The sequence below is a fragment of the Leuresthes tenuis genome, unplaced genomic scaffold (genome assembly GCF_036924035.1).
Source record: "Leuresthes tenuis unplaced genomic scaffold, fLeuTen1.0.hap1 SCAF_5, whole genome shotgun sequence".
Taxonomy (NCBI): Eukaryota; Metazoa; Chordata; class Actinopteri; order Atheriniformes; family Atherinopsidae; genus Leuresthes; species Leuresthes tenuis.
In genome coordinates this window covers 32,941,507-33,084,987 of record NW_027325359.1, presented here as the reverse complement: position 1 = coordinate 33,084,987, position 143,481 = coordinate 32,941,507, and the positions used below count along the sequence as shown (strand labels likewise).

At 43.9% G+C, this 143,481-nt stretch overlaps 4 protein-coding genes and 1 non-coding gene across 7 annotated transcripts; 3 read left to right on the top strand and 2 right to left on the bottom strand.

Annotated features, from left to right (window-relative positions):
- Window positions 1-19,406: 19,406 nt before the first annotated feature.
- Window positions 19,407-19,526, bottom strand: trnal-caa (transfer RNA leucine (anticodon CAA)). The gene is made up of 2 exons: window positions 19,489-19,526; window positions 19,407-19,452 (listed from the first exon to the last, which is right to left on the bottom strand). It is a non-coding gene; the product is annotated as a tRNA-Leu (tRNA).
- Window positions 19,527-61,029: 41,503 nt separating this feature from the next.
- Window positions 61,030-68,974, bottom strand: lcat (lecithin-cholesterol acyltransferase). Its single transcript, XM_072386702.1, has 7 exons — window positions 68,562-68,974; window positions 66,417-66,573; window positions 66,103-66,218; window positions 65,864-65,959; window positions 64,837-65,061; window positions 62,982-63,177; window positions 61,030-61,717 (listed from the first exon to the last, which is right to left on the bottom strand). Exons 1-7 carry the CDS (start codon window positions 68,710-68,712, stop codon window positions 61,360-61,362), a joined length of 1,299 nt encoding a protein of 432 aa, XP_072242803.1. The 5' UTR covers window positions 68,713-68,974; the 3' UTR covers window positions 61,030-61,359.
- Window positions 68,975-80,451: 11,477 nt separating this feature from the next.
- On the top strand, window positions 80,452-93,037 carry uba2 (ubiquitin-like modifier activating enzyme 2). Its single transcript, XM_072386700.1, has 17 exons — window positions 80,452-80,642; window positions 81,681-81,764; window positions 81,860-81,930; window positions 82,042-82,106; window positions 82,192-82,292; window positions 82,448-82,569; window positions 83,644-83,711; window positions 83,800-83,921; window positions 85,112-85,211; window positions 88,374-88,525; window positions 89,026-89,119; window positions 89,220-89,332; window positions 89,761-89,916; window positions 89,988-90,084; window positions 91,021-91,126; window positions 91,202-91,344; window positions 91,964-93,037. The coding sequence occupies exons 1-17, from the start codon at window positions 80,502-80,504 to the stop codon at window positions 92,173-92,175; spliced, it is 1,947 nt and encodes a 648-aa protein (XP_072242801.1). The 5' UTR covers window positions 80,452-80,501; the 3' UTR covers window positions 92,176-93,037.
- Window positions 93,038-96,336: 3,299 nt separating this feature from the next.
- On the top strand, window positions 96,337-109,463 carry ca5a (carbonic anhydrase Va). 3 transcript variants are annotated; one of them, XM_072386698.1, is made up of 7 exons: window positions 96,337-96,769; window positions 100,445-100,642; window positions 101,451-101,569; window positions 103,090-103,185; window positions 103,307-103,369; window positions 104,711-104,869; window positions 107,095-109,318. In XM_072386698.1, exons 1-7 carry the CDS (start codon window positions 96,628-96,630, stop codon window positions 107,263-107,265), a joined length of 948 nt encoding a protein of 315 aa, XP_072242799.1. In that variant the 5' UTR covers window positions 96,337-96,627; the 3' UTR covers window positions 107,266-109,318. The 3 variants fall into 3 exon arrangements, with proteins under 3 accessions (XP_072242799.1, XP_072242798.1, XP_072242800.1); XM_072386697.1 differs by having other exon boundaries at window positions 96,338-96,769; window positions 109,224-109,463; XM_072386699.1 differs by lacking the exon at window positions 96,337-96,769 and adding an exon at window positions 100,128-100,299 and having other exon boundaries at window positions 109,224-109,463.
- Window positions 109,464-121,091: 11,628 nt separating this feature from the next.
- On the top strand, window positions 121,092-142,872 carry slc7a5 (solute carrier family 7 member 5). Its single transcript, XM_072386696.1, has 10 exons — window positions 121,092-121,936; window positions 123,669-123,794; window positions 132,196-132,301; window positions 132,452-132,496; window positions 132,587-132,710; window positions 134,006-134,109; window positions 134,183-134,279; window positions 134,426-134,575; window positions 140,135-140,312; window positions 141,322-142,872. The coding sequence occupies exons 1-10, from the start codon at window positions 121,363-121,365 to the stop codon at window positions 141,375-141,377; spliced, it is 1,560 nt and encodes a 519-aa protein (XP_072242797.1). The 5' UTR covers window positions 121,092-121,362; the 3' UTR covers window positions 141,378-142,872.
- The last annotated feature ends 609 nt before the right edge of the window (window positions 142,873-143,481 follow it).

The following is a 143,481-nucleotide window of genomic DNA, read 5'->3' as shown; positions in this document are numbered from 1 at the left end:
CATGGAAGCAATCCCTTCCTCATGCTTCTTTTGCTTGTTCTTTTCTTTTTGCTTTCTTTTTCACTGACGAGTGAAGCTTGTTCTTCCCGTTTCACTGACTCTACAGGAGTGAAAGATGTTGCTTGTTCCTCTGAGATAACGTCCATCTCAGCCAAAGAGTCCTTTTTTATTGGGGACTCCACATTTGAAACGTCCATGCAACATGGAAGCAGTCCCTTCCTCGTGCTTCTTTTGCTTTTTTTTGTCTTTTTGCTTTCCTCTTCACTTATGGGAGAAGCTTGTTCTTCCTGTTTCATGGACTCCACAGGAGTAAAGGATGTTGCTTGTTGTTCTGGAATTATGTCCATCTCAGCCAAAGAGTCCTTTTTTATTGTGGACTCCACTTTTGAAACATCCATGCAACATGGAAGCAGTCCCTTCCTCGTGCTTCTTTTGCTTTTCTTGATCTTTTTGCATTTTTCTTCTGTGGCGGGAGCAGCTTGTTCTTCCTGTTTCATGGACTCCACAGGAGTAAATGATATTGGTTGTTCTTCAGGAATAACGTCCATCTCAGCCAAAGAGTCCTTTTTTATTGGGGACTCCACATTTGAAACGTCCATGCAACATGGAAGCAGTCCCTTCCTTGTGCTTCTTTTGCGTTTCTCTTCATTGACTGGAGCAGCTTGTTCTTCCTTTTTCATGGACTCCACAGGAGTAAAAGATGAGGCTTCTTCTTGAGGGATGATGTCCACCTCAGCCAAAGATTCCTCCTCTTGAATTACTTGGGACTCCACATGGGGAATCTCCATTGTTTTGTCCTCAGGTTTGATTTCCTTCTTCCCTTTAGGACAAGAAAATAACCTCTGAAACAAGCTCTTCTTTCTTTTTGGAGGCTCCTTGTCCTTCTCTTCACTGACGGGAGCAGCTTGTTGAGATGTGACGGGTCCCTGCTCAGTCTCTGTAGCTGATGTTTCATCACATTCTTTGACTCTTTTACTTTCCCTGTCAGTGGTTTCCTCCTGGTCCTTGTCCTGGTTTTCATCCATAAAGGGTGGCTCCTGCATGTTCTCATGTGCAGATTCAAGGTGAGCCTCTGTTCCTTTGGACTGCACTTCTTCATCGTCCAACACGACGGGATCCTTTCCACTGGTTTGTTTTACACATGTATGTGCTTTGCACATGCCGGCAAAGATTTTCCTGAATAGGATGCATGATTTACCTTTCATCCCGTCACTTTCTTTGACTGGAGAAGCAGACTCTCCAGCGATGCTTCCAGACTGAATCCTGTCTGTTACCTCTTTGACAAATAAGCTTGTCAAAGAGCTGGAATCCAGGAGTTGGTCGTCATCTTTAATGTCCATGACCTCCGCTAAAGTTTGTGGAATAGTGTCGCGTATGGTGGCCGACACTTCTTCTTTGGAAATATTATCTTGGGTTCTGAGTTTCTCCTGGAGCCTCTTTGAAATGAGTAATACTACTTCTCCTATCAGATCTTTTATGATGTTTTTGGTCTCAACATCAGGGTTACCGGACATCAGATTCACCCACTGGTTCTGTGTTATCCTGCCAAAGCAGGATTCAACCAGTGGTTGAACTGTGGATACAGAATTAACCTCCGGGGCCTCTTCAATCTTTAAACTGCTTGTTCCTTCCATGGTAATTGTTGTACTTGTGGTTTTAAAATGTTTGGGTAAATCCTTTTCGTCACTTGGTCGAGTTTTCACGAACAAGTGTTAGCACGCTGGAGAAATTAGGAAATGTTTATCTGACTGAACACCTGTTAGTAACTTCTGATATGACATCACTGACATCAAAGATCAGCCAGTGACATCATTGGTGGATAAGCCCCGCCCACAGGAGATGATGTAACTTTGACAGCATTGCCAGGTGATGTAATTTCCATCATATTCTATAAGCCCCGCCCACTTACTGTTGCTAAGTTACAGGTACAATTTTCAACCACCATCAATAATTGAAAAACAAACATAAACAAGTAAACAAAAATATAGCTTCCTTTTGTTTACCTGACACTTTATATCCACTTTTACACAGTGTGTTGTTCTACCTTTGCTCAGATACTCAGTAGACAATGATTGTGAACAAAATAATATAAACATTGCATATTAATTATTATCTTTTGCCCAAAATCTAATTCACACACATAATTGTATAGTTTTAGGCTCCATCTGACACCTCCCTAAATCAACTTGTGTGAGATTTTGTGATTTATTTTCATCAACCAGCTGCTAAATTTAAATGCTCTCCACAGTTTCTGGAAAACATCTTCATATAAGCCTTCAAAGAAGATAAGTAGTGCACATTTACATGAATAAAACTGAAATATTATATGGGATAAAATAGGTAAATGATGAAATAGTCCAAGCATGTGAACCTTTTCTTTGATATTTCTGACTTTTTTCACTGCTTCTTTCAGGTTCTTTCAGAACATTTCTTTTGGATTATGGGCAGAACTTTAATTCATGTGTTCCAAATTCTTATTATGGGATGCAGGTTTTTTCCTTCCCATCAAAATAATTCTTGTAAATAATTCTTTGTTATCTTGCCTGTGTGCTTCAGGTCGTTGTGTTGTTGGAAGATTAACCTTCGCCCCAGTCCGAGGTCCAGAGCGCTCTGAAGCAGTTTATCGTGAAGAATGTCTCTGTGCATTGCTGCATTCAGCTTTCACTCGACCCTGACAAGTCTCCCGGTCCCTGCCGCTGAAAACGTCCGCACAGCATGATGCTGCCACCACCATGCTTCACTGTAGGGATGGTAGTAGCCAGGCGATGACCATTGCCTCGTTTTCACCAGACATAACAGTTAGCATTCAGGCCAAAGAGTTCAATCTTTGTTTCATGAGACCAGAGAATTTTATTTCTCATGGTCTGAGAGTCTTTCAGGTGCCTTTTGACAAGCTCCAGGCAGGCTGTCATATGCCTTTAATGAGGAGTGGCTTCCGTTTGGTCACTCTACCATACAGGCCTGATTGGTGGAGTGCTGCAGAAATGGCTGTCCTTCTGGAAGGTTTCTTCTCTCTCCACAGAGCAATGCTGGAGCTTTGTCAGAGTGACCATCGGGTTCTCTGTGTTCTCCCTGACCAAGGCCCTTCCGCCCTGATCGCTCAGAGTGGACGAGCGGCCAGCTCTTGGAAGAGTCCTGGTGGTTCCAATTAAGAATGATGGAGGCCACTGTGCTCATTGGGATCTTCAGTGCTGCAGCAATTTTATGCTAACATTTTTGCAATGGAAAATTGTTCTTATAGGAAATCTGCAAAGTATGTGTCAAGGTCCATCTGCACATTCTGCAACATTTTAAAATACTTTTAACATGTCGATAAATCAGAATCAGAATAAACAAATACAGATATATTATGAAACATTTAAAGCTCTCATTTCAATCTAAATCTTCAACTATGACTAAATTAAACTTAAATAACACTTTATATTTACATATGTGAATTTCCATATCTAGATCTATTCAGATTACACAGAGGCCTCGTAAACATGTGAACAGAAACAACTGATGATCATCTAGAACAAATAACTTTTTAACTATTTTTACTTCTCCTGTAACCATCGTTGTTTTTCTTCCTCAAAGAAAGGAGACTTGCAAAAGTCCTTCCAGCTCATTTCCTTGGTCATACCCTTATGTTGATGGAGGGCATGAACTTTTGATGGGCAGTAAATGTACTTCCCTGCCAGTCCAGGGAAGCTCGTGTGAATATGTGGGCTGTCTGGTCCCTGTTTGAGAACCATGTGGCAGAATCGGCAATGGCGGCCAGGTTGTTGTGAGTCGGGTCTTTTTCTCTTTTTGTCTGTCTTCTCTTCCACTCTTTTCTTTGTGTCTTCCAGCTCCCTCTGAAAGAACTGAGTGGATGAAAAATCCTCAAAAGACATTTTAGGGTTAGAGAGACCCTCAGCAGCATAGATGTTGTGCACCTTTTTAGAGCAGTAGAAATACCGCACGGGCCCTTGCTGAAAAAAAGAATGGACTGAGGATCCATCGGTCCCATATCTGGACTTGGGCTGTCCACATGCGAGATAGTTCTTTGTCTGTCTTTGCTTCTGCTCTGATTAGTGCTGCTGCTGCCGTGTTAATATGTCTTGCACAATTTTCATTCAATTTTAATTTAGAGCAGTCTGAATCTCTGTAAAACTGAGCGCATAGTCCACAAATGTGAAGAGACTGTCTTTGTTATGCCCCTCAGTTTGACTGATTCCTAAAGCCTCTTCCTTCTGAAGATTCTTAATCAGGTACAAAGTATACCCAACATCATTCTCCAAAAGCCACCTAAAAGACTTCCCTTGATATTTGCCAAACTGTAGGATGTAGTCTCCCAGCACCTCTGTCACATCTGAGGCACCCCCCCTCTCTGACGGACCATACTGAGAGCTTTCTGTCGCACAAGCTCTGCTCTCATGGGTACAGATTTATCTTGAAGACTCTTGTCATCCTTAATGTGCTTGGCCTCAGGAGAAGGCTCCTGGAGGAGAAAACCAAGAGGCCCTTTGCGGAAAACCACTTGAAGTTTCCCAGGAAAGAACATAATTTTCTTCTGCATCTCAACCTGCGAAACAGTAAAATAAACAGTGCATTTTTTATTTTTAGATTCCACTTTAAGAAAAAAAATCAACGACATATATCTATTTTTCATGTTATTTTCACATCAACTTTAATATTTTAGCTCAAAGAATAGTCCTATTAAAAACCTGTTACTCTCCATTATCTTATCCTTAAAGAGGCCAAGAAGAGAGCAGAGGCACAGGTGCATATGAGGACACAGATTTTTTAGTGTGTACAAGAAAGTAAGAGGATGGAAAAATATATTGAGTAATGATTACAACAATTTCAATCTGTAGGTTTACAGATTTACAGGTTTTCGCTCGGGACTCCACACTCCAGACACCCGTTCTCCCGCACCCTTTCCCTCGTATTTTCAGCCCTGAGGGTGCATCTCAAGCAGAAAGCTTCCCTCTGCGGACAAGTTTGTCCTGCATGGTGTCAGGATGGCCGAGCGGTCTAAGGCGCCAGCCTCAAGGCTTGAGTCCTTCCTTAACAGAGGGACTTCTAGTCTCCAAAAGGAGATGTGGGTTCAAATCCCACTCCTGACACTTACTGCATATTAGAAGACCATGACCATGACCCCTCTATGTGGGTCCCATGACACAAGCATGATACAACAATTTAGGACAGAATTAAGAGAGTTATCCGCGTTTCACTGAATCACTTCATCTTTCATTCAGTCGCATGTACGAGAGACATCCCTGGCTGTCGAGCACATAGGGATGAAAGGGCAGTGGCGGACCACGTACGCCCCCTGGATGACCCCTAGGGAGTACCAACGCAATTCAAACCGAGCCAAACTGACACATTCCAAGACATGGTCGGTAAGTGGGACGCATGAAGGCCCCTGTGAGTTTTGCTTTAGTTAGAAGAGGAGCAGAGGGAGCATGAACAACCCTCTGATTCTTCCATCCTCGAGGTTGAGAACTCGCAACATCGGATATAGCCTACATCTCCAAATGCCGGGCAGGCCTAGCCCGCAGCTCCCGTCACTGCCTCATGTGCGCCATATGGTGAGACCGAGAAACCCCCCGGGCCCCGCAGGAGACCGGAGCGAGAGCCGAGGGCCCCACCACGGGGAGCCTGACATGTCAGATCCCGCAGTAAAGGCCAGCGGACATCACGCATCGACACCACGGGACGAGCCGTGAGGGAACCGGAACCCAGATCCAAGCCTTCTGTTTGATCCACTCTCTTATCGTATCACGCCGGAGCGTGTAGCCCGGAAGGACCGCACGGCAGACCCCAAGGAGCAAAGCGGGGACACGCAACCGAGCGCCACAGGCCGCGCCAACGGCCAGGCGACACCCGGCCAACAGGCCACCGCCAAGCACCAGGGAGCAAACCGAACGTGAACTCCAGGCATTTAGTCCGAGACATCAGGAACCTGGTTGACTGAGGGTTATACGATTGACTTGGGACGAACCATGTGGTTAATAACCACAAGTGGTTTTCCAGAATATTTTTATCAATTTGATGGTTTGGCACATGGTGAGGAGACTAAGACATCTTGCAACACCCAGTATTCTTGATTTGTTTAATCCGATCTTCCTTAATGCCAGAGCATTCGCACTGTGCCATTTGCCCCGTGCACCAACGGGGAAGCCCCATACCAATACTGTTTCAACGCCCTTATGGCGTTTTATTATGGCACCCATGAACCTCCGGTACTTCTCCTCTTTCTGTCTTGCCGCATCCTCAAGCGCCGTCGCAGATGATTCAAAGCAAATTGTCACGTCCACGACAAGCGCTTCTTTGTCCTTAATCATAAACAGGTCCGGAACACCGACAGAACCATCTCCTGCAACCAACCTCTTCTCATTGTTTACGCTCCAGCCCTCTCTGGAGACAAGGTTGGAGAGAAAGCCACAGATCTTGTTGTGGTTGGACATCCTCTTTAGTTTTAGTCCATCGCACTTGCCTATTAGGTGCCCAAGGGTCTCCCTGAATTTTCCACAAATTCTGCACTGTCCGGATAAACCTTTGTCCCTTTTACTCAGAGCAAGAGTTCGTATGGTGCAGGTCCTGAGCCTGAGGGCCAGGCTCAGTTCAAGCTCCGACAGCCCCACGCTGAGTGGACAGCTCAGCCAGTGATTGCTTACGGGGTCATTCAGGAAGAGCTCAATCCTGGAACCTTGGGATTTCAGCCTGCACCATTTGTCGAACTCCCGCTGTCTCCACGCCGCCGTGGAGACCTTGTTCATATCAAGGGAGGTAAGGTTGAAAGCCTCGGTCTCGGGATCACCGGTCAATCTATTCCATAAAGCTTCTATTTCTTTATCAGCGACAAAGACTTGGGCCAAGGTCTTTGTCTTTGTCCGCACCAAGAAGCGAACCGCCCGGGAGAAAACTGAGACGTCCTGGTTGTCATGATTCTTTCTTTGGTTCACCAACAGAGAGTTTGTTACGACTCAGGGAGGCCCTTCGTTTCCTTCATGATTTGAACCTGCATTAACTCAAGCCAGGAATGGCAAGGGCTTGAGATTGTACATGTTCAATGTATTCTTCGCCCGAGCAGCTCCGGATCCGGCCGATAGATAAACAGTCGGATTCCCCTGGTTCGCACTTGTTCTAAGTCAGCTGCGAGAAGCCATGGTATGTTCCTGCCACAACAAAACTAGATAGTTGTACAATTTTACTGGTTACGACCCGTTCAGTTCCTGCAAAACTCCAAAGAAGAAGTTACATGGCAAAGCTCCCCTCACTGTATTATGGGTGGGATTTTCTTAAGTCACTGTTGTGAGTTTTCTATTTTCTATTACAATTTAGTACTCAACGTTGAAGTATACATATTATAATATTTTTTTCTCTTATTAGGCTAAAGACGGACTGCAATAAAAAAATAAAATAGAGAAAACAAATAAAAAAGCATTTGAAAAATTGTATACTTAAAATAAAGTGATTCATTTTGGAAAAATAAAATTAAATCTATGTTTACAGTTTCTCTTTCTTCCCCTCTTCTAATCTTATGCCCCCACTTTCTGTCGTTCAGTGGGAGAACTGAGCTTTACCTTCTGCTGCCAGGACTTTAAATCTGGGCTGGAATGGTGTCAGGGCCATTCTCATACACATTGGCTCATTGGTGAGCCTGAAACGATATTTAGTCTTAATTATGTTCATTGTGGAGAAAGCTGCCTCACAGCTGTATGTGGAGCCAAACATGGTCAGGATGAACAGGGCTACTTTCCTCAAACCTGGGACAGCTGTCTCAGAGACCATTTGGAGCCAGAAAGTGGCAGGGTCTGTTCTCCTAAACTGCTCTTTCAGGGCTAGATCTGCTTGCAGATCAATCAGTTGCAGCTGGAGAGGCCCAGCATTTACCCACCTGAAGTGCTGTGTGACTTCCTTTGAGAACCCCCTGACATCTGTGATGAGAAATGGTTCTGAATGAACATGGTGAGCTGCTCTCCAAAGCTGAAGCTGTCAAAGCATTTGCTGAAATTTACAATTAGCTTATCAACAAAGTCAACAAAATGAGACACATCTCTCTGTCCCTGAACCTGTCCCTGCACTACAGGGAAGTGTGCACAGTCTCCCTGCAGGTCTTCCTTGAACAGCTCGAGTTTCCTCTGAAAGGAGCGGACAGCTGTCATCAGTTCACAAACTGAATTGTCCTTGCCCTGTAGCTTCAGATTCAGTTAATTCAGATGCGATGTGATATCAACCAAAAAGGCCACATTATCCATATTTTTCTCATCTTTTGAAAAAGAGAGAAAACTGTGTTGCCTTCTGACTTCTCAGCTCTGCTAAGAAGGTTGCTAGTTCCCTTCGGATGGACCAAAAGCGCTCCAACACCCTGCCTTTGCTGAGCCATCTCACATTGTTGTGAAGTAAGAGATCATCAGCATTTGCCTCAACTTCTCTCAGGAATTCCCTGAGCAGGAATGAGGATACCCTGAGAAAACTGATAATTTTCACCACTGTGTTCATCACCTCAGCGTGCTCATCAGACAGGGTGAAGCACAGGACAGATTGATGAATTATGCAGTGATAAGACATGAGGTCGGGATTGTCCTCTTTCATCCTTGCTGCAGCTGCTTTCTCTCTTCCTGCTGAAACCGCGCTCAAAGTAAAATAAAGTCCATCTTACAGTAAAATACAGCTTATCCTAAATATAAAAACTTTAATTTCTAACTGTGCTGGCTTTAAAAAATGCAAATAAAACGTACATAAAATGTACAAATTATGATCACCATAGCAACCGCCGCTGAGACTTATGGGAACTGTAGTGTAAATTGACGAAACAAACCAATGAATTTACGATTTTTCTTGGAAAACAAGCAAAAATATTTCTTAGCAATGGCCACCACACGTCTCTACAGTAGCGTTAATAATCAGGGGTATATTTGTATTTTATTTTGACCCGAAATAACCGTGAAAACGCTCTTATTTTCTGTCATATGTGCCGCCTACAAATGAAAACAGGACCTATTAATAATCTAATAATTACAGAAAGACAAGATTGAATTTTAAACGCCAATCAAGACATTAAAAACACATAAATGCGATCATCAGAACCACCACCGCACAGCTGTAAAATATGTGGTGCCAGCACGAAAGATGCTTGCTATTGAAATGCATTCATTTTAAAGTCGTGCTGAGCAGCACGAAAACCTATTATTAAATCGTGGCAGGGAGCACGAATTTGACAGTTTCACGAACAGCCGTGAGACTGGGTTGAGCTGACACACTGTCATGATAGCTGACACACTGTCATGCTAGCTGTAACACTACCATGCTAGCTGTAACACTGCCATGCTAGCTGTAACACTTTCATACCAGCTGACACACTGTCAGGTCAGCTGACACACTGCCATGCTAGCTGACACATTGTCATGCTAGCTTTAACACTGTCGTGCTAGCTGACACACTGTCATGCTAGCTCTAACACTGTCATGCTAGCTGATATACTGTCATGCTAGCTTTAACACTGCCAGCTGACACACTGTCATGCAAACTGACACACTGTCATGCTAGCCTTAACACTGTCATGCTAGCTGACACACTTTCATGCTAGCTTTAACACTGCCAGCTGACACACTGTCATGCTCGCTGACACGAGTTTCTTTCATTCGGTGTGTTTATATGCGTTAACTGTCATCAAAACTTGGGGATCCAGTGTGTGATTTAATGCAGTAAACACAATCATAATGAAGCTATTCCTCCAGTCATACCAAAAACACTCGTTAGCAACAGATGCTAATAAACAATGCTTTCTCATGAACAATGACGAAACAAGCCACAGATTTACACAGCATAACTTGTAGTAATGACTGTGTACCATTTATTACAGCGTTAAAACATTAATCTTATTAAATTATTGCACTTACATTGACCTACATCTTTATCTGAAACATGCTGATTAGTAACGTTAACACACAGAGAGCGGGACACAGATTGGTTTAAATTTAAACTTTTAAGAGACCTTTTTATTTTAAACTTGCAGCACAAAAATAAGTTTATCACATAGTTATGTTGAGAAGAAATGAAGTGAACTGTGTCTTTAAAGGTTATTCTTAAAGTATGTGTGTAAAAACATGAGCATTGTATTTAGTGTGGTGCATAAACCCAATAACCCAAAGATTCGGTACAGCGATTCATTCTTTATTAGAGGAACTTTTAAAAATAAAAACAGGAGATGTTGAATAAAGTGATTCAGCTGAGTAATTAAACAATCTTTAGACATTTTAAGACGATAAATAAGAGTCATTAAAATCATTTAGATGACATTTCAGATTTCCATGAAGTGAGACAACAAATGACTGAAAAAGACATTCAAATATAAGTTTTTATATTTTTATTTAAATTGTATTAAGGTTGCACAACATTTTGAAAACACATTTAACAATTATGTAAGAAAAAAATGATAAAAATGAATGTAAAAGTATTGAAATGTAAAATTCTAAGATCTGAAGTTCTAGGATCTGAAGTTCAAGGATCTGAAGTTCTAAGATCAGCATCTAAAATTCTAAAAGCACATTGAGTAATATTGAACATGTGAAAATATTCATAAAGAATGTTGCGGGGAACCGGAGAACCCAGAGAAAACCCCTTCTAAGAAAGAAAGAAATCTGTAACTTATGTGAAAGCGTCCGAGCTACAGAATTTGAACTTTGTTGTGAACTCTGAAGGGCTTCATGATGGAGCTGCCCAGAGACGAGAAGAATCCTTTCCGGTCGTCAGGTCTTTTAGATATTTGCTCTACGAAACAGTCGATGATAATTTCGTCACATAATGGTTGTTCTATGTCCAGGAACATCAGTGTAATCAGGTGTGGACAGGCAGTACGTTTACACAGGTCCATGCAGATGGTACGATCAAGGTGTTTAAAGGTCTCTGGTGGGATATTAAAGTCCTTTTTCTCGGCTTCGGCCATCATTCTTTCATGCAGCCGCTTGACGATAGCTTCAAAGTTTTCTGCTTTGTATTTTATGTTTGCTTTTCTGAAGAGATGCAAAATCACTGTGTTCACAAGTATTTCAATAGACAGTTTGCATCTTTCCTCTCTGTCTCTTCGAATTTGTACGTGTTTGTCATCAGATCTTAAGGAAGCCTCTGAGCTGTATTTCGGAGAGTCCCTGATGTCGCTGGTGGTGAACTCTGAGCTCTGAGCAACCTCCATCTCACTGACAGGAGACGATTCAGAAACCTTGTCCTGAGATTTCTGGTTGTGAGGCATCAGTTCACTGAAAGTGGATGTTTGTGATGATATCTGGTGAGGTACACACAGACATCTGTGGGACTTTGGGGTGTTTTTGTCTTTAGATGAGAATCTTTGGAAGAATGAAGGTTTCTTAGTGATGTGTTTCTTGAATGAGCAGGCAATTACTCCATCTGCAAATGGCTTCTTTGAGCTCATACATACCTCAGCAATAAGTTGTGGGAAGGACACACTTCTACAAAGGTCTCTGTAAACATCTTGTTCAAGATTTTCAAACTTTTCTTCGGGGATGTTAAAGTCTAATTTCTCAACTTCAGGCCAGATTCTCTCCAACAGCCGGCATTTTAGAGCTTGAGTGTCTTGTTGGGGGCATGCCATCGTTGCTTTCCAAAAGATGTAAAGAATTAGATCCTCCACAAATGTTTCCACCAATATTTTGCACCTTTCTTCTTTTCCTTGTTTGTTCTGTTGACATTTATCATCAACTGCTTTTAACTCAATGACCTTGTCTATGATGATATCTAAAGACTCCTGTTTCATGGACTCCACAGGAGTGAAGGATGTTGCTTGTTGTTCTGAGATAAAGTCCATCTCAGCCAAAGATTCCTTTTTTGTTGGGGACTCCACATTTGAAACGTCCATGCAACATGGAAGCAGTCCCTTCCTCGTGCTTCTTTTGCGTTTCTCCTCACTAACTGGAGCAGCTTGTTCTTCCTGTTTCATGGACTCCACAGGAGTAAAAGATGATGCTTCTTCTTGAGGGATGATGTCCACCTCAGCCAAAGATTCCTTTTTTATTGGGGACTCCACATTTGAAATATCCGTGCAACATGGAAGCAGTCCCTTCCCCGTGCTTCTTTTGCGTTTCTCTTCATTGACGGGAGCAGTTTCTTCTTCCTGTGTCATGGACTCCACAGGAGTAAAGGATGTTGCTTCTTCTTGAGGGATGATGGCCATCTCAGCCAAAGATTCCTTTATTATATGGGACTCCACATTTGAAATATCCGTGCAACATGGAAGCAGTCCCTTCCCCGTGCTTCTTTTGCGTTTCTCTTCATTGACGGGAGCAGTTTCTTCTTCCTGTGTCATGGACTCCACAGGAGTAAAGGATGTTGCTTCTTCTTGAGGGATGATGTCCATCTCAGCCACAGATTCCTTTTTTATTGGGGACTCCACTTTTGTAACATCCATGCAACATGGAAGCAGTCCCTTCCTCATGCTTCTTTTGCTTTTTCTTTTCTTTTTGCTTTCTTCTTCACTGACGAGTGAAGCTTGTTCTTCCTGTTTCACTGACTCTACAGGAGTGAAAGATGTTGCTTGTTCCTCTGAGATAACGTCCACCTCAGCCAAAGATTCCTTTTTTATTGGAGACTTCATATTTGAATCGTCCATGCAACATGGAAGCAGTCCCTTCCTCGTGCTTCTTTTGCTTTTCCTGGTCTTTTTGCTTTCATCTTCACTGACTGGAGCAGCTTGTTCTTCCTGTGTCATGGACTCCACAGGAGTAAAGGATGATGCTTCTTCTTGAGGGATGATGTCCACCTCAGCCAAAGATTCCTCCTCTTGAATTACTTGAGACTCCACAGGGGGAATCTCTATTGTTTTGTCGTCAAGTTTGATTTCCTTCTTCCCTTTACGACAAGAAAATAACCTCTGAAACAAGGTCTTCTTGCTTTTTGGAGGCTCTTTGTCCTTCTCTTCACTGACTGGAGCAGCTTGTTCCTCCAGACCTGTGACATCTGCAGCCTCTTCAGTCTGCAGAGATGTGACGGGTCCCTGCTCAGTCTCTGTAGCTGATGTTTCATCACATTCTTTGACTCTTTTGCTTTCCTTGTCAGTGGTTTCCTCCTGGTCCTTGTCCTGGTTTTCATCCACAAAAGGAGGCTCCTGCATGTTCTCATGTGCAGATTCAAGGTGAGCCTCGGTTCCTTTGGACTGTACTTCTTCATCGTCCAACACGACGGGATCCTTTCCACTGGTTAGTTTTACACAGGTATGTCCTTTGCACATGCCGGCAAAGATTTTCCTGAATAGCGTGCATTTTTTACCTTTCATCCCGTCACTTTCTTTGATTGGAGAAGCAGACTCTCCAGCGATGCTGCCAGACTGAATCCTGTCTGTTACCTCTTTAACAAATAAGCTTGTCAAAGAGCTGGAATCCAGGAGTTGGTCGTCATCTTTAATGTCCATGACCTCCGCTAAAGTTTGTGGAATAGTGTTGCGTATGGTGGCCGACACTTCTTCTTTGGAAATATTATCTTGGGTTCTGAGTTTCTCCTGGAGCCTCTTTGAAATGAGTAATACTACTTCTCCTATCAGATCTTTTATGATGTTTTTGGTCTCAACATCAGGGTTACCGGACATCAGATTCACCCACTGGTTCTGTGTTATCCTGCCAAAGCAGGATTCAACAAGTGGTTGAACTGTGGATACAGAATTAACCTCCGAGGCCTCTTCAATCTTTAAACTGCTTGTTCCTTCCATAATAATTGTTGTATTTGTGGTTTTGAAATGTTTGGGTAAATCCTTTTCGTCACTTGGTCGAGTTTTCACGAACACGAGTGTTAGCACGCTTGAGAAATGAGGAAATGATTAACTGACTGAACACCTATTAGTAACTTCTGATATGACATCACTGACATCAAAGATCAGCCAGTGACATCATTGGTGGATAAGCCCCGCCCACAGGAGATGATGTAACTTTGACATCATTGCCAGGTGATGTTATTCCATCATATTCTATAAGCCCCGCCCACTTACTGTTGCTAAGTTACAGGTACAATTTTCAACCACCATCAATAATTGAAAAACAAACATAAACAAGTAAACAAAAATATAGCTTCCTTTTGTTTACCTGACACTTTATATCCACTTTTACAGTGTGTTGTTCTACCTTTGCTCAGATAATCAGTAAAATTTATAATGTGAACCTTTTTATTTAGAGGGATTAGAGCAGAACAGCCTGCATGAACTAAATAAGACAATGATTGTGAACAAAATAATATAAACATTGCATATTAATTATTATCTTTTGCCCAAAATCTAATTCACACACATAATTGTATAGTTTTAGGCTCCATCTGACACCTCCCTCAATCAACTTGTGTGAGATTTTGTGATTTATTTTCATTAACCAGCTGCTAAATTTAAATGCTCTCCACAGTTTCTGGAAAACATCTTCACATAAGCCTTCAAAGAAGATAATTAGCGCACATTTACATGAATAAAACTGAAATATTATATGGGATAAAATAGGTAAATGATAAAATAGTCCAAGCACGTGAACCTTTTATTTGATGTTTCTGACTTTTGTCACTGCTTGTTTCAGGTTATTTCAGAACATTTCTTTTGGATTATAGGCAGAACTTTATTTCCTGTGTTCCAAATTCTTATTATGGGATGTAGGTTTTTTCCTTTCCATCAAAATAATGCTGGTAAATTGAATCTTTATGGAGAACCTGTGAAACTGACCAGCTTGGCTGGGGAGCATCGGTGCACAGCCATTTTCAGATCTCTGTTGTTCAATCGGAATCAAACCTGGGCCACTCAAGAACATTCACAGAGTTGTTCTGATGCCAATTCTTTGTTATCTTGGCTGTGCTTCGGGTCGTTGTCTTGTTGGAAGATGAACCTTCGCCCCAGTCCGAGGTCCAGAGCGCTCTGAAGCAGTTTATCGTGAAGAATGTCTCTGTGCATTGCTGCATTCAGCTTTCACTCGACCTTGACAAGTCTCCCGGTTCCTGCCGCTGAAAACGTCCGCACAGCATGATGCTGCCACCACCATGCTTCACTGTAGGGATGGTAGTAGCCAGGCGATGACCATTGAGATAACGTCTGTTGCGATTTGGCACTATATAAATAAAATTGAATTGAACCGAATATCTCTCCAGTAAGTACCTATCATTGCCATCTTGTTTGCACAAGGCAGTCTTTCTACTTACCCTCCTCAGCCACTTTGTTCTTGAGAACCACTGCAAGGGTCTGCAACCATGTGCAGTGTTGTGCCATCTCCAACACCACAAAGTTTTTTTCTTCTTGCAGTCGCACTGTCAACATCACTTGGTCATGCAGCTGCTTCTTGATTGTGATGTTTGCTAAAAAAAAAAAAACAGTTGCATGCATACATTGGACAGTCTTGTATAGCAGCATTACAAATAGGATAATTAAATATTAAATATTAAACCCTGCACCTTGGCCCCACAGGTGTCACACATCTTTTCTGTATGGTGGTCAGACAGGTGTTCAGAGAATTTTTCTCCTTCAACAAACTCATTGCACTTATAACATTGCACTCCCTGCCTTGCCTCTGATGGTCCTGCCTCTGATGGTCCTGCCTCTGATGGTCCTGCCACTGATGGTCCTGCCACTGATGGTCCTGCCACTGATGGTCCTGCCTCTGATGGTCCTGCCTCCGTGTCTCCTTTCCCTGTGTAACCATGCAACTAAGAACACACTAAGATCACAACCTTTCCAATTAACTAAAGTTGGTCTAAGTGGAGTTGCAGTGTGGTGTGGTGTTGCAGAGCTACTTGAAGGGGGGAGCAGACATGGCACTTGCTTCGGTGGTAATAGTGTTGGCTTTTGCGGTGAGATTAATGCTGAATAGTGAGCCGCTTGTATATGGTTCAAAAGACCAACAATACAAATTACAAATAGGATCATTAAATATTAAATATTAAACCCTGCACCTTGGCCCCACAGGTGTCACACATCTCCTCTGTATGGTGGTCAGAGAGTTGTTCAGACAATTTTTCTCCTTCCACAAACTCGTTGCACTTATAACATTGCACTCCCTGCCTTGACTCTGTTGGTCCTGCCTCTGATGGTCCTGCCTCTGAAGGTCCTTCCTCTGATGGTCCTGCTTCTGATGGTCCTGCCTCTGATGGTCCCGCCTCTGATGGTCCTGCCTCTGATGGTCCTGCCTCTGAAGGTCCTGCCTCTGATGGTCCTGCCTCTGATGGTCCTGCCTCTGATGGTCCTGCCTGTGTCTCCTCCCCCTGCCTCCGTGTCTCCTTTCCCCATCAGTTCAATGAGGAGCTGCTGGATCATGACAACCGTCCGCTGCTCTCCTCTTGTCTGCCTCTGGCAGTGCAGTGCCAGCTCGTCTTTCCTGATGTGCTGATCGACGAGTGTCAGTGATGCCAGGGACACCTTCCTGTCTCAGCTGCTCCCGCTTGGCCTGACGCAGCAAGGCAACATCTCCTCTGTCCCACTCAAAAATGCAGCTCGACAGCTTTGCCATGAAGACAGGGTACAGAGGATGGGCATCCTTTGTACACCCAGATGCCAGTCGCCGCATGAAATGATAGATGTCCAGCTTCACTATCAGGTCTGGCCACCCACCAAATCTGTCCTTAAGTCTTGTCTGTCCTCTGCCCTCCCGACAACAGTCACAGTCAACGTAGAGCAGCTGAGGTGGAGCCACACCGGCATTACTGTACCTGCAGATGAGGCCAGTTGCCATTCTGTCCAGGGCAGGACCCTCCTGAGCAGACAGGACACTGATAAGGATTTGCCCTCTCTCGTTGCTTACAGATGTAAGCCACAAAGCTGTCCCCTTAGCAATGCCTGAGAGCTTCTTGGTGATCTGCAATAGCACAGAAATCACAGTGAATGCCTAAATAAATAGTTGAATTTGTATCTGAGCATCAGGGTAATTATTATGTATCTATTTTACATGCTATTTACATCATATTTTACAGCATTAGCAGTTATAAATAATTCTTTGTGGAGTCCATTTTTAGGATGCTGCCAAAGGTGGACGTTATGCTGGCTTTGATGTGGTCCAGCCTGCCCAAAATGTCCCGCCCATAGACAGCCAGCATCCCTCTGTGTGATGGAACATGCACAGGCTCAGGAGGATCCTGGAATCTCACAGGGAAATGGCTTGGTCTGGCGGCAAAGTCGGAGCCCGCTCCAAGGTACCGGCAGAGGCGCTTAAGCCATTCCTCGCTGTGGTTCTCCTTCAGCTGTCTGACCAAGCGAGTGGGACTGTTTCCAAGTGCCCTCTCCCTCAGGAAACGGAACACCCGCACATCACAAGCAAATCTGCATAAAACAAAGAGAACCAGAGACCGAATGAGACAAACATTAAAACCGTCTCATTTCTTCATAACAAACTAAGGCAAAATGATCTACGTATACTTACTTTCGAGTCACAATCAATCTGAACTCCAGCCTGTGAGCCAAGTCCAGCTGGTCCAAGATTGTCTTGCTGGAGGAAAGATATGTTGTCTTGCAACCAGCTGAACAGCACCAGAGAGTCTCGGTTATCATCAGATAATACCGGTCCACATCCAGAATGTGGCGGGCTCTCTTGTGAGCTCCATAGCTTTTGAGCTGCGTGCCACAAGCAGGACAGGACAGCCTGACCTTCCACAGATGGTATGGCATCCACAAGAGAAGCCGGTGGTGAAAAAAGCGCTCTGAAGTGGGGACCTGATGATATATCAGGGATGGTTCTGGTGGATCATACCACAGTTTCAGGTCTGTGCGCAGACGCTGGTTTTTCCACAGAGCCGCTGAAATCCACTTCTGATCTTTTAGTGGTATGGTCTTCAGCAGCTTTGTGGGCAGCCAGGCAGCGTCTGAAACAGGTGGAATCTCCACAGGCAATGGTGAGGGGCAGAGGGGGTTCCAGATGAGATACAGGAGGAGGTGGCAGATGACACTTCCTATTTCATGAAAAATTAAATTAAAGAAAATAAGGTAAATACAGAGATATGATAACAATCTACTCAATAGCAGTTCCTGTTTCAAGTGTAGTTGAATATCTTCTTACAACTGTAGCAGTGGAGGGCAGAATGGAAGAAGCTGGGCTTGATACAGGAGATGGAGATGGAGGAAGAGACAGAGGAGAAACAGTCTGAAGAAACTTTGTGGGACTGCAGCCAGGTGGTGACAGTTTTCTTTTGATGGGGCTTGTGATGCGGTTGGATAATTCAGAGGTCTGAGGGAATAAAGGCACAGTTCACAATATAGGATAACCATAGATGATAATGAATTAATCTATCTATCATTATGGTTATAGCAGTTAAAACCAGATCATTTCAACATGAAATGCATGAAAGTGCCACTATAGTTACTGCTACATGAAAACAATAACAATGTACATTTTTTAAAATCAAAGTCAACCTATGTATCATTCTCTTTACATTACCTTAGATGAATGCTTCCCAGCCAAACTTAAGTGTGGCTTCAGCATGGCACCATGAGAGCCACCAAACCGTGGCTTTGTAAACTGACAAAAAGAAAAACATAACCTTAACTGGGGCTTTGTACATTTTATACAGTTGAGTATATTAATAATATTAATATAAATATCAGCATAAGTAAATCCTCATTACTTACTGATGCCAAAGTCACAATGGGTCTTCTCGGTTAACCACCAGCTAAGGAGACGTCCTTTGGTGGTGGTGAACCTGCAGGTGAGGGCCCCGGCTGCTCTGCCACTGCTTGAGGGTCCTGAATGCACTGTGACAGGGAGCGAACTGGGAGGTTCACAGACAAGATGAAAGAATTGTAATACTACAGAATTCAACACCAGCAGAGAGAAGTGCCATCGTGATTGGCTATCACCAAAAATGGAAATGGGCAACGTGATTGGAGGAGAATTATACAGACGCTTGGTCCCCTGCTAGATTAAGACCTGAGACCCTGAGATTAAGAGTCTCATGCTCTACCGACTGAGCTCGCCGGGCTATTCACACTTTTGAAAAAACATGCCTTCCGAAAAAAAATAATAAAAGAAAATAACAAAAATTGAAATAAGTCTACATTCAGAGATTTAAAATGGCATCGGAACACAATTGGCCCTTTTCAACTCGTACCTATGCCACGCAACTTGATCCAACTCAGTTTTTTAGCACCTACTCGGCTGGAGTCAAAAATGTGACGTCTACAGACTGCAGGCCACTGATTGGCCAGGGAGTGATGTCACTGGATGAGTCATGAAAGCCACACAAGCCTTCACAAGAACCCGGCAAAACCCATGCGATTTTAAATATAAAATATCTCTTTTTTATATGTCGTCAATGAGGTGAATTGCTGGATGTAAAGCCATACACCAAGCAGCAGGTATACCTTCGCCTCGATGTCCTAAATTGTTGTGTCATGTTTGTGTCACATTTGTGTTCCTATCATGACCCACATTGAGGGGTCATGGTCATGGTCTTCTAATATGCAAATAAGATTTCAGCATAAGTGTCAGGAGTGGGATTTGAACCCACGTCTCCTTTTGGAGACCAGAAGTCCCAGAAGTCCTTCTGCTAAGGAAGGAATCAAGCCTTGAGTCTGGCGCCTTAGACCGCTCGGCCATCCTGACACCATGGAGGAAAAACTTGTCCGCAGAGGGAAGCTTTCTGTTTGAGATGCGCCCTCACGGCTGGAAATACAAGGGAAAGGGTGCGGGAGAACGGGTGTCTGGAGAGTGGAGGAGGGGCTGGGTGAAAAGTATCTGAGAGAAGTCCCGAGCGAATGTTGCGCAGCTTTGGTTTCTCATAGATCGCTGCTCTGGAACATCCCAAGAACGTTTCAGTACTTTAGTGGGTGCATGAAGGTGGCTAAAGAAATGCTTACAAATAATTCATTTTTGACAAAGATTTGGTGCTCTCTTCACTCTCTCAGAGTTGGCTACTCACATGTTAGAAGTCTACGTCTACATTTAGAGATTTAGAATGGCCTCGGAACACAGTTGGCCCTTTTCAACCCGTGCCTACTCCACTAGACTTGATTCGACTCAGCTTTGAGTGTTTTCCATTAGGTAGTACCACCTGGCAGCAGGTACATTTTTAGTTCCTACTCGGCCGGGGTTCGAGCTGACTCGAGCCCAAACTGTCACGTCTACAGACTGCAGGCCACTGATTGGCCTGGGAGTGACGTCACTGGATGAGTCATGAAAGTCACTCCTTCACAAGAGCTGCCGCCATGTTTGAAAACCCAATTTTATAAAATGCGGTTTTATTTATTCTGTGAACGTCGAGTAGACATTAACTTTCTGTGTTCTCTCTGCAGCTACATCCAACACACGATACACAACTTGTTGGGTTCCATATTAAAAGGTTCATTTGTTCAACCTTGGCCCGCGGCTTTGTTCAATTTAAAATTTTGGCCCACTGTGTATTTGAGTTTGACACCCCTGATCTACGCTATTACGCGCTTTTAACAGTGTTACAGGAAGTGGACAACCCTGAACTTCCAGTGTTCCAGCTGACTGATGCGTTTTGGATCAAAACGGCCCACCTGGCAGACACATTCACGCTGTACATTGAGACGAAAAGCGGATGCAGGGACCCGAATCAAACGTCATGCAGTGCAAAGACGCTCTGGATGCTTTTGTGCACAAACTGGAGTACAGAGCTGCAAAAATGTCAAATGGGGACTTGCAGCATTTTCCACTTCTGTTGAAGCAGTCTGTTGGCACTGTCAGTGCGTCTTTACGCACAGAGTTCACCCGGCACATGAAGCTGCTCCGTGAGGAGGTTAAGAGCCGCTTTGCCGACATCGACGACTATTTGTCAAAAGACTATTTGCTAGCTTTAATACTGTCATGCTAGCTGTAACACTGTCATGCTAGCTTTAACACTGCCATGCCAGCTGGCACACTGTCATGCTAACTGACATACTGTCATGCCAGCTGCCACACTGTCATGCTAGCTGTAACACTGTCATGCTAGCTGACACGAGTTTCTATCATTCGGTTTGTTTATGTGCTTTACCTGTCATCAAAACTTGGGGATCCAGTGTGTGATTTAATGCAGTAAATACAATCATAATGAAGCTATTCCTCCAGTCATACCAAAAACACTCGTTAGCAACAGATGCTAAGAAACAATGCTTTCTCATGAACAATGACGAAACAAGCCACAGATTTACACAGCATAACTTGTAGTAATGACTGTGTACCTTTTATTACAGCGTTAAAACATTAATCTTATTAATTAATTGCACTTACATTTAGCTACATCTTTATCTGAAACATGCTGATTAGTAACATGAACACACAGAGAGCGGGACACAGATTGGTTTAAATTGAAACTTTTGAGAGACCTTTTTATTTTAAACTTGCAGCACAAAAATAAGTTTATCAAATAAGTCTTTAAAGGTTTTTCTTAAAGTATGTGTGTAAAAACATGAGCCTTGTATTTAGTGTGGTGCATAAACCCAATAACCCAAAGATTCGGTACAGCAAATAAAAACAGGAGATGTTGAATAAAGTGATTCAGCTGAGTAATTAAACCATCTTTAGACATTTTAAGACAACAAATGACTGAAAAAGACATTCAAATATAAGTTTTTATATTTTTATTTAAATTGTATTAAGGTTGCAGAACATTTTGAAAACACATTTAACAATTATGTAAGAAAAAAAATGATAAAAATGAATGTAAAAGTATTGAAATGTAAAATTCTAATGAAACTTGTAAAATTCTAAGATCTGAAGTTCTAGGATCTGAAGTTCAAGGATCTGAAGTTCTAAGATCAGCATCTAAAATTGTAAAAGCACATTGAGTAATATTGAACATGTGAAAATATTCATAAAGAATGTTGCGGGGAACCGGAGAACCCAGAGAAAACCCCTTCTAAGAAAGAAAGAAATCTGTAACTTATGTGAAAGCGTCCGAGCTACAGAATTTGAACTTTGTTGTGAACTCTGAAGGGCTTCATGATGGAGCTGACCAGAGACGAGAAGAATCCTTTCCGGTCGTCAGGTCTTTTAGATATTTGCTCTACGAAACAGTCGATGATAATTTCGTCACATAATGGTTGTTCTATGTCCAGGAACATCAGTGTAATCAGGTGTGGACAGGCAGTACGTTTACACAGGTCCATGCAGATGGTACGATCAAGGTGTTTAAAGGTCTCGGGTGGGATATTAAAGTCCTTTTTCTCGGCTTCGGCCATCATTCTTTCATGCAGCCGCTTGACGATAGCTTCAAAGTTTTCTGCTTTGTATTTTATGTTTGCTTTTCTGAAGAGATGCAAAATCACCGTGTTCACAAGTATTTCAATAGACAGTTTGCATCTTTCCTCTCTGTCTCTTCGAATTTGTACGTGTTTGTCATCAGATCTTAAAGAAGCCTCTGAGCTGTATTTCGGAGACTCCCTGATGTCGCTGGTGGTGAACTCTGAGCTCTGAGCAACCTCCATCTCACTGACAGGAGACGATTCAGAAACCTTGTCCTGAGATTTCTGGTTGTGAGGCATCAGTTCACTGAAAGTGGATGTTTGTGATGATATCTGGTGAGGTACACACAGACATTTGTGGGACTTTGGGGTGTTTTTGTCTTTAAATGAGAATCTTTGGAAGAATGAAGGTTTCTTAGTGATGTGTTTCTTGAATGAGCAGGCAATTACTCCATCTGCAAATGGCTTCTTTGAGCTCATACATACCTCAGCAATAAGTTGTGGGAAGGACACACTTCTACAAAGGTCTCTGTAAACATCTTTTTCAAGATTTTCAAACTTTTCTTCGGGGATAGTAAAGTCTAATTTCTCAACTTCAGGCCAGATTCTCTCCAACAGCCGGCATTTTAGAGCTTGAGTGTCTTGTTGGGGGCATGCCATCGTTGCTTTCCAAAAGATGTAAAGAATTAGATCCTCCACAAATGTTTCCACCAATATTTTGCACCTTTCTTCTTTTTCTTGTTTGTTCTGTTTACATTTATCATCAACTGCTTTTAACTCAATGACCTTGTCTATAATGATATCTAAAGACTCCTGTTTCATGGACTCTACAGGAGTGAAGGTTGGAGATGTTGCTTGTTGTTCTGAGATAAAGTCCAACTCAGCCAAAGATTCCTTTTTTGTTGGGGACTCAACATTTGAAACGTCCATGCAACATGGAAGCAGTCCCTTCCTCGTGCTTCTTTTACATTTCTCCTCACTAACTGGAGCAGCTTGTTCTTCCTGTTTCATGGACTCCACAGGAGTAAAAGATGATGCTTCTTCTTGAGGGATGATGTCCACCTCAGCCAAAGATTCCTTTTTTATTGGGGACTCCACATTTGAAATATCCGTGCAACATGGAAGCAGTCCCTTCCTCGTGCTTCTTTTGCGTTTCTCTTCATTGACGGGAGCAGTTTCTTCTTCCTGTGTCATGGACTCCACAGGAGTAAAGGATGATACTTCTTCTTGAGGGATGATGTCCACCTCAGCCAAAGATTCCTCCTCTTGAATTACTTGGGACTCCACATGGGGAATCTCCTTTGTTTTGTCCTCAGGTTTGATTTCCTTTTTCCCTTTAGGACAAGAAAATAACCTCTGAAACAAGCTTTTCTTTTTCTTTGGAGGCTCTTTGTCCTTCTCTTCACTGATGGGAGCAGCTAGTTCTTCCCGTTTGATGGACTCCACAGGAGTGAAGGATGTTGTTTGTTCTTCAGGAATAAAGTCCATCTCAGCCACAGATTCCGTTTTTATATGGGACTCCACATTTGAATCGTCCATGCAACATGGAAGCAGTCCCTTCCTCATGCTTCTTTTGCTTTTTCTTATCTTTTTGCTTTCTTCTTCACTGACGGGAGCAGCTTGTTCTTCCCGTTTCACTGACTCTACAGGAGTGAAAGATGTTGCTTGTTCCTCTGAGATAACGTCCATCTCAGCCAAAGATTCCTTTTTTATTGGGGACTCCACTTTTGAATCGTCCATGCAACATGGAAGCAGTCCCTTCCTCTTGCTTCTTTTGCTTTTCCTGGTCTTTTTGCATTTTTCTTCTGTGGTGGGAGCAGCTTGTTCTTCCTGTTTCATGGACTCTACAGGAATAAATGATGTTGGATGTTCTTCAGGAATAACTTCCATCTCAGCCAAAGAGTCCTTTTTTATTGGGGACTCCACATTTGAAACGTCCATGCAACATGGAAGCAGTCCCTTCCTCGTGCTTCTTTTGCTTTTTTTTGTCTTTTTGCTTTCCTCTTCACTTATGGGAGAAGCTTGTTCTTCCTGTTTCATGGACTCCACAGGAGTAAAGGATGTTGCTTGTTGTTCTGGAATTATGCCCATCTCAGCCAAAGAGTCCTTTTTTATTGTGGACTCCACTTTTGAAACATCCATGCAACATGGAAGCAGTCCCTTCCTCGTGCTTCTTTTGCTTTTCCTGATCTTTTTGCATTTTTCTTCTGTGGCGGGAGCAGCTTGTTCTTCCTGTTTCATGGACTCCACAGGAGTAAATGATGTTGGTTGTTCTTCAGGAATAACGTCCATCTCAGCCAAAGATTCCGTTTTTATATGGGACTCCACATTTGAATCGTCCATGCAACATGGAAGCAGTCCCTTCCTCATGCTTCTTTTGCTTTTTCTTATCTTTTTGCTTTCTTCTTCACTGACGGGAGCAGCTTGTTCTTCCCGTTTCACTGACTCTACAGGAGTGAAAGATGTTGCTTGTTCCTCTGAGATAACGTCCATCTCAGCCAAAGATTCCTTTTTTATTGGGGACTCCACTTTTGAATCGTCCATGCAACATGGAAGCAGTCCCTTCCTCTTGCTTCTTTTGCTTTTCCTGGTCTTTTTGCATTTTTCTTCTGTGGTGGGAGCAGCTTGTTCTTCCTGTTTCATGGACTCTACAGGAATAAATGATGTTGGATGTTCTTCAGGAATAACTTCCATCTCAGCCAAAGAGTCCTTTTTTATTGGGGACTCCACATTTGAAACGTCCATGCAACATGGAAGCAGTCCCTTCCTCGTGCTTCTTTTGCTTTTTTTTGTCTTTTTGCTTTCCTCTTCACTTATGGGAGAAGCTTGTTCTTCCTGTTTCATGGACTCCACAGGAGTAAAGGATGTTGCTTGTTGTTCTGGAATTATGTCCATCTCAGCCAAAGAGTCCTTTTTTATTGGGGACTCCACATTTGAAACGTCCATGCAACATGGAAGCAGTCCCTTCCTCGTGCTTCTTTTGCGTTTCTCTTCATTGACTGGAGTAGCTTGTTCTTCCTTTTTCATGGACTCCACAGGAGTAAAAGATGTTGCTTCTTCTTGAGGGATGATGTCCACCTCAGCCAAAGATTCCTCCTCTTGAATTACTTGGGACTCCACATGGGGAATCTCCATTGTTTTGTCCTCAGGTTTGATTTCCTTCTTCCCTTTAGGACAAGAAAATAACCTCTGAAACAAGCTCTTCTTTCTTTTTGGAGGCTCCTTGTCCTTCTCTTCACTGACGGGAGCAGCTTGTTGAGATGTGACGGGTCCCTGCTCAGTCTCTGTAGCTGATGTTTCATCACATTCTTTGACTCTTTTGCTTTCCTTGTCAGTGGTTTCCTCCTCGTCCTTGTCCTGGTTTTCATCCATAAAGGGTGGCTCCTGCATGTTCTCATGTGCAGATTCAAGGTGAGCCTCTGTTCCTTTGGACTGCACTTCTTCATCGTCCAACACGACGGGATCCTTTCCACTGGTTTGTTTTACACATGTATGTGCTTTGCACATGCCGGCAAAGATTTTCCTGAATAGGATGCATGATTTACCTTTCATCCCGTCACTTTCTTTGACTGGAGAAGCAGACTCTCCAGCGATGCTTCCAGACTGAATCCTGTCTGTTACCTCTTTGACAAATAAGCTTGTCAAAGAGCTGGAATCCAGGAGTTGGTCGTCATCTTTAATGTCCATGACCTCCGCTAAAGTTTGTGGAATAGTGTCGCGTATGGTGGCCGACACTTCTTCTTTGGAAATGTTATTTTGGCTTCTGAGTTTCTCCTGGAGCCTCTTTGAAATGAGTAATACCACTTCTCCTATCAGATCTTTTATGATGTTTTTGGTCTCAACATCAGGGTTACCGGACATCAGATTCACCCACTGGTTCTGTGTTATCCTGCCAAAGCAGGATTCAACCAGTGGTTGAACTGTGGATACAGAATTAACCTCCGGGGCCTCTTCAATCTTTAAACTGCTTGTTCCTTCCATGGTAATTGTTGTACTTGTGGTTTTAAAATGTTTGGGTAAATCCTTTTCGTCACTTGGTCGAGTTTTCACGAACACGAGTGTTAGCACGCTGGAGAAATTAGGAAATGTTTATCTGACTGAACACCTGTTAGTAACTTCTGATATGACATCACTGACATCAAAGATCAGCCAGTGACATCATTGGTGGATAAGCCCCGCCCACAGGAGATGATGTAACTTTGACAGCATTGCCAGGTGATGTAATTTCCATCATATTCTATAAGCCCCGCCCACTTACTGTTGCTAAGTTACAGGTACAATTTTCAACCACCATCAATAATTGAAAAACAAACATAAACAAGTAAACAAAAATATAGCTTCCTTTTGTTTACCTGACACTTTATATCCACTTTTACACAGTGTGTTGTTCTACCTTTGCTCAGATACTCAGTAGACAATGATTGTGAACAAAATAATATAAACATTGCATATTAATTATTCTCTTTTGCCCAAAATCTAATTCACACACATAATTGTATAGTTTTAGGCTCCATCTGACACCTCCCTAAATCAACTTGTGTGAGATTTTGTGATTTATTTTCATCAACCAGCTGCTAAATTTAAATGCTCTCCACAGTTTCTGGAAAACATCTTCATATAAGCCTTCAAAGAAGATAATTAGTGCACATTTACATGAATAAAACTGAAATATTATATGGGATAAAATAGGTAAATGATGAAATAGTCCAAGCATGTGAACCTTTTCTTTGATATTTCTGACTTTTTTCACTGCTTGTTTCAGGTTCTTTCAGAACATTTCTTTTGGATTATGGGCAGAACTTTAATTCATGTGTTCCAAATTCTTATTATGGGATGCAGGTTTTTTCCTTCCCATCAAAATAATTCTTGTAAATAATTCTTTGTTATCTTGCCTGTGTGCTTCGGGTCGTTGTGTTGTTGGAAGATGAACCTTCGCCCCAGTCCGAGGTCCAGAGCGCTCTGAAGCAGTTTATCGTGAAGAATGTCTCTGTGCATTGCTGCATTCAGCTTTCACTCGACCCTGACAAGTCTCCCGGTCCCTGCCGCTGAAAACGTCCGCACAGCATGATGCTGCCACCACCATGCTTCACTGTAGGGATGGTAGTAGCCAGGCGATGACCATTGCCTCGTTTTCACCAGACATAACAGTTAGCATTCAGGCCAAAGAGTTGAATCTTTGCTTCATGAGACCAGAGAATTTTATTTCTCATGGTCTGAGAGTCTTTCAGGTGCCTTTTGACAAGCTCCAGGCAGGCTGTCATATGCCTTTAATGAGGAGTGGCTTCCGTTTGGTCACTCTACCATACAGGCCTGATTGGTGGAGTGCTGCAGAAATGGCTGTCCTTCTGGAAGGTTTCTTCTCTCTCCACAGAGCAATGCTGGAGCTTTGTCAGAGTGACCATCGGGTTCTCTGTGTTCTCCCTGACCAAGGCCCTTCCGCCCTGATCGCTCAGAGTGGACGAGCGGCCAGCTCTTGGAAGAGTCCTGGTGGTTCCAATTAAGAATGATGGAGGCCACTGTGCTCATTGGGATCTTCAGTGCTGCAGCAATTATATGCTAACATTTTTGCAATGGAAAATTGTTCTTATAGGAAATCTGCAAAGTATGTGTCAAGGTCCATCTGCACATTCTGCAACATTTTAAAATACTTTTAACATGTCGATAAATCAGAATCAGAATAAACAAATACAGATATATTATGAAACATTTAAAGCTCTCATTTCAATCTAAATCTTCAACTATGACTAAATTAAACTTAAATAACACTTTATATTTACATATGTGAATTTCCATATCTAGATCTATTCAGATTACACAGAGGCCTCGTAAACATGTGAACAGAAACAACTGATGATCATCTAGAACAAATAACTTTTTAACTATTTTTTCTTCTCCTGTAACCATTGTTGTTTTTCTTCCTCAAAGAAAGGAGACTTGCAAAAGTCCTTCCAGCTCATTTCCTTGGTCATACCCTTATGTTGATGGAGGGCATGAACTTTTGATGGGCAGTAAATGTACTTCCCTGCCAGTCCAGGGAAGCTCGTGTGAATATGTGGGCTGTCTGGTTCCTGTTTGAGAACCATGTGGCAGAATCGGCAATGGCGGCCAGGTTGTTGTGAGTCGGGTCTTTTTCTCTTTTTGTCTGTCTTCTCTTCCACTCTTTTCTTTGTGTCTTCCAGCTCCCTCTGAAAGAACTGAGTGGATGAAAAATCCTCAAAAGACATTTTAGGGTTAGAGAGACCCTCAGCAGCATAGATGTTGTGCACCTTTTTAGAGCAGTAGAAATACCGCACGGGCCCTTGCTGAAAAAAAGAATGGACTGAGGATCCATCGGTCCCATATCTGGACTTGGGCTGTCCACATGCGAGATAGTTCTTTGTCTGTCTTTGCTTCTGCTCTGATTAGTGCTGCTGCTGCCGTGTTAATATGTCTTGCACAATTTTCATTCAATTTTAATTTAGAGCAGTCTGAATCTCTGTAAAACTGAGCGCATAGTCCACAAATGTGAAGAGACTGTCTTTGTTATGCCCCTCAGTTTGACTGATTCCTAAAGCCTCTTCCTTCTGAAGATTCTTAATCAGGTACAAAGTATACCCAACATCATTCTCCAAAAGCCACCTAAAAGACTTCCCTTGATATTTGCCAAACTGTAGGATGTAGTCTCCCAGCACCTCTTTCACATCTGAGGCACCCCCCCTCTCTGACGGACCATACTGAGAGCTTTCTGTCGCACAAGCTCTGCTCTCATGGGTACAGATTTATCTTGAAGACTCTTGTCATCCTTAATGTGCTTGGCCTCAGGAGAAGGCTCCTGGAGGAGAAAACCAAGAGGCCCTTTGCGGAAAACCACTTGAAGTTTCCCAGGAAAGAACATAATTTTCTTCTTCATCTCAACCTGCGAAACAGTAAAATAAACAGTGCATTTTTGATTTTTAGATTCCACTTTAAGAAAAAAAATCAACGACATATATCTATTTTTCATGTTATTTTCACATCAACTTTAATATTTTAGCTCAAAGAATAGTCCTATTAAAAACCTGTTACTCTCCATTATCTTATCCTTAAAGAGGCCAAGAAGAGAGCAGAGGCACAGGTGCATATGAGGACACAGATTTTTTAGTGTGTACAAGAAAGTAAGAGGATGGAAAAATATATTGAGTAATGATTACAACAATTTCAATCTGTAGGTTTACAGATTTACAGGTTTTCGCTCGGGACTCCACACTCCAGACACCCGTTCTCCCGCACCCTTTCCCTCGTATTTTCAGCCCTGAGGGTGCATCTCAAGCAGAAAGCTTCCCTCTGCGGACAAGTTTGGCCTGCATGGTGTCAGGATGGCCGAGCGGTCTAAGGCGCCAGCCTCAAGGCTTGAGTCCTTCCTTAACAGAGGGACTTCTAGTCTCCAAAAGGAGACGTGGGTTCAAATCCCACTCTTGACACTTACTGCATATTAGAAGACCATGACCCCTCAATGTGGGTCACATGACACAAACATGATACAACAATTTAGGACGGGATCCGCGTTTCACTAAATCCCTTCATCTTTCATTCAGTCGCATGTACGAGAGACATCCCTGGCTGTCGAGCACATAGGGATGAAAGGGCAGTGGCGGACCACGTACGCCCCCTGGATGACCCCTAGGGAGTACCAACGCAATTCAAACCGAGCCAAACTGACACATTCCAAGACATGGTCGGTAAGTGGGACGCATGAAGGCCCCTGTGAGTTTTGCTTTAGTTAGAAGAGGAGCAGAGGGAGCATGAACAACCTGATTCTGATTCTTCCATCCTCGAGGTTGAGAACTCGCAACATCGGATATAGCCTACATCTCCAAATGCCGGGCAGGCCTAGCCCGCAGCTCCCGTCACTGCCTCATGTGCGCCATATGGTGAGACCGAGAAACCCCCCGGGCCCCGCAGGAGACCGGAGTGAGAGCCGAGGGCCCCACCACGGGGAGCCTGACATGCCAGATCCCGCAGTAAAGGCCAGCGGACATCACGCATCGACACCACGGGACGAGCCGTGAGGGAACCGGAACCCAGATCCGAGCCTTCTGTTTGATCCACTCTCTTATCGTATCACGCCGGAGCGTGTAGCCCGGAAGGACCGCACGGCAGACCCCAAGGAGCAAAGCGGGGACACGCAACCGAGCGCCACAGGCCGCGCCAACGGCCAGGCGACACCCGGCCAACGGGCCACCGCCAAGCACCAGGGAGCCAACCGAACGAGAACTCCAGGCATTTAGTCCGAGACATCAGGAACCTGGTTGACTGAGGGTTATACGATTGACTTGGGACGAACCATGTGGTTAATAACCACAAGTGGTTTTCCAGAATATTTTTATCAATCTGATGGTTTGGCACAAGGTGAGGAGACTAAGACATCTTGCAACACCCAGTATTCTTGATTTGTTTAATCCGATCTTCCTTAATGCCAGAGCATTCGCACTGTGCCATTTGCCCCGTGCACCAACGGGGAAGCCCCATACCAATACTGTTTCAACGCCCTTATGGCGTTTTATTATGGCACCCATGAACCTCCGGTACTTCTCCTCTTTCTGTCTTGCCGCATCCTCAAGCGCCGTCGCAGATGATTCAAAGCAAATTGTCACGTCCACGACAAGCGCTTCTTTGTCCTTAATCATAAACAGGTCCGGAACACCGACAGAACCATCTTCTGCAACCAACCTCTTCTCATTGTTTACGCTCCAGCCCTCTCTGGAGACAAGGTTGGAGAGAAAGCCACAGATCTTGTTGTGGTTGGACATCCTCTTTAGTTTTAGTCCATCGCACTTGCCTATTAGGTGCCCAAGGGTCTCCCTGAATTTTCCACAAATTCTGCACTGTCCGGATAAACCTTTGTCCCTTTCACTCAGAGCAAGAGTTCGTATGGTGCAGGTCCTGAGCCTGAGGGCCAGGCTCAGTTCAAGCTCCGACTGCCCCACGCTGAGTGGACAGCTCAGCCAGTGATTGCTTACGGGGTCATTCAGGAAGAGCTCAATCCTGGAACCTTGGGATTTCAGCCTGCACCATTTGTCGAACTCCCGCTGTCTCCACGCCGCCGTGGAGACCTTGTTCATATCAAGGGAGGTAAGGTTGCAAGCCTCGGTCTCGGGATCACTGGTCAATCTATTCCATAAAGCTTCTATTTCTTTATCAGCGACAAAGACTTGGGCCAAGGTCTTTGTCTTTGTCCGCACCAAGAAGCGAACCGCCCGGGAGAAAACTGAGACGTCCTGGTTGTCATGATTCTTTCTTTGGTTCACCAACAGAGAGTTTGTTACGACTCAGGGAGGCCCTTCGTTTCCTTCATGATTTGAACCTGCATTAACTCAAGCCAGGAATGGCAAGGGCTTGAGATTGTACATGTTCAATGTATTCTTCGCCTGAGCAGCTCCGGATCCGGCCGATAGATAAACAGTCAGATTCCCCTGGTTCGCACTTGTTCTAAGTCAGCTGCGAGAAGCCATGGTATGTTCCTGCCACAACAAAACTAGATAGTTGTACAATTTTACTGGTTACGACCCGTTCAGTTCCTGCAAAACTCCAAAGAAGAAGTTACATGGCAAAGCTCCCCTCACTGTATTATGGGTGGGATTTTCTTAAGTCACTGTTGTGAGTTTTCTATTTTCTATTACAATTTAGTACTCAACGTTGAAGTATACATATTATAATATTTTTTTCTCTTATTAGGCTAAAGACGGACTGCAATAAAAAAAATAAAATAGAGAAAACAAATAAAAAGGCATTTGAAAAATTGTATACTTAAAATAAAGTGATTCATTTTGGAAAAATAAAATTAAATCTATGTTTACAGTTTCTCTTTCTTCCCCTCTTCTAATCTTATGCCCCCACTTTCTGTCGTTCAGTGGGAGAACTGAGCTTTACCTTCTGCTGCCAGGACTTTAAATCTGGGCTGGAATGGTGTCAGGGCCATTCTCATACACATTGGCTCATTGGTGAGCCTGAAACGATATTTAGTCTTAATTATGTTCATTGTGGAGAAAGCTGCCTCACAGCTGTATGTGGAGCCAAACATGGTCAGGATGAACAGGGCTACTTTCCTCAAACCTGGGACAGCTGTCTCAGAGACCATTTGGAGCCAGAAAGTGGCAGGGTCTGTTCTCCTAAACTGCCCTTTCAGGGCTAGATCGGCTTGCAGATCAATCAGTTGCAGCTGGAGAGGCCCAGCATTTACCCACCTGAAGTGCTGTGTGACTTCCTTTGAGAACCCCCTGACATCTGTGATGAGAAATGGTTCTGAATGAACATGGTGAGCTGCTCTCCAAAGCTGAAGCTGTCAAAGCATTTACTGAAATTTACAATTAGCTTATCAACAAAGTCAACTAAATGAGACACATCTCTCTGTCCCTGAACCTGTCCCTGCACTACAGGGAAGTGTGCACAGTCTCCCTGCAGGTCTTCCTTGAACAGCTCGAGTTTCCTCTGAAAGGAGCGGACAGCTGTCATCAGTTCACAAACTGAATTGTCCTTGCCCTGTAGCTTCAGATTCAGTTAATTCAGATGCGATGTGATATCAACCAAAAAGGCCACATTATCCATATTTTTCTCATCTTTTGAAAAAGAGAGAAAACTGTGTTGCCTTCTGACTTCTCAGCTCTGCTAAGAAGGTTGCTACTTCCCTTCGGATGGACCAAAAGCGCTCCAACACCCTGCCTTTGCTGAGCCATCTCACATTGTTGTGAAGTAAGAGATCATCAGCATTTGCCTCAACTTCTCTCAGGAATTCCCTGAGCAGGAATGAGGATACCCTGAGAAAACTGATAATTTTCACCACTGTGTTCATCACCTCAGCGTGCTCATCAGACAGGGTGAAGCACAGGACAGATTGATGAATTATGCAGTGATAAGACATGAGGTCGGGATTGTCCTCTTTCATCCTTGCTGCAGCTGCTTTCTCTCTTCCTGCTGAAACCGCGCTCAAAGTAAAATAAAGTCCATCTTACAGTAAAATACAGCTTATCCTAAATATAAAAACTTTAATTTCTAACTGTGCTGGCTTTAAAAAATGCAAATAAAACGTACATAAAATGTACAAATTATGATCACCATAGCAACCGCCGCTGAGACTTATGGGAACTGTAGTGTAAATTGACGAAACAAACCAATGAATTTACGATTTTTCTTGGAAAACAAGCAAAAATATTTCTTAGCAATGGCCACCACACGTCTCTACAGTAGCGTTAATAATCAGGGGTATATTTGTATTTTATTTTGACCCGAAATAACCGTGAAAACGCTCTTATTTTCTGTCATATGTGCCGCCTACAAATGAAAACAGGACCTATTAATAATCTAATAATTACAGAAAGACAAGATTGAATTTTAAACGCCAATCAAGACATTAAAAACACATAAATGCGATCATCAGAACCACCACCGCACAGCTGTAAAATATGTGGTGCCAGCACGAAAGATGCTTGCTATTGAAATGCATTCATTTTAAAGTCGTGCTGAGCAGCACGAAAACCTATTATTAAATCGTGGCAGGGAGCACGAATTTGACAGTTTCACGAACAGCCGTGAGACTGGGTTGAGCTGACACACTGTCATGATAGCTGACACACTGTCATGCTAGCTGTAACACTACCATGCTAGCTGTAACACTGCCATGCTAGCTGTAACACTTTCATACCAGCTGACACACTGTCAGGTCAGCTGACACACTGCCATGCTAGCTGACACATTGTCATGCTAGCTTTAACACTGTCGTGCTAGCTGACACACTGTCATGCTAGCTCTAACACTGTCATGCTAGCTGATATACTGTCATGCTAGCTTTAACACTGCCAGCTGACACACTGTCATGCAAACTGACACACTGTCATGCTAGCCTTAACACTGTCATGCTAGCTGACACACTTTCATGCTAGCTTTAACACTGCCAGCTGACACACTGTCATGCTCGCTGACACGAGTTTCTTTCATTCGGTGTGTTTATATGCGTTAACTGTCATCAAAACTTGGGGATCCAGTGTGTGATTTAATGCAGTAAACACAATCATAATGAAGCTATTCCTCCAGTCATACCAAAAACACTCGTTAGCAACAGATGCTAATAAACAATGCTTTCTCATGAACAATGACGAAACAAGCCACAGATTTACACAGCATAACTTGTAGTAATGACTGTGTACCATTTATTACAGCGTTAAAACATTAATCTTATTAAATTATTGCACTTACATTGACCTACATCTTTATCTGAAACATGCTGATTAGTAACGTTAACACACAGAGAGCGGGACACAGATTGGTTTAAATTTAAACTTTTAAGAGACCTTTTTATTTTAAACTTGCAGCACAAAAATAAGTTTATCACATAGTTATGTTGAGAAGAAATGAAGTGAACTGTGTCTTTAAAGGTTATTCTTAAAGTATGTGTGTAAAAACATGAGCATTGTATTTAGTGTGGTGCATAAACCCAATAACCCAAAGATTCGGTACAGCGATTCATTCTTTATTAGAGGAACTTTTAAAAATAAAAACAGGAGATGTTGAATAAAGTGATTCAGCTGAGTAATTAAACAATCTTTAGACATTTTAAGACGATAAATAAGAGTCATTAAAATCATTTAGATGACATTTCAGATTTCCATGAAGTGAGACAACAAATGACTGAAAAAGACATTCAAATATAAGTTTTTATATTTTTATTTAAATTGTATTAAGGTTGCACAGCAGTCTGAATCTCTGTAAAACTGAGCGCATAGTCCACAAATGTGAAGAGACTGTCTTTGTTATGCCCCTCAGTTTGACTGATTCCTAAAGCCTCTTCCTTCTGAAGATTCTTAATCAGGTACAAAGTATACCCAACATCATTCTCCAAAAGCCACCTAAAAGACTTCCCTTGATATTTGCCAAACTGTAGGATGTAGTCTCCCAGCACCTCTTTCACATCTGAGGCACCCCCCCTCTCTGACGGACCATACTGAGAGCTTTCTGTCGCACAAGCTCTGCTCTCATGGGTACAGATTTATCTTGAAGACTCTTGTCATCCTTAATGTGCTTGGCCTCAGGAGAAGGCTCCTGGAGGAGAAAACCAAGAGGCCCTTTGCGGAAAACCACTTGAAGTTTCCCAGGAAAGAACATAATTTTCTTCTTCATCTCAACCTGCGAAACAGTAAAATAAACAGTGCATTTTTGATTTTTAGATTCCACTTTAAGAAAAAAAATCAACGACATATATCTATTTTTCATGTTATTTTCACATCAACTTTAATATTTTAGCTCAAAGAATAGTCCTATTAAAAACCTGTTACTCTCCATTATCTTATCATATGAGGACACAGATTTTTTAGTGTGTACAAGAAAGTAAGAGGATGGAAAAATATATTGAGTAATGATTACAACAATTTCAATCTGTAGGTTTACAGATTTACAGGTTTTCGCTCGGGACTCCACACTCCAGACACCCGTTCTCCCGCACCCTTTCCCTCGTATTTTCAGCCCTGAGGGTGCATCTCAAGCAGAAAGCTTCCCTCTGCGGACAAGTTTGGCCTGCATGGTGTCAGGATGGCCGAGCGGTCTAAGGCGCCAGCCTCAAGGCTTGAGTCCTTCCTTAACAGAGGGACTTCTAGTCTCCAAAAGGAGACGTGGGTTCAAATCCCACTCTTGACACTTACTGCATATTAGAAGACCATGACCCCTCAATGTGGGTCACATGACACAAACATGATACAACAATTTAGGACGGGATCCGCGTTTCACTAAATCCCTTCATCTTTCATTCAGTCGCATGTACGAGAGACATCCCTGGCTGTCGAGCACATAGGGATGAAAGGGCAGTGGCGGACCACGTACGCCCCCTGGATGACCCCTAGGGAGTACCAACGCAATTCAAACCGAGCCAAACTGACACATTCCAAGACATGGTCGGTAAGTGGGACGCATGAAGGCCCCTGTGAGTTTTGCTTTAGTTAGAAGAGGAGCAGAGGGAGCATGAACAACCTGATTCTGATTCTTCCATCCTCGAGGTTGAGAACTCGCAACATCGGATATAGCCTACATCTCCAAATGCCGGGCAGGCCTAGCCCGCAGCTCCCGTCACTGCCTCATGTGCGCCATATGGTGAGACCGAGAAACCCCCCGGGCCCCGCAGGAGACCGGAGTGAGAGCCGAGGGCCCCACCACGGGGAGCCTGACATGCCAGATCCCGCAGTAAAGGCCAGCGGACATCACGCATCGACACCACGGGACGAGCCGTGAGGGAACCGGAACCCAGATCCGAGCCTTCTGTTTGATCCACTCTCTTATCGTATCACGCCGGAGCGTGTAGCCCGGAAGGACCGCACGGCAGACCCCAAGGAGCAAAGCGGGGACACGCAACCGAGCGCCACAGGCCGCGCCAACGGCCAGGCGACACCCGGCCAACGGGCCACCGCCAAGCACCAGGGAGCCAACCGAACGAGAACTCCAGGCATTTAGTCCGAGACATCAGGAACCTGGTTGACTGAGGGTTATACGATTGACTTGGGACGAACCATGTGGTTAATAACCACAAGTGGTTTTCCAGAATATTTTTATCAATCTGATGGTTTGGCACAAGGTGAGGAGACTAAGACATCTTGCAACACCCAGTATTCTTGATTTGTTTAATCCGATCTTCCTTAATGCCAGAGCATTCGCACTGTGCCATTTGCCCCGTGCACCAACGGGGAAGCCCCATACCAATACTGTTTCAACGCCCTTATGGCGTTTTATTATGGCACCCATGAACCTCCGGTACTTCTCCTCTTTCTGTCTTGCCGCATCCTCAAGCGCCGTCGCAGATGATTCAAAGCAAATTGTCACGTCCACGACAAGCGCTTCTTTGTCCTTAATCATAAACAGGTCCGGAACACCGACAGAACCATCTTCTGCAACCAACCTCTTCTCATTGTTTACGCTCCAGCCCTCTCTGGAGACAAGGTTGGAGAGAAAGCCACAGATCTTGTTGTGGTTGGACATCCTCTTTAGTTTTAGTCCATCGCACTTGCCTATTAGGTGCCCAAGGGTCTCCCTGAATTTTCCACAAATTCTGCACTGTCCGGATAAACCTTTGTCCCTTTCACTCAGAGCAAGAGTTCGTATGGTGCAGGTCCTGAGCCTGAGGGCCAGGCTCAGTTCAAGCTCCGACTGCCCCACGCTGAGTGGACAGCTCAGCCAGTGATTGCTTACGGGGTCATTCAGGAAGAGCTCAATCCTGGAACCTTGGGATTTCAGCCTGCACCATTTGTCGAACTCCCGCTGTCTCCACGCCGCCGTGGAGACCTTGTTCATATCAAGGGAGGTAAGGTTGCAAGCCTCGGTCTCGGGATCACTGGTCAATCTATTCCATAAAGCTTCTATTTCTTTATCAGCGACAAAGACTTGGGCCAAGGTCTTTGTCTTTGTCCGCACCAAGAAGCGAACCGCCCGGGAGAAAACTGAGACGTCCTGGTTGTCATGATTCTTTCTTTGGTTCACCAACAGAGAGTTTGTTACGACTCAGGGAGGCCCTTCGTTTCCTTCATGATTTGAACCTGCATTAACTCAAGCCAGGAATGGCAAGGGCTTGAGATTGTACATGTTCAATGTATTCTTCGCCCGAGCAGCTCCGGATCCGGCCGATAGATAAACAGTCAGATTCCCCTGGTTCGCACTTGTTCTAAGTCAGCTGCGAGAAGCCATGGTATGTTCCTGCCACAACAAAACTAGATAGTTGTACAATTTTACTGGTTACGACCCGTTCAGTTCCTGCAAAACTCCAAAGAAGAAGTTACATGGCAAAGCTCCCCTCACTGTATTATGGGTGGGATTTTCTTAAGTCACTGTTGTGAGTTTTCTATTTTCTATTACAATTTAGTACTCAACGTTGAAGTATACATATTATAATATTTTTTTCTCTTATTAGGCTAAAGACGGACTGCAATAAAAAAAATAAAATAGAGAAAACAAATAAAAAGGCATTTGAAAAATTGTATACTTAAAATAAAGTGATTCATTTTGGAAAAATAAAATTAAATCTATGTTTACAGTTTCTCTTTCTTCCCCTCTTCTAATCTTATGCCCCCACTTTCTGTCGTTCAGTGGGAGAACTGAGCTTTACCTTCTGCTGCCAGGACTTTAAATCTGGGCTGGAATGGTGTCAGGGCCATTCTCATACACATTGGCTCATTGGTGAGCCTGAAACGATATTTAGTCTTAATTATGTTCATTGTGGAGAAAGCTGCCTCACAGCTGTATGTGGAGCCAAACATGGTCAGGATGAACAGGGCTACTTTCCTCAAACCTGGGACAGCTGTCTCAGAGACCATTTGGAGCCAGAAAGTGGCAGGGTCTGTTCTCCTAAACTGCTCTTTCAGGGCTAGATCGGCTTGCAGATCAATCAGTTGCAGCTGGAGAGGCCCAGCATTTACCCACCTGAAGTGCTGTGTGACTTCCTTTGAGAACCCCCTGACATCTGTGATGAGAAATGGTTCTGAATGAACATGGTGAGCTGCTCTCCAAAGCTGAAGCTGTCAAAGCATTTACTGAAATTTACAATTAGCTTATCAACAAAGTCAACTAAATGAGACACATCTCTCTGTCCCTGAACCTGTCCCTGCACTACAGGGAAGTGTGCACAGTCTCCCTGCAGGTCTTCCTTGAACAGCTCGAGTTTCCTCTGAAAGGAGCGGACAGCTGTCATCAGTTCACAAACTGAATTGTCCTTGCCCTGTAGCTTCAGATTCAGTTAATTCAGATGCGATGTGATATCAACCAAAAAGGCCACATTATCCATATTTTTCTCATCTTTTGAAAAAGAGAGAAAACTGTGTTGCCTTCTGACTTCTCAGCTCTGCTAAGAAGGTTGCTACTTCCCTTCGGATGGACCAAAAGCGCTCCAACACCCTGCCTTTGCTGAGCCATCTCACATTGTTGTGAAGTAAGAGATCATCAGCATTTGCCTCAACTTCTCTCAGGAATTCCCTGAGCAGGAATGAGGATACCCTGAGAAAACTGATAATTTTCACCACTGTGTTCATCACCTCAGCGTGCTCATCAGACAGGGTGAAGCACAGGACAGATTGATGAATTATGCAGTGATAAGACATGAGGTCGGGATTGTCCTCTTTCATCCTTGCTGCAGCTGCTTTCTCTCTTCCTGCTGAAACCGCGCTCAAAGTAAAATAAAGTCCATCTTACAGTAAAATACAGCTTATCCTAAATATAAAAACTTTAATTTCTAACTGTGCTGGCTTTAAAAAATGCAAATAAAACGTACATAAAATGTACAAATTATGATCACCATAGCAACCGCCGCTGAGACTTATGGGAACTGTAGTGTAAATTGACGAAACAAACCAATGAATTTACGATTTTTCTTGGAAAACAAGCAAAAATATTTCTTAGCAATGGCCACCACACGTCTCTACAGTAGCGTTAATAATCAGGGGTATATTTGTATTTTATTTTGACCCGAAATAACCGTGAAAACGCTCTTATTTTCTGTCATATGTGCCGCCTACAAATGAAAACAGGACCTATTAATAATCTAATAATTACAGAAAGACAAGATTGAATTTTAAACGCCAATCAAGACATTAAAAACACATAAATGCGATCATCAGAACCACCACCGCACAGCTGTAAAATATGTGGTGCCAGCACGAAAGATGCTTGCTATTGAAATGCATTCATTTTAAAGTCGTGCTGAGCAGCACGAAAACCTATTATTAAATCGTGGCAGGGAGCACGAATTTGACAGTTTCACGAACAGCCGTGAGACTGGGTTGAGCTGACACACTGTCATGATAGCTGACACACTGTCATGCTAGCTGTAACACTACCATGCTAGCTGTAACACTGCCATGCTAGCTGTAACACTTTCATACCAGCTGACACACTGTCAGGTCAGCTGACACACTGCCATGCTAGCTGACACATTGTCATGCTAGCTTTAACACTGTCGTGCTAGCTGACACACTGTCATGCTAGCTCTAACACTGTCATGCTAGCTGATATACTGTCATGCTAGCTTTAACACTGCCAGCTGACACACTGTCATGCAAACTGACACACTGTCATGCTAGCCTTAACACTGTCATGCTAGCTGACACACTTTCATGCTAGCTTTAACACTGCCAGCTGACACACTGTCATGCTCGCTGACACGAGTTTCTTTCATTCGGTGTGTTTATATGCGTTAACTGTCATCAAAACTTGGGGATCCAGTGTGTGATTTAATGCAGTAAACACAATCATAATGAAGCTATTCCTCCAGTCATACCAAAAACACTCGTTAGCAACAGATGCTAATAAACAATGCTTTCTCATGAACAATGACGAAACAAGCCACAGATTTACACAGCATAACTTGTAGTAATGACTGTGTACCATTTATTACAGCGTTAAAACATTAATCTTATTAAATTATTGCACTTACATTGACCTACATCTTTATCTGAAACATGCTGATTAGTAACGTTAACACACAGAGAGCGGGACACAGATTGGTTTAAATTTAAACTTTTAAGAGACCTTTTTATTTTAAACTTGCAGCACAAAAATAAGTTTATCACATAGTTATGTTGAGAAGAAATGAAGTGAACTGTGTCTTTAAAGGTTATTCTTAAAGTATGTGTGTAAAAACATGAGCATTGTATTTAGTGTGGTGCATAAACCCAATAACCCAAAGATTCGGTACAGCGATTCATTCTTTATTAGAGGAACTTTTAAAAATAAAAACAGGAGATGTTGAATAAAGTGATTCAGCTGAGTAATTAAACAATCTTTAGACATTTTAAGACGATAAATAAGAGTCATTAAAATCATTTAGATGACATTTCAGATTTCCATGAAGTGAGACAACAAATGACTGAAAAAGACATTCAAATATAAGTTTTTATATTTTTATTTAAATTGTATTAAGGTTGCACAACATTTTGAAAACACATTTAACAATTATGTAAGAAAAAAATGATAAAAATGAATGTAAAAGTATTGAAATGTAAAATTCTAAGATCTGAAGTTCTAGGATCTGAAGTTCAAGGATCTGAAGTTCTAAGATCAGCATCTAAAATTCTAAAAGCACATTGAGTAATATTGAACATGTGAAAATATTCATAAAGAATGTTGCGGGGAACCGGAGAACCCAGAGAAAACCCCTTCTAAGAAAGAAAGAAATCTGTAACTTATGTGAAAGCGTCCGAGCTACAGAATTTGAACTTTGTTGTGAACTCTGAAGGGCTTCATGATGGAGCTGCCCAGAGACGAGAAGAATCCTTTCCGGTCGTCAGGTCTTTTAGATATTTGCTCCACGAAACAGTCGATGATAATTTCGTCACATAATGGTTGTTCTATGTCCAGGAACATCAGTGTAATCAGGTGTGGACAGGCAGTACGTTTACACAGGTCCATGTAGATGGTACAATCAAGGTGTTTAAAGGTCTCTGGTGGGATATTAAAGTCCTTTTTCTCGGCTTCGGCCATCATTCTTTCATGCAGCCTCTTGACGATAGCTTCAAAGTTTTCTGCTTTGTATTTTATGTTTGCTTTTCTGAAGAGATGCAAAATCACTGTGTTCACAAGTATTTCAATAGACAGTTTGCATCTTTCCTCTCTGTCTCTTCGAATTTGTACGTGTTTGTCATCAGATCTTAAGGAAGCCTCTGAGCTGTATTTCGGAGACTCCCTGATGTCGCTGGTGGTGAACTCTGAGCTCTGAGCAACCTCCATCTCACTGACAGGAGACGATTCAGAAACCTTGTCCTGAGATTTCTGGTTGTGAGGCATCAGTTCACTGAAAGTGGATGTTTCTGATGATATCTGGTGAGGTACACACAGACATCTCTGGGACTTTGGGGTATTTTTGTCTTTAAATGAGAATCTTTGGAAGAATGAAGGTTTCTTAGTGATGTGTTTCTTGAATGAGCAGGCAATTACTCCATCTGCAAATGGCTTCTTTGAGCTCATACATACCTCAGCAATAAGTTGTGGGAAGGACACACTTCTACAAAGGTCTCTGTAAACATCTTTTTCAAGATTTTCAAACTTTTCTTCGGGGATGTTAAAGTCTAATTTCTCAACTTCAGGCCAGATTCTCTCCAACAGCCGGCATTTTAGAGCTTGAGTGTCTTGTTGGGGGCATGCCATCGTTGCTTTCCAAAAGATGTAAAGAATTAGATCCTCCACAAATGTTTCCACCAATATTTTGCACCTTTCTTCTTTTTCTTGTTTGTTCTGTTTACATTTATCATCGACTGCTTTTAACACAATGACCTTGTCTATGATGATATCTAAAGACTCCTGTTTCATGGACTCCACAGGAGTGAAGGATGTTGGTTGTTGTTCTGGAATAAAGTCCATCTCAGCCAAAGATTCCTTTTTTGTTGGGGACTCCACTTTTGTAACATCCATGCAACATGGAAGCAGTCCCTTCCTCGTGCTTCTTTTGCGTTTCTCTTCATTGACGGGAGCAGTTTCTTCTTCCTGTTTCATGGACTCCACAGGAGTAAAAGATGATGCTTCTTCTTGAGGGATGATGTCCACCTCAGCCAAAGATTCCTTTTTTATTGGGGACTCCACATTTGAAATATCCGTGCAACATGGAAGCAGTCCCTTCCTCGTGCTTCTTTTGCGTTTCTCTTCATTGACGGGAGCAGTTTCTTCTTCCTGTGTCATGGACTCCACAGGAGTAAAGGATGATACTTCTTCTTGAGGGATGATGTCCACCTCAGCCAAAGATTCCTCCTCTTGAATTACTTGGGACTCCACATGGGGAATCTCCATTGTTTTGTCCTCAGGTTTGATTTCCTTCTTCCCTTTAAGACCACAAAATAACCTCTGAAACAAGCTTTTCTTTTTGTTTGGAGGCTCCTTGTCCTTCTCTTCACTGACTGGAGCAGCTTGTTCTTCCTGTTTCATGGACTCCACAGGAGTAAATGATGTTGGTTGTTCATCAGGAATAACGTCCATCTCAGCCACAGATTCCGTTTTTATTGGGGACTCCACTTTTGTAACATCCATGCAACATGGAAGCAGTCCCTTCCTCATGCTTCTTTTGCTTTTTCTTTTCTTTTTGCTTTCTTCTTCACTGACGAGTGAAGCTTGTTCTTCCTGTTTCACTGACTCTACAGGAGTGAAGGATGTTGCTTGTTGTTCTGAGATAAAGTCCAACTCAGCCAAAGAGTCCTTTTTTGTTGGGGACTCCACATTTGAAACATCCGTGCAACATGGAAGCAGTCCCTTCCTCGTACGTCTTTTGCGTTTCTCCTCACTAACTGGAGCAGCTTGTTCTTCCTGTGTCATAGACTCCACAGGAGTAAAGGATGTTGCTTCTTCTTGAGGGATGATGTCCATCTCAGCCACAGATTCCTTTTTTATTGGGGACTCCATTTTTGTAACATCCATGCAACATGGAAGCAGTCCCTTCCTCATGCTTCTTTTGCTTGTTCTTTTCTTTTTGCTTTCTTCTTCACTGACGAGTGAAGCTTGTTCTTCCTGTTTCACTGACTCTACAGGAGTGAAAGATGTTGCTTGTTCCTCTGAGATAACGTCCATCTCAGCCACAGATTCCTTTTTTATTAGGGACTCCACTTTTGTAACATCCATGCAACATGGAAGCAGTCCCTTCCTCATGCTTCTTTTGCTTGTTCTTTTCTTTTTGCTTTCTTCTTCACTGACGAGTGAAGCTTGTTCTTCCTGTTTCACTGACTCTACAGGAGTGAAAGATGTTGCTTGTTCCTCTGAGATAACGTCCACCTCAGCCAAAGATTCCTTTTTTATTGGAGACTTCACATTTGAATCGTCCATGCAACATGGAAGCAGTCCCTTCCTCGTGCTTCTTTTGCTTTTCCTGGTCTTTTTGCTTTCATCTTCACTGACTGGAGCAGCTTGTTCTTCCTGTGTCATGGACTCCACAGGAGTAAAGGATGATGCTTCTTCTTGAGGGATGATGTCCACCTCAGCCAAAGATTCCTCCTCTTGAATTACTTGAGACTCCACAGGGGGAATCTCTATTGTTTTGTCGTCAAGTTTGATTTCCTTCTTCCCTTTACGACAAGAAAATAACCTCTGAAACAAGGTCTTCTTGCTTTTTGGAGGCTCTTTGTCCTTCTCTTCACTGACTGGAGCAGCTTGTTCCTCCAGACCTGTGACATCTGCAACCTCTTCAGTCTGCAAAGATGTGACTGGTCCCTGCTCAGTCTCTGTCGCTGATGTTTCATCACATTCTTTGACTCTTTTGCTTTCCTTGTCAGTGGTTTCCTCCTGGTCCTTGTCCTGGTTTTCATCCATAAAGGGTGGCTCCTGCATGTTCTCATGTGCAGATTCAAGGTGAGCCTCGGTTCCTTTGGACTGTACTTCTTCATCGTCCAACACGACGGGATCCTCTCCACTGGTTAGTTTTACACAGGTATGTCCTTTGCACATGCCGGCAAAGATTTTCCTGAATAGCGTGCATTTTTTACCTTTCATCCCGTCCCTTTCTTTGATTGGAGAAGCAAACTCTCCAGCGATGCTGCCAGACTGAATCCTGTCTGTTACATCTTTAACAAATAAGCTTGTCAAAGAGCTGGAATCCAGGAGTTGGTCGTCATCTTTAATGTCCATGACCTCCGCTAAAGTTTGAGGAATAGTGTCGCGTATGGTGGCCGACACTTCTTCTTTGGAAATGTTATTTTGGCTTCTGAGTTTCTCCTGGAGCCTCTTTGAAATGAGTAATACCACTTCTCCTATCAGATCTTTTATGATGTTTTTGGTCTCAACATCAGGGTTACCGGACATCAGATTCACCCACTGGTTCTGTGTTATCCTGCCAAAGCAGGATTCAACAAGTGGTTGAACTGTGGATACAGAATTAACCTCCGGGGCCTCTTCAATCTTTAAACTGCTTATTCCTTCCATGGTAATTGTTGTACTTGTGGTTTTAAAATGTTTGGGTAAATCCTTTTCGTCACTTGGTCGAGTTTTCACGAACACGAGTGTTAGCACGCTGGAGAAATGAGGAAATGTTTATCTGACTGAACACCTGTTAGTAACTTCTGATATGACATCACTGACATCAAAGATCAGTGACATCATTGGTGGATAAGCCCCGCCCACAGGAGATGATGTAACTTTGACATCATTGCCAGGTGATGTAATTCCATCATATTCTATAAGCCCCGCCCACTTACTGTTGCTAAGTTACAGGTACAATTTTCAACCACCATCAATAATTGAAAAACAAACATAAACAAGTAAACAAAAATATAGCTTCCTTTTGTTTACCTGACACTTTATATCCACTTTTACAGTGTGTTGTTCTACCTTTGCTCAGATAATCAGTAAAATTTATAATGTGAACCTTTTTATTTAGAGGGATTAGAGCAGAACAGCCTGCATGAACTAAATAAGACAATGATTGTGAACAAAATAATATAAACATTGCATATTAATTATTATCTTTTGCCCAAAATCTAATTCACACACATAATTGTATAGTTTTAGGCTCCATCTGACACCTCCCTCAATCAACTTGTGTGAGATTTTGTGATTTATTTTCATCAACAAGCTGCTAAATTCAAATGCTCTCCACAGTTTCTGGAAAACATCTTCACATAAGCCTTCAAAGAAGATAATTAGCGCACATTTACATGAATAAAACTGAAATATTAAATGGGATAAAATAGGTAAATGATAAAATAGTCCAAGCACGTGAACCTTTTATTTGATGTTTCAGACTTTTTTCACTGCTTGTTTCAGGTTATTTCAGAACATTTCTTTTGGATTATAGGCAGAAATTTATTTCCTGTGTTCCAAATTCTTATTATGGGATGTAGGTTTTTTCCTTTCCATCAAAATAATGCTGGTAAATTGAATCTTTATGGAGAACCTGTGAAACTGACCAGCTTGGCTGGGGAGCATTGGTGCACAGCCATTTTCAGATCTCTGTTGTTCAATCGGAATCAAACCTGGGCCACTCGAAGAACATTCACAGAGTTGTTCTGAAGCCAATTCTTTGTTATCTTGGCTGTGCTTCGGGTCGTTGACTTGTTGGAAGATGAACCTTCGCCCCAGTCCGAGGTCCAGAGCACTCTGAAGCAGTTTATCGTGAAGAATGTCTCTGTGCATTGCTGCATTCAGCTTTCACTCGACCCTGACAAGTCTCCCGGTTCCTGCCGCTGAAAACGTCCGCACAGCATGATGCTGCCACCACCATGCTTCACTGTAGGGATGGTAGTAGCCAGGCGATGACCATTGAGATAACGTCTGTTACGATTTGGCACTATATAAATAAAATTGAATTGAACCGAATATCTCTCCAGTAAGTACCTATCATTGCCATCTTGTTATGCACAAGGCAGTCTTTCTACTTACCCTCCTCAGCCACTTTGTTCTTGAGAACCACTGCAAGGTTCTCTAACCATGTGCAGTGTTGTGCCATCTCCAACACCACAACGTTTTTTTCTTCTTGCAGTCGCACTGTCAACATCACTTGGTCATGCAGCTGCTTCTTGATTGTGATGTTTGCTAAAAAAAAAAAAACAGTTGCATGCATACATTGGACAGTCTTGTATAGCAGCATTACAAATAGGATAATTAAATATTAAATATTAAACCCTGCACCTTGGCCCCACAGGTGTCACACATCTCCTCTGTATGGTGGTCAGACAGGTGTTCAGAGAATTTTTCTCCTTCAACAAACTCATTGCACTTATAACATTGCACTCCCTGCCTTGCCTCTGATGGTCCTGCCTCTGATGGTCCTGCCTCTGATGGTCCTGCCTCTGATGGTCCTGCCACTGAAGGTCCTGCCTCTGATGGTCCTGCCACTGATGGTCCTGCCACTGAAGGTCCTGCCTCTGATGGTCCTGCCACTGATGGTCCTGCCACTGATGGTCCTGCCTCTGAAGGTCCTGCCTCTGATGGTCCTGCCTCTGATGGTCCTGCCTCTGATGGTCCTGCCACTGAAGGTCCTGCCTCTGATGGTCCTGCCTCTGATTGTCCTGCCTCTGATGGTCCTGCCTCTGAAGGTCCTGCCTCTGATGGTCCTGCCTCTGATGGTCCTGCCTCTGATGGTCCTGCCACTGATGGTCCTGCCACTGATTGTCCTGCCTCTGATGGTCCTGCCTCTGATGGTCCTGCCTCTGATGGTCCTGCCTCTGAAGGTCCTGCCTCTGAAGGTCCTGCCTCTGATGGTCCTGCCTCTGATGGTCCTGCCTCTGATGGTCCTGCCACTGATGGTCCTGCCACTGATGGTCCTGCCACTAATGGTCCTGCCTCTGATGGTCCTGCCTCTGATGGTCCTGCCTCTTATGGTCCTGCCACTGATGGTCCTGCCACTGATGGTCCTGCCTCCGTGTCTCCTTTCCCTGTGTAACCATGCAACTAAGAACACACTAAGATCACAACCTTTCCAATTAACTAAAGTTGGTCTAAGTGGAGTTGCAGTGTGGTGTGGTGTTGCAGAGCTACTTGAAGGGGGGAGCAGACATGGCACTTGCTTCGGTGGTAATAGTGTTGGCTTTTGCGGTGAGATTAATGCTGAATAGTGAGCCGCTTGTATATGGTTCAAAAGACCAACAATACAAATTACAAATAGGATCATTAAATATTAAATATTAAACCCTGCACCTTGGCCCCACAGGTGTCACACATCTCCTCTGTATGGTGGTCAGACAGGTGTTCAGAGAATTTTTCTCCTTCAACAAACTCATTGCACTTATAACATTGCACTCCCTGCCTTGCCTCTGATGGTCCTGCCTCTGATGGTCCTGCCACTGATGGTCCTGCCACTGATGGTCCTGCCTCTGATGGTCCTGCCTCTGATGGTCCTGCCACTGATGGTCCTGCCTCTGATGGTTCTGCCACTGATGGTCCTGCCTCTGATGGTCCTGCCACTGATTGTCCTGCCTCTGATGGTCCTGCCACTGATGGTCCTGCCTCTGATGGTCCTACCACTGATGGTCCTGCCTCTGATGGTCCTGCCTCTGATAGTCCTGCCTCTGAAGGTCCTGCCTCTGATGGTCCTGCCTCTGATGGTTCTGCCACTGATGGTCCTGCCTCTGATGGTCCTGCCTCTGATGGTTCTGCCACTGATGGTCCTGCCACTGATGGTCCTGCCACTGAAGGTCCTGCCTCTGATGGTCCTTCCTCTGATGGTCCTGCTTCTGAAGGTCCTGCCTCTGATGGTCCTGCCTCTGATGGTCCTGCCACTGATGGTCCTGCCACTGATGGTCCCACCTCTGATGGTCCCGCCTCTGATGGTACTGCCTCTGATGGTCCTGCCACTGATGGTCCTGCCTCCGTGTCTCCTTTCCCTGTGTAACCATGCAACTAAGAACACACTAAGATCACAACCTTTCCAATTAACTAAAGTTGGTCTAAGTGGAGTTGCAGTGTGGTGTGGTGTTGCAGAGCTACTTGAAGGGCGGAGCAGACATGGCACTTGCTTCGGTGGTAATAGTGTTGGCTTTTGCGGTGAGATTAATGCTGAATAGTGAGCCGCTTGTATATGGTTCAAAAGACCAACAATACAAATTACAAATAGGATCATTAAATATTAAATATTAAACCCTGCACCTTGGCCCCACAGGTGTCACACATCTCCTCTGTATGGTGGTCAGACAGGTGTTCAGAGAATTTTTCTCCTTCTACAAACTCGTTGCACTTATAACATTGCACTCCCTGCCTTGCCTCTGATGGTCCTGCCTCTGATGGTCCTGCCACTGATGGTCCTGCCTCTGATGGTCCTGCCTCTGATGGTCCTGCCACTGATGGTCCTGCCACTGATGGTCCTGCCTCTGATGGTCCTGCCTCTGATGGTCCTGCCTCTGATGGTCCTGCCTCTGATGGTCCTGCCTCTGATGGTCCTGCCACTGATGGTCCTGCCACTGATGGTCCTGCCTCTGATGGTCCTGCCTCTGATGGTCCTGCCTCTGATGGTCCTGCCTCTGATGGTCCTGCCACTGATGGTCCTGCCACTGATGGTCCTGCCTCTGATGGTCCTGCCTCTGATGGTCCTGCCTCTGATGGTCCTGCCTCTGATGGTCCTGTCCGTGTCTCCTCTCCCTGTCTCCATGCCTCCTCTGCCTAACTCCGCGCAGACTCGGACTTGCCCTGCCTCCATCTCAACTGCTCCTGCCTCACTAGAGCCAGCGCCTGATGACAGATCTGCTGCTGGGGGGGGGGGGGGGGGGGGGGGTTACAAAAAGAGGGCCATGCTACATGCAACTAAGAACACACTAAGAACACAAGTAGTTTTCTCTAATTGTGCAGATATATATTGTTCAATAAATGAATGCACATGCTACAGTGAATCATCATGACTTAATAAATAATTTCACCTACCTTATGGAACCCACAGGAGCACCGAAGCCTTCTCCCAAACAGATCCTTTGTGTGGCTCTGCAGGGGGCAAGCATCTATTTTCTCCCAGGCCTTTTTCCATTTCTTGGCCCCTGGCCGTTTGCCAGTGGAGAAATGGTACTGGCCCTGGGCATATTTTATACTGATGTCCTTCCAGTATGTGTCCGGTTTTCCTGTCTTGGTCATCTATAAACATTAAATATAAAACAGGTTAATATAAAGCTAGGCTATGTGTGCGTACAGACAGACAGAGCGGGGGAGATTATACAGGTACGTATGTATGTAGGTAGGTACATAATTTATGTATATATATATAGTTATTGTTCTATTATTGTTGAAATACTTTGTAAATGTATGTTTTTAAATATCATATATGAATAAAGTTATTATTATTATCATCATAACTATTATTACACAGACAGATGTAAAACTTAAACTTGGCACAATTAAGCATGTTTAATTGTGTGTGGTTTGGGTCTGTGGGACCCGTTCAGATTTTTTTATCACAAGAAATCGTCTTTCTTGTGATAAAAAAATCAAAACGTGTGATGACAATTATTTATTTATATCATATCGGACCCAGGTCTAATAAATGTGTGGAACTTGTAGGCCCTGTGTCCCTAAACTCTGTCCTCCTCCTCTCTTGGCCAGCTGTTAGTGTGTGTGCGTGTGTCAAACCGACATTTATGCACCTGCACCTGTTATCATATTCCTGCACATTTTTCATTTTCCCTCTTTTTTTTCCCTCCTCTTTTTTTTTGGGGGGGGGGGGGGGGGACAATAAATATAGCTTTCCCAGTGATAACTACTAATACAACCGATTCTCCGCAACAACCAAAAGATTCATCGCACACAAGGCCTTGAAACTGATTTTGGTCAAGACAGACACTTTTGATGACAATGTGGGGGAAGAGGTTTCAGAATATGAAGATCAAATTTCAGAAAATTCAGAGTCTGACAGTGACTTTTAGAAGAGGATGACATTAATCATCAGCTATCTCCTAAACGAGAATGAACCACAGCTAGACAGCAGCAGGCCCCAGGACCAAGTGGTCAGCAGCCGAGCTGAGATTGAGATCTTAAAAAAGTTCAAATGAACAATACATGATAGTTATACCAAAAAACCTTGCTTCATTTGCACATTTCTTGAATGTTTTCCACCCTTTTTATTTTTTAATCACATTTTATTGAAAAAAAACCAAATTGCACTTTAATACATAAATGTGATTATATTACATGTTAATCATGTATGTTGTTTATATTGCTTGTAATTGGGATGAAGTAAACATCCGTAGAGTATTTTAACATAAAATTGTTTGAGTGTGTTGAATTAAATCTTACTTATCTTACTTATGTGTTACTTATGTTCCTTAAGATAATAGAAAGGTAAACACAATGATACGTTTCTTTGCTGTGTTTGGTCATCTGTAAATGATTCATTGTGCCACTGTTTCCAGGATAATGGTAACAATGGTAACAAACAACAGAATTGTGATGTTAAAGAATCTTACTGATGAATAATGATTCATACTGACCTGGAATGAACCTGTTCACATGGAGGTGAAAGGATTCCAATGATCTGGACCCTCTGGCACACCTGTAGTTTGGCAAGACAATGTCTGCCTTGGTAGTGGTACCTGTCTGGGTGTAAAGAAGCACACCCAGTTCGTCCTGTATGCACTTAACGTGCCTCTGTTGGACTTGCCAGATGTGCTGCATTCTTTCTTGGTCCAAAAGAGGAACACCAAGAAAATCCCTGCCCTTTGCCCCCATCAGTTCATTGAGGAGCTGCTGGATCATGACAACCGTCCGCTGCTCTCCTCTTGTCTGCCTCCGGCAGTGCAGTGCCAGCTCGTCTTTCCTGATGTGCTGATCGACGAGTGTCAGTGATGCCAGGGACACCTTCCTGTCTCAGCTGCTCCCGCTTGGCCTGACGCAGCAAGGCAACATCTCCTCTGTCCCACTCAAAAATGCAGCTCGACAGCTTTGCCATGAAGACAGGGTACAGAGGATGGGCATCCTTTGTACACCCAGATGCCAGTCGCCGCATGAAATGATAGATGTCCAGCTTCACTATCAGGTCTGGCCACCCACCAAATCTGTCCTTAAGTCTTGTCTGTCCTCTGCCCTCCCGACAACAGTCACAGTCAACGTAGAGCAGCTGAGGTGGAGCCACACCGGCATTACTGTACCTGCAGATGAGGCCAGTTGCCATTCTGTCCAGGGCAGGACCCTCCTGAGCAGACAGGACACTGATAAGGATTTGCCCTCTCTCGTTGCTTACAGATGTAAGCCACAAAGCTGTCCCCTTAGCAATGCCTGAGAGCTTCTTGGTGATCTGCAATAGCACAGAAATCACAGTGAATGCCTAAATAAATAGTTGAATTTGTATCTGAAAATCAGGGTAATTATTATGTATCTATTTTACATGCTATTTACATCATATTTTACAGCATTAGCAGTTATAAATAATTCTTTGTGGAGTCCATTTTTAGGATGCTGCCAAAGGTGGACGTTATGCTGGCTTTGATGTGGTCCAGCCTGCCCAAAAAGTCCCGCCCATAGACAGCCAGCATCCATCTGTGTGATGGAACATGCACAGGCTCAGGAGGATCCTGGAATCTCACAGGGAAATGGCTTGGTCTGGCGGCAAAGTCGGAGCCCGCTCCAAGGTACCGGCAGAGGCGCTTAAGCCATTCCTCGCTGTGGTTCTCCTTCAGCTGTCTGACCAAGCGGGTGGGACTGTTTCCAAGTGCCCTCTCCCTCAGGAAACGGAACACCCGCACATCACAAGCAAATCTGCATAAAACAAAGAGAACCAGAGACCGAATGAGACAAACATTAAAACCGTCTCATTTCTTCATAACAAACTAAGGCAAAATGATCTACGTATACTTACTTTCGAGTCACAATCAATCTGAACTCCAGCCTGTGAGCCAAGTCCAGCTGGTCCAAGATTGTCTTGCTGGAGGAAAGATATGTTGTCTTGCAACCAGCTGAACAGCACCAGAGAGTCTCGGTTATCATCAGATAATACCGGTCCACATCCAGAATGTGGCGGGCTCTCTTGGGAGCTCCATAGCTTTTGAGCTACGTGCCACAAGCAGGACAGGACAGCCTGACCTTCCACAGATGGTATGGCATCCACAAGAGAAGCCGGTGGTGAAAAAAGCGCTCTGAAGTGGGGACCTGATGATATATCAGGGATGGTTCTGGTGGATCATACCACAGTTTCAGGTCTGTGCGCAGACGCTGGTTTTTCCACAGAGCCGCTGAAATCCACTTCTGATCTTTTAGTGGTATGGTCTTCAGCAGCTTTGTGGGCAGCCAGGCAGCGTCTGAAACAGGTGGAATCTCCACAGGCAATGGTGAGGTGAGAGGGGCAGAGGGGGTTCCAGATGAGATACAGGAGGAGGTGGCAGATGACACTTCCTATTTCATGAAAAATTAAATTAAAGAAAATAAGGTAAATACAGATATATGATAACAATCTACTCAATAGCAGTTCCTGTTTCAAGTGTAGTTGAATATCTTCTTACAACTGTAGCAGTGGAGGGCAGAATGGAAGAAGCTGGGCTTGATACAGGAGATGGAGATGGAGGAAGAGACAGAGGAGAAACAGTCTGAAGAAACTTTGTGGGACTGCAGGCAGGTGGTGACAGTTTTCTTTTGATGGGGCTTGTGATGCGGTTGGATAATTCAGAGGTCTGAGGGAATAAAGGCACAGTTCACAATATATGATAACCATAGATGATAATGAATTAATCTATCTATCATTATGGTTATAGCAGTCAATAAAACCAGATCATTTCAACATGAAATGAATGAAATGCATGAAAGTGCCACTATAGTTACTGCTACATGAAAACAATAACAATGTACATTTTTTAAAATCAAAGTCAACCTATGTATCATTCTCTTTACATTACCTTAGATGAATGCTTCCCAGCCAAACTTAAGTGTGGCTTCAGCATGGCACCATGAGAGCCACCAAACCGTGGCTTTGTAAACTGACAAAAAGAAAAACATGACCTTAACTGGGGCTTTGTACATTTTATACAGTTGAGTATATTAATAATATTAATATAAATATCAGCATAAGTAAATCCTCATTACTTACTGATGCCAAAGTCACAATGGGTCTTCTCGGTTAACCACCAGCTAAGGAGACGTCCTTTGGTGGTGGTGAACCTGCAGGTGAGGGCCCCGGCTGCTCTGCCACTGCTTGAGGGTCCTGAATGCACTGTGACAGGGAGCGAACTGGGAGCCTACAGGTTCACAGACAAGATGAAAGAATTGTAATACTACAGAATTCAACACCAGCAGAGAGAAGTGCCATCGTGATTGGCTATCACCAAAAATGGAAATGGGCAACGTGATTGGAGGAGAATTATACAGACGCTTGGTCCCCTGCTAGATTAAGACCTGAGACCCTGAGATTAAGAGTCTCATGCTCTACCGACTGAGCTCGGCCAAACTGTCACGTCTACAGACTGCAGGCCACTGATTGGCCTGGGAGTGACGTCACTGGATGAGTCATGAAAGTCACTCCTTCACAAGAGCTGCCGCCATGTTTGAAAACCCAATTTTATAAAATGCGGTTTTATTTATTCTGTGAACGTCGAGTAGACATTAACTTTCTGTGTTCTCTCTGCAGCTACATCCAACACACGATACACAACTTGTTGGGTTCCATATTAAAAGGTTAATTTGTTCAACCTTGGCTCGCGGCTTTGTTCAATTTAAAATTTTGGCCCACTGTGTATTTGAGTTTGACACCCCTGATCTACGCTATTACGCGCTTTTAACAGTGTTACAGGAAGTGGACAACCCTGAACTTCCAGTGTTCCAGCTGACTGATGCGTTTTGGATCAAAACGGCCCACCTGGCAGACACATTCACGCTGTACATTGAGACGAAAAGCGGATGCAGGGACCCGAATCAAACGTCATGCAGTGCAAAGACGCTCTGGATGCTTTTGTGCACAAACTGGAGTACAGAGCTGCAAAAATGTCAAATGGGGACTTGCAGCATTTTCCACTTCTGTTGAAGCAGTCTGTTGGCACTGTCAGTGCGTCTTTACGCACAGAGTTCACCCGGCACATGAAGCTGCTCCGTGAGGAGGTTAAGAGCCGCTTTGCCGACATCGACGACTATTTGTCAAAAGACTATTTGCTAGCTTTAATACTGTCATGCTAGCTGTAACACTGTCATGCTAGCTTTAACACTGCCATGCCAGCTGGCACACTGTCATGCTAACTGACATACTGTCATGCCAGCTGCCATACTGTCATGCTAGCTGTAACACTGTCATGCTAGCTGACACGAGTTTCTATCATTCGGTTTGTTTATGTGCTTTACCTGTCATCAAAACTTGGGGATCCAGTGTGTGATTTAATGCAGTAAATACAATCATAATGAAGCTATTCCTCCAGTCATACCAAAAACACTTGTTAGCAACAGATGCTAATAAACAATGCTTTCTCATGAACAATGACGAAACAAGCCACAGATTTACACAGCATAACTTGTAGTAATGACTGTGTACCTTTTATTACAGCGTTAAAACATTAATCTTATTAATTAATTGCACTTACATTTAGCTACATCTTTATCTGAAACATGCTGATTAGTAACATGAACACACAGAGAGCGGGACACAGATTGGTTTAAATTGAAACTTTTGAGAGACCTTTTTATTCTAAACTTGCAGCACAAAAATAAGTTTATCAAATAAGTCTTTAAAGGTTTTTCTTAAAGTATGTGTGTAAAAACATGAGCCTTGTATTTAGTGTGGTGCATAAACCCAATAACCCAAAGATTCGGTACAGCAAATAAAAACAGGAGATGTTGAATAAAGTGATTCAGCTGAGTAATTAAACCATCTTTAGACATTTTAAGACGATAAATAAGAGTCATTAAAATCATTTCGATGACATTTCAGATTTCCATGAAGTGAGACAACAAATGACTGAAAAAGACATTCAAATATAAGTTTTTATATTTTTATTTAAATTGTGATAAGGTTGCAGAACATTTTGAAAACACATTTAACAATTATGTAAGAAAAAAAATTATAAAAATGAATGTAAAAGTATTGAAATGTAAAATTCTAATGAAACTTGTAAAATTCTAAGATCTGAAGTTCTAGGATCTGAAGTTCAAGGATCTAAAGTTAAACGATCTGAAGTTCTAAGATCAGCATCTAAAATTCTAAAAGCACATTGAGTAATATTGAACATGTGAAAATATTCATAAAGAATGTTGCGGGGAACCGGAGAACCCAGAGAAAACCCCTTCTAAGAAAGAAAGAAATCTGTAACTTATGTGAAAGCGTCCGAGCTACAGAATTTGAACTTTGTTGTGAACTCTGAAGGGCTTCATGATGGAGCTGCCCAGAGACGAGAAGAATCCTTTCCGGTCGTCAGGTCTTTTAGATATTTGCTCTACGAAACAGTCGATGATAATTTCGTCACATAATGGTTGTTCTATGTCCAGGAACATCAGTGTAATCAGGTGTGGACAGGCAGTACGTTTACACAGGTCCATGCAGATGGTACGATCAAGGTGTTTAAAGGTCTCTGGTGGGATATTAAAGTCCTTTTTCTCGGCTTCGGCCATCATTCTTTCATGCAGCCGCTTGACGATAGCTTCAAAGTTTTCTGGTTTGTATCTTATGTTTGCTTTTCTGAAGAGATGCAAAATCACAGTGTTCACAAGCATTTCAATAGACAGTTTGCATCTTTCCTCTCTGTCTCTTCGAATTTGTACGTGTTTGTCATCAGATCTTAAGGAAGCCTCTGAGCTGTATTTCGGAGACTCCCTGATGTCGCTGGTGGTGAACTCTGAGCTCTGAGCAACCTCCATCTCACTGACAGGAGACGATTCAGAAACCTTGTCCTGAGATTTCTGGTTGTGAGGCATCAGTTCACTGAAAGTGGATGTTTGTGATGATATCTGGTGAGGTACACACCGACATCTGTGGGACTTTGGGGTGTTTTTGTCTTTAAATGAGAATCTTTGGAAGAATGAAGGTTTCTTAGTGATGTGTTTCTTGAATGAGCAGGCAATTACTCCATCTGCAAATGGCTTCTTTGAGCTCATACATACCTCAGCAATAAGTTGTGGGAAGGACACACTTCTACAAAGGTCTCTGTAAACATCTTTTTCAAGATTTTCAAACTTTTCTTCGGGGATGTTAAAGTCTAATTTCTCAACTTCAGGCCAGATTCTCTCCAACAGCCGGCATTTTAGAGCTTGAGTGTCTTGTTGGGGGCATGCCATCGTTGCTTTCCAAAAGATGTAAAGAATTAGATCCTCCACAAATGTTTCCACCAATATTTTGCACCTTTCTTCTTTTTCTTGTTTGTTCTGTTGACATTTATCATCGACTGCTTTTAACTCAATGACCTTGTCTATGATGATATCTAAAGACTCCTGTTTCATGGACTCCACAGGAGTGAAGGATGTTGGTTGTTGTTCTGGAATAAAGTCCATCTCAGCCAAAGATTCCTTTTTTGTTGGGGACTCCACATTTGAAACGTCCATGCAACATGGAAGCAGTCCCTTCCTCGTGCTTCTTTTGCGTTTCTCATCACTGACTGGAGCAGCTTGTTCTTCCTGTTTCATGGACTCCACAGGAGTAAAAGATGATGCTTCTTCTTGAGGGATGATGTCCACCTCAGCCAAAGATTCCTTTTTTATTGGGGACTCCACATTTGAAATATCCGTGCAACATGGAAGCAGTCCCTTCCTCGTGCTTCTTTTGCGTTTCTCTTCATTGACGGGAGCAGTTTCTTCTTCCTGTGTCATGGACTCCACAGGAGTAAAGGATGTTGCTTCTTCTTGAGGGATGATGTCCATCTCAGCCACAGATTCCTTTTTTATTGGGGACTCCATTTTTGTAACGTCCATGCAACATGGAAGCAGTCCCTTCCTCGTACTTCTTTTGCGTTTTTCTTCATTGATGGGAGCAGCTTGTTCTTCCTGTTTCTTGGACTCCACAGGAGTAAAGGATGATACTTCTTCTTGAGGGATGATGTCCACCTCAGCCAAAGATTCCTCCTCTTGAATTACTTGGGACTCCACATGGGGAATCTCCATTGTTTTGTCCTCAGGTTTGATTTCCTTCTTCCCTTTACGACCAGAAAATAACCTCTGAAACAAGCTTTTCTTTTTGTTTGGAGGCTCCTTGTCCTTCTCTTCACTGACGGGAGCAGCTTGTTCTTCCTGTTTCATGGACTCCACAGGAGTAAATGATGTTGGTTGTTCATCAGGAATAACGTCCATCTCAGCCACAGATTCCTTTTTTATTGGGGACTCCACTTTTGTAACATCCATGCAACATGGAAGCAGTCCCTTCCTCATGCTTCTTTTGCTTTTTCTTTTCTTTTTGCTTTCTTCTTCACTGACGAGTGAAGCTTGTTCTTCCTGTTTCACTGACTCTACAGGAGTGAAAGATGTTGCTTGTTCCTCTGAGATAACGTCCACCTCAGACAAAGATTCTTTTTTTATTGGAGACTTCACATTTGAATCGTCCTTGCAACATGGAAGCAGTCCCTTCCTCGTGCTTCTTTTGCTTTTCCTGGTCTTTTTGCTTTCATCTTCACTGACTGGAGCAGCTTGTTCTTCCTGTGTCATGGACTCCACAGGAGTAAAGGATGATGCTTCTTCTTGAGGGATGATGTCCACCTCAGCCAAAGATTCCTCCTCTTGAATTACTTGAGACTCCACAGGGGGAATCTCCATTGTTTTGTCGTCAAGTTTGATTTCCTTCTTCCCTTTATGACAAGAAAATAACCTCTGAAACAAGGTCTTCTTGCTTTTTGGAGGCTCTTTGTCCTTCTCTTCACTGACTGGAGCAGCTTGTTCCTCCAGACCTGTGACATCTGCAGCCTCTTCAGTCTGCAAAGATGTGACGGGTCCCTGCTCAGTCTCTGTCGCTGATGTTTCATCACATTCTTTGACTCTTTTACTTTCCCTGTCAGTGGTTTCCTCCTGGTCCTTGTCCTGGTTTTCATCCACAAAAGGTGGCTCCTGCATGTTCTCATGTGCAGATTCAAGGTGAGCCTCGGTTCCTTTGGACTGTACTTCTTCATCGTCCAACACGACGGGATCCTCTCCACTGGTTTGTTTTACACAGGTATGTCCTTTGCACATGCCGGCAAAGATTTTCCTGAATAGCGTGCATTTTTTACCTTTCATCCCGTCACTTTCTTTGATTGGAGAAGCAGACTCTCCAGCGATGCTGCCAGACTGAATTCTGTCTGTTACCTCTTTAACTAATAAGCTTGTCAAAGAGCTGGAATCCAGGAGTTGGTCGTCATCTTTAATGTCCATGACCTCCGCTAAAGTTTGTGGAATAGTGTCGCGTATGGTGGCCGACACTTCTTCTTTGGAAATATTATCTTGGGTTCTGAGTTTCTCCTGGAGCCTCTTTGAAATGAGTAATACTACTTCTCCTATCAGATCTTTTATGATGTTTTTGGTCTCAACATCAGGGTTACCGGACATCAGATTCACCCACTGGTTCTGTGTTATCCTGCCAAAGCAGAATTCAACCAGTGGTTGAACTGTGGATACAGAATTAACCTCCGGGGCCTCTTCAATCTTTAAACTGCTTGTTCCTTCCATGGTAATTGTTGTACTTGTGGTTTTGAAATGTTTGGGTAAATCCTTTTCGTCACTTGGTCAAGTTTTCACGAACACGCTGGAGAAATGAGGAAATGTTTAACTGACTGAACACCTATTAGTAACTTCTAATATGACATCACTGACATCAAAGATCAGCCAGTGACATCATTAGTGGATAGGCCCCGCCCACAGGAGATGATGTAACTTTGACATCATTGCCAGGTGATGTAATTCCATCATATTCTATAAGCCCCGCCCACTTACTGTTGCTAAGTTACAGGTACAATTTTCAACCACCATCAGTAATTGAAAAACAAACATAAACAAGTAAACAAAAATATAGCTTCCTTTTGTTTACCTGACACTTTATATCCACTTTTATACAGTGTGTTGTTCTACCTTTGCTCAGATACTCAGTAAAATTTATAATGTGAACCTTTTTATTTAGAGGGATTAGATGCAGAACAGCCGTGGGACCCTTTATAGAAAAGTGTGCGCAAATTGTGACCAATCAACTGAACTTTGCACAGGTGGACTGTGATCAGGTTGAAGAAACCTCTGAAGCATGATCGGTGGAAACAGGATGCACCTGAGCTCACTTTTGAGGGTCTCTCCTGGTCCTAAAATACTTTGTCCGTGATAAAGAGAGTGCGGAGAAAATCCTTATTCACTTTCCACTTTTATTCTGTTTTATATGGTTTATCTCTGAAGACTGCCATAGGGGAACAAATGCACTGTTGTGTATATTTGAATCTGATTCAATAAACTCCCTCAGTTGATGTCATGACCCATTTATCTTTTAATGTTTTTTTTAGTTCTGGTATTTTCTAGTTTCCCCCGAGTTTTATTTTGTTGAGTCTTACTTCCTTTCCTGTGTCATACCTGCTTTTCGTCACTGATTGTCTCACCTGCTGCTTGTTTGTGAATTTCTCCCTCAGTTGGATCATTTATTGCTGAGTTTCTTCACGTCTATGAGTTCTTTCCTTCGTTTCTCCTCAACCTCTTTGCTAAATCGCCTCTCTCTTCCCTGTTGTCTGAATTTGGGTGCATTTCCTCCACTAATCCTGACAATAGTATTTTGAAAATTTTCCAGTTATTTTAATCTGAGGGATCTCTTTAAATGAAGAAGAACAAAAGAGCCACTGATCTTAAAGCAACAGCAGCATGCAGTCTTTAGGTGTCTTAGCTTCTTAGGCTTCTTAGCGCCTTGATTTAGTCTCTGTCCTGTGTTCTTGTTTAAACTTTATTCTTTTTATTCTGTTTTATCTTTCAGTCCTCATTGTTCGAAGTCTCCTTCACACCTGTCTCCTGATAATCACTCAGCTCTTCAACCCTCCCAGTATTTACAGCCCTCTGGTCATCTCCCGCCTATCTTTGCCTTCTCGCCTGTTCGTCCCGCACTTGGTTCTTTAACCTCAAGCTCAGCGTGATTCGTGACAATCTTAAATATTATTGATCTACTTTCCTGATCAAATCTGTTCGGAATCATCCCACTGAGGGCAGGAATTCTTTAAAAGGCAGTTTGTGATTTATGAAACCTTTGTTCAGTTTGTGAAAATGTAAAAAAGTGAAATTTCGGTGCTTTTTCTTTTTCTATACCACCTTAAACAAATGACTACAGTGTCCCATAAAGGATAAAGACTCAAAACACAGTTTGTGGTTTGTGAAACCTTTATTCTCTTTGTGGAATTACAAAAAAAAAACTTCTTTCATTTCTTTAGCATATTTGAATGCTATCTAAATAGACAATCTAAATGTGAAAAGTTGCTGAAAGTTAAGTTTCCCTTCACAATATATAAACCATAAAGAAATCATACTTAAAAAAGAAACTTGTGTATATGGACTGTGCATAAACTTAAAAGATAACACTGATTTGAGTGGGAATCTATAAGTTACACAAACCAAAATGGTAACATAACATTGCAATAAAATGACACATAAATGAACCATCATAGAAAAACACTCCCTCCAACTGTAATAACTTTGATTTATAGTTTACCTTGATTACGAACAAGTCTCATTGTATTCACATAATATAAAGCAGACGCAGCAACATTCACAGCCTGTAAGTGATAAAATAAGACCATGGTTAAACCCACATTGTTAAGTTATCATCTTTCAGTTTACACGAAGCGGTCAGTGTGCAACTGTCCTCAAGTCCAGGTTGATTTGGAGCTTTTTCACCAACTTGAGTAAAAAGGGAGGCACTGAAGTAGGTTTTTTTATTTTCATTTGACATTTAAAAACCCTCAACAGTAAACTTTGTAGGAATACAGCACTCTGTGTGCTTTGCCTGCCATTAATCAATCAAACCGCACGTCAATCTCTCTGGGAACATCTGATTTGCCCTCCAGGATTTGCTGGATTTGATTGAGCACCTTTTCGTGGAACACCATGTCCAGGTGGGCCAGCCCTCGATACTCTGTCACATGGACGGGCTTCTCCTGCTGTCCCACCCAGCGTTTGCACAGACCCATGCTAAAGCTGTCCACCGTGTCGTCCCCGTCGGCGTAAACAAAGTCCACCGGGTCCTGGTTGGGAAACTCCTCGTCGTAAATGTGTGTTACGACAGTTGGAAGCCCCACGCCATACATGCACCACACCTCCACGCCAGGTGGGTGTAGAGCACCGGTGAGGTTCTTGGTGTCCTCCCACATGTACCTGCAACCACAAAAATGAGTTCTTATTATTCTTTTTACTTTGTTGAGAGAGAATAAAGCTAAAAAATAGACGGACATGGGCTAATTTATCCCCTTCTTTCTTCTTTGTTTTCAGAATTTAGCATCCACTGTCGTCATTATTCTAACTTATTTTCACATCGGGCATGTGCACGTACAACAACCTGAGCAGGTAACGCTGGAGCTCTTTGATAAAAAAGAAAAACTGTAAATCGCTGTATGGGACAAACTCAAAACTACAAAATACTGTTAAAGCTGCAGTGTTGAACAAAGTGATTTATTTTACGTTTTCTTTACCTTATAATTAACCATTTATTTTATTTTATGGATTTTACCTTTGGATTTTGAACTGTTTAAAGGGGAATTCCGATATTTTTAAATGACTGACCTGCTTCAGATAAACAGTAAATTAGCTTCACGCTTTGTGAGGCCCTTCAGATTGTGTGAATATAACCACATCTGGGCTGAACAGCGTTCAGCTCTCCACTGAAGCCTGATGCAGACACGGAGTCGATTGCCACAGAATTCACTCGATACGGAAGCTTAATAGCTTTGGTGTGTCTGTAAACATTTAGTTCCATCTCTGTCGGACTTTAAACATTTTCTTTCATGTACTGATTCAGTGTTCAGACTGTTTGTAAAGCAAAAAGAAATACGCCGAACAGGGTTGTTTAAGTTTGCTCCAAGAGTTTTGGCCTTCGTTTAGAGGACAAAAGGAAAAGGAATTCTCATTCTCGGGCTGTAAAACAAACTGTTTTAAAGTCTTTATTCACTCTGCTCCTCGTCTTATCCAGCTGCGTAAAGGGGAACTCCGGTATTTTTAAACCTAAACCTTATTTCTGGCATGAAATACATTCATCTACTCACCGAGAACAGTTTGGTGAAAGTCGGCGTCCTTCAGAGGATATTTAGATAACTGGAGATCCATATAACGGAGTGAACGGGGCTTAGACGATGCAGCCTCTAAATAAGGCATTATCTGTCTTTATTTCACCAATTCTTTAAGAAGAATGAATGAACGAACGTGTACTATAGCTCTGTTAGCTCATAGCTGCTGTTATGTGGCTACTTGCAGCTATAGGAGAGCTAACGGAGGGATTTCTACACAGGCACTCTACTGGGACCACTTCATCTGTTCATTCATTCGTCAGTCAAGTCGGTCAGAGGGATTCACTGAAATCTAAGATGGGTAATGGTCCAGCTTTTGTTACTCAAAGCTCTGAAAGAAAACAGAAGCTAGTAGTTACCAGCCATCCTCGAAACTGATGTCCTTAAAGAAGCGTTCGTAGTCCCGGCTGGTGTAGTTGAAGGTCGGCGTGGAGATGAAAACATGGTCCTTTGGCCAGGCATCCTGAGACGGCAGCATCCAGGGATTAGTTGTTACCATCCGCTGCTCCTCGCGGATCTTGATGTTAGAAATCATCGGGATGCCGTCATTTTCACCTGCAATAACCAGAGAGTAAAAAACATCACAGGTTTACGAATAGTTGCTTGATGCTAAACCAGGAGGAATTATGTAAATGGTGGCTGTATTAGGTTAAAATGGTAATTTTTTTATATTTTCAGTTGTAATAAAGATAATAAAAGATGTGAAGGATACATGATGGCAGACTGTAGCATCAGACATCGTATGCAAGCCTTATAGATCTGGTTTACAACAGCTGCTGAGTCTACAATTACGCTGAGCAGCACAACATCGTATTTAACTCTGATTGACTGATCTGTCATCATCACCTCAACAGAGGAGGACCGGATGCTGATGATGATGAACAAAGAAAGATATCTGGGTCATATACTCAGGATGATTACATCCAGTGTTGGAAGTTGTATCCACGAGCAAATATGCCGGCACGTAAATTTCATACGTGTACAGATGAGGTTAAAATCACCCCTTTCAGAGCTTATTGTACCCCTTCTTTTATACAGCGCCTTTGTGGTGCCGTCATAGTAAAGTAAAAACTTAAAGAGTTACAGGTGGCATTTATAATCGAACTTACAGGATGGAGCAAGCCACACGATTGTCTCAAACAATCTTCCTACTTTTCATGCTGTATTCAGGAACTTTATGTACAAATTTCTGTTTGATTCTAAAAATTAAATTGTAATAGCTTTAAATTAAAGGGGAACTCCGGTGTTTTTAAACCTTATTTCTGGCATGAAATACGTTCATCTACTCACCGAGAACAGTTTGGTGAAAGTCGGTATCCTTCGGAAGATAATTAGATAACTCGAGATCCATATAACGGAGTGAACGGGGCTTAGACGATGCAGCCTCTAAATAAGGCATTATCTGTCTTTATTTCACCAATACTTTAAGAAGAATGAATGAATGAACGTGTACTATAGCTCTGTTAGCTCATAGCTGCTGTTATGTGGCTACTTGCAGCTATAGGAGAGCTAACGGAGGGATTTCTACACAGGCACTCTACTGGGACCACTTCATCCACACGCCCCCCTGCAGCACAGTTTATTCACTCCGTGCTCTGTGACAGTCGGCTAACTTCACACAGAGTTTGCTGCTGATAGTTTTGTGCAACATGGCAGGATATTTATCAGATTTTGACAACGTGAACGACGACTTTGAGTAAGATGGACATTCTTACCGGAGTGAATGAGCTGTGCTGCAGCGGCGGGCGTCGATGACATCATCCCAGTAGACGAGTGTGTAGAAAGCCCTCTATAAGCCCCCCGATAGCCGCCAATAACAACAACACAGCAGCTATGAGCTAACAGAGCTATAGTACACGTTCATTCATTCATTCTTCTTAAAGTATTGGTGAAATAAAGACAGATAATGCCTTATTTAGAGGCTGCATCGTCTAAGCCCCGTTCACTCCATTATATGGATCTCGAGGAATCTGAATATCTTCTGAAGGACGCCGACTTTCACCAAACTGTTCTCGTGAGTAGATAAATGTATTTCATGCCAGAAATAAGATCTAAGTTTAAAAATACCGGAGTTCCCCTTTAAGTAACACATGATACCTTTTAAATGTGATATTGGTCTTTTTGTACATATGAACCTTTGTTTCTGAAATGAAAGTTGATGTAAAGGAAGACCTTTTACTGTTGTTCTGCCAGTTGTCTTAATTTTGGCATTACCTGAGGCAAGGACTCTGAGTGCTTTCACAGCGCCCCCCCACGGCGCTCCCAGGGAAATGAAGCCCCTGATGTACTTGTCCTTCCAGGCCTGAGGCTGGTGGTTGAGGAAGTAGAGGACGTAGTGGGAACCCATGCTGTGTCCGATCAGGTAAACGGGTTTCTGATACTGTTCGTACATCTCCTCAACCAGGTTCTGTAGATTTGTGAGGTACTCTGCGTTCTCATCTGCGGGAGGAGGGACGGCAGGAAGGGTTATTTGTGTTGCACAGGAAACATTAAAGGCCATTAGAATGAGAGAATAAGCTTCCACAAGCACAGAAGAGCTGTTTTGTACTAAAATCTTAAAGTCTGTACTTTCTTGGAAAATGTTGATAACTCATCCTGCTCTCTGGGGTGTAAACTAACTTTGGATCCTATGAAACATGGATCATGACACGAATATGGTGGAGAAGCCGATCTATGTTGCTGTCTGATACAAAACACAAGAGATCACAGGGTTGTCTGCAGTTGTTAGCGTGCGCCTCCACCACGGGGTATAAATGGTCTCTCGTTGTTCTCTGTTCAGCTTCCCAATATTTATCCCACTAAACTGACTTTTCAGCACCAAACCACAGACAACATAAGCAATTAGAAGTGCTAATGTACCCTTTCAGGAGCTGATATTAGAGCTTTGTCAAATCCCAGGATGAGGAGCTCCACATGAATGCTAACGTTGAGCTATGTGTGCTGGATGTGTAGATAAGCTGCTGTTCGTACACATATTTGACTTCCTTAGTAGATCGAGCAGCATGTTAGCCCTGTCATTACAGCGCTTTTTAAGTAGAATATGCCTTTTATAAGTCACAAAGTGTGAATAATTGATCATACAAACTACAGGACATTCTTACTTCAAAATGTGTTAGTCTGCTGGCCTCTTTTTCCATCATTTTTTATACTTATTTCCAACACAACAAAGCAAAACACATCTGCACATTTACATATTGTGTACTGGATGTAAAGCAGTAACAGTGTGGGCTCTGCTACTCACTGGGAGCTAATCTCCAATCGTACGGGGCTCCCCGGACTGTCTCATTTCGGACGTAGCCGACGTTGACCAAATGTTGCACCATCGTGTGGAAATAACCTGCAAGGAACAGCAGCAGATTCACTCAGTTTAAGGGATGTTTCAAAAGAGATGGCTGCTTTTATGAAACCATGAGACATTTCTGTTATTCAGTGATGACAATGCAGCAGTAAAATGAAGCAGTTAGGAGGAATTTCACTCACCAGCCAGTTTGTTATAGTCAAGAAACTCTACGGAGTACGTTTCCCCAAATCCTGGCGCCCGCACCTGCACACCTGGCGAGTTGGACGACCGTCGAGTCGTCCTGTTGTAAACAAGTCTGGAGGAAACACGGACATTTCAGCTCTGGCAAAAACATTGTCCAATCAGGCCAAAAGAACACAAATATTTTGGTCTCCTCTGTAATATTTTTCATGTTTGGGGGGATGGATCACAGCAGATGGGAGATTTCATCATGCACAGTAATCCTGACAGATGCATAAATGACGCAACCAGCTGTGGGAGCAGTCAGCTTTACCTAATGTTATCGATCCAGCAGTCCACTCCAACGGGCATGAACATGTTGAGGTCGATCCACAGAGGGAACCAGTGTTCGCTTTTCTTGTAGCACATCCAGTGCACCAGTTTCGGCTTGTCTATTTTAGCTTCCAGGCGGTTTCCCAAGTTTCCCGGAACTGAAGACACAAGCACACAAACACACTTCACAGCATTGTTTAAACAGCTAATCATGCAACAAATGTACAAATACAGAAGGATTCTGATGGGTTTTTCATTACTAAATACTATTATTTATCAAAACCTTGACTGGAAATTGGTTTGAAGCTGCTGCTGTAGGTTCATTAGCCATGAGCAGGGATATGATACCTTATTCCCAGGAAAGAATGTGGATGAACTGATCCACTTCTGTTTGATACTTCAGGGTTGATTTTGTTGTGTTTTTTTTTTTAAAGTCCTCCATAAGCTTTATTTTGTGGCCATGCTGTTGGAAGAGCTGCAGAATGTGCTTTGTTTTGCTGAAATAAGCAACACCTTCCCTGTAACAGACGTCATCTGGTTGGCAGCACGAGTTGCTCGAATTCCTGCAAAAACCGTTCAAAATGAACGTCGACCATGTGCACGTCCCCTCAACCTGTTCATGTACCTGATGCTTAGTGATTTAACTGAGGCCAAACAGGATCAATAAACAGTAAGATCTGTATTCGTGGGATGTTTCTGGGTGTTACTTTTTGAGCATTTCACAGCTTTTTTTATCTTTTTACTCCCCTGTCATCAGAATCAAGTTCAGTCTGTTTTCACTTGCCTTTCACACAGACTTTCTTTTGGAAACATTGTTGTAAATTAGTTTTTAAACCAATTAAAGAAGGCACAAACTGCAAACATGACATTTTTATGATGATATAAACACCAGCAGACAGGGCGACGTGATGTCAAACACCTCATAAATCTCGCCCTCTTTCTTTTTGCAGGGTAGGTGGTTAACTGTAAGTTTTGTTGAGCTTTTCAGAGTTTGTTGGACAGAAAAACAAAATTTGGAAAAGAAAAATGCTGGTTAGTGCTTTCAAATTGTAAAATGATAATTAAATGCAGTCATTAAAAACATTAGATCTGCTTTAAGTTGCTTATTGAAGCTGTTTAGACACGTGTTACAGTATGTGAGGCTGTTGTTTTCACGGTCTCGTTGACAAGAGTGAAGCTTCGAGACAAGATTTGGCTCGAATAGTGTTAGTGGGGGTGGCTCGTGTGTTTGCTACAGTCTTATTGGCTGAAATTTTAACAAACATGATCTCATTTCTGTTTAAACCTTTCTTCTGTGTGACTGTCCTTCACCTGGAGTTCCTCTATAGTTGTTTAATGCTTTCATAAAGAGCATTTGACTGTGACTCATAATCTGTGGGAGGCAAAAGTCTTTAAATAAACAACATAATCTGATTCCCAGATTACACAAAAACTACCAAAAGTACAAAGATCTCATGCTGGAGTGGAGTGAGCTGAGTAGGTAATGTGTCAGATCATTTTGGATGGCAGAAACTCGTCCCAAAGCTTTGAGATACATTTATGTAAAACTGGAGATAAGAAAGACAGTTACAGACTGTCTCTGTTATCTCAGAGTCCCGGGAAGCTGCTTCTCTGTCTGATCACCTTCAATGGAGCAACACTGCTCACAGTTAGGTGTTTCAGCATGGCTGTACCTCTGATAACAGAGACTCTGACACTCAATCAGCCCACGTTTTAAACACAGTCACATGTAAGAAATGAAAGAAGCAGGCAAATAACAGCTGGACTGTTTGTTCTCCTGACTTCTGGTTATTTGTTAATCATATTTAACTGGTGGGAAATGACAACATTGGAGAATTCTCTTGCAAAGTGGGCTACAGGGCAGATTCAAGGTAAAATATGCCTTTAAAGCCTTAATAAGCCGGGAAGAAACACTAAATATATCAGGTCATATGATTAAAGACCTCACTGAAGGTTTATGCCTCATTTATCTTTACATTTTTCCAAATTTTCTTTCCCCTAAAACTGAAATAAGAATTAAAGCAGGAGAATAAACATCAGTCCTGTTGCTTTCTATTAAACCCCAAAACTCCAGATATTTCTCTCCTTCATCTCAGATTTATGACTAAATAACTGCATTAACCTCCTCCCCCGCCTCTGCGCTTACCGATGATGATCGGTGAAGTGCTGTTGCTCGGTAGTTTGGGTTTGGCGTTGGGGGGGAAGACGACGTTGACGATCCAGAAAGCAGCGGAGTGATGAAGCCCCAGCAGAAACACTGCGAGCAGCAGCGAGCACCAGAGTCCCGCCGACCCCATCGTCTCTGTCCGGCAGCTGCGGCGGGCGGACTGGGCTTTGTGTCCGGCTGTGGGCGCAGCTGGAGGCGGAGGCTGACGCAGGCACACACACGCAAAAACGCAGTAACACTCACACACAAGTGCTCATATTTACCATATGTGATGCAAAACTAGATGCACGCCTGGTCTGCAGAGGAAACAACTTATTTTCATCTCCAAAGCAGATGTTTTATGACAAAGAACAAATCCAGCTGACACTCTCAGGTTACTCACTGCCCCCTATCGATTCCTCCTAATCACACGGTTTGATTTACACAACAGGATGTAAATGTTTGACAGAAAGCGCAGACGAAAGAACATTTTTTTCCTTCTGAGAGGACAAACACACATTTCAGGTTTAACAAATAAAAAAAAAGATAATTTTGCTTTAAATTAACCATGAGGCACTGATTCAGTCCGTTAAACAGATGTTGGTGTGGGATTGTGCAGTAACACGTGAGATGATTTACTTCCACTCCATTCCAGCTGCGCCTCCGGACAGCGAGAACTTTCCAGCCATCTGCTGCTGCCTTCACGGCCCTTGTCAATTCCAGCTGCTGGAAGGAGATGGCAACTTTTGAATGGAGATTAAAATTCACATGATTCACAATTAGTCGACAAGGGAACTGTCACATTTCTACAACATGTTGAAAACACAACTATTCAAGATACTGGCTGCTTTTTTATTGATAAAAATGCCGATCTTTTCATGATATATGTTTCTCTGAAGATTAAACGACGACATATGAAACTGAAGCTTGTCAGAAAGCATGTCGAAACTTCCAGTCATAAACTGGTGCTTGAAGGTTTTTGAACCCTCTTTTAAATAGTCTACAGAAGTCTTGGTCCATTTCTCATTTCTTTATGTTTTGCTTCTGAGCAGCCAGACTTTTAAAGGGTTTGAAGGTATAAACATTTCAAATTTTGGCTGTTATTTAATTATTTTCAGTCCTTTTATCAAACAGCGCATTTTGTTTAAGTGCGTTTTTCTTTAGGTGCATCAGCAGTTTTACAGGCATAGAATAGTATTCATGTGCCAATAAGACGATTCTCAAAGAGTCACCATCACTTATATTATATTTTGGTTTTGCTTTATTTTAAAGTGTCCTGAACAGCAGTTCTGCAGCTTTCTGAAGCTCTTTCAGGATTTTTCTTTGGACATTTTCTGCTTTTTCTCTCATTTTCAGTCCTTGCACCTGAGCATTTTCAGAGGAATGTTTTTTCTTTGTTAAGCTACTTAACTCTGAGCTATGAATCATTCAGGCAGGAAAAAGGCTCCTAACTCAAGGGATGAACCAGTGTTGTGTCGACACATAACAGACAACTTAGCAAAGAAGCCATTTTAAACTGGATCTTTAGGCACTTTGTTACTAGCAGCCTGTCACAAAGACACATCATTTGTTCCCATTTCTTTAGTTGCATCTATGAAAAACAGCAAAGAAAACACAGTTTGACAGACAGAAAATAGGATTTTCTGCAGCATTGAGGTGATTCCCAAAGAGCTATTAGCTGAAAACTTGGCATATCTCAGCATGGTGTGCAGTGTGTCCTTAAAACATTTGAGGAAACTGGACAAGTGGAGGACAAAAGAAGAAGTGTCAGGCCTAAAAAACTATCTACAGCAGATGAACAGGATCTGAAAGTGATGTCCTTAAGAAAGAGGAAAAAATCCAGCAAAGACCTGACAGGACCTGAGAGATGCATCTGGACCTTCAGTCCAGATCTTCTTGAAACTCTGGGAACCACAAGTAAACCTGCAGTCTGAGAGCAAAGTGCTCTGTTGGGAAAGTATCCAACTATGAGATCTTTAAGGTATTCCTGAAACTCAGACTGAGAGGCTTTATGTTAACAAGGAGTTAATGATGTTTTCAGCCTAATATCTGCTGATAGTTGGATACTCTGAGAGCTGGTAAAACCTATTTCTTCTGTAATACTTCTTATGCAAAGAATAAGTCTAAATTAATACCAGAAAACAGTCATTCCTGACTTTTAAGCATCAGCTACCCCAAAGGAGTGTTTCTCTTTTCATCAGCTGGAGGAGAAATGTGTTGCATTCAGTTGGTATTTTTATTCCTTTTGTCATTTTATATTTGACTAACATTTCAAACTGTTTTTTAAATATCAAACTTTGAGCCAAAGTTGTTTATTACTTGTCTAATTCTGGTTATTTTGACTACATATGTATGTACATATGTGCAGATGGTTGATTATCTGTACATTTACGTTTGATTATAAAACTTTTGCTACAGAATATTTGACCTTTTAAGCTTTTAGATGTACTGATAAAGGATTGTTCCCATTATTTGAGTAAACAATCTAGGCTGTGAGATCGATGTTTTTAATGTACCTGTCGAAGCCATGAACATTTAATTCACCGCTGAAACATCTAAGTACTGATTGGAAATGAGATAGTTGTGTTTTTAAACACAATATCAGACAGTTTGTAAAGGTAGCTTGTTAAAAACATCCCAATATCTGGATATTTTGTCACCAGAAACAGTAAAAACTAATGTCCTGCATCCTGTGCAGTATATCGGACTCCAGGAAGGAGAGGCCTGACTCAGAATCCACTGGCTTGAGTCTCAGATTTTGTAAAGTTTATGTGCACAAGGTTGCTGTTTTTTTCTAAATGAATAATTCTAAATAATTATCAGCAAAAAATAGCATCCTGCCACTGCTGACCTACTTTTGCATCAGTCGATTGCACAATCTGTGTACAAGGCTGCACATGAGGTAAACCTGTCCATGTGAGGTTACTCCAGAGCATTAACTTATAGTACATGTTTGTCTGTTTGAAGTGAGGCACAAGGTCACTGTCTCATATATCTCCTTTCCTGGAATTTTCCGTAGACGTCAGTAAATATGAGAACATGAGAAAACACTCTCTGCAGTGCAGAGATTTAAACGGTAGTTAATGAGTTTACATTGAATGAATCTGCTGTTAAGGCTCCTGAACAACATCAGACAGGTTCTGAGATCAGCTGCAGAGACGATTTGTGCTCAGTTCAGTTTGTTTGAGTCTGCAGAAACTTTCCACAAAACAGATCAGAAGTCAGGGGAACAGTTAAGGCTAAGATTCATCTTTTCTGCACCATTACATCAAGTCCTTTAAAAGCATTTTATTCCATGGCAGAAAGTGCACAGAAACAGCTTGATTTGTTGGACAGGATGCACAAGGCCTGAAAGTGAGCCGCAGTCCAGCACAACAACTCTGTGACCTCACTGATAAGGAATAATCTGCCTCATTTTTGACAACATGGACAAAGGCTGAAAACGTAGAAACTCAATAAAAGTGATATTTCTGGAAAAGTTGTTGTGTAACAGAGCATTAGATGCAGAGTGTTTGTGTCCAACAAAACCACCAAGCTGCTTTTTTGTTCAAACCTTCTAATACGACGCATGAGAGCGTCCTCTCAGCAACCACGAAGAAATAACGTTTCCACATCAGGTGGATTTTTAGCTGAGATCCAGGTTTTTTTGAGTGGTTGTTCACATTATAATTCAAATACGACCGCCATCAGACTCCAGTGTGAACAGTCTACGGCTCTGATGTGACCCGCATGTGCAGAAGACTACGAGGTGACATCACACGCAGCACGCTGCGCCTACGGAAGTCTTCTTGTCTTCTTTTAACCTCTCAGTCAAAATAAGGCGCATAAACATGAACATACAACAACTGAATACAACTGAGCAGCCATAGTTGCAGATAGTAACAGAAATCATTAAATAAATGCCAAAACGTTATTCACACGTCAAATCGTTGATGTAATCAAGCAGATGTTTACAGAAGTAATGCCATGCTTGTTTAATTACATTTGATCTCACCCGCTGCAGAATGTGGCGTCTGTCTCACTTGAATGATGAAATTTGACATGACTGTTCAGACTGAGGTCGCTTTGAAAAACATCAGATATGTACCTGATGTAGAGCCACATCAGAAAGTAAGCTGGGTCTGTGCTGTTCAGACTGTCCTAAAAACATCAGATATGTACCTGATGTAGAACCACATCAGAAAGTAAGCTGGGTCTGTGCTGTTCAGACTGTCCTAAAAACATCAGATATGTACCTGATGTAGAACCACATCAGAAAGTAACCTGGGTCTGTGCTGTTCAGACTGTCCTAAAAACATCAGATATGTACCTGATGTAGAACCACATAAGAAAGTAAGCTGGGTCTGTGCTGTTCAGACTGTCCTAAAAACATCAGATATGTACCTGATGTAGAACCACATAAGAAAGTAAGCTGGGTCTGTGCTGTTCAGACTGTCCTAAAAACATCAGATATGTACCTGATGTAGAACCACATAAGAAAGTAACCTGGGTCTGTGCTGTTCAGACTGTCCTAAAAAATCAGATATGTACCTTATGTAGAACCACACCAGAAAGTAACCTGGGTCTGTGCTGTTCAGACTGTCCTAAAAACATCAGATATGTACCTTATGTAGAACCACACCAGAAAGTAAGCTGGGTCTGTGCTGTTCAGACTGTCCTAAAAACATCAGATATGTACCTGATGTAGAACCACATAAGAAAGTAACCTGGGTCTGTGCTGTTCAGACTGTTCTAAAAACATCAGATATGTACCTGATGTAGAACCACATAAGAAAGTAAGCTGGGTCTGTGCTGTTCAGACTGTCCTAAAAACATCAGATATGTACCTGATGTAGAACCACATAAGAAAGTAAGCTGGGTCTGTGCTGTTCAGACTGTCCTAAAAACATCAGATATGTACCTGATGTAGAACCACATAAGAAAGTAACCTGGGTCTGTGCTGTTCAGACTGTTCTAAAAACATCAGATATGTACCTGATGTAGAACCACATAAGAAAGTAAGCTGGGTCTGTGCTGTTCAGACTGTCCTAAAAACATCAGATATGTACCTGATGTAGAACCACATAAGAAAGTAAGCTGGGTCTGTGGTGTTCAGACTGTCCTAAAAACATCAGATATGTACCTGATGTAGAACCACATAAGAAAGTAAGCTGGGTCTGTGCTGTTCAGACTGTCCTAAAAACATCAGATATGTACCTGATGTAGAACCACATCAGAAAGTAACCTGGGTCTGTGGTGTTCAGACTGTCCTACAAACATCAGATATGTACCTGATGTAGAACCACATCAGAAAGTAAGCTGGGTCTGTGCTGTTCAGACTGTCCTAAAAACATCAGATATGTACCTGATGTAGAACCACATAAGAAAGTAACCTGGGTCTGTGCTGTTCAGACTGTCCTAAAAACATCAGATATGTACCTGATGTAGAACCACATAAGAAAGTAACCTGGGTCTGTGGTGTTCAGACTGTCCTACAAACATCAGATATGTACCTGATGTAGAACCACATAAGAAAGTAACCTGGGTCTGTGCTGTTCAGACTGTCCTAAAAACATCAGATATGTACCTGATGTAGAACCACATCAGAAAGTAAGCTGGGTCTGTGGTGTTCAGACTGTCCTAAAAACATCAGATATGTACCTGATGTAGAACCACATCAGAAAGTAAGCTGGGTCTGTGCTGTTCAGACTGTCCTAAAAACATCAGATATGTACCTGATGTAGAACCACATAAGAAAGTAAGCTGGGTCTGTGCTGTTCAGACTGTCCTAAAAACATCAGATATGTACCTGATGTAGAACCACACCAGAAAGTAAGCTGGGTCTGTGGTGTTCAGACTGTCCTAAAAACATCAGATATGTACCTGATGTAGAACCACATAAGAAAGTAACCTGGGTCTGTGCTGTTCAGACTGTCCTAAAAACATCAGATATGTACCTGATGTAGAACCACATAAGAAAGTAAGCTGGGTCTGTGCTTTTCAGACTGTCCTAAAAACATCAGATATGTACCTGATGTAGAACCACATCAGAAAGTAAGCTGGGTCTGTGCTGTTCAGACTGTCCTAAAAACATCAGATATGTACCTGATGTAGAACCACATAAGAAAGTAACCTGGGTCTGTGGTGTTCAGACTGTCCTACAAACATCAGATATGTACCTGATGTAGAACCACATCAGAAAGTAAGCTGGGTCTGTGCTGTTCAGACTGTCCTAAAAACATCAGATATGTACCTGATGTAGAACCACATAAGAAAGTAAGCTGGGTCTGTGGTGTTCAGACTGTCCTAAAAACATCAGATATGTACCTGATGTAGAACCACATAAGAAAGTAAGCTGGGTCTGTGGTGTTCAGACTGTCCTAAAAACATCAGATATGTACCTGATGTAGAACCACATCAGAAAGTAACCTGGGTCTGTGCTGTTCAGACTGTCCTAAAAACATCAGATATGTACCTGATGTAGAACCACATAAGAAAGTAACCTGGGTCTGTGGTGTTCAGACTGTCCTACAAACATCAGATATGTACCTGATGTAGAACCACATAAGAAAGTAAGCTGGGTCTGTGCTGTTCAGACTGTCCTAAAAACATCAGATATGTACCTGATGTAGAACCATATAAGAAAGTAACCTGGGTCTGTGGTGTTCAGACTGTCCTAAAAACATCAGATATGTACCTGATGTAGAACCATATAAGAAAGTAAGCTGGGTCTGTGCTGTTCAGACTGTCCTAAAAACATCAGATATGTACCTGATGTAGAACCACATAAGAAAGTAAGCTGGGTCTGTGCTGTTCAGACTGTCCTAAAAACATCAGATATGTACCTGATGTAGAACCACATAAGAAAGTAAGCTGGGTCTGTGGTGTTCAGACTGTCCTAAAAAATCAGATATGTACCTGATGTAGAACCACACCAGAAAGTAACCTGGGTCTGTGCTGTTCAGACTGTCCTAAAAACATCAGATATGTACCTGATGTAGAACCACATAAGAAAGTAAGCTGGGTCTGTGCTGTTCAGACTGTCCTAAAAACATCAGATATGTACCTGATGTAGAACCACATCAGAAAGTAAGCTGGGTCTGTGCTGTTCAGACTGTCCTAAAAAATCAGATATGTACCTGATGTAGAACCACATAAGAAAGTAAGCTGGGTCTGTGCTGTTCAGACTGTCCTAAAAACATCAGATATGTACCTGATGTAGAACCACATAAGAAAGTAAGCTGGGTCTGTGCTGTTCAGACTGTCCTAAAAACATCAGATATGTACCTGATGTAGAACCATATAAGAAAGTAACCTGGGTCTGTGCTGTTCAGACTGTCCTAAAAACATCAGATATGTACCTGATGTAGAACCATATAAGAAAGTAACCTGGGTCTGTGGTGTTCAGACTGTCCTAAAAACATCAGATATGTACCTGATGTAGAACCATATCAGAAAGTAAGCTGGGTCTGTGCTGTTCAGACTGTCCTAAAAACATCAGATATGTACCTGATGTAGAACCATATCAGAAAGTAACCTGGGTCTGTGGTGTTCAGACTGTCCTAAAAACATCAGATATGTACCTGATGTAGAACCACATAAGAAAGTAAGCTGGGTCTGTGGTGTTCAGACTGTCCTAAAAACATCAGATATGTACCTGATGTAGAACCATATCAGAAAGTAACCTGGGTCTGTGGTGTTCAGACTGTCCTAAAAACATCAGATATGTACCTGATGTAGAACCACATAAGAAAGTAAGCTGGGTCTGTGGTGTTCAGACTGTCCTAAAAAATCAGATATGTACCTGATGTAGAACCACATAAGAAAGTAAGCTGGGTCTGTGCTGTTCAGACTGTCCTAAAAACATCAGATATGTACCTGATGTAGAACCACATAAGAAAGTAAGCTGGGTCTGTGGTGTTCAGACTGTCCTAAAAACATCAGATATGTACCTGATGTAGAACCACATCAGAAAGTAAGCTGGGTCTGTGGTGTTCAGACTGTCCTAAAAACATCAGATATGTACCTGATGTAGAACCATATAAGAAAGTAACCTGGGTCTGTGCTGTTCAGACTGTCCTAAAAACATCAGATATGTACCTGATGTAGAACCATATAAGAAAGTAAGCTGGGTCTGTGGTGTTCAGACTGTCCTAAAAACATCAGATATGTACCTGATGTAGAACCACATAAGAAAGTAACCTGGGTCTGTGCTGTTCAGACTGTCCTAAAAACATCAGATATGTACCTGATGTAGAACCACATCAGAAAGTAAGCTGGGTCTGTGCTGTTCAGACTGTCCTAAAAACATCAGATATGTACCTGATGTAGAACCACATCAGAAAGTAACCTGGGTCTGTGCTGTTCAGACTGTCCTAAAAACATCAGATATGTACCTGATGTAGAACCACATCAGAAAGTAACCTGGGTCTGTGCTGTTCAGACTGTCCTAAAAACATCAGATATGTACCTGATGTAGAACCATATAAGAAAGTAACCTGGGTCTGTGCTGTTCAGACTGTCCTAAAAACATCAGATATGTACCTGATGTAGAACCATATAAGAAAGTAAGCTGGGTCTGTGGTGTTCAGACTGTCCTAAAAACATCAGATATGTACCTGATGTAGAACCATATCAGAAAGTAACCTGGGTCTGTGGTGTTCAGACTGTCCTAAAAACATCAGATATGTACCTGATGTAGAACCACATCAGAAAGTAAGCTGGGTCTGTGCTGTTCAGACTGTCCTAAAAACATCAGATATGTACCTGATGTAGAACCACATCAGAAAGTAACCTGGGTCTGTGCTGTTCAGACTGTCCTAAAAACATCAGATATGTACCTGATGTAGAACCACATAAGAAAGTAAGCTGGGTCTGTGCTGTTCAGACTGTCCTAAAAACATCAGATATGTACCTGATGTAGAACCACATAAGAAAGTAAGCTGGGTCTGTGGTGTTCAGACTGTCCTAAAAACATCAGATATGTACCTGATGTAGAACCACATCAGAAAGTAAGCTGGGTCTGTGCTGTTCAGACTGTCCTAAAAACATCAGATATGTACCTGATGTAGAACCACATAAGAAAGTAAGCTGGGTCTGTGCTGTTCAGACTGTCCTAAAAACATCAGATATGTACCTGATGTAGAACCACATAAGAAAGTAAGCTGGGTCTGTGCTGTTCAGACTGTCCTAAAAACATCAGATATGTACCTGATGTAGAACCACATCAGAAAGTAAGCTGGGTCTGTGCTGTTCAGACTGTCCTAAAAACATCAGATATGTACCTGATGTAGAACCACATCAGAAAGTAAGCTGGGTCTGTGCTGTTCAGACTGTCCTAAAAACATCAGATATGTACCTGATGTAGAACCACATAAGAAAGTAAGCTGGGTCTGTGCTGTTCAGACTGTCCTAAAAACATCAGATATGTACCTGATGTAGAACCACATCAGAAAGTAAGCTGGGTCTGTGCTGTTCAGACTGTCCTAAAAACATCAGATATGTACCTGATGTAGAACCATATCAGAAAGTAAGCTGGGTCTGTGCTGTTCAGACTGTCCTAAAAACATCAGATATGTACCTGATGTAGAACCATATCAGAAAGTAACCTGGGTCTGTGGTGTTCAGACTGTCCTAAAAACATCAGATATGTACCTGATGTAGAACCACATAAGAAAGTAAGCTGGGTCTGTGGTGTTCAGACTGTCCTAAAAAATCAGATATGTACCTGATGTAGAACCACATAAGAAAGTAAGCTGGGTCTGTGCTGTTCAGACTGTCCTAAAAACATCAGATATGTACCTGATGTAGAACCACATAAGAAAGTAAGCTGGGTCTGTGCTGTTCAGACTGTCCTAAAAACATCAGATATGTACCTGATGTAGAACCACATCAGAAAGTAACCTGGGTCTGTGGTGTTCAGACTGTCCTAAAAACATCAGATATGTACCTGATGTAGAACCATATCAGAAAGTAACCTGGGTCTGTGGTGTTCAGACTGTCCTAAAAACATCAGATATGTACCTGATGTAGAACCATATCAGAAAGTAACCTGGGTCTGTGCTGTTCAGACTGTCCTAAAAACATCAGATATGTACCTGATGTAGAACCACATAAGAAAGTAAGCTGGGTCTGTGCTGTTCAGACTGTCCTAAAAACATCAGATATGTACCTGATGTAGAACCACATAAGAAAGTAAGCTGGGTCTGTGCTGTTCAGACTGTCCTAAAAACATCAGATATGTACCTGATGTAGAACCACATCAGAAAGTAACCTGGGTCTGTGCTGTTCAGACTGTCCTAAAAACATCAGATATGTACCTGATGTAGAACCACATAAGAAAGTAAGCTGGGTCTGTGCTGTTCAGACTGTCCTAAAAACATCAGATATGTACCTGATGTAGAACCACATAAGAAAGTAAGCTGGGTCTGTGCTGTTCAGACTGTCCTAAAAACATCAGATATGTACCTGATGTAGAACCACATCAGAAAGTAAGCTGGGTCTGTGCTGTTCAGACTGTCCTAAAAACATCAGATATGTACCTGATGTAGAACCACATCAGAAAGTAAGCTGGGTCTGTGCTGTTCAGACTGTCCTAAAAACATCAGATATGTACCTGATGTAGAACCACATAAGAAAGTAAGCTGGGTCTGTGCTGTTCAGACTGTCCTAAAAACATCAGATATGTACCTGATGTAGAACCACATAAGAAAGTAAGCTGGGTCTGTGCTGTTCAGACTGTCCTAAAAACATCAGATATGTACCTGATGTAGAACCACATAAGAAAGTAACCTGGGTCTGTGCTGTTCAGACTGTCCTAAAAACATCAGATATGTACCTGATGTAGAACCACATAAGAAAGTAAGCTGGGTCTGTGCTGTTCAGACTGTCCTAAAAACATCAGATATGTACCTGATGTAGAACCATATAAGAAAGTAACCTGGGTCTGTGCTGTTCAGACTGTCCTAAAAACATCAGATATGTACCTGATGTAGAACCACATCAGAAAGTAAGCTGGGTCTGTGCTGTTCAGACTGTCCTAAAAACATCAGATATGAGCTGCAAATGGGCAAAAAGCTGGATTTGGGCCACTGTTGCCTGTAGTGTGAACGTAGCCTGAGGACTCATTTATGCTCAATGTTAAACACACATACAGACGGAGCCTTCTGTCCCATTCATTTCACAGAAGGTATCATGTGATTATTAATTTATTAAGTAAATCTATGCTTAGGAGAAGTTTGGACTGCATCTCTGACTTGTTACACGAATATAAGAAAGATATGCCTCAGTTACAGTTAGGTGCAGGCTATCAGTTTTAATCCACGGGTATTTAGATCCAAACTGGAATTATTCTCATCATTCTGTCACTGGTTGACTAATCTAATCTGTCCAGAGAATGTTTTTCCAGAACTGTTCAATCACTTGAAGTTGTTAAATTTTTGAGCAAAGTCTGGGTTTTATGTTTACTTATTATTTATTCATACAATAATACTATGTATTAAATATCTTCTTTGAAGATCAGTTCACTCAGAGCTGAGAGTTTAACTGTCACTTCAATATTTTTGTATATACTGTTGCATGAATAATAATAAAAAGTATCACTGTCCAAGTATTTCTGGTCCTCGCTGTTTCTATGTACAAATGTATTTTATTCGCCACTAACTCCTCTCAGTTTGTATGTGACTGGGACACAGAGGAGCCATGTTTGTGTATCTTATATTTTGTATGTTTTGTTGAATATACAATTTTACAAAAAAAAAATCATACAAAATTACGACAAAAAGAAACTAAAGTTGAAACGTAGTCAGTGAGGAAGAGGTCGCTCGGACAACAGAAAACAAAGAAAAAGACGAAGAAGAAAAGGATGACCCGGAAGTGGGCGGGGCTTTGTCTCTTTAGAAGAAATTGAAGCTAGCCGCTAGCCTCCTGGTGCAGCAGGCTCTCTGTCTCTATCAGATCAACATGGTCCAACTTGTGGGTTCCCTCCGAAAAGAGCTGGCCGAGTCCCTGTCCACCTGCAAGGTTTTGGTGGTGGGAGCAGGAGGGATTGGCTGTGAGCTGCTGAAGAACCTGGTCCTCACGGGCTTCAAAAACATAGAAGTGGTGCGTTACCTCTATGTTTGTATGTGAGTGTTAGCTAACCGGCTAGGATGCTAGCTAGGTCTTTGTGTTGCATAGGCTGCGCCTGGAGGTGTGAGGGCTCAGACTAATTCCTGAGACACCATATTGAAATGTTAAAATGTTGTTGTCTTATGTCTTGTCTGCACTACAACGTGTTCAGGCCTGGACATCAAGTTGTAGAAATATAAAGCGGTCCCTCAGCGATGTAGCCGTAACATTTGGCGCCATTATCACTGCTAAGTTAGCCGGACAACTTCTTTGTAATGTGACGGTTCTCTGATCGGTGCGGTGGCTTAATGCCAGCAGAGACAACGCTTTGTTGAGCTTTTCCAGGTCTATATGTGCTGCAAATGTGTGACCGTGTGAAAACGTTTAAATGTCCTTGTCTGACTGTAGCTAATGTTTGTATGTTTATGCATATGTATTTATATATATATATTGTGTTTCTGTCTGTTTCTGATTGTACTGTCTCAGAAACAATAAGTCAGATATTTAGAAAATTTAAGAAAAATGTACAGATTATTACTGCTCAACACGATGGTTTTTGTTATTCAGAAAATTCGTCAAAAAAAACCATCAGTATGTGTTTATTTTAATACTGAGTAATTAGCTTATTTCCAGATAAAATGCACATTGAAAAGAGCTAAATGTCCCAGATGTGTCATCAACATCTTCTTCTTCGTGTGAGCTTTGCTGCAGACTGTTTTGTCCCTGCAGGCTTTCACAGTTGTGACCTACAATTTGGAGGACAAAGTGTTTTTACAGTCCTGCAGTCACAAGTAAAGAGGCAGCATGTGGAAATGAGATTTTTACTGGTTAAGTGCAGAGCAGTTGGCCTAAAACGAACAGTCATGCAAGGACCAGCGGTGAAACATTTGGTCAAACGGCAAGCGTACACTCTTGAAGATACTGATATTTTATTAGATTAAGTTGTTCGGTAGGTTGATTATTGTGGACTGTCATAAGGATGGTGTAACGAATTTAACACGACTTGTGTAATAAACCAATTTATTCCTGCAGATTGACTTGGACACAATCGATGTGAGCAACCTGAACCGTCAGTTCCTCTTTCAGAAGAAGCATGTTGGGAAGTCTAAAGCACAGGTATGTAAGCGTGTAATTCAGCTCCGTCACTGTGGGGTTGTTGTGTTGTTTGGGCTCGCATTAGGTTTGACTCCGCTGGTCCTGTTGTTCCTCAGGTGGCCAAGGAGAGCGCCTTGCAGTTCTGCCCCAGTGCAAACATCACAGCCTACCACGACAGCATCATGAAGTGAGTTTCCTGTTCCAGTTTCATCAAACTGGGACTCACGTTATCTCACGTAGGAGAGAAACATCCCTCTGAGGAACTGACCATGTGTCTTTATATTTTGTCTCCCAACAGCCCTGATTACAATGTGGAGTTCTTCAGAAAGTTCATGCTGGTGATGAACGCTTTAGATAACAGAGGTGTGCGCTCACCTGATGGCTGAGACGTTTTCTGAATATCTAAACTTCCGCTCGTTTAAACAATATGAATAAATATTTCCCACAGCTGCCCGTAACCACGTGAACAGGATGTGTTTGGCGGCTGATATTCCTTTGATTGAAAGCGGCACGGCTGGATACCTGGGACAGGTCACAGTAATCAAAAAGGTAGCACGTCCACATGTTTTTCTATTCTGAAATCTACTTCGTTAATATTCTGTTAACTGGCTCGTGCTTCAGATATTCATACAAAGTTGTAGGAAGAGACTAAACCTCTCACTGTGCATCTCTTCTCATCTTTCTTTGTGGTTGTCCTCCTTCAGGGAATGACGGAGTGCTATGAGTGCCAACCTAAGCCTGCCCAGAAGACCTTCCCAGGATGCACCATAAGAAACACGCCATCTGAGCCCATTCACTGCATCGTTTGGGCCAAGTATCTCTTCAAGTAAGAACTGTGTTAATCTTAAGTCTGTTCAGGCCGACTGCAGTGCAAACGCAGCCATCCTGGTATGTTCTTGTGTTCTGTTTGACTTTCCACCCAGCGTGCACAGATGAGCTCATTGTAAATACAGCTGAATTCTCTGCTCAGATGTCGTCTTTAAGGTGCTGAAATGGTGATTTTTGACCACGTTCAGACTGTAAAACAAAGACTTCACTAGATGCAGGAGTTATCCCCCTAAATGGTTATTCCAGCACCTCGCTGGTGTCCCACTGGCTGCGGCTGTGCTCGTGTCCGTCATGTTTAGAAGAGACAGATGCATACGTGGTGACTTCCTGCACAGAACTGTGGCCTCGAAGTCGCATGAATTTCGATTTGACGGCACAGACTGAGGTCATGTTGCAAGAAAATCCCACGTCTGATTTATGACCACATGCTGAAGTGGCCCAAAAAAATCGGGTTCCATTCGACTTGTCCGGCTCGCGCTGTCATGAAAACATCAGATCCGAGTCTCACGGGAGCAGAAACATTTGACTGAATTCAGTCTGAACCTATCTTTTCTCAGATGAAGCTGCGGTTGTAAGGATTTCTAAGAGCAAAGCAACAGTCTGGAAACACTTCAGGGGGCCGGGAGTTGACTGCGTTTCTGACGTCTGACAGAAGAAGCTGTAAAAGGAAAATGCTCGGGTCCATCCCGGTTTGGTTGAAGCGAAATGTGCAGCAGCGGTTTCATCCCCAGCAGAAACATCTGGGTGCGTCAGCCGGGCTTTGAGAGGCTCGGTTGCTTTTAAGCATTGTTTTCAGCACTGGTTGCTTGGCAGGAAGTGTGGAGGGACGGGATAGCATTGGACTGCATTGGCGAGCTTCAGCCTCTGCACACGGGGAGCGTTTAACATTTAACTGGATGTAGTTGGCTTCTGTACAGATTCGGTTGGACTAATGTTCACCTAAAGAAAGGAAATCGTTTGTTTTTTTTGTGTCGTGTAAACTGACTCGGCACAGAAACACTGAGCAGTAATAAAGAGGATTTATTTAGAGGTGATGATGCTGTGCATCTTATGCTGATTGTTGTAATTGTAGCCAGCTGTTTGGAGAAGAGGACGCAGATCAAGAGGTGTCACCTGACACAGCAGACCCAGAGGCTGCATGTGAGTGCACAGTTTATACCTTAAAACTCTGCTAACCGAATGCTTCACACAGCTTGAAGGTGAATTATCGGCTGTGTTCTGTGAACAGGGAACCCTGAAGAGACGGCGGCCCGCGCCACCGCCTCAGAAAAGGACGGAGACATCAAGCGGGTGTCCACCAAAGAATGGGCCCGTTCCACCGGATATGACCCCGTCAAACTCTTCAACAAGGTGTGTTGTGCTGGTTCACAGCCAAAGTTTCCAGCTTTCCACAGTGAGAAGGATGATCAGGCTTTGTTTGCATCGATGTGGGTCGCAGCTGTTAACTCACAACAGTGTGAAGCCAGTTTGATGCAGAGATCGGACATATTTAGGGCCCTATAATCTCCACGTTCACGAAATCGTGGAATTACAACGGAATCTATTTTAATGTGGAATTAGACGTAATTTGACTGAAATGCTGTTTTCTGTCTGGTGAAACTCTGAAACTCGGCACCAACCAGTCGAGCAACCCCCAAATTACTTTCATGTGTTCTGCATAAGTTACCAACTCACCAGGACTAACTAGTCCTTCAGCTTATATATACGTTCATTTACTTATTGATAACATTTTGGTGTCACTCTGAGTCGTTCAGACGCCATTTAGATCATTCTGGAGCCGTGTATATTATAGCAGGAGTGAACGGGGCAAGGCCAATGCAGCCTCTAAATAGCACGAAACTCCTTCATTTCACCAATACTTTTAAGTATTTAGGGACTAAAAACAGAACTTTCCCTTTCAGTAACTTGTTTAAGTTAAATTTGAAGAAGTTTAAAATGTTTGGTTGTTGTTTTATGACGAGTTAACTAAAGTTTTATTACTTGCTGCTTGTTTTTGATGCACTTTTGATGTATTGAGTTTTTTTTTTTTTTTTTTTACATTTTAGTGATTTACAATAAAACACAGTTTTTGGTAGTAAAATATTAAATAAAGAAAGATTAAAACGGATTTTATAGGGCCCTACATGTTAAAGTGTTCCCTGCTAGTTCCCTACATTCACCGTCGCTGTAAGATCTGAACATTGTTCTGATTTTGAATTGCTGTCATTTTGCTGAATCTTAACTGATTTATTCTGGATTCTGGAGAGGTTCTCCTTTTAGAAGCATTACAGTTCAGCTGTTTCACATGAAGCGAGGCGTTGTAGACGTAAACAAAGTGTTTCACATTGTTGTATATGTGTCTAATGTGATTTATTATCATTTCAAACACACAGCAGGTCCAGAACTGGCTGTAAACTTTCTGAAAATGAATTAGACTGTTGATAGAAAACTGATAAGGCTTCACAGTCACTGTTGTCATCTGTAGAAAGTTTCTTATTGTAAGTGATGCGATTAGCACAGACGCACAGTAACGTGCTTTGCTGTGATTGGCTCTCCCCAAGCTTTTCAAAGATGACATCATGTACCTGCTGACCATGGACAAGCTGTGGAAGAAGAGGAAAGCGCCTGAGCCTCTTGATTGGCGGCAGCTTGAGAATCGTGGTATGTATTGTGTTTGGGACGCATTTCTGACATTTTAATGTGGTCCAGATGAAAATGTGAAACATCCCCACAGGCCGTAGATCAATATTTCACTCTTCATTCAGACGATGACAGACCACCAGGGGCCTCATGTACAAAGACTTGCGTGGATTTCCTACTGAAACATGGCGTACGCTCAAACCAAAATGCCCTCCAACGTACAAAAATATCCGGATGTATTGATGTGTGCGCACGCGTGGAAGTGAGCGCACGTGTCGGAGTACCCGACTCCTCCCTGTCCACGCCCCTACTTGAATATGCAAATCATATTTAAATGAGCCCTGCACCTGCAATTCCTCTCTGCAGATCAGAAAATAAAGAATGCGTAAAACGGAAAAAAGAATAACTTAACGGAAAGTGAGATGAAGAGATTCACAAGCACGGGGTTATTAACATGTGCACACAGAGACGATCAGGGGCTTGTTAGAAAGATCTTAAGCTGTTGTTTAACCAGCAAAAAAACAGCAAGTTACTAACTTTAACCACCAGCTATGATGCTGTGAAGACGGGATAGAAATTGTTCATGCTCAATGCACTTCATGGGGAATAATATTAGGACAGTTACACGAATAAAGTTACTCACCAAGAAGCCACCCACAGTGCCAGCTTGTAGTCTGTTCCCAACAGTGCTGTTACTCAGAGTCGTGCGTTGAACCAGGCCACCTCGCCACAATGTTAGTTCAGTGCATTTGTCGCTGCAAATTGCGCTTTAATGTTGGCCTGTTCAGCTGCATTGTGGGAATTTGATATACCTGCTGAGATGCAGATAATCCCGTCCCACACGGCTGGCATGGCTCGGCTCGGCTCAGGGTCGACTGGCACAGTCCCGATCGGTCGGCCAGCTCCCTTTGAAATGCCCCGGTTGCCAGGAACCCCAACGTGGTCATCACCTGTTTGGGAACAGGCAGCACATGGCTCCTCGCTGTGTTGCGCTCCAACGCCGGCCGCAGCTCTGCGCATAGCTCCAGGAGGATTGCCCTCGGGAACCTAAAGCGGCTGATGAGCCACTTGTTCTCATGTTCCAACAAATCATGCCTGTCTCTAAATACACGCTCTCTCCTTATTGCACCATTTGCTATGTCTTCCAACACCGCTAAAGCAGCCATTGTTTTTAATAGTATGCACTGCACCACTTTGTGCATGCTTTTATATTCACTCTGACTGTAATTGCAGACACATGGGTGTGTTAATTGTTAATCAGTGATAATTGTTCATGTGTCTCAGATGTGCACATCGCTCATTCTGAGGACAAGTTGTGTTTAAATTTATTCATTATAACAGTTTCCCAACATCACCTGTAAGTGTCGCCAAAGAAACAACCGCTGTAGAAAAGTGCGTGCGACAGCCCTGAAGATGGCGTGAGGCAGGTCATTTCCACGGTCATTTCGCTCTTGATACATCTGATCGTTGACGTGAAAAAGTGTGTACGCCACTTTTTTGTGCGTACGTACCCTTTGTACATGAGGCCCCTGGTCACAAATGATCTCTCTAAACCAGGGATGTCAAACTCCGGTCCTCGAAGGCCGCTGTCCTGCAGGTTTTAGACGTTTCCCTGCTTCAACGCACCTGAATCAGATCAAGGCATCATTAGCAGACTTGTGCAGAACTTAACAATCTTTCAAAGAGCTCCATTTAATCTGATTCAGGTGTGTTGAAGCAGGGAAACATCTAAAACCTGCAGGACAGCGGCTCTCGAGGACCGGAGTTTGAGATCCTGCTCTAAGCCTTTAGTGTCATTTTAGAGTGACCACAGCTGGATGCAGGTGTGACACGTGCAGGAGTTTCGTGTTTTAAGTGTAGCGTGAAGCCAAACCCAACTCGATCAGAGATTTAGGACTTTATAGTTATTTAGATTTAGAGATTTAGGAGAAATGAGTGTGCGGCACGTAATCTTTTATACTTAAATATACTTAAATTATTTAAAATAACTAACCGCACATTTTAAATCCTTTAAATCTTTGTTGTTTTTAACCTTTCAGCTTCTTCAACTAAGACTTCTGCAGTTTTTTCCAAAAGGTTTAAATTATTTCACTAATTTATTTTCACCTTCACTGTTCAACCAGGATTTCAGCAACTTGCTTTCTGCTAAACTTTAACTATTTTTAGTTTTAGAAATGTCAAGACTTTTCACTTATTATCTGCTCGAAACCCTTTTGTTGTTTTTAACCCTTCAGCTCTTCTTTGCTGACAGTTACTCCAGCCAACATGGCTGCCCTGTTGTAAAAGCTTTATTCCAGCCTGTGTTATGTGCTCCTAATACAATGTAACATGACGTTATCTGTCTCTCAGCCATCACAGCACAGACTTCTCTCCTTTAAACCGACAGTGAGGGCTGTGTTAAAACTGCCATAAAAGCTGTATTCTACACAGGACCTTGATAGAAATGACTTAACTGTCTGCAGCAGTTCTGCTGTCTTTCTGCTATGAAATTAAATGAGTGTGCGGACGTAAGGCCAGACGTTTTCTCAGGGCTCCAAATGTCTGATTGTGGCAACGAGCATGAACTCCACCAGTCAAAAAAGTCCCACATTCAAGGACAGCGGGTTACTTTTCCATGGAAACCCGTTTAAAACTTCCTGAGAAACCTGCTGCTGCCGTAACACGGTTAGCTTTGCAGTGGAAGGACAGATGTTCTGCACAGGTTTATTTCACCGCCGCTCGTCAGAGGAAACGGGTTCAGGCTCAGTTCTTTTAGTTGAAACTGAATAAAAACCAGGTGTGTGAGAACGTTTGTGTGGAAATTATCATAATTTTCTTTTGCAAACTGAGGCGAAAGGAGATGATTTGGGTTTAATAATCTAAATGGCTTTAAGATGAAAGAAGCGTTGAGTTTTTAGTTTTAGTGAGTTTTAGCAAATGAAACATAGTTTCCTTAAGAAAAGGTTTTAATATTTAATTTAAAAATGGTTCCATGTTCTCAGGTGTGAGATTTCCCACTTTCGTTGGTTTGTGTTGTATCAAATCTTCCGTTTCTGGGTTTAAAACTGTAAACGGTCAAATCAGAGCATTTATTAAAGTCGTCTTGCGTTTAAGGAAGACGTGAAGGGCGTCGTTTTCCTCTGATGTGTTGATGCCTGAAAGCCAGCTCAGTTATTCGTCTCTGTGCTCATGCATGTGTTCCAGCGTGTCCTCATGAGGAGACTCCAGCTTCAGGTCTGAAGGACCAGCAGGTTCTGGGCGTTTGGGGGTGCTGCCAGCTGTTCAAGCACAGCGTGGAAACCCTCCGCTCACAGCTGCAGGAGAAAGGCGAGGGCGCCGAGCTGGTCTGGGACAAGGTAAAGACGCAGCTGGTCTAAGAAAAGGAAGCTTCTGGTCTTTTGCGCTGGTTTAACTTTGATGTTAACCAGCAGGAGCTGGTGGATTTCTACAGGTCAAATGTTTACTTCTTATAGCCACAATTAATTTATTTTCCTGCTTTCTGAACATGATAAAAGTAAAAGATAGAAAACACAGTGCTTTAAACACAAAGATGGTGCACCTGCAGCTTCAAGTGCCTGCTCTAAAAACTCAACTTGATTTGTGAAGAAGTCTCTGGCAGAACAATCGAGGGCAGCGGATAGATGGAGGCTTTATTGATCCCTGAGGGGGGTAAATTATAAAGTTCCAGTCCTTGTCGTGCAGCACCGAGTGAAACAAATATCTGTTCAGAGGTTGAACAGAGCAGCTAATTTAATCAGAAGGATCAGAGGTCTGATGTGCTTTAGAAATAGCACAGCGCCCTCTGCTGGCTGTAAAGTAGACTGTGACTCCTTCCTGCCTCTTCTCTTGACACCAGGATGACCCTCCAGCCATGGACTTTGTCACTGCTGCAGCCAACTTGCGAATGCACATCTTCAGCATGAACATGAAGAGCCGCTTCGATGTAAAGTGTAAGTTTTGCTATCTCAGGATGTGTCTTACTTTGTGGATGAACTGTCACCTGGGCTGTTTGTTTTCTGTAAACCGAGACGAGTTGTTTGTTTCTTTCAGCGATGGCAGGAAACATCATCCCAGCTATCGCCACAACCAACGCTGTCATCGCAGGACTCATCGTGTTGGAGGGGCTGAAGATCCTCTCTGGGGAGTTGGAATCCTGTCGCACGGTTAGTTCTGCTAACAGCTGTTTTGCATCTAATGTGGAGCCAATTGACAGATGTGAGACGGTGCTTTACGGGGGCAGACGGCAGCTAAAAGGTGATCTCCAGACGAACGAGCTCAAACTAAAAGTTACTGAACCAGAAGAGCTCTTTATTTGGTCTGAAAGCCTCACAGCTAAAGGACAGCCTAAAGTGTTCTTTGTTGAAGGGGGACTGATGACGGTGTTGCACACCAGGAACAGGAAACTTTGGTCCCCGCAGTCCCCTACAGGGCAACATTTGTTTGTTGAAACGTGTCAAATGTGTTATTTTCTGCCCGTTCTGTCGCAGATTGTCTCAGAAACTGAAAAGAGAAGGATTCCTCTACATTAATCTGCTGTTTAAACCCGGTGCAGTGAGTCTTCTGACAGCTCTGCTCATGCTTATTTCGGCAGATCTTCCTGAACAAGTGTCCCAACCTCAGAAAGAAGCTGCTGGTGCCGTGCATCCTGGATCCGCCCAGCACAAACTGCTACGTCTGCGCAAGCAAACCCGAAGTCACGGTTAAAGTCGACGTGGGCCAAACCACGGTCCTCTCTCTGCAGGACAGGGTAAAGTGAGGCAGCAGGTGGCCTCCCTCTGTCTTACTGCTGCCTTTTTTACATGTTGTGTTTCTGCTCAGATCCTGAAGGAGAGGTTTGGGATGGTGGCTCCAGATGTGCAGATAGAGGATGGGAAAGGAACCATCCTCATCTCCTCGGAAGAAGGAGAGACGGAAGGTATGAAGGCAGGAAAAAACATTTAAACCTGTTTAACACGTCTGTATTTTAAGCTTTTTACTGTTTTGTGGTAAAAATTTTCAGCTTAAGGCCGTGCAAAGACATGTGAGGCGGGGGGGGTATCAATGAAAATTTTTCGATATCGGTTCCAATATCGATACCTCCACTCAATACCGGTTCCTGAACGATACTTTTTTCGACACCAATTTTATAATATCAGTTCTAACAAAAAGGAAATTACATTAGACACAACAGAACAAATCTTCAGTTTTGTTTTTTGTGGCGTCCACAGGCTGAATGCTGAGAGGATGGCGGCTGCGGTCCGACCTTCTCGCAGTCAAACACAATTCATTAATTGATTTTGTGCAGGTCAAATAGTTCATTAAATTAGTCGTGTTGCTGGCCTTAGCAGCGAGGACTTTTTGGCACATGTTGCATCGCGCACTGTTGGCATCAGTCTTGGTGAAATGGAGCCACGCTTTAGACCTCGGTGGCATCGTTTAACCGGTTCCCAACGCAGATGCATGTGGACCCGTCTGTGGGCGTAACCACATGTTCCTGCATCAAAGTGTGACGTTAATACAGCCAATCGAGGGTCGTATGATCAGTTCTTGATCACGTGATTAATCTCTGGGCACCGAAAGACGAGGCATGTTTTGATACTCGGTGCTACCGAAGCATTTGCCTTAAAAGAACCAAAGTTCGGTACCCAGCCCTAATCAGCACATCTCCATCGGCTGTGAGGAACTGTTATCATAAAGCTAATATTTAGCATCCCACTTAATGCAGAGCTCAGCGTTTTGAGCTATTAAAACGATGATAAATTTGCAAAGGTTGTTTAAAGATTGCCCCAAAATGAATCCGTCTCTGTTTACAGACTGAGTCAGCGACGGGTTGTTCTTCCGTTTACTTTGTGCATAATCTTCCTCTCAACAGCCAACAACAACAAGTTTCTCTCTGACTTTGGGATCCGTAACGGCAGCCGTCTCCAAGCTGATGACTTCCTGCAAGACTACTCGCTCCTCATCAACGTTCTGCACACGTATGTTCCTCTGTGCATGCAATCTCTTTTTGTGATCCACCTCTGAGTGAACAGAGCATCTTTCCTTGTTGGCAGTGAGGAGCTGGAGCGGGACGTTGAGTTTGAGGTTGTAGGCGAGGCCCCAGACAAAGCTCCGCCCCCTCAGAGTAACCAGGAGGAAGTCAACAGCATCACCAACGGCAACAAAGACTCCGCCAAGCCGTCCACGTCCCTTAAAGGTCAGCACAAGCATGAATGTTCAACATGTTTGGTGTTACATACCTGAACTATAACACATTCAAATAAGCTTTTACAGCCATTTATTGAGCCTTAATATGAATAAATGGGATATTCTTCCTGCATGTAAACTGTAACGGCTCCTTAATCTCAGTCGCTGTTATTTCCTCATTCAGGAGGAATGACTCCTTGTGAGTGTTTAACTTAATTATCCTCTGATCTTTGACATTTTTGCTGCTCTTCCATTTAAATTTGCTTCAAATGTAAAATGTTTAAGAGGTTTTCTCGTTTCTAACTTGGCTGCATTTCATATCTAAGCTGAACTTTGTAATCCTGCGGTTCTTTTTTTTTGAGCCAATCCTTGTTGATCTGGTGAAGGTTTCAGTTTGACCTTTGCACAGATATCTGCAGACGGTCTTCAGGGATTCTTATGATGCTGAAATCATTGTTGAATTAGTGACTGCAAAGCATCCCTAAACCACGATGTATCCTCTGAAGCACCTGAGCTGAAAAACGTGACATTTAGATGAAAATCTGTCACACTTGTTGTGTTTTTAGACCATTTGAGGATTAAAAATGGCTGATTCGACTGTGTTGGTATCTTCCATTCTTCGAAATCAGCTCCAGCAGAGGACGATGACGTCATGATAGTCGAGTCTGATGAGGAGGAAGGCGCGTCGTCCAGCTCTGCGGCGGCGGCGAGCAGCACCAAGAGGAAGCTCTCTGACCAGGAGACTGGCGAGACCTCCACCAAGCGCCCACGGATGGACCAATCGAGCGCAGCTGCTGCAACCAACGACGACGACGACGATGACATAATCGCTCTGGACTAAACGCCCTGCCGCTTCTCTCCTGAAGGACTCCTTTTGAATTCTTGTCATTTTGACTCCAAACAGACAGTAGACTTAAATAAAACGCCTCTCTAATGAAGAACAGTTTACTCCCCTGGTTCGTCTGTGGCCTCCCCCCCAAACGTGGTTGTGCTTTCATACTCCCTTTCAGACATGATGCTGTAAATAGATTCTACGTTTTAAAAAAAAAAAAAAAGTTTTGAAAGACACATTCAACTTCTCGTGTTGTTTTTATTCATTTACGGTCCTGAAATGCTTCTCTTAATGGTTTAAAAAGTGCTTTTTTGTATTTTTTATAAACGTACTGTATTTCTCATTCTTACACAAGTCGGTGTAATAAGATCTGAAAACCAAAAGAAAAAAGATGTCTGAGACGGGTCGGTAATCCAGAGGAGTGTTAGTTTGCTACCTCTTTTCCAGAGCTAACGTGTTGCCTGCAGATATGCTGACATGTAACCGTGATCCTTTTGGCTCTGAAGAAATCCAAAAACTGCAACTCAGACGACCACAGAGAGGAGCTAACGCTGAGCTCAAGCGACTTAGACCCATACTTGTAGTTTAAATGTATTGCTTCATGTTAGTACGACTGTGTTCTGTTTTAGTGAAGGAGTCGGTTTGTCTAACGACTGTAAACGACCAGAGATGATGCAGTATTTAGTTCCACTCGCTCCGATTCATCCGGAATCATCCAGCAGGGAAGAACTGCAGCAGAGTGACAGAAACTGGTACAAAGTGTGGCAGCTGAGCTCATGCCAGCTTCTCCGCTCCCTGCGTGTGTTTTCATGTGATCTGTCTCGAGCCTTTTGGACCAATTTGATGAAAATAAATACAATCGTTTCAGAGGCTTCTTTGTTTTCTTGTCTTTTTGGTATAAAATCTGAGAAATCCAGTCAAATGTGCTCTGTGTGATATGACCTTAAAGCATCCAATAAGTACAGATGTGGGAATTTAAAGGGGAACTCCGGTATTTTTAAACCTGGACCTTATTTCTGGCATGAAATACGTTCATCTACTCACCGAGACCAGTTTGGTGAAAGTCTGCGTCCTTCGGAAGATATTTAGATAACTCGAGATCCATATAAGGGAGTGAACGGGGCTTAGAGGATGCAGCCTCTAAATAAGGCATTATCTGTCTTTATTTCACCAATACTTTAAGAAGAATGAATGAATGAACGTGTCCTATAGCTCTGTTAGCTCATAGCTGCTGTTATGTGGCTACTTGCAGCTATAGGAGAGCTAACGGAGGGATTTCTACACAGGCACTCTACTGGGACCACTTCATCCACACGCCCCCCTGCAGCACAGTTTATTCACTCTGGTAAGAATGTAAGAAATCTGATAAATATCCTGCCATGTTGCACTAAACTATCAGCAGCTAACTCTGTGTGAAGTTAGCCGACTGTCACAGAGCACGGAGTGAATAAACTGTGCTGCAGGGGGGCGTGTGGATGAAGTGGTCCCAGTAGAGTGCCTGTGTAGAAATCCCTCCGTAGTCGCATGAGCTGTGTTCTTTTACTTAAGTCATCTGTTTTCTGAACACCTTTGAACTATACTTGTGTTGTTTGTCCTGAGTTTGATTTTCTTGAGCAGTAACAGTGATGCGATATCAAACAGATAACAACTTACAAAACAAGGTCATGACGTCTGATTTGATAACAGTGTTTACCTCTGAGAAAGAGTCATTCATTCCCGTTTTTTTCATCATTTATGTATAACTTGTGTCTTAACTTATATAAAAGTTTTGTGGTTTTAAAGGAGTTTTCAGTCACATTTACACCACCTGTTTAAACCTCCATACATACATTCTTTGTCTCTTATCTGGGTTGCGAGGAGAAAAAGCCTAAGCAGAGATCTCCAGAACTCCCTCTCTCCAGCCACCTGGTCCAAATGTTCAGGGGTATATTGAGCCGTTCTCAAGCCAACTGAGAAATAAAGTCTCTCCGGTAGGTCCTGGGTCAGGCCAGAGGCCTCCTCCTGGTCCTAACCAGATACCTGTACCACCTCAACTAGGCTCTGTTCAGTTTAAATATACACTAAAAATACAAAATAATAATTCAAATAATAGCTTTCTGAAATGACATTCTCCATGATTTTTATCCCACCATGAAACAGTGAAACAGACATTCAGGTGGACAAAAACACCATCATACGTACAAAAGTTGTGAATATTTCAATAAAAAAAATCTGCATCTGTAATTTACTTTGAACCTTTGTTTAGTCCAAAGAAAATGTTTTCAGTGTCTGAACAATGATGCAGCAACACAAATACAGACGGAAAGGTTTAAAGAATATAAACGCAACCAGCAGGTTACCTGCTGACAGGTGAGGGTGTCAGGATTGGGTATAAAAGCAGCATCCACCAAAGGTTCAGTCTCTCCAACAAGGATGGGTCGTGGCTCACCACTTTGTGCCAAACTCCATCAGAGAATCATCAATAAGTTCAGGAAATATCAGACTGTCAGACTGTAAAGAACTTTGGTCTTTCAGCATCTACAGAGCAGAATATTGGGAACAGATTCAGGGAGTCTGGGGAAATCTCAGTGTGGAAAGGCCAAGGACAGAAAGCAGTGTTGGATGAGCTCGGAGCCCTCAGGCAGCACTGCAGGAGAAATCGTCAGGCCACCATGATCAATACAGCCACATGGGCTCAGGAGGAGCTCGGAAAAGCATTTTCACTCAACATAGTCCACGGCTGCATCCAGAAATGTGACCTGAAGCTGTATCACACCAGGAGGAAGCCATATATCAGCTCTGTGCAGAACCACGGCCCAGTTCTCTGGACTCCAGCTCATCTCAGATGGACAGAAAGACAGTGGACACGTGTTCTGTGGGCAGATGAGTCCACGTTTCAGCTGCTTCTGGGAAAAACTGATGAGAAAGAGCATCCAGCTGTTCTCAGAGGAAGGTTTAAAGCCAGCGTCTGTGATGGTCTGGGGCTGCATCAGAGTCCATGGCATGGAGGGCTTCATCTGTGTGAAGGTACCACTGATGCAGAGCTGGATGTTGGAGTTCTGGAGAGACAGATGCTGCCATCAAGGTGACGTCTTTTCCCGGGAGGTCCGTGGTTATTTCAGCAGGACGATGCCAGACCTCATTCTGCAGGACTTCCAGCAGCGTGGCTTCATACACAGCAGGAATGGACACAGATTCCACTAAAAAACTGCAACAATCAGTATCCTCAGTTCCCAAAGCATTAAAAAGTGTTGTTGAAAGGAAGCAAAGGTATCCCAGTGATGAATGTATTTCTGTTCCAACATCTTTTGAGTTACTGCATCACAATACTCCCAGACTGGACTTTATTTCAACAACTTTGGTTTGAACTGGAACTAAGTGAAACATATCATTTTAAACAAATGCAGGCTCTTTTATCATTGTTTATCACTACATTTAACTGAATTTATGTAAAAAAATAAAATAAACAAGAGCAGCAGTCAGTAACTGGATGAACAATTTTACTCATGGTGCGATTGTTTTCTATCCTATAAGTAATAGAAATAGAAAAACCATGTATGAAACAGCACAGCACTGACTACTGCACAAAGAATAACACTTTAAAGTAACTTAGAGCCCACTCAATCCTAACTATTGCTTCACAAAGACGGTGTCACAATGCATGCTGGGAAGGCTAAATGAGGCTGATCAGCATAGACATTTATATCTTTATAATGTCTATGCTGATCAGTGAATATACTTAAGATAGTTTCCTTTGTTCTTGTAACTGTTTGAGAAATAAATATTTTAAATGAACAAGTGACATACTTAAATTTCTGTAGAATTTTAGAAAACTTCTAAACTTTTCCTGGGTTCGTAAATTTTTAGACAAACACGGAGGCAGCATTTTATAACAATGACAATACAATAGGAAGAAGGAAAAAACGTAAATGGATAGAAAATAATAATAATTACATTTACACAACTGCCATTTGTTTAGAAAAACGAGAACCCAGGGGTGTTCTGTGTTTTTTGTTTACAGCCTTAGCTTCGGAGAGATAATGGTTTCCGCTCCGTTGCCATCGCTGTTGCTAACGCCCCTCAGAGGAGGCCGCTGATTGGTCCGCACAGAAGCCCCCTCCCCGGCTGGCCAGTCCTGTAACAGCGACCCTGTTTTATCACCTTAATCGAAGGTCCACACCGAGGGCGGCACTGTGGACAGGTTAAATCAAATGAAACTGAGGCTTCTGCTTCAGAATAACATGTTTGCTACTTCGGTCACGTTTCAGATGTGTTGAAACAGAAACCCTCCCCTCTCCCCGCCTCCAGTCAAACGGCAGGAGGGCAACGACCGAGAGGAGCAGCCAGCCGATACATTGTTTTGAACAGACGGCTAACTTCAGTTTGGAGTTCAGTAGCTAGCCGTTAGCCTCTGACTGAGGACCCGTTAAAGCACATGGTGTAGCCGTTTGTAGTGAAACCGGTGACGGTGATTAGATAAAAATGGTGACTTTCTCTGCGGTAGTAAGACCTCTGGTTTCCCACCTTCACCGACAGCTCGTCAGACCCGCCAAGAGTCACCGGATAACGCCTGTCAGAAGATGCAACCTCACGGCGTGCTCGAGCAAATATGTGCTGTCCCAAAGTGAGTACGAAAAATGTGTTGCAACGTTAGCTACACAGCGTGTCTTTAGTCTGGCCACTCGTTGTCATACAGCTGGGAAAAAACGCTTTTTAATTTGATTTAGTTTAATTTAATGAGTAGCAGGACACATTTTGGGTGTGTGCCAGCACGGTTCTGGCTGGGCTCCGGCATTCATTGTGGTTGTAAAGCCTTTCATTGTGAGTAGTCACACAGCAGCTGTAAATGGTCTTATTTGTTGTTGTAAACTCATAAAAGCTCGGGGTGGACTTTGCTCATCACTGGATGTGGATCAATCACCTCTCTGTTCACTCAGCTGAGTCCAGTCTCCAGGTTTTCCGGGCAAGTATCGATACCCAGATCATTTTCCCTCACAGGGGCCATTTGAAGCCCTTTGACCTACATAAAAACCTGGCTGTTATGTAGCTACTGCGAGGGTTGGAGAAAGGGAGGATTAGAGGGAATTCCTTTTCATCCATCTCACCTCCACTTGTTCGGCTTCGGCTGTGGGTCCCAACACCTCAACAGCAGCTGCGTGTGATAAAAGTGTATTACGTTGTATTTTGTAGTATTGTGATAAACAAAGGCAAGGTATAAAGCATTCATATCAGCAGACTGGCATCATTCACCTCCTTTAAACCGTGGCCACAGAGAATTAAACACACCCAAGCTGGTCTGACAAGTCCCAGCAGCTTTGTAACACCTCCCAACCACCTCCGCCTGACTCCAACCACAGAGCAGACATGCAAAAAAAACATTTGGAAGCAGAACAAACGTAAAAAGCAATGTTTTTTTCATTTTCAACCACAATAATAGATGAGTTTTATGTGTAACAAGTGTGATGTTCTCAGTCACAGCGTAATGAAAGAGCTTTTGAAGTGTCCCGCTTGGAACAATCCATTTATTGTCAGCGCCGTTCCTTTGATTTGTCCACTTGGTATATTTATCTTTAAAGAGTAGGGCTGGGTATTGTTAAGAGTCTCGCGATTCGATTTAGATTCTTTAGGTCATGATTCGATTCGATTCAGTATCAATCGATACTATTTATGCGGACAGAACCTGGCGCCAGTTTGTATTATCTGTGGAGCTGCGTTTGTTTTGAATCTGCAGATTTAGCGATAGGTTGCTGCAGAACGTCTGCTTGGTGGTTTCGCAGGTTTGTCGTGTTGCTGCAGTATTTCAGATCAGATCTTACTTTTATCACTTTCCTGTGTTCCAGGTTTACACGCGAATATAAAATGAATCCACATGTCTGCTTTCAGGTTTGAAGGCGCTAGTTTAACGCTGCCGCTACTCACTCCGGTCGCCATATTGTTATGGTTTGGTCCAGTACAGCCCCTGTGAATCACACGAGGGTGTTGCTCACAGCGCCCCCCACTGGCCAGGGGCTGGAATCGATTCAGAAGATTGCTGAATTGATATTGAATTGCAGGGAAAAGAATCGCGATGCATTGCTGAATCGATATTTTTACCCACCCCTAATAAAGACACATTTCTGCCTTTACCACATCTAAGTCACAGAAAATGGAAGGCATGGCTGAAATTTCCACATGCCTAGTTCAGAGTTTTCCCTCAGTTGTGTCTCCCAGGCACAGCCTCAGGTGTTGGTGCCTATTACCTAATTTACAAACCTTATGCTGAACAACAGCCATTGTTTCTTAATGCTAACTGATGTTCATGAGTGGCGCTGCTAACAGGATTTATACATTTCAAGAGGAATCTACACATATCAAAGCAAAAATACCTGCAGACGCTGGCTATAAATTCTGTGACTGTGAATGCTGCTTTGCTCAAATGAAACAGCTGGAACATCTGAGGAGCCCTGAGCTCACGTTCTTCTGCTGTTTCTTTGACTTCACATACAAATTAAAGAGCTTTTTTAAGAAATGTTTCTGTCCTAAATTAAACAAACTAAACGCTACAACGGCTCTGGACGTTTAAACGTGGCAGTCTGAGCATTTCAGTCGGGCTGTTTGGTCTCCAGAACTCTGCCTCCAGCCCCCTGACGAAAGTGTTTCTTCACTCTGGACCAACGAAGAGTTTATCCCACTGTAGCACCGGTCTTTTTAGGCTGGAGCCAGAGCTTTGGTGGTCGAAACAGAAAGAACCGGTTCTAAGTTACTCGCACCGGAACCGCTTTAGTGGAAAAAGCCCCAGATTCTGACCCCGTGGCCCATATTTTAACCTCGGCTTGTTACATTAAAACTTTCAGGCCGTGCCTCCAAGCCCAGATACAGGGCAAAGTATCCTTTCTGAAGTATCATACCCCAATGTTACGTTTTCATGCAGAAAGTTTCAGTTTTCTCCTCAGAGATATCGTTTTCTGTAGATAATCCAAAGGCTGCACAGTTTTGTGCCTCACAGTATCTCTTCCAGTGAAACATTACCACGGCAACAGTTTGAAACTTCCTCACAACACACTGGCATTAGCGAGTGCTGCTGCTGTGAGGCGCCTTGATTTTTGTGTTTTTTAATGAGTATTTGGCACGTTGATTGACTGGTTTACGCTGAGTTTAGCCCTCCGAGCATCCGGGACAGGAGAAGTCTGACATCGCGTGCTGTACGTCTTTAATTATCTGCGATTTGTTGTAAAGAGCGAGATTTAGTTTCAACAGGTGGGAATTTTAGGTTTTTACCTGTCATGCTAAATTAAGTGAAAAGAGGTTGGGGTCAGGACATCGGAGTGCTGCTCAGACGCACCTCTGCAGGGGGAGTTTTATGCGGGCCTGTTATCTGGCATAACGACCCCTCTGACCGTTTCAAGATGTCCGATAATATCGAGAGGTTTTCAGGAGCCGAGGAGTGACTCAGGATAAGTAAGAATAACATAACAGCTGAACATGAAAGTCGTGAGCAGTTATTGTGTGACCGTGCAATAACACAGTCAAGCGGTCGACTCCCCCAGGAGATGAAGATGAAGGTCATCTCCCGGTGAGCAGCGTTCAGATTGGCTCTCTGTGGAAGCCTTAAGCCTCGAGCTGGATGAATGAGAGAAAAACAAAAGACTGAGCTGCTTTCGTGGCTTTTCTGCAGGTCTTGGCTTGGAAGCAAAGGGACGCAGTCTTTTAAACTCTGCTTTCTTCTTTAGCTTTTATAAGTAGAAGACTTTTTACAGGTGGCGTTCATGTCTTTTAGTTGCTTTTAAGAGCACAAAAGGAGAGTTTTGGGTAATTAGAAGTCGGGTCCGCTGACAGACGTTGGTGTGAGCTGGCGTTCTGACTGGCCAGAGGTCCTGGTCTGTTTCTCCTGCTGTGGCGGCGAGCTTGGGGGCGTGCCAGGACATTCCGTGTGTCACTTTCTGTACAGCCAGCCCACTTCTCTCTTATTTAGTAATTTCCTTTAAGAAAAAACAGTAAGAGGACTAGAAGGAAGTACAGCTTCTCACTTGGTCCCTTTATATTCAGTTACTTGTTTGAGCTAATAGAAGAAGGATTGTCAGTGTCTTTCTCACACGGGGAATTGTTTTTTTTTATGAGGAATAATTTAGTATTTTTTTGTAAAAATGCAGGAAGCAGCGGAGTACAACATGAAAAGTAGGTGTCAGCAGTTTATTCTCATTTTACAGCGCACACAAGAGCAGGAACTGTGATTTATCTCCAGCTTTACGAAATCTGGCTTTCTCCTTGAACTCCTTCCGATGCTTCTTCTTCTTCTCCTCTTTCTTCTCTCCATCTCCAGTGCATCCCATGTGGCAGGGACCCCTCGCGGTACCGGGAGGGGATCGTCAGTCTCCTATAGATATAGTTGTGAGAAAGAGCGTGTTCGACTCGGAGCTGAAGCCCCTGGTCACCGATTACGACCCAGAGACCTGCCAACAAATCTGGAACAATGGTTATTCCTTTTTAGTCGAGTATGACGACACAACAGACAAGTCAAGTAAGTAGAAATTCTCCGTTTAGATCCACTCATGTGTGCTAGAAAGTCAGACAATGGTTCGTTCCTTACAGGCTCCTTATGAGGAATCACTGCTGTAGTTTCTCTTTAAATCTCGGGTGCATTGAAAGGTAAATCTCAGCAAGGAGAAAGCATATTTTGATCTACATAAGAGGATTATCTCCTGCTCTGCTCCCCCTTAAAGAGCCGTCTGGATGTAGTGAAACGTAGTAATCGACCCTCCACTCAGTGCCACGTGTAATCGGTGACTGTCATGTGACTCGTAGGTCTGGGCTGACCTCTCCAGCTGCGACTCAGTCTGGCTTTAAAGTGTTGGTCATTTTGGTTTAATCACCAGGCAACTTCTTCAACCACAAGCTTATTTTTCAAGGTTTGAAAAAGTTCACAGCAGCAGAAATACTGGATTTCTAGGTTTCCCGAGCTGAGCTTTGTGTTTTCAGCTTAGGGTGGTGTTAAGGGAATTTATCCCCATTTTTCATCTTGGCATGAGAGCAGGTACAGTGACGTGAAACTTCAGCTTGTGTTTGCTTTAGAAGAGGCCTTTTGACCTGGTTGTGCTGTTTTTCTGGTTCTGAGCTGGTCATGGGGACAATGAAAACATTTGTAGCCTCTCCCTGTGTTGTTTCCTGGAAGTTTTTAGGTCAGTTTTCCTTCCTGAACAACCTGTTCCTCGACAGGGAAGCATTCAGCGATCATTTCAGACCGTAGAAAGGAAGAGAAATGCACTGTTTCCTCATGTTAATGAGAATCTGTAAGATGTGATGCACTGTTCTGTATCTCTGTGGTGCAGCGCTGAAAGGAGGCCCCCTGCGAGACAAATTTAGGCTGTGTCAGTTCCACTTCCACTGGGGTGAGACCAACGCCTGGGGGTCAGAGCACACCGTGGACCGGCGGCTGTTCCCTGCAGAGGTACTGCGTCAGCGCTGAAACATGCCACACAAACACAGCAAGAGCTCGAAACAGCCCAGAATTTCATATTTATTCAGCCAACAGGAACGTTTCGCACTGATTTAACTGATGGATATGAAACCAAATCTAACTGTACAGAAATAATCAGCTCAAAAACTCCAAATATTCTGACAAAGAGTCTGTTTCCTCTTTCTGAAATATATGATTAAATCTGTCGAGTCGTGGCTGAAACTGGAAGCCATTCCTTCACAGCCGCACTCTCTTTGCTAATCATTTCTAAAAATAGCTGCTGATTCCAGGTGAACTCATAACTGTCTGGATGCAAACCCACATCAGCCAGTTTTATTGTGATGAATGAGCCGTGGAGCCTTTCTCCATGCCTGCAGTCTCTTTACGGAGGATTAGTCTCCAAAGAGTCGGTGAAATTTAGACACGAAAGCAGAGAAACTTCAGCTTATTACGTTTTTTGCATATATTTTTTGTTTTTATGCAGTAATCCTAAAACCCACTGATCCATTTTGGCACCTTTACTGGTAGACAGAGGCTGGAAATAACTAAAAGCTTCATACTGTACCATATCTATACTTAAAGGACTTATTTTTATGTTCAACAGAGGCTCGTTACTTCAGTTTCAGTGTATTTGATGGGAATTATCGATCCCTTTCCAAATGAACGGTTCCCTCAGTGTCTCACAGACATAACAAGGCAGAAAAATGGAATAAAATACATCTTTCCTCAGCTTTGCATCAAACAGCTGGTAGAACTGACTGAGTATCTACTTATTCTTGGGTCACTCCTGCAGCTTCATGCCTGATAGCCTGAAATACCACAAAGCCATTATTCATTAAAGGGTTACAGCAGGATTCTCCCGTGCACACACTCTCAAAATGAACCTTTACTTTCCTGTTTCTGGAGTGCACAGTCAGCACAAAGGCTCTATAATCAGTCCCTTCTGCACAGCAAGTTGGAAAATGGAAGATTTCACCAGTTAATCATTTACTTCTTCATCTGATTCATTTTAGGAAATAAAAACAAGTCAAATAAAGGTAAAATATTCTGTACATTAAGTGTATAATGTTTGTAGATGGTATCTGAGCCCCTGACTGTGCCTGTTAGGTTTACATTAGGACACGTGAAGCACTGCATGGAAGAATGATGAGTCCTTTTCCTCCAAACATGGACGTCATGTTAGTCTCTCCTCTGTTTTAAAAGTGGTTTGAGTAACAGGCCGGTTCTGAGAAGGGCACGTTTGGCTGCTGAACATCTATTTTCAAGCTGTTCCATTACGTTCAGACGCTCTTATGTAACAGGAGCTTCCAGTGACTGTGAGCGTGTCGTCTGCCAAGCTGTTGTTAGAGAGCTGGGAATGTGTGCATGCTGTGGTTGTCATCGCTCAGCTGTGTTTGTGTGTGTGTGTGTTGCAGTCCTGACGGATAGAAAAGATCAATAAAAAGAAGCCGGACAGACATTCAACAGGCTCTGGCAGCAGTGCTTTAATATATTTAGTGTTTCTGTTTCAGCTCCACTTGGTCCACTGGAACTCTGATAAGTACAGTTTGTTTGAGGAGGCGGTGATGGAAGATAACGGACTGGCTGTTATTGGAGTTTTTCTTAAGGTACACACACTGAACAGTGCACACTGAGATGTCTCCGTCTGCCTTAGACTGTTATTCGGTGGGAGATAGTGGCGTTTACATCACAGATCGTACAGATTTGCTCGTCTCGTTGCTTCTGTAGGTGGGAAAGAGACACGAAGGGCTGCAGAAGCTAGTGGATGCGCTTCCTGCAATCAGACACAAGGTTGGTCACACACACGTGCACGTTTTAAGATTCCAAATGTTCTCTGCAGTTTGATAACCAAGCACAGAAAGAAGGTGGCGCCCTCTGGTGGTGTCAGCAGAACTGAAATAAAAGCAAAATGATGGCGTATTTACTGCCTCTGAAGGTGTGTGAAGGATGGGAAAATGACACATCCATGACCCAGGTAGACCTCCACACCTGCTGACCTGTGATCTGCACCTGGCACACCTGGCACCTACTTACAGAGAGAAATGTGATCAGAGTGGCTCCATGACGGATTCCTAATGCCAACAGGCTGGTTCTCATATGTCAGAAACCTGATTATGAGCTGATTTATGGGAGTTTTTACACGTCAGTCTCTAGATTTAGTTTCTTACAGAAGCAGAGAACCAGACTGAAAATATTGAAGACGCAGTTTGGTTGTTCTTACACAACAGAAGAACATAAGATTCTGTCGTTAAACTGCAGAAACTGCCTAAAGTCATGCAGCTGATACGTTTAACACCTGAAGAGATAAACTGATAAGATTTTTAATTCCACACAAAACACTTTAAAGACTTTATCCAGGTCATTGTAATACGATTATCCTCCCAAAATTCATTAAAATACAAATGAGTCCATTGCAAACAGCAATTAAAAAAAACAAAACAGTTTCCTATCGAAGGAAACCAGCAGATTGCACTGAAACTTCTCTCTGATCCAATCTCCCGTCCTGAGCTGCACGAGGCGACTGTGGAGAGAAAAAACTCCCTTTTAACAGGAAGAAACCTCCATCAGAACCAGAACCAGGAAGGGTCCATCTGCCTGGACCAGCTGGGGCTGAGAGGACAGAAAAGAGGGGACAACAAGCAGCGTAACACCAGGCCAGAGATACCTGCTGAGAGAGAGAAACACAAGTTAATGACAGCGATGATGTCAGAGAGAGGAGAGGTGCATCATGGGAGCTCCCCCAGCAGCCTGGGCCTACAGCAGCAGAACTATGGGATGTTTCAGGCTCACCTGAGCCATCCCTAACTATAAGCTTTATCAGAAAGGAAAGTTTCAGCCTGATCTTAAAGGTAGAGAGGGTGTCTGCTTCCTGAAGCCAAACTGGCTCCACAGAGAGGGGCCTGATAACTGAAGGCTCTGCCTCCCGCTCTGCTGTTAGAAACAACATGTTTCACACAAGATGAAGAACTGTGTTCAGTTTGGGTGGTTTTGGTGTTTAGATCATTGCAGAACACATTTTTTGGTGAAACGATACGAAACACGTTATATGCTGTGAACATGACAAATGGAAATAAATTGACTTTATTGTAGATTTGCCAGCAGAAAAGCTTCATGCTGTGTGTGTGTTTGCAGGACAGCGTTGTTGAGTTCACGCGTTTCGACCCCGTCTGCCTGTTACCCACCAACACCGACGATTACTGGACGTACCACGGCTCTCTGACCACACCCCCTTTGACCGAGTCAGTCACCTGGATCGTCATGAAGCAGCACATAGAAGTCAGCCATGACCAGGTATGTGGACTGTTTTATCACTGCTTTAATCTGACTTAAAGCGGAACTCCGGTATTTTTAAACCTTATTTCTGGCATGAAATACGTTCATCTACTCATTCACTCTGGTAAGAACGTCCATCGTACTCAAAGTTTTCGTCCACGTCGTCAAAATCTGATAAATATCCTGCCATGTTGCACAAAACTATCAGCAGCAAACTCTGTGTGAAGTTAGCCGACTGTCACAGAGCACGGAGTGAATAAACTGTGCTGCAGGGGGGCGTGTGGATGAAGTGGTCCCAGTAGAGTGCCTGTGTAGAAATCCCTCCGTTAGCTCTCCTATAGCTGCAAGTAGCCACATAACAGCAGCTATGAGCTAACAGAGCTATAGCACACGTTCATTCATTCATTCTTCTTAAAGTATTGGTGAAATAAAGACAGATAATGCCTTATTTAGAGGCTGCATCCTCTAAGCCCCGTTCACTCCGTTATATGGATCTCCAGTTATCTAAATATCTTCAGAAGGACGCCGACTTTCACCAAACTGTTCTCGGTGAGTAGATGAACGTATTTCATGCCAGAAATAAGGTTTAAAAATACCGGAGTTCCCCTTTAAAGCTACACTTAACTTTGTTTTTCATCTAAAAAGGTGTCGCTTGTTGTTACTAATCAACAGGAAAGTGTTCTGTAAGCAGGCCCCTCGTGGATGAGCTCTCTTATGCTTTCAGGGACTATTTGCTGGTATTGTTTTGGTCAGCTCGTCCCTTCAGGTTTACAGAAAGAAAGCCCTCAGATTTATTCTCACACACTTTTCATGGTGGGTAGAACTCATAAAGACCAGAAAAATCCAACTAAACTTCCTCTGAGCTGTGATTTGGGCAAAGACAGAGTTATGTTTCATGGATCTCATATTAACCATATTGATATAAAAAATATAACAAATGACTTTATTATCAGTTAGTAGTTTAAAAAAGGAAAGAAATGGCCATTAAAGTTAAGTTAATTTCACCTTCCAGTCATGCAAAGATGCTCTTCGTCACTGCCTGTACCCACTGATGCTCTTTCACTGCCTCTCAGGGGTCAGAAAGAGTTAGAGTAGCTTTAAATTAAGTCCATCAGCACGGCCGTCAGAGTTAAACTCTAAAGTAACACAGAACACCGGTTCCAGAGAATAAAAGGAATCCAGTTCAGAAGAAGCAGCCCAGAGTATGTCAAGGTGAGGCCGAGGCCCTCAGGACCCGGTCCTCCGTGGCCCTCAGGCCCCGGTCCTCTGTGGCCCTCAGAACCCTCAGGACCCGGTCCTCCGTGGCCCTCAGGCCCCGGTCCTCTGTGGCCCTCAGGACCCGGTCCTCTGTGGCCCTCAGGCCCCAGTCCTCTGTGGCCCTCAGAACCATCAGGACCCGGTCCTCTGTGGCCCTCAGAACCATCAGGACCCGGTCCTCTGTGGCCCTCAGGACCCTCAGGACCCGGTCCTCCGTGGCCCTCAGGCCCCGGTCCTCTGTGGCCCTCAGGACTCGGTCCTCTGTGGCCCTCAGGCCCCGGTCCTCTGTGGCCCTCAGAACCCTCAGGACCCGGTCCTCTGTGGCCCTCAGGCCCCGGTCCTCCGTGGCCCTCAGGCCCCGGTCCTCTGTGGCCCTCAGGACTCGGTCCTCTGTGGCCCTCAGGCCCCGGTCCTCTGTGGCCCTCAGAACCCTCAGGACCCGGTCCTCTGTGGCCCTCAGGCCCCGGTCCTCTGTGGCCCTCAGGACCCGGTCCTCTGTGGCCCTCAGGTCCCGGTCTTCTGTGGCCCTCAGGCCCCGGTCCTCTGTGGCCCTCAGGACCCGGTCCTCTGTGGCCCTCAGGACCCGGTCCTCCGTGGCCCTCAGGACCCGGTCCTCCGTGGCCCTCAGGCCCCGGTCCTCTGTGGCCCTCAGAACCCTCAGGACCCGGTCCTCTGTGGCCCTCAGGCCCCGGTCCTCTGTGGCCCTCAGGACCCGGTCCTCCGTGGCCCTCAGGCCCCGGTCCTCTGTGGCCCTCAGAACCCTCAGGACCCGGTCCTCTGTGGCCCTCAGGCCCCGGTCCTCTGTGGCCCTCAGGACCCGGTCCTCTGTGGCCCTCAGGCCCCGGTCCTCTGTGGCCCTCAGGCCCCGGTCCTCCGTGGCCCTCGGGCCCCTAACCCTCCTTTATGCAGAGGTCCGTCCTCTTTGCTTTAGCCATAAAGGAGTTCAGCTCCCTGTTTGGTGACCACTCTCCTTTACCCCCCCCCAGCTGGCGGTCTTCCGGAGCCTTCTGTTCACTTCAGCTGAGGAGGAGCTACAGAAGAGCATGGTGAACAACTTCCGCGTGCAGCAGCCTCTGCGGGGGCGCACCGTCCGCTCCTCCTTCACTCCCTTCCTGCAGGAGGCGCCGCCCGCTGAAGGCGACGAGCAGCCGCACTGACGCTGGCGGCCTGTCAGCAACACGCCGCTGCTCACCAGCGTCCGACGCAGGAAGCCTCCACCTTTCCTCTGAGGAGCTGCTTCACTCTTCCAGACAGTTTTACACAGAAGCTGAGATTCTTTGACTTTTCAGGCCACTTGTCTATAAGGGATGGTTTGTTCTGAATGATCATATTTATTGAACACTTGCGGTTTATTCGGCTGTGTTGGAGTTTTACCTGCAGCTCCCTGCGTGAAGCTGCAGGTAAAACTCTCCTCTTTCTGCCTTTGGAAGCGGCTGCAGCTGCTGTCAGTTTACAGCACGATGCCCAGGAAAAGATTATACCAAAACCAGCCAATGTTTTTATCTCAATCATTTTATAGAAATCGTGTACGAGTAGTTGTGTGATTTACTGTTGATTCCTCATCATAAACTGTTCATCTGTTACAAACAAACATATTTTACTTCGGTGCTACTTTCTAAAACCGAAGCGGTTCTGAAGCACTTCTCCCTCATGTCTTTATTTAGCCACAGTGCCTTAAGTTCTGTGATCTCAGTGGGTAAAAGGTGCCTCCTGCTTCTGTGCAGCGGGTGTGCACGGGTGCGCACGGGTGCGCACGTTCAGCCGGCTTTGACTTCGATCCTCACTGCCTTTACTTTCTGTTGCTCCTGAAGGAAATGGAATGAGTCAGCGAAGCCTCAGCTGCACGCCGCTGTGCTTCAGTCAGTGCAGAAGCAAAGGATTTTAGAGACCTGCACATGTGACCAGACTGCTGTCTTCCTGTTTACTTTGTTTCTGCTTGTAGCAGAAGATTAATCAAATTAACATGATGGAGCTAATCAAATTTTACTGTTTTTGGGTGGGAACGTGTTTTAATGCAGATTTTATTTCAAGTCAAAACGCACAACAGGAGCTTTCCTGGATAACTGACCACGTTTCCCCGTAAAATCCCTTGGATTATGCTGGTTTTCACTGTGGGATTACTCCAACTGAGCTCAGTGTACTGCTTTTAATTATTGAGTCTACATTAAATGAAAAGAGTCACAGTGCAGATGTCGTAACTCAGTTTACGCCGGGTTTCACAATCTAAAGAAGTCTGGCAGCGCGCCACAGAAAGATGAAGTCCGACGGCTGTGTTGCTCTGTGCAGGAAGGGAGGGTTGGCAACAGATCGAGAGATAGAGGGCAGGCATGAAAGCTGCTCAGACATGTTTGAGCTGAGGTCAGGGCCGTGCCGGGCAGGAAACGGTCTGACCGTGGGCGAAGGCCTCTGCCGCGGCTGCCTGTTTAATCCCTCTCTAACATCGCTGCTTTTCAAACTGTCACTGCTCCTCACCCGTGTCCACATGAGGCGTAAAAACCCCTCAGTCTCCCCCGTCGGTCCTCGCATGACGCCGCGTTCTGACTGGACGTGCAAAGGAGCCACGTGGCGCTGTGTGCCGTGCACAAAGTGGCGTTAGCTCGCTGCGAAGGCTGCAGATCGGCCAGATAAACAGTGAAAGGGTCAAAAGGGCTGAAGGTTTAGCAGAGGCGGGATTTCATGAGGTGTGGCTGTGTTTCTTCTTCTGGAGACACGGGACCCAGCGCTGACTTCATCTTCTTCTACTGTATTTTATAGCCTGCCTTCATTTTTCATGACATTTTACACATGATTTTATCTTTTTTTTTTAAATGCAATGATATTAACTCGTTTAAATGTTCAATCAATGCAACAAGTTTGCCTTTTCTGCTAAACTTAGAGCCATTAAATCGGTTAACTTTCTTCAGAAGTGGCTAAAACATGGCTGATGTGTGATTCCTGTTACATCTTCAGGAGTTTGAAACCTTCCTGCTCTTGATTTGTGTCGCTGTCGGCCTTTTTAAGGTTCTGTTGTGTTTGTGGGTCCCTCCTGGTCCTTCTGGGCCTCAGTGGGATGTTTTAGCAGGTGTATGCTGAGTGCTCTATTCACTGTATGCAGTGCATTTTGTAGCTGTTTAAGCCTACATTCCTGCCCTGCGGGGGCCGCTGGGCCCCTCTCCCCTCCCAGCATGCCTTGCTCCACCTGGATGGCTTCTTAAAGATCCCCATCCAGCTGTGCAGCCAGGGAGGGTTCAGCTCCAAGAGACCCTCCAACTCCTCAAAGGAAGGAGATTGTAAACATCTCATTAATATGATTTTATAGAAACTGACATTAAGATCTGATGTATAACAATAAAGTAATATATGATATGAAAAGAAGTCGCTTTTCTTTGCTTTTTTGTCTCAACGTTGACTTTTTACTTACTTGACAGCTTAATTACATGCATTAAAAAACTATAAAATATGTTGCATTGCTGTAAATTAAAGCCCCAGCAGCCTGTCCTGGTATTTATGGGACATATAAACTTACAGAAACATGGTGATTAAATTATCAGTGACAGTCTTCTGCTTCAGAACTCTGCATTTAGCTAAATAAAAGCTTTGTTTTCAGACGTTTGTTTCAAATATCCTAGTATTTTTTCCTTAGAAACTGGAGGAAAGCTGCCTGTTCGTATGAAAACATGAGTTGTGTGAAAACAGGTTCCTCCCTGTAGCTGTTTTTCATGAGACAATGTGTTCTTAATTTAGGTTTGACCCAAACATCAACAGAGCACCACGAGCGCTGTACAATAAAGGAGTACAAATAAATACTTCAACTCATTTATTCATAGCTGAAGGATGAAAGATCTTCATTGTGAGCTGCTCATCCTGTTTGAACCACAGACAAATGCCAGACACATCATCTGTAACAGCACAGCAACAGCTGAATTATTAAGCGATTGGACCTCAAACCTGGATGTTTTAAAATGAAGACGCAGCCCGTATTTAATAGAAGTAAAGATGGCGGCTACGTTCTGAAGTTGTTGTGCTATCAGAGATTCCAGTTTCACTCTCTCCTAATCTGAGTCTATAAACAGTCCCTGTCTCCTAACAATTTAAACCAGCAGTGTTCTTGTAGCTGACCCACCTGACCCGACTCCTCTCTAAAACCGAACCTGGTCAGTTTTACTCTTAAAACCTGTTCCGTCAGTAGCTTTGAAGCCCTCCGACACAGTGAGGGGATGTGTGGTGGCCCACGCCCAGTCGCCTCCGGGTGGGTTGTTTAAACTCTTCTCTGCACTGTTACAGCGGGTGGGTGCGATCGACGGCTCCACCTGATTCAAACCAAAGAAAAGGCAATTGAAACTGACCTCTGGGGGTGTTTATTGTGCTTGGAAACAGGAGGCAGAAAGCCCTGATTCTGTGCGGATGTTCCAGGACTGAACTTCTTCCCTTGATTGTGTGAATCAGAACAGAATGACTGCGGCTTTGAACTACGGAGTCTACAGATTCTACCTTTGCATGAGCCTTTGAAGTATTAATAACTGGTGTTTAAAAACCGACTAATTATAGCAGCTTGTACTCAAAGGAACATTTCCTGGGAGAACATTGCAGTGTCCCAACATGAGCAGTGACGGTTTCTTTACCTTTCAGTGGGTTTAATGTGTGTTGAAACTTAAATGTGACTGGAGAAGCACATTTAGGGCAGGTGTTTTCACACATCCAAATATCCAATCATGTTCTAAGGCCTGAGTGAAGAAATTTGCATCTGCAGCTTCGGGAAAGACGTCGTCATGGCCTTCGATGACTGTTTCATTACAGCAAGAATAAATAACTGTATTTACTGTGTAAGCTCTTTGGGGACGAGAGTGAAATTCCAAAGTCAAACTTGAGAAACTTCCCCTGTTTTGCCAACCTGGAAGTAAAACTTCATGCAGCGTTTTCTTTGATTTTCTTCCCGGCGGGGGATCAGAAGTTCAGAGTTCCCGTTCAAATGCAGCACTTGTGGATCAAACAATTTCGACTCTTTGGGAATGCTGAGAACTGCTGGCAGATACGGTTAAGCCCCAAAGTTGGTTCAGTTTTCTGACTCAGATGATAGAAACTGTTACACAGCAATCATTTAACTGACGTTTATTGATTTTTTAAAATGGTGGTTGCTGGTAAAACGGATCCATAATGTCCCTTTTTTATCCTCCTGTTTGTCTTAATAACTTACTGTTGCTAACATCTGCTTTTTGAGTGCATTTCAGCCCTGCTGTTAGACTCAGGTATTTATCAGCTTCAGCTCTGATCAGCATTGATAGGAGCACCCAGATGCTACATGCTGATTTTCAGTAAGGGTGCTGCGCTCACGGCCGTCGGAGTGGGAACAGCTAGCCTTTTCTATCTGAAACATTACTTTAACACCTGTAATATCTCTGATGTAGGCTCTAAAACTGAGAGCAACAAGTCACTGATAAAACCCGACAAGACTGACTGAGCTGACTTCTGCCCTCAATTCAAAACACCATAAACTAATGAGCTTAGCCTGCAGGGTACAGTGTAATTCCATCGCTGCATGCTGTCTGTAGCTTACAGGTTTGTCCGTTAGCTGCGCGGCGTAGCTCCAGTTTTGTGTACATTGTGCAGTAAAATCTTTTCGTCCAGTGGAAACTTTCTTATAATGAGCTCATAAGTTCCACTTAAAGGCATCAACGTTTAACATGAGGAGTGTTTTCTCAGAGAACAGCCAGGGCTTGAGCCTTGAACCTTCTCTTAATGCTGTGGGGGGGTTTTCTGGCACAGTTTGGTTCTTCTCGTTCCTTCGGAGAACAAAAACAAAATGACTTACAGAATGAACACGATGTGACTTGATCAGTTACATGTTTAACTTGCACCATAGTGACACTGTTTTCCACCGAAGACAAGAGATAAAAAGACCACGATGAAGAGGGACCTCGTCTTCCTGCCGTCTTTCTGTTCTCTGCTTGAGGGAAATTGTTTTATATCAACAACCCAGAACCCCCCCCAGTGCTGGGATATAAACAGGAACATGCTTGGAGAGACTTTTCTGCCTCTGAACTCCCAAGCAGCTGCTCTTTCTCCTCACCTTCTTCCTGCTCCTCAGCCTCTGATGTGAAAAGAAACGTGTTCATTCATGGGATTCCTGTTTTCATTTGGATGCAGTTTAAACTGGTTTGTCGGGGGTGAGACGTCCCGTTCTGGCCACCTGCAAACTCCAGTCAATAAATATATAAAATGCTGAGACATCAATACAAACGTAATATAAAACCTGCACTTTGGGTAACTGTGTAACATGTCTGTTGGTACATGTTTTACTTGACCTGCGTCACCTTCCTGAAGGCAGCAGTCCAAAGTGAAGATGACCAGGGTGTGAGGAGTCTTTTGTGCTATTTTTTGCTCTGGATAGGTAGCGACTGTCAGCAATGTGAGGGAAGAGAACGGCCTTATTTTCCCAGCTGACTTTATGGCCATGTTCAGGGCCTTTTTGTCAGCTACAGAGCGACCCGTGCTGCACGCCGTGAGGCCATAAGTGACGTCGCTCTCGATGTTTCACATGTTACCTGTTTTATTTTGGTAGGACTCTGTCCTTCGGTTCAGTCTGGAACCTTTACTGCAGTTTCCTGTAATTAATCCCCTCATCACGCCTTCGGTATAAATTCTCCTGGTTTTGCTTAGTTAAGTTGCCAGATCATTGATGTTGCTTTGGATATTGTTGTTGTCCTTCTCGTGGTTTCTCTGTGAGTAAGTTTGTCAGTTCGTCTTTCTTAGATTCTGTTTGACTTTTCTGTTGTCTGTTATTCTGACCTCGGCAGCGCCTTTAATTCTTTTATTAAAACCTCCGTCGTTGCCTGCCTTCACCTCCTTCCTCTGGTTGCCCTGCATTTGGATCCCAAACCTGTTCAAACACAACGTATGTTCTGATTCGCTCGAATACCACATGATCGCTGCCAGACAGAAAACAACAGCCCGAGGACACGTTACATCACAATTTACAGGCATTGATTGTGACACTACTATGAACCTGGACCTGTTATTACCTGATTTCTGGTGAGACTGAGTGGGAACAAGTCAGATTGTGTAGAAGTCTACAAGCAAATAGCAACTCTTTTCACTCTTTATTTCCGTATTTATTCATTTATATGCATATATACTTATGTTTAATTAAGTTTATTTATGTTTTTTATCTCGATCACGAGTTCCACGTGTTCTTTAAAAGAGAGAGATAACCAATTTGGGTCACATTTAGTTTACAGAAGACGCAGTTTAAGCCATAAAGTGAGCATTCATTGTTCGAAGGCTTGAAATCCAGATCAAATCTTCTCCCGTCACACTTATAAATAAAAGGATGAGGAGCAAATGCCAAACTCAAGGCTTCAAAAACAAATAATTTAGTGACGTCATGCTTCGTGCGTCCATCTTTGATAAGAAGAGCAGCATATTTGTCTTCAAAGCTGGATCAGTGCAGCTTTAAAACAGCTCTGAAGGAAAAACTACCTCAAGTAGCATCAACACGAGTGATAGATGGAGCCAAACAGTTGTTTTTGGGTTATACTGGATGACTTTGGATTGGATGTTTGACGTTTCCTCTGCTCATGCAGATTCTCAGGGAGAGAAGCTGGAAGCGGCTGCCCAAACAGGACCTCTCCCACACCCACACCACACTGTTCCCTCTTTGTTTTTACGCTCGCTCTCATATCCACGAGTTCATGTTCCCGACAAAAAATCCTTTCACTCGTTTGAAGTGGGCGGCCAAATGACGGGGTGGAATAATTTTAGGAATCTAGTTTCACTGTTGATAAAGTTCCTACAGCATTAAAGTACATCAGTCTGGAGGCATGTGAAGAATTTTAACAAGAATGAATGACTGTAGAACTCATTATGGGAGGTTCTGTTGGTATTTATAATGTAGAAGTAGGTCAAATTCAACTGGAGACGAACTGACGGAACAGCAAACAGAACAAAACCTGAAATCTGGAAAGTCTTCCATGTATCGTCAAGCAGCAGCATCGTGCATCTTGATCTTCCTTTTTGGAACTCAGTGCAGCCTGTAGAGGACCATGCTGCAGCATCATGGCTACTCGTCCTCTTGTGCATAATCTGATTTGGTTTGGTAACAAACATGTCAGTAATTTCATCATTATGTTGCCACAGATCGGTCTGCTTCATGCACACTTCTGCATTCACAAAAGCAAACTTAAACTGTTGTGTAAAATCTCCTGTGATAGTTTAATGATTACAGATGTTTGTTGATGTTGACTGCAAGGTGCCCAGGTCCTGTGGCTGCAGAACCAGCCCAGATCATCAGCCCTCCACCACCGTGCTTGACAGCTGGTATGAGGTGTTTGTGCTGATATGCTGTGTTTGGTTTCCTCCAAACGTGCTGCTGTGCATTAGGACCAAACATCTCCACTTTGGTCTGGTCTGTCCAAAGGACATTGTTCCAGAAGTCTTGAGCTTTGTTCAGATGCAGCTTTGCAAACCTAAGCTGTGCTGCCATGTTCTTTTTAGAGAGAAGAGGCTTTCTCCTGCAGCCCTTCCAAACAAGCCATCCTTGTTCAGTCTTTTTCTAACTGTGCTGTCATGAACTTTAACCTTTAACATGCTACCTGAGGCCTGTAGAGTCTGAGATGTAGCTCTGGGCTTTTTCACCTTGGGGTGAACTTGCTGGGACGTCCACTCCTGGGAAGATTGACAGCTGTCCTGAATGTTTTCCACTTGTGAATAATCTTTCTCTCTGTAGAAATATGGACTCCAGATAGTTTGGAAATGGCCTTATAACCCTTCCCAGACTGATGGGCAGCAACAGCTGCTTCTCTGAGATCATTGCTGATGTCTTTCCTCCTTGGCATCGTGTTAACGCACACCTGAAAACTGACAGAACTTCTGCTTTTATAGAGCTGCACACACTGACTGATGATCAGTTAATCAGAGCATTGATCAGCAGCTCCTGGCTGCTACTTACCCTCTTAGTTCCTGTGGAAGCAGTGAGGGTTCACTTAGTTTTTCACACACTTTTTCTGCATTTTAATGAAAACATATTAACATGATGTGATATTTTACGTGTTTTTGTTGATTTGAGGCTTTTTAAAAAAGAAATTCTGTCCTGATGTGTAAAACCTTAGAATTGAAAGGGGGTGCACTTTGTTTCACACGTGACTGTAGTTCAGTTAGACAGAAAACCTGTTTATCCTGTCAGTATTTCATGTTTTTAGCAGGACTTCATCATTCGGAATATTTTGATGAATAAATACACATGAAACAATGTTTTACATTTAAACAATAATTTAAACTTGCAGGAAATAAACGAATGAAAAACTAAACGTGTATTACAATTAAATTCTACAAATATAAAACACCTCTTGTCGGTCTTCACTAATGTTTGATTTCTGCACCTTTGGTCAAATCATCTGAAATGAAGCTTCTTGCTGCTGTTGCTTTCTGTCACTCTTTCACTGCTTTAGGCTCTTTAAAGTTTCCTAACGGCAGATTCGTGTGTCTTAAAGTAAAAACAGTAACCAGTCATGTTGCATCCTATGACCTGATAGGTGCAAAGTAGCACCAATCAACCCCAACTGGCATTTCATATTCATGCAGAGATGCTGACAAACTGTCAGTGGGTCTACATTAACTCGATTATAGCTACAGTTGGGTTATGCTCCTTATCTGAGGGTAATTATCCTTGGATATATGGCGGTGAATGAATGGAATCACTGGCACAAAGCATGTCACACCCCGGTACCATAGGTGGCGCTGTCCCCATTTCAGCTATCGCTAATAGAGCCACTTCCTGTTGACGTCTTCACCACCAACAACAACAAACTCAGGCATTCAGAAAGATGGCGAACGCAGAGCGAGATGAAGCTGCGTCCCTCTCCATCTGTGATGAGCTGGTTATGGCACAGACGATGCACAACGGCGCATTCTCCATCGCCTGGTTTCTTTCTTTCTGACGACAACAACAGTAACATCGTCTCCTTCCACTTCCGGGTGACGATTGCGGGAAAAATCTGGAGCATGCTCAGAACGCTCGATCTGATCCTCTGTCGTCTACGTGCACGTTCAGTGCACGTTTGGATCGAGTTATCTCAGAGTCTTAAAGGGGAACTCCGGTATTTTTAAACCTGGACCTTATTTCTGGCATGAAATACGTTCATCTACTCACGAGAACAGTTTGGTGAAAGTCGTCGTCCTTCAGAAGATATTTAGATAACTGGAGATCCATATAACGGAGTGAACGGGGCTTAGAGGATGCAGCCTCTAAATAAGGCATTATCTGTCTTTATTTCACCAATACTTTAAGAAGAATGAATGAATGAACGTGTGCTATAGCTCTGTTAGCTCATAGCTGCTGTTATGTGGCTACTTGCAGCTATAGGAGAGCTAACGGAGGGATTTCTACACAGGCACTCTACTGGGACCACTATCACAAGTAACCCGACCTGATTCGATTTCTTGTCAGATTAAGCTTGTTACATGAGCTGAATAACTCAATCTTATTGTAATTTAGCCATTAATCCGATCCGATTGCCCGCATGTAACCACACTGTCTCACTCAGTGACAGACAATCAACCCCAACTGGCGTTTCATATTCCTGCAGAGATGCTGACGAACTGTGAGACAGCATGTTAGAGGTCTGACAGCAGGATGTTCCCACACTTCTGCTGGGGGCCGGATCGAGCTGCCGCAGTTGCACAGAGACAGACGGACGCAGTCGGATGAGCCAGGAAGGCAGACACAGATTAAAGTGTATTTGTGATGCGCTCCAACCTGAATGAAAGTGCTGCATTCTTCAGGATTCAACCAAAATCCGCCTTCAGGCTCGATCTGACCAATAAATGTCGAACCCGCTCACCTCACCTCAACACAGGAAATTGTCTGTCTGCAGCCTTGATGTGTGAGCGCTCACACGCTTACTGTATGTGTTTTTCTCACAGGTGACCCTCCTCTAAGAGGTGAAACTATTCTTGTTCCTTCTGTTAGCGTTAGCCCCGCTGTGGCCTGTGACAGGTAGCTGTGTCTCTGTGTGCTCGTGCAGCAGCGTTGATACAACAGACAGCTGCAGGCGCTTTGTTCTCTGTCCTCCAAGAACTTTTAAACTCACCCTGCCTTTGGTCTCCAGATGCTCATGGCATCCCTCTCACAGCATGTCCACCAGCTCCTCGTCTCAGGTTTAAGGCCACGCTCTGCACACTGCTCTGAAACCTCGTCCTCTGGTGTCTTACTTGTGTTTCGTCACATATTCACATTTGCTTGAGAGGCTTCTGGAGCATTGCTGTGGCTTTGAATTTTGTACTTTCTAATCTTCTTATATCATATCTGCAATGACTGTATGTGTAAAAACCATCTGCCAGGAAGGAAACCTCCTCAGAGTTTCCTGTAAAGGTTTCTGAAACATGCTGGTGATGCAAAACAGAGCAGCAGGTTGTTTAAAGTTGATGAAAACTGAAAACATTGTTCATAAAAGTTATTAAAAGCTTTGCAGATATGATTTGATGAAAAGCTGAGATACAGCTGTTGCAAACTACACATTAAGACTAAGTTGTTTCTGATTCCATCACATGTTTTAGAGGTTAAGGGAGTTTAAAGTCTTAACAAGGAAGTATGAGCTGGCAAAGAGTAACGACACATATGCTGCTGAAATACTGAAGATTTTGAGGTTTTTTTGTTGGGGATACAGTCAGCTTCAAAGAAGCTCTGTATCAGAAGGCCACCTGTATTTTTTCTTTGGAGTTGATGGAAAATAAACAGAAAAATGCCCTTAGTGTTTCCACTCGTATGTGTGGCTGCTGTGAGAGGACACTGTGGGCTGCTGCATGTGTAGAAACAGGAAAAACAAGCTGGAAATGGAGCCGAGAGAGCAGAAACAGCTCTTTACAGCCACGATAAAATGCACTTTCTCTGACGTTGACACAGAAGAAGCTTTAAGTATTAGCTTAAAGGTCAAAGTAAATCGTTTTTTCTCTTTTTAAACTATTTGGCTCCCACTGATTGTCAGACCTCAGATTGAGGAGGAGCAGTGTGGATTCCTCCCGGGTCGTGGGACAGTGAACCAGATCTTTCCCCTCAGAGTTGCTGAGGGGATCATGGGAGTTTGACCATCAGTCTACGTGTTTGTGGACTTGGAAAAGTCGTACGACCGTGTCCCTCGAGGGATTCTGTGTGGTGAGCTGAGGGAGTTGCTCCCGGTACAACCAAAGAAAGAGCTGTGTCCACATTCTTGGAGCAAAGTCGAGCTTGTTTACGAACCTGTTTGTGGTTTCATGGACAGGATCTGCAGGTGTAGTCGGGGGGAGGAGGGCGTCTGGTTTGGGAACCTCAGGGTTACAGCTCTGCTGTTTGCAGATGATGTGGTTCTGTTGACCTTCAGCTGCTCTGCAGCTGAGTGTGAAGCAGCCGGGATGAGTCGGCTCTTCCAGATCTGAGGCCATGGTTCTGGGTCGGGATGAGTCTCTGCTTCAGCTGGAGGAGTTTCAGCATCTCTGGACCTGGTTCTCAGTGATGGTGAGTTGGAGTCAGAGATGGACAGACGGATCAGGGCTTCGTCAGCAGTAATGAGGGCGCTGCTCTGGTCCGTTTGGTGAAGAGGGAGCTGAGCCGGAAGGAGAAGCTTTCAGGTTCCTGCTCCATCTTTGTTCCAACCCTCACCTGAGCTCACAGATCTGGGTTCTGACCCAAAGGATGAGGTCGTGGATACAAGCGGCTGAAATGAGTTTCCTTCAGAGGGGGCTCAGCCTTAGAGAAAGGGGAGGAGCTCCATCATCCAGAGGGAGGAGCTCCATCATCCAGAGGGAGGAGCTCTACCGTCCAGGGGGAGGAGCTCCACCATTCGGAGGGAGCTCGGAGTAGCGCCGCTGCTCCTCCACATAGAAAGGAGTCAGCTGAGGTGGTTCCTCTGGTTAGGATGCCTCCTGGGAGGAGGCTCCGGGTCAGAACCAGACCTCTATGGAAGAATTAAAACACCCATGTGGCCTGGGAACGCCTCAGGATCCCCAGGAGGAGCTGGAGAGGGATGGATTGATGGATCTTATCTGTGGCTAAAAAGCTTTATTATCCATCTATTATCAGCTCTATTACCAGTTACACACATGTAACTGATACTGTTTCATATCTACAACACAAGAAACCTGCGGTAGGAGACTGTAGAAACCTTAGAAACAAGCCACTGAACGCTGAAATGTGCTGTCTGTCCGTGAAACTTTCAGCCCTGTCTGCATCTCAGACTTTACGCTGCTCACTGGTTTGTGAAATACATCATCGGAGAGCTAAACTCCTTTTGATTATAACTTTATTTAGCTCCCTAACCCACGGTCTGTGAAGACCTCTACCATAAATCTCTCTGCTATACTTCAACTTTGGGGATTAATAAAGTATTATTGAATTGAATTGCAGAAGAGAACCGTCACATATTGTATATTTAAAAAGATACTGGTCACTATATCAGTCGGAGCCAAACCAGAGCTCATTCAAACCCTTTAACGAACCACAAATGCATAAATCCTTTTGATTTCTCCTCCTTCCAAGCGTCACAAACTAAATTTCATTCATAAATAGCTGTGAACCAAAATTATCACATCCTTACAAAGTCCTAAATCTTCAATCCAAATATGCTTTTAGTTTGGCTCTCTGAGCTAAACTTGATCAATTTTGTGATTCTTTCTAAGCCAAGCGCTCATTTTCTGCTGCATTTTGGCTGAAATGTGCTCCAATTCCTGAAAAATAAGTTGCAACTGATGTAGCAGATGTTTCATCCTCAGTGAATTACGAATAAGGAGCACAGCAGGAGGCAGTGTGGGGTTCGGTATGTTGCCCAGGGTTACTTCCACATGCAGACTGGGACAGTTGGAGTCAAGACGGTTCAGATCCTCGGTGGGGTAACAGTGCCTGGGGAGGTGGGTATATTTCAGTCATTAGTTTTATTCATAGAGATAAATCAGTCAAAATGAGTCCCTAAACCTGAGCATCCAATCCGGGGAAAGCAGCTACAGCAGAGGGAACCTGCCTTTGAATAAAGAGACACAGACAGTCGTAATATTTCTTCATAACACAGTTTCAGGGAATTGAAAAATCTAAAATATAATTTTTTTCTGAAAGATTAGACACACAAAAAGGTATTTTTTAAAGATTTGATGGTTTATTTTCAAGATCTGTGGAGGGACCAAGTAAAATTTTACTTTATAAATGTGATTACAGTAAAATATTCAGCTTTCGAACAAGCTTGTGCGGTGATGCAGAAGAAGAAGGTTCCTTGAATCCCGGCCGGAGCCTTTCTGTTCTCCCCGGGTTCCTCCCACCACCCCAAAACATGCCTGTTGGGTTACCTGGTGACTCTAAGGCAGTGAGCGTGAGGTGGATGCTTGTTTGTCTATGTGTGGCCCTGTGATGGGCTGGTGACCCGTCAGGGTGGCAGCTGGGATAGGCTCCGCCCCCTTTGCTTCCCTCAGTTGGATTAAATGAGGAAAGAAAATGGATGTTTTGAATTTTCTGTAGTTTTGTGGATATTCGGTGTAAATTTCAGAAGAATTTGTGGAATTGGCAAGATCCCTTTGAATGTATTTATAGTTTTATGATCATAGTCATTCTTATCTATGAAATCATGTCTGTATTAGAACCGGAAACACCTCATTAATATTCAGGTTTTTCACTTTGAAGGTGTGAGAATGGTGTGAAGTGTTTGCGGCAGAGTTATGACTCAGACGGGACCAAACACTGACTTGAGCAATAGTTTGAGGATCTGTATTCACAGATCTACACCCACAGGTGTGTAGATCTACACCCACAGGTGTGTAGCATAAAACCAGTCCGGCTGGTTTGAGTGTTTCCCTGAAGAAACACCCTGATTTCCTCGCTGCAGTTCTTCTCCCTGCTGTACTTTAACGCCGGTGTTTCCTTGTTGTTTCACACATGTCCCAAAGGGGGTCTGGTACCTCGAAATTCAGGGCGCGGGCGGATGCTGAGGCGCGCGGGAGTAGTACCGGAGCTCCGCCGCTAGAGTGCGGGAAAGAACAAAAGCGTTTCTATCAGCGGGCTGAACTCAGGGGCTGTCCTTCGGCGGAGGAGGGACGTCATGCCGGATTCCTCAGCCTCTTTGTACATTGAAAGAAACGAGAAAGCCACGCCGCTCTGACTCACACCATCACTCACACACACACACCGCGGACCCTCGTGGCTGAACCCGGCCTGAGCATCAGACCTCTCCCCGGACTGAGAGAGGCGACGACACGGGAAGCTCCGAGTGAGGAAGAAGAAGAAGAAGAAGAAGACGAAGAAGAAAGAGGAAACGACTCTGCCAGCGATGTCAGCGTTAAAGAAGAGAAACTCAAATTCTTCGGTGGACCGGGAGGAGGAGAAGCAGGTGACGGAGAGGATGCTGTCCTCGGGCTCCAGCCCGGCCGGAACACCGGGAGGAGACGCCGGGAGCCCCAGCGCCGGTCCCGCGGCGGTGGGAGGAGAGGATGGGGTCGCCCTGAAGAGGACCATCACCCTGGTCAACGGCGTGGCCATCATCGTGGGCACCATCATCGGCTCCGGCATCTTCGTCACGCCGACCGGAGTGGTGAGGGAGGCGGGCTCGGTGGGTCTGTCCCTGATCGTGTGGTCGGTGTGCGGGGTCTTCTCCACGGTGGGAGCCCTCTGCTACGCGGAGCTGGGCACCACCATCACCAAGTCCGGGGGGGACTATGCCTACATCCTGGAGGTGTACGGCTCCCTGCCGGCTTTCCTCAAACTCTGGATCGAGTTGCTCATCATCCGGCCGTCCTCGCAGTACATCGTCGCCTACGTGTTCGCCACCTACCTCCTGAAGCCCATTTTCCCCGTGTGTCCGGTGCCGGAGAACGGGGCCAAGCTGGTGGCCTGCCTCTGCATCCGTGAGTATCCGAACCGAACCGAGCCGAGCAGAGCCGCTGGGGATGATGCAACCTTACGGAAGTCACTTCCGTAAGTGTACCTGTCAGATGCAAGCACGCACGTGGGCTGCCATCAATTCCAACCGCACGCGCTGAGACAAGTACAGTGTCCTCGCGCGCAGTTTCAATGGTGAAAAGTGGCGCGTGGTTACATCAGCTGCGGTGCAGAGGAAGAGTTTTTTCCACTTCCTTAAAGCCACGCTTTCAGGGTTTTTAATGTTTACAGAACGTCGTGTTTCTTGTTAAGATTCAAGTCATTTTCTGTAACTTTAGAGGCAACAAAGATGGAAAAATGGGCTCAAAACAGACAGTTTGAATGCAGTATTGAGTTGGTAGATTTAAATAATTAAAATTATGTGTATTTCAAACTCTTAAAAGGTCTTTTTAAGAGCTCTAAATGTAAAATGAGTTGAAAATGGAATAAAAAACGTAATTCTTGTATTTTAACTGGTTTATAAAGACAGAAGTTAACCAAAGTGACAGATAACCGTGTAATAGATTGATTTTGGCTCTAATCTGCCTGTTCATCTTCAGTCTGGTAACTGGTCTCACAAACACACCGTCTGCTTTGCACGTTGTGTTTGACCCTTAATGAGATTAACTCTGGATTACTAGCTGCCTCAGCCAGTTAGCACCAGTCTCTGCTTGTACACGATGCATTTGACCGCCCCACACACACTGTCTCTGGTTATGCATGTGCAGAAAGAAGTGTGTGTAACTCTGGTACCTAATCTTCACTGAGACCACATGATGTGGACCAACAGGCTCAGTTATGTGTGTTCTGGCTGCTTCGGTGTGTGTGTGTGTGAACGGTCTGAGAGCCACACATGCAGCTCCATACGTCTGCCTTTCTGCAGGTTGTTGTCTCGCTTCTTCAGGACTTTGTGTGATTCAGATCAGAGTGTGTGTGTCTGCTTAGGTTTTGTCCAGGTTTTATGCGTTTGTGTGCTAGTTTGGCTGCCAGAAGTGTGTGTCCAGCCCTCCACTGTACGCTGCCTCTTTCCCTTTGTCTTGGGCCCGCTTGCATAGAGCCTCATTGTGCTGCCTTGTCTATCTGTTGTGGTACCGACCTGATTCAGGAGATTTGAAGGGACCTGCTGCTTTAGTTAATCACTTTTAATGGGCTCTGGGGTTTTGGGGCCTCTTCAGTGTGTGTGTGTGTGCAGGAGGGTGCATATAGCAGCAGTGTACATGCATTTCAGGACTGACAGGAGGGGAGGATTTTATTCCCCCAAGAATTTGTTTTCCATCTCTGAATTCTTCTGTTGTGAGGAATACATGCACAGGCACACACTGTCCCCACGGATCTCTGAGGCAAAACGCACAATTTATTCAGCTTTTTCAATCACACAAGGGTCCTCGACCCTCTCCCTAACAAACTGTCATTACAAAAGCCACCAAACGCCAACGAGTGAGTCCAGTGTCCAGCTCGTGTTCAACAGCACATTTACTCTAAATAATACGACTTCACCAAAGCGTGTGACATCATGTTCTTCACATAGTGCATAGAAACTACCTGCAGGGAGAGGTTTGTTCCTGTTATAAACCCTCTGTTTCAGAGTCCTACAGGCTGCAGACACGGTGCCGTTCAGCTGGTGTGTTTGGAGTAAAAACAGCGTAAGAAGCCGTGTGGGTGGTGGAGGGCTGCTGCCGCTTCATGCCTCCCTGTGTTTGTGTCTCTCCTGCTCTGCAGTCCTGCTGACATTCGTGAACTGCTACAGCGTGAAGGCGGCCACCAGAGTGCAGGACTTCTTCGCCGCCGCCAAGCTTCTGGCGCTCGGGCTCATCATCATAATCGGCTTTGTTGAGATCGGCAAAGGTACCACACACACGCTTTTCTGCTTGTGCACTTTTCTGAATCGCGAACACCTCAAACGGCCTCGCCAACACACCTTTAAAGGTTAAAGTAAACAAAGATGAACAGCGAAATGTGGAATTCAAGGTGATTCTTCCATAGAATGTCGTTTCAGTCCATTTAAACGTTTTTTTATGTATGTTCTGAGATTATTTTGTTATTTTTGTTATTGTTATTATATGTAATTAACATGTATCCCCACAGTTCTCAGTTATGAACATTTCTGCAAACCTGCAATACAGTCAAATTAACACCCCCAACTCATTAATTTAATTTTAAGATGCTGAATCTGCACATGTTAGTCTGATCCAGATAGTATGAAACTGAGCTTCCCAAAGCCTGAATAAGGCACCCTGATAACCATGGAAACACCCAGCTGGTCCCAGCTGCTCTGTTCAGGCTCCAAACGTCCATCTTTCTGCATCTTTCAGTAAAAACAGTTTCATTCATATATTTTTATGATTCTTTTTTCAGAAACTGGGACTAAAATCAGCCCATTAAGACTATGTGTTAAAGCGTTTCCAGACTGTCGCTCTGCTCTGATAAAATCCTGATTTTATAACCACAGAATCACCGTTAAAGTAGCTGAAAGACAGCGTCTGAGCAGTGAACTCAGCTGGATTCCATGCACCATGACCTCCCACAGAGGAGGTTAGAGGCAGCAGGATGCACATACTTTGGTTGATAACTTGATTCCGCTCCTGTTCATGTGTGCAGGGACAGGGTTGGATAGCCAGGTTGAACTCATAAAGCACAGAGAGGCGTGACAGACACTGGGCTGAACCTGACTGACTGCTGTCACACAGGCGTGAAATTGGCATCACATACTGCATCCAAGAGACTCGAGTTCCAGGGCAAACCTCACCCTTTTTGGATATTTCCCATACATTTTTGGACATAGATTTTGGACGTCTGATGGAGACGAGGTCGAGGACGGTTTAATGTTTTTTTGCTAAGCTACAGTCTTTTGTCTTTTAGATCTTGTTTCTTTAAGATGAGTGAAAATAAGCCTTAAAGGGGAACCTGGACCTTATTTCTGACATGAAATACGTTCATCTACTCACAGAGAACAGTTTGGTGAAAGTCTGCGTCCTTCGGGAGATATTTAGATAACTGGAGATCCATATAACGGAGTGAACGGGGCTTAGACGATGCAGCCTCTAAATAAGGCATTATCTGTCTTTATTTCACCAATACTTTAAGAAGAATGAATGAATGAACGTGTGCTATAGCTCTGTTAGCTCATAGCTGCTGTTATGTGGCTACTTGCAGCTATAGGAGAGCTAACGGAGGGATTTCTACACAGGCACTCTACTGGGACCACTTCATCCACTATGAGCTAACAGAGCTATAGTACACGTTCGTTCATTCAAATAAGGTCCAGGTTTAAAAATACCAGAGTTCCCCTTTAAGTTGTTTCAGCACAGGTGGCATCAGATGTCCGTTGGCACACAATACTCAGCAGACATTCAGCAGCTTACTCTGCTTCTTTGCATGCACAACAGCATAACCTCAGCAGATGAAGACCTGGCAGGAAATACTCCAGCTGTTGTGGTTCGGTGTGTCACACAATGTGAATCATGAGGCGGTTACTTTCGTTCTGGGAGCAGACTGCTGGCTCCCTCACACCTCTTACATCATAACAGCCTCAGTCACGGATCTTTTTCTTAACTTTTTTAATTATTTGGCTTGAATGCAGAAACACGCTTCCTCTAAAGTCAGTTAGAAGTAGTCCAGTGTAGGTTTAACTACAGACACAGACCCATAAACCTTTTACATCTTTGAGTTTGTGCTGGCGTTCCAACATGATTTTACCCCCAAACTGAGAGCTTCCTGGAGTCGAGCCGAACTCTCATCACGGCTGCAGGATGTTGTGAAGTGCAGCCAAAGACAGGAGAAGCACACAATGGCTTTAATACAGAACACAGCCCCTTTCATTTGGATTTCTGCTCATTAGCAGCTACAAAGTCTGCACAAAAAGTTCAAGGAACAGGCAGCTTGTGTCCGATTCACTGTAATCTGAAACGGTGAAAGTGTTTTGATATGAATTAGACTGAAGGAATCAGACAGTGCCCCCTGGAGGATGGTTGTGTCGGCTGGTCCATCGGTTCACTGATACTAAATATCAGAGGTGACTTAATACGTCTCTGCTATCGTTCTGTTGATGGAAAAGCCTTCGAACAGGTAGCCTCGTGCCCCCCGTGGCTGCTTCCCTTCCTGTCTGCTCCTGAACTCCATCTCAGAGAGTTTAAACATTAAGTCACAACAGCAGCGGAGGAAGAAAAAACACGGTGAGGCAAACCCTCTAAAAGAGATTTCAACAAGCAGGTTTTACAGATGAGGTTCTAAACTGCAACATCTTACTTTTTAAAGATAGATGCCTGGAGCTCTGAGCCCAAATATGACCCCTTCACCTCGAAACCAACACCGCACATTAACTCTAGTCATGCTGTAGGGTTCAGCAGTTTAACTAGAACTGTAACACCAAACTGATAAATTTACCCAACTGTCAAAAAGAGATTGTTAAAGAGATTGAGACATTAAGATAAAAAAACAAGAAGGATTTAAGTGTTGAAAGCATTTAAAAGTCCTTTTTGACTGAATGTGCTTTCTTTTAGTTACAGTCTCCTCCAAAGTAAGAATTTAGCTCAAAACAAAGCAAAATCTCAACCTGAGAACATGCTGTTAACACACTTTTGAAGGGAGCTGCTTATGATTTATACATGTCCCTTAACAGTTGCCATTACTCTGTCAAATTCTTGTTGTGAAGTTCAATTAACTTCTGCATGTTTTCTCAGAAGTAGGTCAACTTTCTGTTTTCTGCGATCCAACACCAAACCAAGACACTCTGCCTGCTGAATGAAGGGACAGTTTGTGCAGAGGTGGGGGGGTCACAGGGCTCAGATCAGCTGACTGGTGGGCACAACTGTGGGTGGAATTGTTTGAAAGGGAGGTCAGGAGGGAGGGAAGGTGAGGAGGTGGGTTGCTTTGGCAGATGAGCAGCAAGAGGCCAGAGGAGAAATTAAAATAAGTCCTTAAACAGCACCTGGTGTAAATATAACCGATGTTAACCATGTTTCTGTCAATGTTTACCATCTAAAAATAGATTAGCTGTGTCCTCCTACCAGGAATAAACATGTTAAACACCTGCTAACAACACAAAAAGGACTCCGGGAGATGTCTTTTATTTAGCCAGGGAGGTTGGTTTTGTTTGTCTCTCCTTTATCAAAGATCTGTTTCTGGTTATCGGAAACCTTTCTGTCTTTTCCAGCCGTGGGAAACATAGTTTATTCGCATCAAACCAAGTGACTGGCGACTCGGGCTGGGTACCGAACCTCGGTTCTTTTAAGGCACCGACCGAAATGTTTCGGTAGCACCGAGCATCAAAACATGCCTCGTCTTTCAGGGCCAAGTTTGGGCCCCCAGAGATTAATCAAGTGATCAAGAACTGATTCGATTGGCTGTATTAACGTCACACTTTGATGCAGGAACATGTGGTTACGCCCACAGACGGGTCCACGTGCATCTGCGTTGGGAACCGGTTAAACGATGCCACCGAGGTCTAAAGCGTGGCTCCATTTCACCAAGACCGATGCCAACAGTGCGCGATGCAACATGTGCCAAAAAGTCCTCGCTGCTAAGGCCAGCAACACGACTACTTTAATGAACTATTTGACCTGCACAAAATTGATTAAAGAGCAGAAAGTTGCTCCGTGTTTGACTGGAAGAAGGTCGGACCGCAGCCATCCTCCTCTCAGCAGTCAGCCTGTGGCCACAGAGCCGAGCGGCATCATTCAAAACCCCCACCTCTGGACTCGGCTTCATCTGAGAGCACTGAGGACGGCGCAGGGTGTGGGATTATAACAGGTAACGTTCAGCGAAATCCGGCAGTAATCTCAATGTTACTGCAGCTTAATACTGCAGAAAGCAGAAATGTTGATGTTTCTGAAGGAAAACTGCTGAGTGAAAAGTATCCTCAGTGTGTAGGATAGTGTTAGACACCAACCTGGCAGCTGTTTGCATCCCATCCAGCGAAAATTAGTTGAGAAGACATTGAAAAGACGTCGTGGTATGCGTCCAAACAACATCTACATTTGGTTGAAAAGTGAAAGGTGAAAAGCCCATTTTCAGGCCAGACTATTTCTGGACTAAATCAAGACTATGAGGGACCGACCAGATTTAGCCCAAAAACCAACGTCCAAATGGCGTCTGGAGTTCGGTGGGAACCGTTTTGCTCTGGAAATTATGAATACTGAGTTTTTTTACTGTTATGTCTAATGTAATTTCCTTTTCGTTAGAATTGATATTATAAAATTGGTATAGAAAAAAGTATAGCTCAGGAACCGGTATTGACGTGAAGGTATCGGTGTTGGTACCAGTATAGAAAAATTTTGAACTGGAACTAGTGGAGCAAATCTGAAGCGATCTTTTTGAACAGACACAAAAAAACAATTAAATGAATAAAAAGTAAGGTTTCCATTGATTGGTTTGAAGAGGCTAAACAAGGCTGTGTGGTGTCCCCACAGGGTGGAGGAATGGGCTTCGCTGCTAGCTGTCTTGATTCAGTAGAAGAAGTAGTTGTCCTAACTGGAGTTAAACCTTGAGAGTAAAAAACAACAACTGCGGTGGACATCCAATAAAGTGCTCTGGGGTTATTTTACCATACCTGGAACCACAAACAGCTGCTGAGTCATGTCATTTCAGTCTTTAACATGCCAGAGAGATTCCCCAAATAGTTTCTATTCCCTCTAATGTGCATCAAGTCTACTTCGAAACAGGTGTAGGTGTACACATTATTTGTGCACATTAGGGACATTTTTTGATTGTTTCTGTTCACCGTTTCTTTCAAACATGAATCAAAAACAGCAATAGAAGCTTTATCAGACAGCTAAAGTGAACATTTTAGATGTGCTGTCAGGGTGGATATGCAGAGTAAGACATCAAGTGTCACAGGAGACTGGAATGAGGATAAAAGACCGATTCCTTCATTTAAAAACGAAGCCGAAACAGGTGCTTCCACATCACACTGATGGCTTTGTTTGTAGTTTAGGTTAGTTAGTTATCTTATTGCATGCATATAATCTAAACTAAAAGAAACAGTGATTTAGAGTGTTCGTAGGATCCTTTCAGACGGATATACGACCCGCATCAGATTAGTAAAATCACCTTAACAGCAAAGCCTGTTTCAAACTATGCGTCATGACATATGGAGCCTTGTTTTAGTGCGTCTGAAAGCGTCTGAAGATGCATTAAAATGTGCAGAAGTTCTTCTACCTGAACCTTTTGTCTCTTTTCACTCAGCTCCAGTGGATCAAACTGGATTCAGCCGACTGCAGTAAATAACAAACATGAGCTCTAACTGCTCTGTTTCTTTGCTCACACCTTTCATTCCCCAGCGGATCATAATCCACATAAGTCGAACCGTTTTGGCTTGTTGTTGAAACATGAAGTTTAATTCTAGTCATCTGTAATTTTAGTCCTTTTTAAACCTTTACCGCCTGCCTTTGTCATCGCGCTGCCTCTAATAACTGTTTATGGAAGGCTAGCTGCGTGGTTGGGATTATATCAACACAGACGTGCACTCCTAGCGGCTGTCGCAGCTCTCCGTCCTGATTGGTTCTTCAGGAATGGTTCACTGCAGAAGCTGTAATCCCAGATATTTCTTTCCTTTATTTGACAGTTTCTTGTGGTTATAGAAGGTGGAATGAATCAGATGGGGGATGTGTAGTCTGCCACACGGATACTTGCACACTTGAACCTTTGAAAGCATCACTTGAGCACCTGTGCAGACACACACTGTGTTTACAGTTCAGCTCATAACTGTGTCAGGCGAGTTTTCTTGCAGTAGAACCATTTCTGCATGTGTTTTGATGGAGCTGTGCGGTCAGAGTCCGCTGGTGTCTCAGATTAGAGAGCACATAATCAGATTAGCTCCTGTTTTCTCAATCTATCGGCCGCCCGCACTGTTTGGAAGAGAAATCTGCTGTTTCCCAGGGAAGGTCTATGTTGTCGATTTCTCTCTTATCACCTTCTTATTCTGCATCTGCCTCATAGTGACATAAATTAGTCAAAGCTAAACTTCTACATCAGTAAAAGCATCGTGGAAAAGCTCACTCTCAACATCTGTCAAGTCCTCCCGCTGCACATTAAGAGAAGCACAGCTTCATTTAACTCAGACTTATGAGTAGAGCTAATCCGTGTCATGCCTTTGCCTTTAACTGGTTGTTGTTTTAAACAAAGTGTTAGTTTATGATCTTAAGTCGCCATTTTTGCCCATTTCAGCTTGTTTGTGGAACTCTTGAAGAACGAACGAATCATAAACAGATCCTGGAGTCGTCTCGGTGGTCTTGGCACTTCTTCCAGGAATCCGTCCCACACCGGAAACTAAAGACCACCACGACTTTAACCCAGAATGATTTCACAGTTGCTGCTCATTAGTTAAATTCCACTGAGTCTCGCTGGAGTGTGATGATATTTATATAAACTCTTATCTCATGGCGGTTGGAAACAGCGTGGTTTGTTCACCTCGTTGTGTAACATTACTAGCATGTGCTGGTGAAAGAAGGGAAGATAGACTTCGGTCTGTGTTTCTTAGTTTCAGTGTTTTATATTCTCGTTAGATTTCAGTTTCTGGGTTCCGTTTCCTTGCTTCCTGTTTACATTTTGAGTTTCATGTCTGTTCTTTTATTTCCTCTTTGCCACCCGGGCAGCTTTGCTGACTGCCCAGCCGGGTTTCTCCGCCCTCATTACTCCCTCTGTACATGGACTCCTGATCTTCTGCTGTGCGCTGTCGGATCATTTCGTGGCGTTTGTTTCAAGTTGAAGTTGAACCTTCGGTCCCCATCAGTTGGTCTTCTGTTTCCAGTCGGTTAAGTTCACTCTAAAAGCCTGCAGAATCCTCCTCCTCCTCCTGTCGTCCCGTATTTGGCTCGGTCACATAAACTATTCGGTCATTTTTAATTATCCAATGACTAATTGACTCTTCTAAAACCCTGATCCATTTAAAACGTGTATCTGTGCCACTGCGAGCTAAACAAAGACATCTTTAAAGTTTGCTATTGCAAAGTGTTTCCTTCGATATGTTTTGGAAATGCAGCATCACCCTGAAGTTGTCATGGTAACCGGGCCTCACTAACAGCGCTGGCCAGGTGGGGAAACACTGCGATAACACGCCTGTCTGATAAAACAGCGCTGAGTCAGTCCGTTCGACGCCACAGTACCCGGCTGTTTCCCACGCCGCGCGCCGGCTTAGGGCGAACCCTCGCTGTACCAACACTGCCAGGAGCTGTTGGTTTAGTGACCGTCACCATGTCTGAGAATGTCCGTGAATGCTGAGGGGAGCAGGAATGTGGCACAGAGTCCCTCAAACCAGCAGAAACCTGGAGGTCAGAGAAACAAACCTCCTAAATCCTTATAACGGCCAAGCAACTGAGATGAAATACCGACGTTTAAAGCCCGGCCCGCCGTGCCGTGCTGCCAGCGCCGACAGTTGGTTCACGCCAGGGGAAAACTGGAGACAGATACAACAGATAAACAACAGATAAACAACAGATAAACAGGCTCGAGAGTGTTTGCAACATTTTCTTGCCTCGCTGATAACATTCAGCATGACTTAGACAAGAAAAAACGTTAATGTCAAAGTTAAGTGTGTATGTCTGCAGCTATTATTAATGATTAAAATTCTACATGTTTGGGCAGAGTTGGAGCCGACAGAGTCATGACCCAGGAAGCCACAGCAGATATGTTAGAGGGAAATATTCCTGGCAAGTCAAAATAAACTGAAATGTTCCTTTAATCAAGGCTTCAAAACAGACTGGTGTCTCGTCTGAGTGCTGTGAGCCAGTCTGGGCCTCTTACTGGCATCTCAGCCTCCTCAGTCCTCCGCTGAGACAAATTTAGCTGAATATTTGTCCTCTCTGCGTATCCTCAGTGTGTAGGATAGTGTTAGACACCAACCTGTCACCTGTTTGCATCCCATCCAGCGAAAATGAGTTGAAATGACATTGAAAAGACGTCGTGGTATGCGTCCAAACAACATCTACATTTGGTTGAAAAGTGAAAGGTGAAAAGCCCATTTTCAGGCCTTTTCAACGACTGCTTGGATTGGAAGAATACTGAGCTGACAAATAAAACTGAAGATTTTTACTGTTATGTCTAATGTAATTTCCTTTTTGTTAGAATTGATATTATAAAATCAGTATGGAAAAAAGTATCGTTCAAATTTAGCTGAGTATTTGTCCTCTCTGCTGATCGAAGTCGCATCAGAACCACTTTCACGGCTCCGGGATGTTAAACCCGGCTGCAGAGGAAGGTTTGGAGCTTCTTTCTGGTCTGAATCCAGTTAGTTTTCTTTTTTTGTTTCCAGGTGACACAGACAGACTACTTCCAGAAAATTCCTTCAAGGGGTCAAATTATGAGTTTGGCAACATCGGGCTGGCGCTCTACAGCGGTCTGTTCGCGTATGGTGGCTGGTGAGTCAAATATGGACCCGCCTCTTTGATCAGACTGACTGAAAGTGAATTATTGATTAAGTCTCCCCCAAATACTCCCACTTTTTATTCTTAGACATATTCAGAGCAGTTCTGCAAGATAAAATGTGTGTTTTACTCTTCTGCTTCCAGGAATTACTTGAATTTTGTCACAGAGGAGATGATTGAGCCTTTCAAGTAAGCTGCACCATTGTTTCTGAAAGTTAAAACCATGACTTGTTTGCAGGAGACAGATAGAAAGTGTGTTACTGTCTGTGTCATCGTCAGAAACCTTCCCCGAGCTATCATCATCTCCCTGCCCATCGTGACAGTGGTGTACGTTCTCACCAACCTGGCGTATTTCACCACGCTCTCCCCCGAAGAGATGCTCGGCTCGGAGGCTGTCGCCGTGGTGAGTGCTGAGCGGCTGGAGAAAAATCCTCCACTTCTTCCTCCTCCTCCTTTATCTGACTGCTGCGGCCACTTTAAAATCCTTTTCCATCACTCTGATTACAAGCTCGCTGTCACATTTTAAACTGAATGTTTCTAAATCTGAAAGCACAGAACAATAAGATCTCAGTGAATCTGATGCTCCTTTCCTGCACAAACTTGGTAGAAATGAGTCGAATTTGAAGGAGTTAACACAGATCCTGATTGGCCAGAGTCGAGGCTTTTTATTTTTCCCTCTGATCCAAATGTGCAGTTAACCCTCTGAGGTCTGAGGTGATCAGATGGCTCAGACCCCGGAGGGTTAATGTGTCGGTTCAGTCCGGCTGCAATAAGAGAAACAGCACAGATACAGACACAGGGAGGAGCTTTATTTAAGGATCCATGTCGGCTCATTCAAATAAAGCTCGAGCTGGATGTGACGTGTTTAACTGTTACTGGATGTATTCGTTTGCTCTTTAGCCATCAGGTGAATGGTGCAGGAGTCTGTAAGTGTTTATTTGTCCTTTTTAGGGCTATTGCTGTGAAATGATTGCTGCTGCATCCCCATTGGCTCAGAGAAACGCTGTTTCATTCTGTGCTGATCGGCTGCTGTGTGGTCTGGAAAGATAATAAAGAATCTTGAGTCTTTATATGGCCGTGGTTCAGACTTTGGCTGCTGTTGTGGCTGATTGGTGCTCTTCTGCCACTCTCTCCCCCCTTTTCTGTCCATCCTCTGTCAAATAAAGGCCACAAAGCCCAAAAGAAGTAACTCAACCAGCAAAAGTGTCGCTGCACATCGCCGTCTTTGCACCCTTTACAAAGCCAGAACTGTTAGGACCAACACACAGAGCACTGAATGCAGACAGTGAGAGGCTTTATCCCAAGGCTTCAGTCTCCATTAGAGCTTCATCGAGTTTCCTTTTTAAATTCTTTGGCGCAGACTCGGCTGCAGCCACAGCTGAGGCTGCACAAACGCTGATGTCACAACGCGAGCAGCATGATGCTCAATCTGTGGCGCAGAGGACATGCAGACCTCACCGTGAGACAAAGCAGAACCCACTGCAAGATGAGACGCAGAAAAGAATCCTTCTGGGACTTTTCCAGGACCCTCAAACGTAACAGCTGCTGGTTCATAGGCCATCTGTGGATTTGCTGCTTTTAACCGCCTTTTAAAGTGACGCGAAACAAATAAAAAGAAGATTTTTGTGCAGTTGCTGCAACATTTACAGGCAAGTAAACAATGAATGCTACTCTGATCATCATCTGATGTGTGTGCAGGACTTTGGAAACCGCCACCTGGGCCCCATGGCGTGGATCATCCCCGTGTTTGTGGGTCTGTCCTGCTTCGGGTCGGTTAACGGGTCTCTGTTCACATCATCCAGGTAAAAGCATCTGTACAGCTTCAGGAAAGCAAGAAAACATCGTGCCAAACTGACAGTTGACCTCCTGAAACAGGTTGTTCTACGTGGGTTCCCGGGAGGGTCACCTGCCCAGCCTGCTGTCCATGATCCACCCCACCCTGCTGACCCCGCTGCCCTCGCTTATATTCACTGTGAGCACTCTCCAGAGCACAGAGATTGTTTTAATGACTTTTTAAAATGAGTAATGATGAGACCTTGATACTAAATGCATGTCACAGACCGCCTGTCGGAGTGTTTTTGTCTGTGTTGCACCGCTAACGGCTTCTGTTCCCTCCAGTGTTTGATGACGCTGCTCTACGCCTTCTCCAACGACATCTTCTCCGTCATAAACTTCTTCAGCTTCTTCAACTGGCTCTGCATCGCCATGGCGATCGTTGGGATGATGTGGCTCCGTTATAAGAAGCCCGAGATGGAGAGACCAATCAAAGTGAGTAACGTTTGATGTTCGCGCTGCTCTTGAATTTAATTCAATTTTATTTATAAAGCGCCAGATTACAACAATTGTCATCTCAAGGCACTTAAGTAATATAGTCCAATTCAAGCCAATTGGAATTCAATTCATTGTAATCATAATCCAATTAATTCATATAGAGCCAATTAAAAAATTTATATCCTAGCTAAGGAAACCAACAGATTGGACCGAAACTTGTCTTCAGTCCAATCTCCCGTCCTGAGCCTGAGGGACTGTGGAAAGGAACGACTCCCTTTAACAGGAAGAAACCTCTGGCAGAACCAGAACCAGGAAGAAACCTCTGGCAGAACCAGGAAGAAACCTCTGGCAGAACCAGAACCAGGAAGAAACCTGTGGCAGAACCAGAACCAGGAAGAATCCTCTGGCAGAACCAGAACCAGGAAGAAACCTCTGGCAGAACCAGACTCAGGAAGAAACCTCTGGCAGAACCAGAACCAGGAAGAAACCTGTGGCAGAACCAGAACCAGGAAGAATCCTCTGGCAGAACCAGACTCAGGAAGAATCCTCTGGCAGAACCAGACTCAGGAAGAAACCTCTGGCAGAACCAGACTCAGGAAGGGTGACCATCCGCCTCAACCAGCTGGGGTTTGGGAAGACAGAAAAGAGGGAAAAGAGGAGGGAAAACACCATAACACCATTCAAAGGATACCTGCTGGAACAGGGAAACACAAGTTAATAACCACAATAATGTCACATGGACATAAAATCATTTGAGAAATTAAACAGGGAAAAAGAGAGCAAAGTGAGGAGAGGTGTGACAGATGAGGTCCCCCAGCAGTCTGGGCCTATAGCAGCTTAACTATGGGATGTTTCAGGAATGGCGCCCGCGGCCGACCCGATGCTGGGATTATCTGCGAGGAAGCGAGGCTTCCTACAGGGACGTGGACACAGGGCTTCAGTGGACGTTAAACCGTCCTTTGGTCTTTGACACCATTGTCTCCCACTTCTGTTGGCTTTGGCAGCGCAAAATGTTTCTTTGTCTCATGCGAGCAACAAAGATCCATTCAGCGGCTCTCGGCTGAATGGAGACAGATCGTTGATTAAAGAACAGAAGCAGAGCTGGATGTTCGTCAGCTGGTGTCGGTGCCCTCCGGGGAGCCGTGTGTGTGTGTGTGTGTGTGTGTTACTGGTGTTGTGAGGACCCCCGTCTGCTTTTACCTGCACATTTACGGGATTTGCTTCCCTTTTCTGAAACTCTCCACCCTGTTAGTAGTTGACCTTTGGCTGGAATCTTGGTTGAAAGTTGCCCTAAAAGATGACTGTGAAGGTGCCTCCTGACTGATCCCGTCGCTGCAGGACTCCCCAAAGCACAGAAGACTGTTGTGGCTCCACAGAGCCTCTGAATCCTGTGCACGGCGTCGTGTGTCATGAAGCGGCGAGGCAGGCGGACGTGTTGCTGCAGCTCAGCGTCTGAGTGGTGGGACAGTAGTGACACTGTCTCTGCTGACCTCCATCTCTCTCCATTCGCCTCCCACTCTATTTCTTCCTCTTTTCTTTGACTGTCACATTCCTGTTGCTCAACAGATTTGCAGAGAGCTGCCAGAGTCGCACATTTCACTGCAGCGGAGACACTGAGCGTCAGTAACTGAGCTGATTAACAGCGGTTTACATTCAGTACACTCGGGTAAAAGTATGTGGAGTCCTGAACATTTCTCACTAACTCTGGGAATCCATCAGTCTCCTTTTTGTCAGATGAAGAGCCGCACAAAGTCTTATCCTGTTCCTCCTGCTGTCGGGCTCTTAAGTAACGACTCGTTAGCCTGAGATCAGCCTGTGTTTAACTGTTTTCTCTGACTCACTGTGTGTTCTTGGACTGTCATGCAGTGCTGGTCATCTTTCTTTAAAAAAGTCATTAGTTTCAGTTACAAATGACTTCTCCCACAAAGTAATTGAGTTAGTAACTCATTTACCTCTTTGTAAGAGTAATTAGTTACTCAGCAAAGTGACTGTGACGTCATTTTTCATGTTCTATAACATCTTTAACGTAAAAGATGCTCATATTAACTGACTGAAGAATAAAAACACTATAAACAGTATTTATTTATTTATTTATTTATTTGAACTCAGTAGACTGCAGCCTGTCATATGAAATGCATAGAAATAAAAAGATATAAAGATATAAAATTAAATTCAAGTGCAAAATTAAGAAACAAAGGGACAAAGGGACAAATCTGCCCATTAAGTGATGCAAATCTGTGGAACTGTATTTCATTCCTGCTGCACAATAATTCAATTCAATTCAATTTTATTTATATAGCGCCAGATTACAACAATTGTCATCTCAAGGCACTTAAGTAATATAGTCCAATTCAAGCCAATTGGAATTCAATTCATTGTAATCATAATCCATTGAATTCATATGGAGCCAATTCAAAAAATAATATCCGAGCTAAGGAAACCAACAGATTGCACCGAAACTTGTCTTCAGTCCAATCTCCCGTCCTGAGCCTGAGGGACTGTGGAAAGGAACGACTCCCTTTTAACAGGAAGAAACGTCTGGCAGAACCAGAACCAGGAAGAAACCTCTGGCAGAACCAGAACCAGGAAGGGTGGCCATCCGCCTGGACCAGCTGGGGTTTGAGAAGACAGAAAAGAGGGAAAAGAGGGGGGAAAAACACCATAACACCATTCAAAGGATACCTGTTGGAACAGGGAAACACAAGTTAATAACCACAATAATGTCACATGGACATAAAATCATTTGAGAAATTAAACAGGGGGAAAAAGAGAGCAAAGTGAGGAAAGGTGTGACAGATGAGGTCCCCCAGCTGTCTAAGCCTACAATAAACAGAACATTTATATTTATATATCTGGGCATGGCGTCAGCATGTGTAGAAAGTCTTTTTTTCTTGGGCGTAGCTGCATGTTACAGAAACATTTCTGCCTTTGATTAAACGATTGAGAAGTATTTCCGGTAATTCCAGTTTGAGGACGCTACCGTTTGATTCCCCTGGCTCGTCGCCATTGTTGTGTTTGGCGGTCAGAGCGTGATCCGCCCACCCAGCCAATCAGCATCATCCCAACCCCCCCGCTCTCCCTGGCAGCTGATGTGTGGCCAAAACCTGACGCTTTGCGCTTCATTCAACCAAATTGTAGCAACGCGCCGCTTCACATCTCAGTAAGATTACTTGTTACTGACAGAAATAACGCCGTTAGTAACGCCTTTATTACCATATGTGCCCCGGGTTCCTGCTGGAATTCAAACAAGTTGGCGACAGAAGATGTCCAGCGAGGCCTGACTCGCAGTCGGTGTTTCAGCTCATTCCAAAAGCCTTAAATGGGCTGCTTTCACGGCTCTCTGCAGGTCAGCTGAGTTCATCCAAACCAAACTGGGACGCTCACTGAGGCACTTGAAATAGTTTGCAGCCACAGAAAACCGTTCTTTTCCACTGACACTGTGAGGTTTGACATTTCTTTGGGTTTCTAAGAACTAATGACAAACAATCCACTTAAAGACGTGTTTGTGGCTGCTGTTAAACTCTCGCCAGAGATAAGCTTTTCTGTCAACACAGCTTCAACAGAACAAAAAGCAGCAAACAGAGAGCCTGGAGCAAGATTTCTGTTCCTCTGTTGGGCTTTAAAGTGTCAGCAGCGGCGTGACCTTCACCAGCAGCGTGACCTTCACCAGCAGCGGCGTGACCTTCACCAGCAGCGGCGTGACCTTCACCAGCAGCAGCGTGACCTTCACCAGCAGCGGCGTGACCTTCACCAGCAGCACCAGCAGCAGCGTGACCTTCACCAGCAGCAGCGTGACCTTCACCAGCAGCGGCGTGACCTTCACCAGCAGCAGCGTGACCTTCACCAGCAGCACCAGCAGCAGCGTGACCTTCACCAGCTGCAGTGTGACCTTCACCAGCAGCAGCGTGACCTTCACCAGCAGCACCAGCAGCAGCGTGACCTTTACCAGCAGCACCAGCAGCAGTGTGACCTTCACCAGCAGCAGTGTGACCTTCACCAGCAGCAGCGTGACCTTCACCAGCAGCAGCGTGACCTTTACCAGCAGCACCAGCAGCAGCGTGACCTTCACCAGCAGCACCAGCAGCAGCGTGACCTTCACCAGCAGCAGCGTGACCTTCACCAGCAGCACCAGCAGCAGCGTGACCTTCACCAGCAGCAGCGTGACCTTCACCAGCAGCACCAGCAGCAGCGTGACCTTCACCAGCAGCACCAGCAGCAGCGTGACCTTTACCAGCAGCACCAGCAGCGGCGTGACCTTCACCAGCAGCAGCGTGACCTTCACCAGCAGCACCAGCAGCAGCGTGACCTTCACCAGCAGCACCAGCAGCAGCGTGACCTTTACCAGCAGCACCAGCAGCGGCGTGACCTTTACCAGCAGCACCAGCAGCAGCGTGACCTTTACCAGCAGCACCAGCAGCGGCGTGACCTTTACCAGCAGCAGCATGACCTTCACCAGCAGCAGTGTGACATTCACCAGCAGAAGTGTGACCTTCACCAGCAGCACCAGCAGCAGCGTGACCTTCACCAGCAGCAGTGTGACCTTCACCAGCAGCAGCGTGACCTTCACCAGCAGCACCAGCAGCAGCGTGACCTTCACCAGCAGCAGCGTGACCTTTACCAGCAGCACCAGCAGCAGCGTGACCTTCACCAGCAGCAGCGTGACCTTTACCAGCAGCACCAGCAGCAGCGTGACCTTCACCAGCAGCGTGACCTTCACCAGCAGCAGCGTGACCTTTACCAGCAGCACCAGCAGCAGCGTGACCTTCACCAGCAGCAGCGTGACCTTCACCAGCAGCACCAGCGGCGTGACCTTCACCAGCAGCGTGACCTTCACCAGCAGCAGCGTGACCTTCACCAGCAGCACCAGCAGCAGCGTGACCTTTACCAGCAGCAGTGTGACCTTCACCAGCAGCAGCGTGACCTTCACCAGCAGCAGCGTGACCTTCACCAGCAGCAGCGTGACCTTCACCAGCAGCACCAGCGGCGTGACCTTCACCAGCAGCGTGACCTTCACCAGCAGCACCAGCAGCAGCGTGACCTTTACCAGCAGCAGCGTGACCTTCACCAGCAGCAGCGTGACCTTCACCAGCAGCAGCGTGACCTTCACCAGCAGAGGCGTGACCTTCACCAGCAGCAGTGTGACCTTCACCAGCAGCAGCGTGACCTTTACCAGCAGCACCAGCAGCAGCGTGACCTTCACCAGCAGCAGTGTGACCTTCACCAGCAGCAGCGTGACCTTCACCAGCAGCAGCGTGACCTTTACCAGCAGCAGTGTGACCTTCACCAGCAGCAGCGTGACCTTCACCAGCAGCAGCGTGACCTTCACCACGATCTTTTTGCATAATTATGGCATCATTTACGCCACAGCATCGCTGCGAGCACATTTCAGTTTTGAGCCAAATGTAAAAGGAAATAAGTGGCAGGTTTCACTTAGTTTCTTTCTGATGTGATGTGTGTCTGTGAGAAAGTAATTGAACCTTAGTCCCTAAATGTTATTCCTCTGATAAAAGGGAAGACGATGACCCTCTCGGTTAAACCCTCCCATCTCCCCTGCAGGTGAACATCCTGCTGCCGGTGAGCTTCGTCCTGGCCTGCCTCTTCCTCATCATCGTGTCTTTCTGGAAGACTCCGGTGGAGTGCGCCATCGGCTTCGGCATCATCGGCACCGGAGTGCCCGTCTACCTGATCGGCGTGTGGTGGCAGACCAAACCCAAGTGGCTTCTGCACGGAATCTGTGAGTCTGTGGATGAAATGATGATTCTGTAACTGATGTGTTTGTATGCGGGGGTTCTCCACAGGTTCTCCCCAGGTTCCCCCCGGGTTCTCCCCAGGTTCTCCCCGGGTTCTCCGGGTTCCTCCCAGCATCCTAACACATGCATTTTGGGGGAACTGGTGATTCTAAACTGACTTTTGACTACAATTTCATGAAAAATATCAGCTCATCTTGAGTTCCAAAGTAGGGACAGCTCCATGTTTCCCACTGTGTAGCATCCCCGCTTCTTTTAGCAACATCTGCAAACATCTGGACCCGAGGAGACCAGCTGCTGGAGCTTTGGAACGTTGTCCCGCTCCTGTCTGATGGAGGATTCTGGCTGAGTCTTCTTTGTTGAATATTTTGATCAGAGATGTGGTTGGACTGTAACACTCAACATGATGAGATTAACTGGATTACAGCTACAGTTGGGTTCTGCTCCTTATCTGAGGGTAATTATCCTTGGATATATGGCGGTGAATGAATGGAATCACTGGCACAAAGCATGTCACACCCCGGTACGATAGGTGGCGCTGTCCCCATTTCAGCTATCGCTAATAGAGCCACTTCCTGTTGGCGTCTTCACCACCAACAACAACAAACTCAGGCATTCAGAAAGATGGCGAACGCAGAGCGAGATGAAGCTGCGTCCCTCTCCATCTGTGATGAGCTGGTTATGGCACAGACGATGCACAGCGGCGCGTTCTCCATCGCGTTGTTTGTTTCTTTCTGACGACAACAACAGGAACATCGTCTCCTTCCACTTCCGGGTGACGATCGCGGGAAGAATCTGGAGCATGCGCAGAACGCTCGATCCGATCCACTGTCGCCTACGTGCACGTTCAGTGCACGTTTGGATCGAGTTATCTTGGGGTCTTAATCCGATCCGTTTTTAGTCAGATTAAGGTGTCTACATGAGCTGAATAACTCAGTTTTACTGTAATTTAGCCGTTAATCCGACCCGGAGTGACAGTCTGTGTCTGTTTTGCAGATTCGACCACAGCCATGTGTCAGAAGGTGATGGAGGTGGTGCCGCAGGAGTCCTAGGAGCCGCTCGCCTTTTGCCCGAGCCGAACAGACTCCACCGACTGTGACTTCAGGGCTCTGACATCACAACTGATGAAGCTTGACCTCTCACCCACACACACACACACACACACACACACGTGCGCGGCCTGTCTGCAGAGGGCTGATTCGGACCTGACGAAGCCACCGTGTCTTTGCTGTCGTTAACTGTTTGTTCTCATGTTACTGATACGTTTGGGTTGTTAATTGTGGGCACTATCATTTGTAGTTCTGTATGCAGTGTTGTTGTTTTTTACTGTTTTCATGTGAAAAGTCGGCTTTGACTCTCCAGAAGCTGGACTAAAACATTCTCGAGGACTGACGTTTGGCCTCCGGCCATCAGTTCTTCAGCAGGTTTGCGTTAAAGCCTTGTGTTGCAGGTGTTGTTGCTCGCCGGCGTGGCGTGCCGGCCGCTACGACGCTCATGACGTCATCCCTCGCTGTTGAGACGCTGCTGTAGGCAGTGGGTGGATGTGAGGGCTTGAATGAAGGTTGCGTATGAGACAGATGTGCTCCATCACATGTGGCCTTGCTCCTTTGTGTTACTTTAATGCAGGTCAGTAAATGAAGCCATTTTTTTATATTTTTCTGGCCTGTTTAAAGCCCTTTTTTCTCTAATTAACATGCAATCTGCTGACGTCACCGTGCAGATTAAAGCAAAGCTCTTAGATCGTCATGAGGTCGAGTTGACAGAGCAGACACCAAGAGGAGGAGAGTGAAAAGTGGGTTAAAACGTGTTACTTTTCTGCTGATTATTGATTATTATCTGGGTCAGTGATCCCATTTTGTGTCTGTGTTGATCGATATGTTTTGTTACTGAGTCTGGATCCCAGAGTTATACCTCCATCACACAGAGTTAGTGTTTCAGATGACAATGAGCGCACGGGATTGTGGGTATATACCTGCACAGGTGTGTGACTGTGGAGGAGGTTCGGCTCTGGTCTTCAAACACATGTTCACAGATGTTTTTTCTAACATTTAGGTCTTATATTCACTGTTTTTTGTAGTGTTTTGGGATCCTTCGTGTGGGTGGAGGTGGCTGAGAAGTCAAAGATGTTGACATGTTTATTCCCTCTTCTCATTTCTCAGTTTGTAGCACTTTGATTCCTTTCCTCACCTCCTCGCCTGAGATGTGAGTGAAGGAGGTGAGGAAAGGAATCGTTTTCACGTCACAAACAGCGACAGTTAGGACAGGAAATAGTTCTGTAGTATTAACGCCGACCGCCCTCCTGTCAACGGACCAAAAGTCGTCGTGTAGAGCGAGCAGGAGGGGTTAATGTGTATGTTTTAGAGGTAGCACCTTTCTAACGCTCCAGCCGTCGCGACAGCCGATGGAAACTAACCCGAGTAAGACTGTAGAAAGTTTATTTATTTATTTCTAGAATACCTTTATGTTTATTGTCATTAGTTGCTCTGATTTGTTTACAGGGTATTTTGTGGAAAGTGCTTTACAATAAATTTTGAGGTTTTTTTTCCACTCTTGAGTTCTTTTGTGTTTGCTTTTATCATCTTTTCATTATTTCTGTGAAAGACCAAAACGTTCCTGCCCGACCGAACACTTTAGAGTCTTTCAGCTCATTGTTTCGGTTCGTAACTCCCCCTCTCCGCTCTCATCAACCTCATCGATGCTTAAAGTCGCTGCCGAATGAGCAGTGAGGCAAAGATAGCTGAAATAAAACCTGCAGAACAGCCGAAAACAGGAAACACAATGTTCCATGAAGGCTAATGTTGCTCCAGGTCTGCTGGAGGGATAAATGGGAATAAAAAGGGTTAAATAAGCTGCCCCCTTGAGGACAGAAAAGTCATTGCATAATTGGGGAAGACGAGCGAAAATATCTGAGAACCACCGAGGAAACCAGCAAAGATTAAAGACATTTTAATACAAGTTTAGATGCTTTCCTCAGAAAATTCTTTACCTTTGCACCTCCACGTGTGCCACAAGCCTGCATGAACGATCCTTTAAGGAGTAACAGGGAGTTAAAACAAGGTTTGGTCTGTCGTGTTCGACTCTGACTGAGCCTGAGACCAAGGAAATGTTTTTAAAGTGGGAGGCTAAGGGATAGAAATGAGGACACAGAGGCATGTA

What these genes read in the sequence shown, in the direction of transcription:
- uba2 (XM_072386700.1), top strand. Translation starts at nt 80,502, where the DNA reads ATGGTCCAACTTGTGGGTTCCCTCCGAAAAGAGCTGGCCGAGTCCCTG. An exon ending in TTGGGAAGTCTAAAGCACAG is followed by an intron (nt 81,765 to 81,859) that starts GTATGTAAGCGT and finishes GTTGTTCCTCAG; the next exon opens with GTGGCCAAGGAGAGCGCCTT. An exon ending in AGCAGACCCAGAGGCTGCAT is followed by an intron (nt 83,712 to 83,799) that starts GTGAGTGCACAG and finishes TTCTGTGAACAG; the next exon opens with GGAACCCTGAAGAGACGGCG.
- lcat (XM_072386702.1), bottom strand. Translation starts at nt 68,712, where the DNA reads ATGGGGTCGGCGGGACTCTGGTGCTCGCTGCTGCTCGCAGTGTTTCTG. An exon ending in TGCTGGATCGATAACATTAG is followed by an intron (nt 66,219 to 66,416) that starts GTAAAGCTGACT and finishes TGTTTCCTCCAG; the next exon opens with ACTTGTTTACAACAGGACGA. An exon ending in ATCAGTTTCGAGGATGGCTG is followed by an intron (nt 61,718 to 62,981) that starts GTAACTACTAGC and finishes TTGTGGTTGCAG; the next exon opens with GTACATGTGGGAGGACACCA.
- slc7a5 (XM_072386696.1), top strand. Translation starts at nt 121,363, where the DNA reads ATGTCAGCGTTAAAGAAGAGAAACTCAAATTCTTCGGTGGACCGGGAG. An exon ending in CTTTGTTGAGATCGGCAAAG is followed by an intron (nt 123,795 to 132,195) that starts GTACCACACACA and finishes TTTTGTTTCCAG; the next exon opens with GTGACACAGACAGACTACTT. An exon ending in GAGATGATTGAGCCTTTCAA is followed by an intron (nt 132,497 to 132,586) that starts GTAAGCTGCACC and finishes TGTCATCGTCAG; the next exon opens with AAACCTTCCCCGAGCTATCA.
- ca5a (XM_072386697.1), top strand. Translation starts at nt 96,628, where the DNA reads ATGGTGACTTTCTCTGCGGTAGTAAGACCTCTGGTTTCCCACCTTCAC. An exon ending in GGCGGCTGTTCCCTGCAGAG is followed by an intron (nt 101,570 to 103,089) that starts GTACTGCGTCAG and finishes TTTCTGTTTCAG; the next exon opens with CTCCACTTGGTCCACTGGAA. An exon ending in TTATTGGAGTTTTTCTTAAG is followed by an intron (nt 103,186 to 103,306) that starts GTACACACACTG and finishes TTGCTTCTGTAG; the next exon opens with GTGGGAAAGAGACACGAAGG.